The sequence below is a fragment of the Drosophila miranda genome (assembly GCF_003369915.1).
Source record: "Drosophila miranda strain MSH22 chromosome Y unlocalized genomic scaffold, D.miranda_PacBio2.1 Contig_Y1_pilon, whole genome shotgun sequence".
Taxonomy (NCBI): Eukaryota; Metazoa; Arthropoda; class Insecta; order Diptera; family Drosophilidae; genus Drosophila; species Drosophila miranda.
The window spans coordinates 36,384,023-36,528,201 of NW_022881603.1; the positions used below are offsets into that span (position 1 = coordinate 36,384,023).

The 144,179-nt window shown below is 42.7% G+C and overlaps 7 protein-coding genes and 2 long non-coding RNA genes across 11 annotated transcripts; 7 read left to right on the plus strand and 2 right to left on the minus strand.

The window, feature by feature from the left end:
- Nucleotides 1-28,637: 28,637 nt before the first annotated feature.
- Nucleotides 28,638-33,641, plus strand: LOC117190995. 2 transcript variants are annotated; one of them, XM_033395976.1, is made up of 2 exons: nt 28,638-28,815; nt 28,870-33,641. In XM_033395976.1, exon 2 carries the CDS (start codon nt 32,315-32,317, stop codon nt 33,485-33,487), a length of 1,173 nt encoding a protein of 390 aa, XP_033251867.1. In that variant the 5' UTR covers nt 28,638-28,815; nt 28,870-32,314; the 3' UTR covers nt 33,488-33,641. The 2 variants fall into 2 exon arrangements, with proteins under 2 accessions (XP_033251867.1, XP_033251866.1); XM_033395975.1 differs by having other exon boundaries at nt 28,870-32,752.
- A 1,341-nt stretch (nt 33,642-34,982) lies between these two features.
- Nucleotides 34,983-40,450, plus strand: LOC117190996. Its single transcript, XM_033395977.1, has 2 exons — nt 34,983-40,349; nt 40,410-40,450. Exon 1 carries the CDS (start codon nt 34,986-34,988, stop codon nt 36,762-36,764), a length of 1,779 nt encoding a protein of 592 aa, XP_033251868.1. The 5' UTR covers nt 34,983-34,985; the 3' UTR covers nt 36,765-40,349; nt 40,410-40,450.
- Nucleotides 40,451-40,730: 280 nt separating this feature from the next.
- Nucleotides 40,731-45,527, plus strand: LOC117190999. Its single transcript, XM_033395980.1, has 2 exons — nt 40,731-40,855; nt 43,805-45,527. Exon 2 carries the CDS (start codon nt 44,078-44,080, stop codon nt 45,248-45,250), a length of 1,173 nt encoding a protein of 390 aa, XP_033251871.1. The 5' UTR covers nt 40,731-40,855; nt 43,805-44,077; the 3' UTR covers nt 45,251-45,527.
- Nucleotides 45,528-45,531: 4 nt separating this feature from the next.
- Nucleotides 45,532-46,331, plus strand: LOC117191001. The gene is made up of 2 exons (XR_004473910.1): nt 45,532-46,193; nt 46,254-46,331. It is a non-coding gene; the product is annotated as an uncharacterized LOC117191001 (long non-coding RNA).
- Nucleotides 46,332-51,044: 4,713 nt separating this feature from the next.
- LOC117191000 lies at nt 51,045-69,457 on the plus strand. The gene is made up of 2 exons (XM_033395981.1): nt 51,045-51,247; nt 68,582-69,457. Exons 1-2 carry the CDS (start codon nt 51,061-51,063, stop codon nt 69,259-69,261), a joined length of 867 nt encoding a protein of 288 aa, XP_033251872.1. The 5' UTR covers nt 51,045-51,060; the 3' UTR covers nt 69,262-69,457.
- A 135-nt stretch (nt 69,458-69,592) lies between these two features.
- Nucleotides 69,593-87,580, plus strand: LOC117190998. Its single transcript, XM_033395979.1, has 3 exons — nt 69,593-69,966; nt 85,017-87,479; nt 87,540-87,580. Exon 2 carries the CDS (start codon nt 85,058-85,060, stop codon nt 86,456-86,458), a length of 1,401 nt encoding a protein of 466 aa, XP_033251870.1. The 5' UTR covers nt 69,593-69,966; nt 85,017-85,057; the 3' UTR covers nt 86,459-87,479; nt 87,540-87,580.
- Nucleotides 72,966-78,898, minus strand: LOC117190994. Of its 2 annotated transcripts, XM_033395974.1 has the most exons (3): nt 78,491-78,898; nt 73,067-75,535; nt 72,966-73,006 (listed from the first exon to the last, which is right to left on the minus strand). In XM_033395974.1, exon 2 carries the CDS (start codon nt 75,260-75,262, stop codon nt 73,262-73,264), a length of 2,001 nt encoding a protein of 666 aa, XP_033251865.1. In that variant the 5' UTR covers nt 75,263-75,535; nt 78,491-78,898; the 3' UTR covers nt 72,966-73,006; nt 73,067-73,261. The 2 variants fall into 2 exon arrangements, with proteins under 2 accessions (XP_033251865.1, XP_033251864.1); XM_033395973.1 differs by lacking the exon at nt 78,491-78,898 and having other exon boundaries at nt 73,067-77,654.
- LOC117190997 lies at nt 78,997-84,742 on the minus strand. Its single transcript, XM_033395978.1, has 2 exons — nt 84,339-84,742; nt 78,997-81,387 (listed from the first exon to the last, which is right to left on the minus strand). Exon 2 carries the CDS (start codon nt 81,344-81,346, stop codon nt 79,940-79,942), a length of 1,407 nt encoding a protein of 468 aa, XP_033251869.1. The 5' UTR covers nt 81,347-81,387; nt 84,339-84,742; the 3' UTR covers nt 78,997-79,939.
- A 46,056-nt stretch (nt 87,581-133,636) lies between the features above and the next one.
- LOC117192084 lies at nt 133,637-134,605 on the plus strand. The gene is made up of 5 exons (XR_004474195.1): nt 133,637-133,866; nt 133,929-133,970; nt 134,024-134,280; nt 134,340-134,499; nt 134,569-134,605. It is a non-coding gene; the product is annotated as an uncharacterized LOC117192084 (long non-coding RNA).
- Nucleotides 134,606-144,179: the final 9,574 nt, after the last annotated feature.

Genomic DNA, 144,179 nt, shown 5'->3' on the forward strand with positions numbered 1-144,179 from the left:
AAAGGACGAAAATCTGGGGCATCCACAAATCTCAGAGACTATTAAGGCTAGAGTAACCAAATTTGGTATTCGCACTTCTGTTAGATCTCACTATAAAACGTATATCTCAGAATTTCGCCCCACCCCCTTACGCCCCAACAAAGAACGAAAATCTGTTGCATACACAATATTGCACATTCGAGAAAACTAAAAACGCAGAATAATAGATAATGACCATATCTATCAGATTGCTGAATCTGGATCAGATCAGATCATTTTTATAGCCAAAAGCAAGAAATCAATTTGCAGTGGCTACGCAGCGCCCGACCTCACGCTCAGACTGATTTTCTGTCTCTCTCGCACGCACTCTTTGTCGTGTCGTTCAATATTAGCGGCGTCTGCCGGAGGAGAGCCATACTGACTTAGTATCGGGTATAAATGTAGAGTTGCGGTCTCCGCAGCAACTCACAACGTTCCCCCTCGTTTTTTTTAAAGTGGTGTCCCCAATAGGCCTAATCCACTATATTTTTTTTTTGGGTACCCTCAATTTTCCTTTACGTGGGTACCAGAACTCGGACTATTCTGGCTGCAATGGTTATGCCAGAAGATGGTTCTAACAACGCTTCGGGATGAGTAAGACTTCATTCTTTAATCACTACCGCCAGACCCACCTTCAGGGATCTTTCGGCGTTCTCCAAAGCGATGTCTTTGCAATGTGTAAATGAAAATTGGCTTGAATTTGTTTGAAACTCCCTCTCGTAGGCATCGAAATGTTTGTCTAGGGCGCGATTTCTTTGAAATTTTCCCCTTAAATTTTTCCGTATATATTTTCGACAAAATGACATCTTTATGAACATACCCTTTGTCCAATCCATTTTTTAGATGCGGCAGGTCCCACAATACGGGGAAGAATTCAGAAGCATTCTCACTGGGCATCAAATTGGTCTGCAGAGGTCTGAAATAATTTCCAATAAGTGCTTTTCCATCACCTCTTTTATAGCCATGCATCCTAAAATTGAGTCGTCGTCGATTTTAACAACTAGCAAGTAGATGTAACGGAAGTCCGTTCCGTCAAATTTAAAACCTGCGACAGGCAAAATTTTTCATTTCTGGACTGCTTTCGTGCATTCGAACTAATACCATGGCAGATGTTATTCGTCAATGAATAGTACGAACTCCGAATCTCTGAATCGCATCAAATTATTCTTCACCAGACCTAGGGGCGCATTTTATTTTGTGAAGTCCATTCCTCGCTCAAAGGCATTCAAAATTGTTGTTGAGCAGAAATGCTCTTGGAAATCATTACGTTTAATGAATTACTACACGAGATAGACGATTCGAGATTTTTTTTATTTTTGGACTTCAATCAAACTTTAAACTAATAGTAATCGCGTATAGGGAACAATTTCATCGGTAATCAACGACTTGGTTGTCGATGCGCTTTCGGCGACACGCAAACGAAGACTCTTCTTGGTGATCGGAGGTTACGCCGCCCTAGCATGAACTAAGCCTTTTAGTGCGGGGACAATCGCACTTAGAGAGCTCTCACTGTTTGTAGTTTAACCCTTAGAAAACCGTCCAGTAGAGATGTTACACACGCATACATTTTACATTTAGGTTTCTGGCAACCTGTTTGTTACTCGCGTCAAATTTAATTTGTATTTATTAATTCTAAAAAGTTGTAATTTTACTTACCAAAAAGTGCACCGTAAGATCTTCCGTCGACTGTACCTACCGTTTTTCTAAACTGGATCTATTGTTAATAGTCAAATTCGTGACCATACTTTCTTTTACATGAAGAGTAACGTCGTCGTATTGCAAGAAGTGCGAGAAGTTTTATTTCATCATAAATCATGACAAAATTTCTTCAAAGCTGCTTTTGATACAGCTTCATCAATATTTTCAATGATTTTAAAAAGCTTAAATCCTGATACGGTGCTTTTACAGCCGAGGAACTTTCCAGCCATGGCTTCACATACATAGGTAGATACTATGAACAATGAGAGAGATCTTAAAATTGAAATTTTGAAGGTGTTATTTGCTCGTACCATCCAACGAACTTGACGCATCTCGACAGGAGGGCCTATTTTTTTATCGCCACCTAGGTAGGGACAAAAGTGACGTGGCTAAGAGATAGCTAAGAAATAATATTAAAATAATAAAATAAAATATATTAAATAATAAACATATGTAAATATGTCTAAAATAAGCCAATCTGAGACAAAGTCATTAGCTATGTTTCAAATCAGTTTGGAAAATAAAATTTTGATGGTAGTTAAATGAAATAGGGTATAAAGATGTCCATACTCATAGCGGATACCTGTTGACCAGCAACAATGACTTTACATTACATAGCACTTGAATACTCTCCACGAAAATTATGATTCTTGAAGAATTGTAGCGTAGTTCAGGAGAAAGATATAGTAGGGAGGGATAGGATGAATCTACAAGAATAATTTACAACCAGTTCTATTTGTCGCCGTTTCCCTCAAGGTGGGCTAAGTTCGTTTTTTTTCATCGGTATACTTACGGTATATTTCTGACTGTCGGACGGTAATACTGCTGCTCGCTCCTGCTCCTCTCTTACGACGAAAAAATGAGTCGGGAGAGCGTAATTTCAAATGGACCATTGACAGGGGTATGGAGAACAGGCAAAAACAGCCAAGGCACATTGCTAGGTTCATAGTAACAAATAAGAGTTAAGATAGAGAGTTTAATCAGATGATTAGTTATGGGATATTGTTATGTTTTTGGCCTAATTTATGGTTTTAGCTAGCCAACACGATCTTAGCCAAATTAATACTATACAAATAAAACGAAACCCAAAAACCACTCGTACACGAAGTACGATCCGTTTGTTTGTTTTTGTTCGTTATCGCCGCCACAACGTACCGAGCCGAGCCGGACGAAATCATTTTTGGCCTCTTTAGCACGTGAATATTGTTGTCGTTGCGCCCGTTGCACTTGCAGCTTGAGTTGGTGTTAGTTAGTGGTTAGTGTGTGTGACTCCGTGTCGTGTTGGTGTGAGTGTAGACGGGTCATTAAATCGGGGTGCCGCTCTTGCTCCCGTTATTTTTTGCTGCTGCTGCTTGTTCTTTTGGTAAATTGCACAAGTGTAACGGTTTGCCAGAGGTCCAACAGCAACAGCCATGCGAATAATGTAAAGTGGGTAAACCAAAGAGAACCAAAGAGAAAAAAAGTGCAGTTCATTCAAACTGAATATGAAAGCAGGCACAAAATAAATTGCCATAAATTATTGCTATAAGCGTTTTCGTGATGAAAGAAACATAGTAAAGTGCAATAACAAATGAAAAGCGACCAAAAGCGAAATTGTGGAAATGCTTATATTTACACACATAACAGTGAATTGTGAAAATTAACATAGTGGAGAAAAAACTAGTGGACGGAAAACAACAAGGACAAGGGTTTCTCTCCTTCTGCCTTCTGTCAGCGGAAACCTGTTGGTCAACATTTTTCGAGTGGTGGGTGACGACATTAACATCCCATGTGCCGTTGCTTTCCACCTCCTGCTCTGTCTGTCATTCATTCAATCCGGCAGGGTATTACTCATACACGGACACCTATTAAAAACGTGCGTGCGTGCGCCCCCAGCCCTGACACTGACCACAGGTAAAACGAGGGGGAACGTTGTGAGTTGCTGCGGAGACCGCAACTCTACAGTTATACCCGATACTAAGTCAGTATGGCTCTCCTACGGCAGACGCCGCTAATATTAAACGACACGACAAGGAGTGCGTGCGAGAGAGACAGAAAATCAGTCTGAGCGTGACGTCGGGGGCTGCGTAGCCAGTGCAAATTGATTTGTTCCTTTTGGCTATAAAAATGATAAGATCTGATCCAGATTCAGCAATCTGATAGATATGGTCATTATCTATGATTCTGCGTTTTTAGTTTTCTCGAATGTGCAATATTGTGGATGCAACAGATTTTCGTCTTTTGTGGGGGCGGAAAAGGGTGGGGCGAAATTCTGAGATATACGTTTTATAGTGAGATCTAACAGAAGTGCGGATACCAAATTTCGTTACTCTAGCCTTAATAGTCTCTGAGATTTGTGGATGCCCCAGATTTTCGTCCTTTGCGGGGGCGGAAGGGGGTGTAGCGAAATTTGGACACGAAACGGTCAAGGTCCGATATCACAGGAGTGTGGATACCAAATTTGGTTGCTCTGGCTTTTATAGGTTCTGAGATCCTTGAATTCATATTTTGCAATTGACAAAACCGACCATGAAACCTGTGTGTTAGAGAGAGACAGAGCGAGAAAGAATGAAATTGTTTTCTTGATTCTGGCTATAATCATTATTCGATCTGGTTCAGATTTTGCACTGTAGAAGATATGGTCATCCTTACCGATTCTGCGTTTTTGGTTTTATCGTATCTTTAAAAATGTAGATGCCACAGATTTTCGTCCTTTGTGGGGGCGGAAGTGGGCGGGGCGAAGTTTTGAAATATTTTTGTAGCAGTGACATATTACAGAAGTCTGGATCCAAAACATCGTTGCTCTAGCTCTTATAGTCTTTGAGCACTAGGCGCTGAAGGGGACGGACGGACGGACGGACGGACGGACGGACGGACGGTCAGACGGACAGACAGACAGGGCTCAATCGACTCGGCTATTGATGCTGATCAAGAATATATATACTTTATGGGGTCGGAAACGATTCCTTCTGGACGTTACACATATCCACTTTTACCACAAATCTAATATACCCCAATACTCATTTTGAGTATCGGGTATAAAAAAGACAGACAGAGAGGGAAAGAGAGAGAGAGAGAGCGGGCTTAGTTGCGCTCTCACAGACACGAGTTCTGTCTCTCTCTTTATGTCTTCTTCCTTTGCCGGTCGCTTCTCTGTTTACAATTTCGTTTTAACCATCTGTGGAGGGGTAGAATCCAACCCCCACAACGCAGCCATTTGGCGGCAGTACCATCAAATGGAACATTTGAATTTCCCTCGAAGGAAAATACGTGTAACGTAATCAAACATTTTCTAGTTCTCGGCCAGAATAATTCGAAGGGGTTGTTGTTGTGGTTGTTGCCTGCTTGTCGGCCTGGAAAATGCACTCAAGCGTTTGGGATCTACTTCTTGCTGCGTGGCTGTACCCTGTACTTATCGGGTATTTTGGGTCCCTCCATTAGGTCCGATCTTTGAGACTGCTTACTGTTGTTGCACACAGAAGTAAAAGACACCTGGTAGCGGGGGTATCCCTCAGTCGAGACACTCTCCTCTATCGTTCCTACTATTTTTTTTTATTATTTCTCGCTGTCTGACAAGTCTTACGTTTTTGTAGTGTTTCCTTCTATTGGGAGCGACATGCACTTGGCAGTCAGAGAACTCCATTGAGGTTGAGATGGTTTCCCAGTTATCTGGTTGCATCAGCCGAAGCATCGCCGACCCCGAAAGCATGTCGACGCGACCGGGGGACCCTATCTCGTGTGTGGCATCTCTGATAACCGAGACACAATACAATCAACAACTTGCTTTCCACACACCATCAAACAATCAAACTACATCAGACAGAAACTCCCAGCTCCTCTGATCTTTCCCCTTTTGAGCCGGGCCGGTAATTAAAGTTCCGCTGTTCAGCAAGCAACGCCCACAGTACAAATTTTTGAGAATGGGTCGAAGGGGAGCCTAATTAGTCGGAGATCGTCTAGCTGTCCATTTATCAATTAGTGTTGAACTAACTAATGGAACAGCTGCCGCTCAGATCCGATCCGCGGACCTTCGAGAAGGACGGACAGAAACCGACCCCAATCGAGTTTCAATTCAATTGAACCCGTTTACTCGTTACTCGTTTGACATGCAAATTTTTGTCTAACAAGCGAACCGATCCGAAGTTCTATTTGCCATGACATAATCCCCATAAATCGACCCTGGAGGCAATGATCTAATGGAGCAATCAATGCAATTCATTCCGAATATGATTTCATTGCGGTAGCCGCAGGCTTTATTTTACAAATACCCATAGCTTATTGGTAAGTTGGTTCCCATAGTTCGCCCCTGCCCTCCCATCGGGGTTCTCTTTTCCCATTTGTTTTTTTCTATTTCGAAGCGATGATGTTGTCAAACTTGTTTTGTTCCCTTCCATTCGCATCAACCTATTTTTTATCAACGTTTATTGTTTTGCGACTGTTGCCTGTTTATTTCCTTTTCAACTGTCGCTTAATTGACTTCGTTGCGGACTGTGTCTCGCATATTCTCCAGTGGATGACGACGAGTGCTGGAGACACCTCAGACGGCGGAGGGACGATCTTCTCCATTCAAGAATTCTGAATACTTCCCCCGATTCAATTGAGGGAGGTCTTATCTCTCAAGGGCCCCCGTTCCAGCCATATCTTGAGTTGGTTTCTGCACTCGCTCGAGTTTTATTCAAATTGAAATGGGACTTTGAGTGGCGCAATGCCTCATAAAGATATGCTGTCGAATAGGTATTTCTTGAAATTACTGATAACAGGGGAATTTTCGAATAAAAGTTTATGAATAGCTTATGAATTCGATGATGATTGCATACGAGTCTGTTTTGAAGTGTAGGGAATTATTGATTTGGATTTTTGTAGTTGGAACAAGTGATTACAGCGGAAGAGGGCTTGTTACTCATTTATTACAGCGTTTTTTCCGCATAAGATAATAAAGAATCGTGGTGTTTAAGGCAAGATAGGCGTCTTTTCAACTGGACAAAGAGTATGGTTCCAAGGGATATATTTCTATTTTTATCTCTAAGATAATTTCTTAGTCTATCAAAGATTTCAGCAATTCTCAGACTTTTCTTGCCTTGTCATCGGAATCTGGTGCAAGGCATCCTTCTTGTTAGGTATTATATTAATATCTATATACGGTCATCCAAGGGATATAGAATAAAAGAGAATCTTGAAGACAACGCGTGCTTAAGTCTGAGTGTCAATACACTACATAATTGGCGACGAGCATAAAATAAAACGTATTAATATACATACACATGTTAAAAGTGCATATAATATATGAATAGCAACATGACGAAAAATGAAGCACCAACATTCTATCAAATGGCAACAATTGCTGAGTTTTCGCCACACCAAGAAACGTTCTGCATTTGGAAGGAAAAATTCGACATACATTTGTGCGAATTGAATGTGAAAGAGGAAAACACAAAAAAGGCAGTTTTGTTGAAGTCGATCGGTACAGCGGCTTACACTGTACTACATAGTTTGTGCAATCCGGTATCACCCGTATCAAAAGCATACAAAGAATTATGTGAAATTTTAAAAACACACTACACACCACCTACACTCATATTCAGAGAAAGAAAAAAATTTCACATGTCCACAAAAAGTGAAGATGAGACTGTAGCGGAGTGGTATGCTCGAGTTAAACAATTGGCATTGGAATGCAAATTTGGCTCAAATCTGGAAGCGTTTGTATTAAACCAATTTGTGATGAGCCTTCCCAACCCTATATATGAAAGAATATGTGAAGAAGACGAAAATCTAACTCTGGCTGATGCACTCAAGAAGGCGATGATCATGGAGACGAAGATCAGCACAAGGAAGACAGAACACAACGTCAACTACATGCATCAAAAGAACGGGACTAGTCAATGGCAGAGGCAAAGAGGCGAGAACAGAGATCAAGCAAAGAGCAACGGCAGAAGTCATTTCAAGGGCAACCGAAACGTGAGTTACAGAGGCGGCAGAAGCGACGGTGACGGCGACGGCGAAAACGACTGCGACGCTGGCAGAGAAAAGAAGCAGCAGCCATGCACACACTGTGGCTGGCGAAATCATAACTCAAACAATTGCAAGTATAAGGCATGCAAATGTCACAGCTGTGGAAAAATAGGTCACTTGGCGAGCATTTGTAAAAATAAATCAAAAAAATCCGTAAATTATGTATCTCAAACAAAACATGACACCTATTCTGATAATAATTTTGATAATGATAATTATAACTTTTCTATCTATAGCGTTGATACAACCTCAACTAGTGGAGTATATTATTTACCTGTAAAAATTGATGGAAACATAACGAAAATTGCTTGCGACACTGGTGCACCGTGCACATTGGTTCCAAAAACATTTTACGAAAGCTTAAATACCAGCAGACCACTTAGAAAATGTCTAGTTCCATATGTAGATTACAATGGAGATTCAATCAAAGTTATTGGTGAGTACGATGCAACGATCGAATATCGAGGTCTAAAAAAACAAATTGTTGTTGTTGTAACCAATGCAGTGAGTCCACCTTTGCTAGGTAGAACATTTTTGAGAGCTTTTAATTTTGAGTTAATGCAGGTGAACAATGTGTACGTAAATGAACCAAATTCTGTAATTACAGAACAGATTAAATCGGAGTTTGCTGAAGTTTTTGAGCCTCGTTTAGGTTCATATACTACGAATACGATATCGTTACTATTAAAAGAAGATGCAAAACCAATATTTTTCAAGCCTAGGTCAGTACCATTAGCATGGAAAGAAAAGATTGAAGTGCAGTTACGAAAATTCATAGATGATGGAATTTTAGAGCAAGTTGTTAGTTCTGAATGGGCAACACCTTTGGTACCGATTTTAAAAATAAGGTTACATTAAACCGGTCTTTAGTCGACGTAAAGTATCCACTACCTCGAATAGACGACATTTTTGCAGCGCTTGAAGGGGGTACACTGTATTCAAAACTTGACCTGTCAAATGCTTACAATCAGCTAAATTTAGATGAGCAATCTCAAAATTTGTGTACTTGGAGCACACATATTGGACTATTGAAAGTTAAACGCTTACCATTTGGTATAAAAACTGCAGCAGCTATTTTTCAAAAAACAATGGAAGGGTTGTTTCAGGGTATGCGAGGAGTTGTGGTTTATCAAGATGACATAACAGTTACAGGACGAGATCTTCAAGAACATATTTCAAACCTAAAAGCTGTACTTAGAAAACTGAAATCAGTTGGACTTAAATTAAATGACAAGAAATGTGAGTTCTTTAAATCCAAAATTTGTTACCTAGGATTTTCAATTGACAGGATAGGACTGAGCAAAAACAATGATAGAGTTGCGAGTGTATTGTTTGCACCGGCTCCGGAAAACGTATCACAGCTTAGAGCTTTCATAGGCATGGTAAATTATTATTCAAAGTTTATCAATAATTTCGCTCAGATAATGAGTCCTTTATATGCATTATTAAAGAAAAATACAAAATTTAATTGGACACGCGAATGTCAGAGTGCATATGAAGAGGTAAAGAAAGAAGTAACTTCTGAACAAGTTTTAGTTCACTACAACCCAGATCAACCGTTAGTATTAACGACTGATGCTAGCAGTCATGCAGTTTCAGGTGTTTTATCACATAAATGCAATGAAGATATCAAACCAATAGCATTTGTATCAAGAGCATTATCCAAAAGCGAGCATAATTACAGTACAATCGAGAAAGAGGCCCTGGCTATAGTGTTCTGTGTGAGTAAATTAAGACAGTATCTTTTAGGAAACAAGTTCATCCTTCGAACAGATCACAAACCATTACTAAGCATATTTGGAGACCTGAAAGGACTTCCATTGATGGCCTCTGCACGAATGCAAAGATGGGCACTGACTTTGTCAGGTTTTCAATATACAGTTGAACACATAAAGGGGACCTTAAATATAGCAGATGGACTCTCAAGAATGCCTCAATGGGAAACGGCTGTACCAAACGAAGACTATAATTACATACATTTTATACAGTCCGAAAAGGTGTTCAAAATTAGCTTCAAAGAAATAGCTCGTGAAACACGACGTGACCCAATATTATCAAAAGTTTGTGAGGCAATTAACACTGGTTCGAAGACAAGATTAAAAGGCAGCGAGTTTTCTGCCTACATCTCTAAAACAAATGAACTTTCAGTGGAATATGATTGTATCTTATGGGGACACAGAGTAGTAATTCCAACCAAACTGAGACAAGCTATTTTAGCAGAATTTCATGCATCGCATTTGGGAATAGTAAAAACCAAAATGTTAGCACGTTCTTATGTGTGGTGGCCTTGCATGGATTCTGAAATTGAGAAATTAATTCGAGATTGTATTCCTTGTCAGGAACTACAATCAAGTCCAGAAAAGAGTCTGTTAATACCGTGGAAATCCACAGGAAAGGCTTGGAGTCGAGTACACATAGACTTTGCAGGACCAATTAGAGGTTTTCATTTATTGGTTATTATAGATTCTTATACAAAATGGGCAGAAGTATTCAAAACGAAGGAAATAACTTCATTGTTTACTATCAACAAGCTTAGAGAAGTATTTTGTCGATATGGTTTACCAGACGTGTTAGTTAGTGACAATGGACGACAGTTTACTTCTGATGATTTTAAAACGTTTATGAAAAACAATGGTGTTAATCACATTTTTACTGCTCCAGGACATCCAGCGACTAATGGTCAAGCAGAAAATTTTGTAAAGACTGTTAAGAAATCACTATATGCAAACATAAAGGCTAATGAAAGACAAGATTTTAATACAATTTTAAATAGATTTTTGATCGATTACCGAAATACGATTCATTGTACTACGGGCGAATCTCCTGCTAAATTATTTTTTGGTCGTACACTAAAAACAAGATTTTCGTTGTTAAAACCACCTACGGTCGAAAGCATAATAAATAAAAAACAGACTGAGTGTGTTGTAAATCACAAAGGTAGACGAAGCACAGAATTTTTAAAGGGTCAAAAAGTTATGGTTAGGGACTACAAAAATCCTAACAAAGAAAGCTGGACTCAGGCAACTGTAAAACAACAACTGGGCCCGCGTTCGTATTGTTGTATTTTGGCGAACAATAACAGAGAAATAAAATGCGAAAACACCTGATGTCGAAAGCAATTGTTCAGTAGATGACAATTCCAAAACCAACAATGAACAAATAGTTTCTCAACCAACACCCACCAGGAGAGAGTTGAGACCACGTGAGGCAGGGAAGGTAGTAAAGCGTATTTAACAATAAAATAATATAAAGAAAGGAATTATGAAATCAAATTATGTACAAATTAAACACTGAAACAAATACTAAACAGATTAAGAAGAAAGAAAAATACGAAATCACATAAATTTTATATACGCTAATTAGATTAAGTACACAAATCAAATTGTTATAAGAAAATAGATTTGTAAATGACATGTATATTAAACATCTAAGGAGAGACGTGTTAGGTATTATATTAATATCTATATACGGTCACACCATCCAAGGGATATAGAATAAAAGAGAATCTTGAAGACAACGCGTGCTTAAGTCTGAGTGTCAATACACTACACTTCTCTTGAGAGGAATTTCTTTAGTGGCCCTCCTGCCTCAAGACAAGTTGCATTCCCACCCAGCAACAGCCCCAGGGAGGCTGTCGGCAGCTCAGTCCTTGGCCTTCAGGCGTAGTCTCTTTTATTGGATTGCGGATTGCAGGCGTCGTCTTGTCACAACAGCTGCTGCTGGCGGTGCTAACGTCTCTGCCGCTTAGTTGGAGGGCAATCGCTGTCTCGTTTCGTTTCGTTTTCATTTTTTTGTTTGCTGTTTCTTTTTATACCCGATACTCAAAATGAGTATTGGGGTATATTAGATTTGTGGTAAAAGTGGATGTGTGTAACGTCCAGAAGGAATCGTTTCCGCCCCATAAAGTATATATATTCTTGATCAGCATCAATAGCCGAGTCGATTGAGCCCTGTCTGTCTGTCCGTCTGTCCGTCCGTCCGTCCGTCCGTCCGTCCGTCCGTCCGTCCGTCCGTCCGTCCGTCCGTCCGTCCGTCCCCTTCAGCGCCTAGTGCTCAAAGACTATAAGATCTAGAGCAACGATGTTTTGGATCCAGACTTCTGTGATATGTCACTGCTACAAAAATATTTCAAAACTTCGCCCCGCCCACTTCCGCCCCCACAAAGGACGAAAATCTGTGGCATCCACATTTTTAAAGATACGATAAAACCAAAAACGCAGAATCGTAGAGGATGACTATATGTTCTAGAGTGTAAAATCTCAACCAGATCGTGTAATTATTATAGCCAGAATCAAGAAAACAATTTCATTCTTTCTCGCTCTGTCTCTCTCTAACACACAGGTTTCATGGTTGGCTTTGCCAATTGCAAAATATGAGTTCAAGGATCTCAGAACCTATAAGAGCCAGAGCAACCAAATTTGGTATCCACACTCCTGTGATATCGGACCTTGACCGTTTTGTGTCCAAATTTCGCCACACCCCCTTCCGCCCCCGCAAAGGACGAAAATCTGGGGCATCCACAAATCTCAGAGACTATTAAGGCTAGAGTAACCAAATTTGGTATCCGCACTTCTGTTAGATCTCACTATAAAACGTATATCTCAGAATTTCGCCCCACTCTTTTCCGCCCCCACAAAGGACGAAAATCTGTATCCACAATATTGCACATTCGAGAAAACTAAAAACGCAGAATCATAGATAATGACCATATCTATCAGATTGCTGAATCTGGATCAGATCAGATCATTTTTATAGCCAAAAGGAACAAATCAATTTCCACTGGCTACGCAGCGCCCGACGTCACGCTCAGACTGATTTTCTGTCTCTCTCGCACGCACTCCTTGTCGTGTCGTTAAATATTAGCGGCGTCTGCCGGAGGAGAGCCATACTGACTTAGTATCGGGTATAACTGTAGAGTTGCGGTCTCCGCAGCAACTCACAACGTTCCCCCTCGTTGTTGCTATTTTCGTTCCATTTGCGCAGCTAATTTGCAAGTAAAACGATCGGAGACGGTGCGGTGCTATGCGGTTTGGCTATGTTTTAATTAAGGCTAAATGTGGATCTGTCTCTGCCGCTGCTGGTCTTCAGGCCGGAAAGGAGAGGCATCTCGTAAATCAGCAAAGACGACGTGGAGCAGTAGGCGATAAGATCAGCATCAGGTTCCGTTAGTGGGAATGAGGCACAAAAGAGAGCCACACTGAGCGACAGAGAGCGACAGAGAGAGACCTGTCATGTCGTAACTGTTGTTTCAAGTCATGAGCGCAATCAAAAAGTAAAATAATGCTGCCTCCCCGCTTATCTGCTGATAAGCAAACCGATTCACGCACACACACACACATGCACATGCACACGCATGGCAGTAACGGTTTCTTCACTGCTTTTGAATGTGGCACTGCTTGATAGGTAGGTCGTCCGTGTGTCAGCTTGACAGGCGCCTGCGATAATCTGATTGAGCTACCAGCTCACGTCCCGCCTTTAGTAGCGTTTTTCTGGAATTTAGAGGGTATGAGGATTCTGGCCAAGTGTTTGCAAGGCAGAATCTACTGAAAGACTGCAAAAACCATAGTCGATAATCCCTTAAATATCCCCCATATAAACGATCGATCTGCAATCGTATCTAAAGTTACGGCCAGTGAAGCATGCTTTATTTCTGTTTGTGCCTGCGCGCTGATAAAAGTCGAAAAGTCGTCGATCCCAAGCGTCAATCATACACTCTTCCAATAATAATACATTTTAGCAGCGATAATTGGCCATTGAGCCGCCGGCAGAGCCAAAATGATAGGAAGACATTGACACAGAGAGAGAGGAAGAGAGAGAGCCGCAATAACGGGGCAAAGCCAATAACAATTCTTGTTCTTCTTGTTTTCTTTTATGGCTTTTTGGTCAGCTTTTGTCAGTTGCACAGCTGCGTCTCTCTCGCTCTCTCTCTCTTTCTCTCTCTGGTTTTTATACCCGATACTCAAAATGAGTATTCGGGTATATTAGATTTGTGCACATTCGAGAAAACTAAAAGCGCAGAATCATAGATAATGACCATATCTATGAGATTGCTGAATCTGGATCAGATCAGATCTTTTTTATAGCCAAAAGCAAGAAATCAATTTGCAGTGGCTACGCAGCGCCCGACCTCACGCTCAGACTGATTTTCTGTCTCTCTCGCACGCACTCTTTGTGCGGAGGAGAGCCATACTGACTTAGTACCGGGTACAACTGTAGAGTTTGGGTGTCCGCAGCAACTCACAACGTTCCCCCTCGTTTAAGTTTGCATTAATAGATCGTAACATCAAATTCGAAAATGCAGCGTTGTTTGCCGCATGGAATTCCGAGAATGGTAAAACATGCAAGGAAAATGCGGTACTCCAATTTTTGAAAACGACGCTTAATGCAGATATATCAGATGAAATTAATACAGCCCGTGATGATACCAGCAAGAAAATTTGTTATCGTTTGACAACAAAATGAAAAAAATGTAGGTCACATATTTCAAAAAAAGTCGCAGAGCACGAAGAAGGCAGGCTGCCAATCTTGTTGTTTCAGAGGGAAGAAATATTAATTTGTTGATTTAAGCATAGCCGCACGAATGCGAGGAAAATACGACCTCGCTTTTGTTCTAAAACTATCTTTATGCCCAGAAAGGGCCAAATTAGTTCACAAGGCTGTACAGGACCCAGTAGGAAAGCCGACACCTATATCTCCTGACCAAATTTTTGTAACGCCGCTGTCTTGTATGTGTGTAAACATATGAAAACATAACGGTGTCCAGAATCTTTTTATACCCGATACTCAAAATGAGTATTGGGGTATATTAGATTTGTGGTAAAAGTGGATGTGTGTAACGTCCAGAAGGAATCGTTTCCGACCCCATAAAGTATATATATTCTTGATCAGCATCAATAGCCGAGTCGATTGAGCCCTGTCTGTCTGTCCGTCTGTCCGTCTGTCCGTCCGTCCGTCCGTCCGTCCCCTTCAGCGCCTAGTGCTCAAAGACTATAAGAGCTAGAGCAACGATGTTTTGGATCCAGACTTCTGTAATATGTCACTGCTACAAAAATATTTCAAAACTTCGCCCCGCCCACTTCCGCCCCCACAAAGGACGAAAATCTGTGGCATCTACATTTTTAAAGATACGATAAAACCAAAAACGCAGAATCGTAGAGGATGACTATATGTTCTAGAGTGTAAAATCTCAACCAGATCGTATAATTATTATAGCCAGAATCAAGAAAACAATTTTATTCTTTCTCGCTCTGTCTCTCTCACAGAGAGAGTTGCTGCGGACACCGCAACTCTACGGTTATACCCGATACTAAGTCAGTATGGCTCTCCTCCGGCAGACGCCGCTAATATTAAACGACACGACAAAGAGTGCGTGCGAGAGAGACAGAAAATCAGTCTGAGCGTGACGTCGGGCGCTGCGTAGCCACTGCAAATTGATTTGTTCCTATTTGCTATAAAAATGATCTGATCTGATCCAGATTCAGCAATCTGATAGATATGGTCATTCTCTATGATTCTGCGTTTTTAGTTTTCTCGAATGTGCAATATTGTGGATGCAACAGATTTTCGTCCTTTGTGTGGGCGGAAGGGGGTGGGGCGAAATTTTGAGATACACGTTTTATAGTAAGATCTAACAGAAGTACGGATACCAAATTTGGTTACTCTAGCCTTAATAGTCTCTGAGATTTTTGAATATCCCCAGATTTTCGTCCTTTGCGGGGGCGGAAGGGGGTGTGGTGAAATTTTGAAACAAACTCGTCTCGGTCCGATATATTAGGAGTGTGGATACCAAATTTGGTTGCTTTAGCTTTTGTAGTCTCTGAGATCTAGGCGCTAATGTTTTACTCTAAGCAAAGCCGCCTATGCTAAGTGTGTGTTAGAGAGAGACAGGGCGTGATCAAGAATATATATACTTTATGGGGTCGGAAACGATTCCTTCTGGACTTTACACACATCCACTTTTACCACAAATCTAATATACCCCAATACTCATTTTGAGTATCGGGTATAAATATGAGTTCAAGGATCTCAGAACCTATAAGAGCCAGAGCAACCAAATTTGGTATCCACACTCCTGTGATATTGGACCTTGACCGTTTCGTGTCCAAATTTCGCCACACCTCCTTTCGCCCCCGCAAAGGACGAAAATCTGGGGCATCCAAAAATCTCAGAGACTATTAAGGCTAGAGTAACCAAATTTGGTATCCGCACTCTTGTTAGATCTCACTATAAAACGTATATCTCAAAATTTGAGAAAACTAAAAACGCACAATCATAGAGTATAACCATATCTATCAGATTGCTGAATCTGGATCAGATCAGATCTCAGAACCTATAAGAGCCAGAGCAACCAAATTTGCTATTCACACTCCTGTGATATCGGACCTTGACCGTGTCAAAATTTCGACACACCCCCTTCCACCACCGCAAAGGACGAAAATCTGAGGCATCCACAAATCTCAGAGACTATTAGCGCTAGAGTTACCAAATTTGGTGTCCGCACTCTTGTTAGATCTCACTATAAAACGTATATCTCAAAATTTCGCCTCACCCCCTTCCGCCCACACAAAGGACGAAAATCTGTTGCATCTACAATATTGCAGATACGAGAAAACTAAAAACGCACAATCATAGAGTATAACCATATCTATCAGATTGCTGAATCTGGATCAGATCAGACAATTTTTATAGCCAAAAGGAACAAATCAATTTGCAGTGGCTACGCAGCGCTCGACGTCACGCTCAGTCTGATTTTCTGTCTCTCTCGCACGAACTCGTTGTCGTGTCGTTTAATATTCGCGGCGTCTGCCGGAGGAGAGCCATACTGACTAAGTATCGGGTATAAATGTAGAGTTGCGGTCTCCGCAGCAACTCACAACGTTCCCCCTCGTTTCATTTCGCTTTCGCTTCTCCACCGTTTGCCTGCGTTGTAGTTGTTGGGAGAATATTTTTCGGTGCCGCGCTTGACCGTAACGGAACGCCAAGTGACGCGCTGCCCTGCATTTCGAGAGTATATTGTTTTCAACCGTAGTTCAATCGTAGTATTTATATCTATATATTCCGGCCACGGTGTACTATTTCCATAATTTAAATACTCGCAATAAATTCCACCAAAACCACATATCCACGGTTCGTAGTTCTGAACTTCCACGTCGCCATTTCCGCTCACCTACCTTTGCGACTCTAATACGCGTTATCGCAGATCCATCAGCAAAACATGCCCACTGTTGAGAAGAAATTTCGCAAGAAGTTTAAGCGGGTGAGTTCGCTGAGTTTGACCCATCCACCCAGCTCCAACGGCTCAGTCACTACGCCCACATGTTCCCGTCCGGCCCCAGCTGAGCGAGGACCGACCACGTCCAGGGCTCACGCACCACATGCCTTCGAGGATTTGTTGCTCCCCTCGGGAGTCCCTCGCACGGCTCCTAGCACTATGGCCGCCAGTTCCGCACAGTCTAAGTTTGCCTTGGCTGCAAGCAGACTGACCCGCTTCGACCAGAAGCTCAGCTCTCCAGATGCTAGCACACCAACCCGCCCGCTCTCCCAAGTCCATCGAGAACAACTCCGAAGCCTGTGGGCAAAGGTGGACGCGGAGTTCGCGGCCTGTTCGGTGACGATGGCGGGAGAGGATCCAGAGGGTGTAGCTGATGTCCAAGAGATGTACGATGACTACTACGCGGTCTACGCGCAATGCCTTGCCGAACTGAACGATCAGCTCGAACCCCCGACTGTCCCTCACACGCCTCAACTGGCCATTCAAGTGCCGACTTTTGGCGGTTGCCGTCTTTCTCCATGTGACACTGAAGTTTTCAGTGGACCTGTTCACCGCCATATATAAAGAGAACCCGAGGTTGGCTCCAGTAGAAAAACTGTTCCACCTCAACAAAAAAACAAGCGGTGAGGACCACGACATAGTGGCACAGGCTCCACTCACGAACGAAGGGTTCGCGTCCGCAAGGAGCGCCCTCCGTGAGCGTTTCCAGAACAAGAGGCTGATACTCAAAGCCCAGCTGAAGATCCTTTTCAGTCTGCCCCAAATCCGCACCGAGTCAGCTGCAGCGCTAAAAGAGCTCCAGAGGGCCGTCCACAAGTGCCTCACGACACTCACCCATTCCGAGGTCTCCACAGACAGCGTTTTCGCTGACAGAGTTTTAGTGTACCTCATTTCCGCTATGCTGCCAAAGACGACCTTAGAGCTTTGGGAGCAATCCGTGACGCACAAGTCCGAAATTCCCACCTGGCACGCCATGGACAAGTTCCTGGCGGAGCGGTACCTGTCTCTCGAAGTGACCGAGGACGACCATCCAGGCATGGAGACTCAGGCCCACTCCAGGGCGAGCATACGCACTTCAGACAATTCGAGAAGCAATCCGTTTCGGTCTCAAGGAAGTCCTTATCCTAGGAGTGCCCACTCGTTCGAGACCACAGTGAATAAAACGAGGAGCACGTGTGATCTCTGCTCCAAAGAGTATCATCCAATCCGGTTATGCCCTTAATTCCTTCAAATGCCCGCTGGCGCTCGCTCCGACTACATTAAGCAAAAGCAGCTTTGTTTGAACTGCTTTGCAAGGGGCCACCAGATACGAGCATGCCAAAGCGCCCACTATTGCATAATTTGTGGAGACCGGCACCATACGCTTCTACACCGTAGCAATCCAGCAAACTCCAGCGAGGCGATTTCCACAACGGCACAAAATTCCTCAGCGTGGCCCGAGCTACATCTACGAGTACCAAGCGTACAAAATCCAAGTTCGTCCGAAGCCCAGCCAAACGTTCAGTCATATTTCGCCGCCGGTACGAGTGCTGTCCTCCTAGGCACGGCTATTGTTAATATTTGCCACCTGGGAAAAACTTTCCACGCCCGCGCTCTGATCGACTCTGGCTCAGAGGCGACGTTCATTACAGAACGTCTTGTGGACATGATCAAATTGCCATTCCAACGTATCCAGGCACAGGTCTCCGGCATAAATAATGCCGTATCCGCTCAGTCAAAGAAGCTCTGCAGTTTTTCCATCCGTTCTCCGACTAAGCCAGGCTTACAACTAAATGCCACAGCCTACGTTAATCCGGAATTTGCCGAGAATATTCCATCGCATCCGATCTCGCAAGGGTTCTTGAGAGACCTGCCGAACATCTCATGGGCGGATCCGACCTTCTATGAGAGTTCACAAATAGATGTCCTGATTGGAGCGGATATCCTTCCGTCCATTCAGTTAAGTTGCTCACTGAGCAACATCTGTGGCTCTCTCCTCGGGCAGGAGACCATTTTCGGCTGGGTACTGACAGGTCCAGTGCCTCAGGTGATGAATCAAATCTCATCGTTCTCGAGTCAAATTTCCAGACGACCTATCACACTGGTAGAAGACTCGGGGTCTTTTTACGACAGCAATTTCCTTCCAGCTCCCTCCACAGAAGTTCTCGAACGGTCTCCTAACCGACGGAAATATTTCCAAAATATGCACTGTATGAAAGCTCTACGCTCCGGTCCGAATTCAAGCCTGAACTCGAAGGTGAATCCGTCCTTAGATCAACATAGCCTCACCAGACTATGTAACCGGGCGGCAATTTCCAATGTCTTAAATGTGCCTCTCACCCGTTCCAAGATCGTTACTAATGTGTCTTCGACGCCTTTATTTCAACTTAGTTCTCCGGATATGGCCCCACGTCACCGCGCCAACCGCACCAGGGAGAACAGACGTGCGCGCGAAATTGGCTCCTACCGTTGCCGAATCTGCCAAGGAGTCCATCCGCTACGGACCTACCACCAATTTCTTCTCCTGAGCCCCGAAGAGAGACTCCGAGCCATCTACATCGGCTCACGACGAACGACACACTCGTCTCCCCGCGAGCCGCCCCGTCGTAGGACCCACGGCGCCATCCACAGATTCCTCAAGAGCAACCCCCGTTTTGCGCATCCTCACGCCTATCCGACCTTGGAGCGACACTGAGTCGACGTCCTTGTCAAGTCCAGAGCGCTTTTTTTGGGATGAATCGGGTCCAAGGCGTACGCCCAGCCATAGGCCACCCCATTATGCTTTGCAATCCTGCAAGGGGAGGGGGGGGGGGGGGGAGGATGTTCAGGTCAACAGTAAACAATTTCCGCGCACTGTGCCAACTCCGTGCGCCCCGGTCCCAACTCGCTCTCGCGCGCTCGGAGGGGCGCTCGGATCCACAATCCACGATCCACACGGCGCTCACGGCAGAAAAAGCACCATACGGCATAGAGTTAAGGAGTTACGATTTCACCCCCGCTTCAGACGGCCGATCTACCGCGCGACCGTCCAACCAAATACACACACATAATTATATACATATATACCACGAAACACAACGGTTTTCATTTCTTATGACGGCTACATCAATTGCGTTGTGGGAGAGTTGAGCTGCGACCTCCCCACTACAAACATTGGTCCTTCGAGCCGGATCTTCGCCTTCCCCATAAGGAGAAGCTCACCCCAGCCAGCATCGGCGGATCGCTCCAAGTTCAAGATAAGTACTCTTCGATTGTGCCTAACAACAGTGCAGTGATTTTGTGCGAGTTTTCCATCCCAGTCCGAGTTCCCGTGCCATATGTACATACAATATGTATTTATTTCTCGCTCTAGCTCCAAATTAAACCATACTTCGTTCTGCCAACGGTTGTGGCTTCCTACTTCTCCAAAGGTTTAATTTGATCCGAGCTAACTCGTGCGTTCAGCTTCCGATCCAGTGTAAATAATATTCTTACCTCTCCCAGCTACCAGCTGAGCTTTCGTTGCTAACATACATACATACATGCATGTACACATCGCATCGCAATCCAAGCGGCTGGCAACAAACATAAAGGCATATTCTTGCAATTATTTTTGTGGTTTATTCCGTGCATGTTCAACGTTCCATAGTTTGTCGGTTTTATAAGGAAATAAAATAACAAATCACTGCGCCTCCTTGTTTAACTAATTATACTACCTGTGGAGATAATGTTTTTTATCCCCAATCGGCCGACTAATTATTTCGAATTAAATAAAACTCGGCGCAGAAATAAAATTACGATATGTTCTTTAATGCGTGACATCCAAATTGCAAGTGTGGCTTGCCTGCCCTTTACATTGCCGCTCCGATCGCTAAGCGCAGCTTCGCTCGGCCGACGTCGGTAGGCAGACGCAAAGCGGAGATAGCGAAGAGCGAGCTGGCAGAGAGCGTTTAGCAGGGCAAGCAAGCGCAGAGCTTTAACAAACAAATGAGTGACATAGACATAAGTAACAAACAAAATAAGCGGCTGAGGGCCAAGAATTAGGTGCTATTTGGCAAGCAGCTAATCGGCTGGGTTCTGCTCCGAACATTCCCCCCCCGTTGGAAGGCAAAGGCTTTCAACAGATCCATCCTGAAGGGGCAGAACCGCTATTTTTCCAACGGCCCTCTTGAAGATGCTTGCTTGGGCGCAGCTGGCGGCTACGCTGGGATGATCGTCGAACGCAGCAATCGGCGCTTCTTTACGAAGGCGGCTTGTCGTGACTACGTCTTGATCATCGGGAACCTCTGTAATATTATAGAATGGCAGGAAATTTGGCAATGTAGAAATTGTTGAAAGTTGAATTTCATTTAGCGTGGATATGTAGGTTTTTAATATATGGAAAAGTTCGCGCTGCAGTTCCTGATTCTCCGATCGCAGTTTTTCCACTTGCACCTGGCACTCGAGCAGCTGCTTCCTGCATTGCTGCTCTAAGTTTTGGTACTCCAGCGTTGTGGGTCGAAAATCGTCAATAGAGATGCACGAGGAATTTTCAAAAGCGGCTAAAGCTGCACGCTTATTCTCCGAGCTATCAATGCTTCCTGATACTATCCAACCAAGTTTTGTCTCCTGCAATGTTGGCAATTGGGCTGATAGTCGAATCTGTCCGACGCACATTAAATCGAAGAACAAACCAGAACCTATCAACAGATCGATACGTTGGGGCTTGGAGAAATTAGGATCAGCTAGTTTTAGATTATTCGGCATTGGCCAATCCTTTGCGTCTACGCCGAAGTTAGGCTGCATTTCCGTAATTGAGTTGGTGACAATTGCAGCGAAGGAAGCTCGATAGCTTGCGTCCTGGGATTGTACAACTATATGTACAGACTTGCTCGAAGGTAGAATGGAATCTCCGATTCCAGAGATGTGAACATAAGACGAGCGATGATCCAACTGCAACTGATCAGCAAGTCTAGATGTTACAAAGTTTGCCTGTGATGCAGAATCCAAAATGGCACGACATGGGATAAGTGCTCCATAACGATCTGTTACATGGACGAGAGCAGTAGGTAGCAACACGTTCTGGCTAGGCTGAGATTTCTGGATCGAGGGGGGAGGGCTAGAACACCCGCTTGCTAGAAGCACAGTCGCGGCCTCTTGCTGGATCGATTCCTCGGCCGGTGAAGAGGAAGATGAAGCACCAGTTCCCGATGGAATGTGGAGTAGCGTGTGATGTTTGGCCTGGCAATGCCTGCAAAGTCCTGACCTGCACCTCTGCAATTCATGGCCTTTGTTGAGGCAGTTCAAACACAAGCGGCTCTTCTTTGCTTCTTTGTATCGTTCAAACGCAGAGAGATTCAGGAATTCCTGACATCTAGATATGTAATGCTCGGAGGAATTGCAATGGTTACATATGGGGTTAGGATGGTCGTTACTGGAGGTGATAAGGGTGACAGGTTTGTCTTCTCCCACCTGTTGACTAGGACTTGTTGCCATGGCTGATCCCAAATTCTCCAGCATCCGACATCTCGCTTCCAAAAATGAGGCCATGCTTGACCACCGAGGCAATCCTGACGTCGGCAAGTTCTCTTCCCATTTCTCCTTTGTTTTGTGGTCCAGTTTCGTGCCTATGATGAATATCAGCAACCCATCCGAAATCTCCTGCGGGGTCGCCAAGGTCTGAAGTGCACGCAAGTGCGAATTGATTTTGTCGCTGAGCGCGCGCAAGCCGATAGCTGAGCCCTTCTCCACCCCTTGCAACCCGAAAATAGCCTTGACGTGTGCCTGAAAATGTAACAGTTTATTATCGAATCGCAACATTAGCAAATTCAACGCCTTGTCGTAATTCTCCTCAGAAAGTTCCAAGGAACGAATCGTATCCAGCGCAGCACCATCTAGACATCCACGAAGATATTGGAATTTTTCGATGATTGGTATACGATGGTCTTTGTGCACCATTGTCGAGAACATCGAGTGGAATTCTGGCCAATCCATGTAGTTCCCCCCGAATCGCGGAAGCTGCAACTCGGGCATTCGAGAACGGCCTATACTATTATAGGCGAACAACGACGAGTTCCCCTCGAGAGTATGCCGAGCCGTTGAATTGGCAACATTTACCGTGCGAGCCGCCATCAACTCCCGCGACAGCCTGGACCTAACCTTGACATAAACATTCGAAAAGTCCAGCCGGGCATCATGGGCTAACTGCAGGAAATCCAGCCTTTCAAGGCTCGTTTGAGCGGCATCGAAATCCGCATTCATTCGCTCGATCTGCTCTAAGCGAGCTTGAAGTTCTGCCTCATCTAACTCGGCAAGCTCTCCCTTGGTGAGAAAGCGATCCATGGCCTTTAGTTGGCGCGCGATGGACTCGGCCTTGTGCTTGTAGAAATCTACATCACTCGGCATTGCTGCGTTCGCGACATTGGTAGGCTCAGGTGCTGCCATGTTGAGGTTTTAAAAGAGTCACTCAGCACGACCGAAAAAGACACCCTGTATACGTATAAACGTGGGAACCGAAAGCAAAGGGATTACAGCTAATGCCTTTAGCTGTGCGGCTGTGCGAGCTGTCCGATTCCGCTTTGTACTCCGCTTGTGTGTATTAGTGAGTTCGCTGCACTGCCTACCGCACTGCACTGACCGAATTGTCGCGACAGAGAAGTTAATAGCCAGCAATGCGTGTATGTAGGTGTATGTAAGTGTGTTTTAGCACCGAATTGTGCTTAACCGCCGAAAATTTGCTAGGGCTAGCGAATGTCGATCGCGAATGATTATTAATTGACACTGCAACTCAGAGATCACGTCGGGGTCACCAAATTTTATGTGGAGATAATGTTTTTTATCCCCAATCGGCCGACTAATTATTTCGAATAAAACTCGGCGCAGAAATAAAATGACGATATGTTCTTTAATGCGTGACATCCAAATTGCAAGTGTGGCTTGCCTGCCCCTTACATTGCCGCTCCGATCGCTAAGCGCAGCTTCGCTCGGCCGACGTCGGTAGGCAGACGCAAAGCGGAGATAGCGAAGAGCGAGCTGGCAGAGAGCGTTTAGCAGGGCAATCAAGCGCAGAGCTTTAACAAACAAATGAGTGACATAGACATAAGTAACAAACAAAATAAGCGGCTGAGGGCCAAGAATTAGGTGCTATTTGGCAAGCAGCTAATCGGCTGGGTTCTGCTCCGAACACTACCAATAAAATAACGATCCATACATACTGCACATACATATGTATTTATCTTACATATCTATACGTACGCATTTTAAATTAGCATATTCTTGCACATCTATATAATATACATATTGTATATAAAACGGTTATCCACCGTTTTACCCGTTGTTTGACATCTCTTCAACCCAAGCCGCTGTACATAGCACTTACAGCCATACATGCACACATACAAGCAGCAGCAGCGGTGCATTCTTTTCGTTTTTCTTTTCGCTTTCGCTTCTCCACCGTTTGCCTGCGTTGTAGTTGTTGGGAGAATATTTTTCGGTGCCGCGCTTGACCGTAACGGATCGCCATGTGACGCGCTACCCTGCATTTCGAGAGTATCTTGTTTTCAACCGTAGTTCAATCGTAGTATTTATATCTATATATTCCGGCCACGGTGTACTATTTCCATAATTTAAATACTCGCAGTAAATTCCACCAAAACCACATATCCACGGTTCGTAGTTCTGAACTTCCACGTCGCCATTTCCGCTCACCTACCTTTGCGACTCTAATACGCGTTATCGCAGATCCATCAGCAAAACATGCCCACTGTTGAGAAGAAATTTCGCAAGAAGTTTAAGCGGGTGAGTTCGCTGAGTTTGACCCATCCACCCAGCTCCAACGGCTCAGTCACTACGCCCACATGTTCCCGTCCGGCCCCAGCTGAGCGAGGACCGACCACGTCCAGGGCTCACGCGCACATGCCTTCGAGGATTTGTTGCTCCCCTCGGGAGTCCCTCGCACGGCTCCTAGCACTATGGCCGCCAGTTCCGCACAGTCTAAGTTTGTGGGCAAAGGTGGACGCGGAGTTCGCGGCCTGTTCGGTGACGATGGCGGAAGAGGATCCAGAGGGTGTAGCTGATGTCCAAGAGATGTACGATGACTACTACGCGGTCTACGCGCAATGCCTTGCCGAACTGAACGATCAGCTCGAACCCCCGACTGTCCCTCACACGCCTCAACTGGCCATTCAAGTGCCGACTTCCGGCGGTTGCCGTCTTTCTCCATGTGACACTGAAGTTTTCAGTGGGGACTACCAGCAGTGGCCCACGTTCCGAGACCTTTTCACCGCCATCTAAATAGAAAACCCAAGGTTGGCTCCAGTGGAAAAACTGTTCCACCTCAACAAAAAGACCAGCGGTGAAGCCCACGACATAGTGGAACAGGTGCCACTTACGAACGAGGGTTTCGCGTCCGCATGGAACGCCCTCCGTGAGCGTTTCCAAAACAAGAGGCTGATACTCAAAGCCCAGCTGAAGATCCTTTTCAGTCTGCCCCAAATCCGCACCGAGTCAGCTGCAGCGCTAAAAGAGCTCCAGAGGGCCGTCCACAAGTGCCTCACGACACTCACCCATTCCGAGGTCTCCACAGACAGCGTTTTCGCTGACGGAGTTTTAGTGTACCTCATTTCCGCTAAGCTGCCAAAGACGACCTTAGAGCTTTGCGAGCAATCCGTGACGCACAAGTCCGAAATTCGCACCTGGCACGCCATGGACAAGTTCCTGGCGGAGCGGTACCTGTCTCTCTGTACCTCTCGAAGTGACCGAGGACGACCATCCAGGCATGGAGACTCAGGCCCACTCCAGGGCGAGCATACGCACTTCAGACAATTCGAGAAGCAATCCGTTTCGGTCTCAAGGAAGTCCTTATCCTAGGAGTGCCCACTCGTTCGAGACCACAGTGAATAAAACGAGGAGCACGTGTGATCTCTGCTCCAAAGAGTATCATCCAATCCGGTTATGCCCTTACTTCCTTCAAATGCCCGCTGGCGCTCGCTCCGACTACATTAAGCAAAAGCAGCTTTGTTTGAACTGCTTTGCAAGGGGCCACCAGATACGAGCATTCCAAAGCGCCCACAATTGCATAATTTGTGGAGACCGGCACCATACGCTTCTACACCGTAGCAATCCAGCAAACTACAGCGAGTCTCATGGGCGGATCCGACCTTCTATGAGAGTTCACAAATAGATGTCCTGATTGGAGCGGATATCCTTCCGTCCATTCAGTTAAGTGGTTCACTGACCAACATCTGTGGCTCTCTCCTCGGGCAGAAGACCATTTTCGGCTGGGTACTCACAGGTCCAGTGCCTCAGGTGATGAATCAAATCTCATCGTTCTCGAGTCAAATTTTCAGACGACCTATCACACTGGTAGAAGACTCGGGGTCTTTTTACGACAGCAATTTCCTTCCAGCTCCCTCCGCAGAAGTTCTCGAACGGTCTCCTGACCGACGGAAATATTTCCAAAATATGCACTGTATGAAAGCTCTACGCTCCGGTCCGAATTCAAGCCTGAACTCGAAGGTGAATCCGTCCTTAGATCAACATAGCCTCACCAGACTATGTAACCGGGCGGCAATTTCCAATGTCTTAAATGTGCCTCTCACCCGTTCCAAGATCGTTACTAATGTGTCTTCGACGCCTTTATTTCAACTTAGTTCTCCACACCCAGATATGGCCCCACGTCCCCGCGCCAACCGCACCAGGGAGAACCGACGTGCGCGCGAAATTGGATCCTACCGTTGCCGAATCTGCCAAGGAGTCCATCCGCTACGGACCTACCACCAATTTCTTCTCCTGAGCTCCGAAGAGAGACTCCGAGCTGTCGTTATCAACCAGTATTGCGGGAACTGCCTGGCTCCCAACACTCCGGCAAGAACAACCACATGCTACTCCACGAACCCACGTCTCGTCGTCCAGCCCGCTCAGCCTCGGGAGCATCGTCGCCATCTAAATCGAACCATGCCAAACGCCGCCCTCGTCGTCCAGCCCGCTCAGCCGCGACTGTACCGTCGCCATCTACATCGGCTCACGACGAACGACACACTCGTCTCCCCGCGAGCCGCCCCGTCGTAGGACCCACGGCGCCATCCACAGATTCCTCAAGAGCAACCCCCGTTTTGCGCATCCTCACGCCTATCCGACCGTGGAGCGACACTGAGTCGACGTCCTTGTCAGGTCCACGATCCACACGGCGCTCACGGCAGAAAAAGCACCATAAGGCATAGAGTTAAGGAGTAACGATTTCACCCCCGGCCACCAGACGGCCAAATACACACACATAATTATATACATATACATATATACATATTATATGTACATATATACCACGAAACACAACCGTTTTCATTTCTTATGACGGCTACATCAATTGCGTTGTGGGAGAGTTGAGCTTCGATCCGCCCCACTACAAACAAGGTAAAATATGTAAAAACGAGGTGGAACGTTGTGAGTTGCTGCGGACACCGCAACTCTACAGTTATACCCGATACTAAGTCAGTATGGCTCTCCTGCGGCAGACGCCGCTAATATTGAACCACACGACAAAGAGTGCGTGCGAGAGAGACAGAAAATCAGTCTGAGCGTGACGTCGGGCGCTGCGTAGCCACTGAAAATTGATTTCTTGCTTTTGGCTACAAAAATGATCCGATCTGATCCAGATTCAGCAATCTGATAGATATGGTCATTATCTATGATTCTGCGTTTTTAGTTTTCTCGAATGTGCAATATTGTGGATGCAACAGATTTTCGTTCTTTGTGTGGGTGGAAGGGGGTGGGGCGAAATTTTGAGATACACGTTTTATAGTTAGATCTAACAGGAGTGCGGATCCCAAATTTGGTTACTCTAGCCTTAATAGTCTCTGAGATTTTTGAATATCCCCAGATTTTCGTCCTTTGCGGGGGCGGAAGGGGTGTGGCGAAATTTTGAAACAAACTCGTCTCGGTCCGATTGATTAGGAGTGTGGATACCAAATTTGGTTGCTCTAGCTTTTGTAGTCTCTGAGATCTAGGCGCTAATGTTTTACTCTAAGCAAAGCCGCATATGCTACGTGTGTGTTAGAGAGAGACAGGGCGAGAAAAAATGAAATTGTTTTCTTGATGCTGGCTATAGTAATAATACGATCCAATTCAGATTCCGCAGTCTTAAAGATATGGTCATTCTCTATAATTCTACGTTTTTGGTTTTCTCATATCTTTAAAATTGTGGATGCCACAGATTTTCGTCCTTTGTGGGGGCGGAAGTGGGCGGGGTGAAGTTTTGAAATTTTTTGTAACATCGTTGCTCTAGCTCTTATAGTCTTTGAGCAGTAGGAGCTGAAGGGGACGGACAGACGGACAGACGGACGGACGGACGGACGGACAGACAGACAGGGCTCAATCGACTCGGCTATTGATGCTGATCAAGAATATATATACTTTATGGGGTCGGAAACGATTCCTTCTGGACGTTACACACATCCACTTTTACCACTATTGTGTCGACGCTACGGCCGGTACCTGAAAGAGTCTCGTGGTTCAAGAATAGGCGTGGGATAAGCGGTACTAAGAAATATGGTTGTTTTATTGTTGTTAAAAGGTATAGAACTTGGTAGGTACTCGGATCTTCATTCGGGGTGGTCGCACGTGGCGGATAGCTGCGTGCTGGATCGGATGATGGTCCGGTCGGTGCTGGAACTGAAGCTATTGACTGTCGCTGGCCAGAGAGTCACCATAAGCTAGATTGAAGAAAAAATAAGCTAGAATAAGCTTGTTGTCGAGAAAAATTAGCTTGTATATACTTAGTTTTAAGCAAGGGCACAGATACCCTACATAAAGAAAAAAGAGAGAAGAAAAATTGCCACACTATGAAAAGACAAGAAGGTCACAATAGTTTGAGCAGTCGAAGAAAGAGCGGGGAGAAAAGACGAAGCGTGCGTATTACCTACATATAAGAATAAAATGTATTAACCTCCTTTTGCAAATAGGAAATAAAACGCAACCAACGCCTAAGTACCTATGAAGATAAGCGATTGTGTTTTATCCGCAATTCTCAAGTTCCTGGACTCAACATCTTTTATTTCGCTTCTTGGAAGCCAATGACGCTAGAGTTCTTGGAGTTTGTATGAAGACGGGCAGAGACTCGTGGTGCAAGCACTGAAGTATACTGGACATTGGAGAAGCGACGGAACCCACAAGGAGACGGTCATCTCGCTCGTGAGTGGATAATAAACATTGCAGAACACGAAGGCCAACGTGGGTGCGCACGTCAGGCAGCTGAAAAAAGCGCACATTTATATGTATGTATGCGAGATCGTGCACATACTGCCATCTCGCTCTAACCAACGAAGTTCTTGCGGGCCAGCAACTAGAGGCTTGAGTGCGCAGTTGGCTGATGAAATCGAGGGAAAATTTCTGGATTGTGGCTTGTTTGGTAAGTGCCAATTTGATTGTTGATTTGGGGAAAGGTTAGTCTGCGGGTGATGATTACCAGAGCAATGAGCAAATTAAGGGCAACGGATGAAATGGACGAGGACAACGTTGAGATGGGAAAAGTGGAAAGAGAATCCGCGCAAGGTGAAGCCTCAAATAAGGAGGGGGCCGGGCCCGGCACATCAAAAGAAGCCCAATCACATGGCGTTGTTAACGTTATGATGGAGATGTGGCGCCAAATGCAAGAAAGTCAGCGGGCCAATGCAATGCAAATGCAGCAGTTCCAAATGGAAGTTCTGCGGATGAATCAAATTCAAATGGAAAAAACTAATATACTTCTGCGATCCCTTGGTATTAGTGGAAGGAGAACTGGCGAGCCAGGACCACAATCAACCACGGCTGAGCCCTCAGTGATATCAGACGCAGTCTCATCACCAAGGCAACCGGTTCCTTCTCAGGAAACGCAAAGAAAATTGTACGATCTACCGGAGTTGAATGGTGCTCCCGAAGAGTGGCCAATGTTCAACGAAGCTTTCACTATGACCACTGCAGAGTACGGATACAGTGACAGGCAAAATTTGTTACGCCTCCAAAAGGCAATAAAGGGCAAGGCTAGGGAGACCGTTGAATGTTTGCTTATTCACAGTTCTAACGTTTCAAATATTTTAGAGACCCTTAAACAAAATTTTGGTAGACCGGAGAAACTCGTAAAAAGCCAGATTAGTCGCGTTAGAGAATTTCCGAGCATTCGCGAAGGGAGATTGGAACAATTAGTAGAGTTCAAAATGAAGGTACAAAACTTGGCTTCATTCTTAGAAGCAGCTAACGCACATCAGCAGTTAAAAAACCCAACATTAATGGAGAAGTTAATCTTAAAGTTGCCAGTGCAACAGAGACTAGAGTGGGCACGCCATTCCAAGCAACTAGGAGATGAAAAATCGATCAGTCATTTAAGTCAATGGCTTCAGGGATTGGCCGAAGAAGTGCAAGACGCAGGATTGGTTGACGATCAGGCGACGTTCAAGCCAAAGAAGGAAAAGTCGAGACTATTCCATGCAAACGACATCGGACTTGTAACCATGAAGGCGTGCTCCGTCTGCAATGGGAAACACGACTTGGAAAACTGTAACTCATTTGCCCAGTTAGAACTTGAAAAAAAATGGCAGCATGTAAGGGAAAGAAAATTATGCTTCAATTGCCTAAAGTACGGCCATCGTAGTCAAAAATGTAGACGACATCACCAATGTGGACTTGATGGATGTGCCAAACGCATTCACCGTTTGCTCCATGCAGAATCAGTTAATCAACCAGGCGAGGAAGTAAAGTTCACAGGAACAGCAACGCATGAGGCTAGCTCAATGATTTTGTTTAAGATATTGCCTGTTAATCTTCATGCTAAAAATAAAATAGTGAGGTGCCACGCCTTTTTGGATGAAGGTTCTGCAGTAACCCTTATAAATGAAAGCCTGGCAGACGAGTTAGGATTACATGGGCCCAAAGAAAGTCTGACATTGCAATGGTTTGGAGAAAAGACATCAACGGAATTGGTCAGCCGATTTAATATTGGAATATCTGATGAACGTGGAGGCAAGGTCTATGCACTAAACGGAGTAAGGACTATTAAGGATTTACGGCTGCCGAAGCAATCCGTAAACATGTCTCAGCTAAGTTCGCAATACCCACACATAAAGAGTATTCCTTTGAAAGGCTATAGAAATGCTAGACCTGAAATACTAATCGGACTAGATAACCTACATTTGATAGCTCCAAAGCAAATGAGATCTATGGGATACGTTGGGCCAGCCATTGCATTAACCAATCTGGGTTGGGTTGCGTATGGAAAATGTCGCGGAGAATCAGGACCCATGAGTAATGTAAAGGCCGTACATCTGGTTAAACACAATGACGAGCACATTGAACAGTTGGTGCGAGACTACATCACGAATTCGGAAATGGATGTGCGGATTGTGAAAAACCACGTAGAAGGTCGAGAAACTGAGAGATCGAACCGATTGCTATCAACCACGACAAAACGTATTGGTGACCGTTTTGAAACGGGATTACTATGGAAAGTGGATGACGTCGTCTTGCCTGACAGCAAGAAAATGGCAATAAAGAGACAATTGTCTTTGGAAAGAAAATTTATACATGATCCAGAGTACTACAAAAAATACTGCGACCTGATGGAAGCATACGAAGAAAAGTCATACATTCGGCATATCACAAGCAATGAACTGGAAGTGGACAAGAAAAAAGAATGGTTCCTGCCTCATTTTGGGGTCTTAAATCCTAACAAGCCCGGCAAGTTGAGAATTGCTTTCGACGCGGCTGCAGAAGTCGATGGATTGTCGTTAAACTCCATGCTCATGACTGGCCCCGACGGGTATCAATCCCTAACGGGATGTCTGTGCTGACATAGCAGAAATGTTCCACCAAGTCATAATACGAAAGGAGGATCGATGTGCCCAACGCATACTATGGAGGAAGAATCCAGGCGACGAGATGAAGGAGTATGAAATGCAGGTCATGACCTTTGGAGCCAAATGTTCACCGGCCTCTGCTCAATATGTGAAAAATAGAAACGCACTTGAATTTAAGGAATCGTATCCAGATGCGGTGAATGCCATTATTAAAAACCATTATGTGGACGATTTGGTGCATTGTTTTTCATCCGAAGAATCGGCTGCGAGAGTCGTGAAGGAGATAGTTGACATTCACAAAAAGGGAGGATTCGAACTGAGAAAGTTTGTGTCCAATTGCGAGTGGTTATGTCTGTGTTTGACCCATTTGGAATTCTAGCCGAATATTCCCTGATCGCTAAACTGCTTCTGCAGTCAATATGGCAAAAGCGAACAGAGTGGGACCAGCCAATTGAGAGCGACGATATAAAGCAATGGAAATGTTGGTTGCGCAGCCTAAGCCAAGCATGCAAGATAAGGATACCCCGATGTTACGCTGAAGAGTTCTTTGGGGAACCAATTGAACTACACATATTTTGCGATGAGTGAGTCAGCTTATGCAGCAGTTGGATACTGGCGCATACGTACGAAATCTGGATGGAAGTCCGCATTTATAATGGGAAAGACCAAGTGTGCCCCAATGAAACTATCGACCATACCCAGGCTCGAGCTACAGGCGGCAGTGCTAGGAACTCGTCTCAGGAAATGTATTCTTGAGGGTCACGACGTCAACCCCAAATGTGTCCACATGTGGTCCGACTCCAAGACTGTCTTAGCATGGATTAAATCAGATCACAGAAAATATAAGCCATATGTAGGACACAGAATTGACGAGATACTTGAAGCCACAAGGTTGGAAGATTGGCATTGGGTGCCTACTAAGGATAACCCGGCAGACTTTGGCACCAAACTCAGATCTGGAACTCGAGAAACCTCCTGGTTGAGAGGCCCTCAATTCCTTCAAGAGGACGCAAGTCAATGGAATATAGGAACTTCAGACGTTGGTGACACGGAACTGGAACTAAGAAGCAAGTTTACGTTATCAATCAATGAGATGTCTTCAGATGGATCTGTCAATATCGTATTCAGGGAGTTGCTGGAAAGGTTCTCTTCATTTACAAGGCTGATGCGAGTTGTCGCTTGGGTCTACAGGATGTGTGATCGTAAGATCAAACGAAAAGTCTACCTTGATGTAGCTGAAATTGAAGAAGCTGTACTCATAGTGATCCGCAATGTACAGGATGTTGCATTTCATGATGAGCGGGTGGCGCTATTGACTGGACAGTCCATCGAAAAGAACAGCAAGCTGTGGAAGTTGTCTCCGATCATAGACGGAAGAGGAGTGATCCGCATGAATGGGCGTATTAATAACGCGTGTTCGGTTGGAGAAGAAACCAGGCGTCCAATATTAATGCCCCAAGGGCATCACGTTACAAAATTGATCGTGCGACATTATCACGAGCTATGGAAACACCAGAATGAAAACACAATTATAGCAGAAATACGCAGAAAGTACTACATACCACACTGCCGACAGGAGGTTCGCCGTGCAGCTAGAAATTGTATGACTTGTAAAATCCAGCGAGCTTCACCAAAAATGCCATTAATGGGACAACTTCCTAAGGACAGACTCTCTCCGTACGTACGCTTATTCTCATATGTTGGAATCGACTATATGGGACCGTTTCTGGTTGTAAGAGGAAGGCCTGGATAGAAGAAACGCTGGATATGCATATTTACATGCCTTACGCGGAAGACCAGTAAGAATCCGATCTGACAATGGTACCAATTTGGTGGGAGCTGAGCGTGAATTGAAAAGAGAATTACAGGACCTCGATCACATTAGAATAGCGAACGAGATGTCAACCAAGCAGATCGAATGGCTGTTTAATTGCCCGCTAAACCCCCATGCAGGTGGGTGCTGGGAAAGATTGGTACGCAGTGTGAAGAGGGCCATAGGACACGCGCTGCATGACAAAAACCTGAAAGAAGACATACTGTATAGCCTAATGTGTAACGCTGAAAACATAGTAAATTCCAGACCGCTTACACACATTGCTCTGGATAACCCCACAGACGATCCGATAACCCCTAATCACTTTCTTTTAGGTTCTCCCAATTCTAGCCAGACACCACATCCACAAGAGGAGAAGTACCAGCCAACTCGAAAGGAATGGCGCATCGCTCAGCAGATCTCACACTCATTTTGGAACAAGTGGCTCAATGAGTACCTACCAGACCTATGCAGACGGACAAAGTGGCATCACCCAATGCCACCACTCGCTGAAATGGACATTGTTCTTATCTGTGATAAGAATCTTCATCGATCTCAATGGAAAAAGGGAGTTATTCTAGCAGTCACGCCTGGACGCGACGGACAGGTTCGCTCAGCCACTGTAAAGACGACGGCTGGAGTTCTACACCGCCCAACCTGTATGCTGGAAAAGCTAGACATATTGTGAATCACGAGCGTGCTTGATTCACGGTGGTGGGGATGTTGTCGAGAAAAATTAGCTTATATATACTTAGTTTAAGGCAAGGGCACAGATACCCTACGTAAAGAAAAAAGAGAGAAGAAAAATGGCCACACTGTGAAAAGACAAGAAGGTCACATTAGTTTGAGCAGTCGAAGAAAGAGCGGGGAGAAAAGACGAAGCGTGCGTAGATATATTACCTACATATAAGAATAAAATGTATTAACCTCCTTTTGCAAATAGGAAATAAAACGCAACCAACGCCTAAGTACCTATGAAGATAAGCGATTGTGTTTTATCCGCAATTCTCACGTTCCTGGACTCAACATCTTTTATTTCGCTTCTTGGAAGCCAATGACGCTAGAGTTCTTGGAGTTTGTATGAAGACGGGCAGAGACTCGTGGTGCAAGCACTGAAGTATACTGGACATTGAAAAAGCGACGGAACCCACAAGGAGACGGTCATCTCGCTCGTGGGTGGATAATAAACATTGCAGAACACGGAGGCCAACGTGGGTGCGCACGTCAGGCAGCTGAAAAAAGCGCACATTTATATGTATGTATGCGAGATCGTGCACATACTGCCATCTCGCTCTAACCAACGAAGTTCTTGCGGGCCAGCAACTAGAGGCTTGAGTGCGCAGTTGGCTGATGAAATCGAGTGAAAATTTCTGGATTGTGGTTTGTTTGGTAAGTGCCAATTTGATTGTTGATTTGGGGAAAGGTTAGTCTGCAGGTGATGATTACCAGAGCAATGAGCAAATTAAGGGCAACGGATGAAATGGACGAGGACAACGTTGAGATGGGAAAAGTGGAAAGAGAATCCGCGCAAGGTGAAGCCTCAAATAAGGAGGGGGCCGGGCCCGGCACATCAAAAGAAGCCCAATCACATGGCGTTGTTAACGTTATGATGGAGATGTGGCGCCAAATGCAAGAAAGTCAGCGGGCCAATGCAATGCAAATGCAGCAGTTCCAAATGGAAGTTCTGCGGATGAATCAAATTCAAATGGAAAAAACTAATATACTTCTGCGATCCCTTGGTATTAGTGGAAGGAGAACTGGCGAGCCAGGACCACAATCAACCACGGCTGAGCCCTCAGTGATATCAGACGCAGTCTCATCAACAAGGCAACCGGTTCCTTCTCAGGAAACGCAAAGAAAATTGTACGATCTACCGGAGTTTAATGGTGCTCCCGAAGAGTGGCCAATGTTCAACGAAGCTTTCACTATGACCACTGCAGAGTACGGATACAGTGACAGGCAAAATTTGTTACGCCTCCAAAAGGCAATAAAGGGCAAGGCTAGGGAGACCGTTGAATGTTTGCTTATTCACAGTTCTAACGTTTCAAATATTTTAGAGACCCTTAAACAAAATTTTGGTAGACCGGAGAAACTCGTAAAAAGCCAGATTAGTCGCGTTAGAGAATTTCCGAGCATTCGCGAAGGGAGATTGGAACAATTAGTAGAGTTCAAAATGAAGGTACAAAACTTGGCTTCATTCTTAGAAGCAGCTAACGCACATCAGCAGTTAAAAAACCCAACATTAATGGAGAAGTTAATCTTAAAGTTGCCAGTGCAACAGAGACTGGAGTGGGCACGCCATTCCAAGCAACTAGGAGATGAAAAATCGATCAGTCATTTAAGTCTATGGCTTCAGGGATTGGCCGAAGAAGTGCAAGACGCAGGATTGGTTGACGATCAGGCGACGTTCAAGCCAAAGAAGGAAAAGTCGAGACTATTCCATGCAAACGACATCGGACTTGTAACCATGAAGGCGTGCTCCGTCTGCAATGGGAAACACGACTTGGAAAACTGTAACTCATTTGCCCAGTTAGAACTTGGAAAAAAATGGCAGCATGTAAGGGAAAGAAAATTATGCTTCAATTGCCTAAAGTACGGCCATCGTAGTCAAAAATGTAGACGACATCACCAATGTGGACTTGATGGATGTGCCAAACGCATTCACCGTTTGCTCCATGCAGAATCAGTTAATCAACCAGGCGAGGAAGTAAAGTTCACAGGAACAGCAACGCATGAGGCTAGCTCAATGATTTTGTTTAAGATATTGCCTGTTAATCTTCATGCTAAAAATAAAATAGTGAGGTGCCACGCCTTTTTGGATGAAGGTTCTGCAGTAACCCTTATAAATGAAAGCCTGGCAGACGAGTTAGGATTACATGGGCCCAAAGAAAGTCTGACATTGCAATGGTTTGGAGAAAAGACATCAACGGAATTGGTCAGCCGATTTAATATTGGAATATCTGATGAACGTGGAGGAAAGGTCTATGCACTAAACGGAGTAAGGACTATTAAGGATTTACGGCTGCCGAAGCAATCCGTAAACATGTCTGAGCTAAGTTCGCAATACCCACACATAAAGAGTATTCCTTTGAAAGGCTATAGAAATGCTAGACCTGAAATACTAATCGGACTAGATAACCTACATTTGATAGCTCCAAAGCAAATGAGATCTATGGGATACGTTGGGCCAGCCATTGCATTAACCAATCTGGGATAGGTTGCGTATTGAAAATGTCGCGGAGAATCAGGACCCATGAGTAATGTAAAGGCCGTACATCTGGTTAAACACAATGACGAGCACATTGAACAGTTGGTGCGAGACGAATTCGGAAATGGATGTGCGGATTGTGAAAAACCACGTAGAAGGTCGAGAAACTGAGAGATCGAACCGATTGCTATCAACCACGACAAAACGTATTGGTGACCGTTTTGAAACGGGATTACTATGGAAAGTGGATGACGTCGTCTTGCCTGACAGCAAGAAAATGGCAATAAAGAGACAATTGTCTTTGGAAAGAAAATTTATACATGATCCAGAGTGCTACAAAAAATACTGCGACCTGATGGAAGCATACGAAGAAAAGTCATACATTCGGCATATCACAAGCAATGAACTGGAAGTGGACAAGAAAAAAGAATGGTTCCTGCCTCATTTTGGGGTCTTAAATCCTAACAAGCCCGGCAAGTTGAGAATTGTTTTCGACGCGGCTGCAGAAGTCGATGGAGTGTCGTTAAACTCCATGCTCATGACTGGCCCCGACGGGTATCAATCCCTAACGGACATTCTTATGAGGTTCAGACAGAAACCGATTGGAGTCTGTGCTGACATAGCAGAAATGTTCCACCAAGTCATAATACGAAAGGAGGATCGATGTGCCCAACGCATACTATGGAGGAAGAATCCAGGCGACGAGATGAAGGAGTATGAAATGCAGGTCATGACCTTTGGAGCCAAATGTTCACCGGCCTCTGCTCAATATGTGAAAAATAGAAACGCACTTGAATTTAAGGAATCGTATCCAGATGCGGTGAATGCCATTATTAAAAACCATTATGTGGACGATTTGGTGCATTGTTTTTCATCCGAAGAATCGGCTGTGAGAGTCGTGAAGGAGATAGTTGACATTCACAAAAAGGGAGGATTCGAACTGAGAAAGTTTGTGTCCAATTCGAAATTCTTCAACAAGGTTTTTGGTAACGAACAAGTAGCTGAACCCATAACTCTTGATAGGGATGAATCTTCGAATTATCAAAAGGTCCTGGGAATGTACTGGTGTACACGCAGCGACGAATTTGGGTTCTCTCTTTCGTTTAACAAAATTGACGCATCAATCTTTTCAGAATCAAGAATACCGTCTAAGCGAGAAGTATTGCGAGTGGTTATGTCTGTGTTTGACCCATTTGGAATTCTAGCCGAATATTCCCTGATCGCTAAACTGCTTCTGCAGTCAATATGGCAAAAGCGAACAGAGTGGGACCAGCCAATTGAGGGCCACGATATAAAGCAATGGAAATGTTGGTTACGCAGCCTAAGCCAAGCATGCAAGATAAGGATACCCCGATGTTACGCTGAAGAGTTCTTTGGGGAACCAATTGAACTACACATATTTTGCGATGAGTGAGTCAGCTTATGCAGCAGTTGGATACTGGCGCATACGTACGAAATCTGGATGGAAGTCCGCATTTATAATGGGAAAGACCAAGTGTGCCCCAATGAAACTATCGACCATACCCAGGCTCGAGCTACAGGCGGCAGTGCTAGGAACTCGTCTCAGGAAATGTATTCTTGAGGGTCACGACGTCAACCCCAAATGTGTCCACATGTGGTCCGACTCCAAGTTTGTCTTAGCATGGATTAAATCAGATCACAGAAAATATAAGCCATATGTAGGACACAGAATTGACGAGATACTTGAAGCCACAAGGTTGGAAGATTGGCATTGGGTGCCTACTAAGGATAACCCGGCAGACTTTGGCACCAAACTCAGATCTGGAACTCGAGAAACCTCCTGGTTGAGAGGCCCTCAATTCCTTCAAGAGGACGCAAGTCAATGGAATCTAGGAACTTCAGACGTTGGTGACACGGAACTGGAACTAAGAAGCAAGTTTACGTTATCAATCAATGAGATGTCTTCAGATGGATCTGTCAATATCGTATTCAGGGAGTTGCTGGAAAGGTTCTCTTCATTTACAAGGCGGATGCGAGTTGTCGCTTGGGTCTACAGGATGTGTGATCGTAAGATCAAACGAAAAGTCTACCTTGATGTAGCTGAAATTGAAGAAGCTGTACTCATAGTGATCCGCAATGTACAGGATGTTGCATTTCATGATGAGCGGGTGGCGCTATTGACTGGACAGTCCATCGAAAAGAACAGCAAGCTGTGGAAGTTGTCTCCGATCATAGACGGAAGAGGAGTGATCCGCATGAATGGGCGTATTAATAACGCATGTTCGGTTGGAGAAGAAACCAGGCGTCCAATATTAATGCCCCAAGGGCATCACGTTACAAAATTGATCGTGCGACATTATCACGAGCTATGGAAACACCAGAATGAAAACACAATTATAGCAGAAATACGCAGAAAGTACTACATACCACACTGCCGACAGGAGGTTCGCCGTGCAGCTAGAAATTGTATGACTTGTAAAATCCAGAGAGCTTCACCAAAAATGCCATTAATGGGACAACTTCCTAAGGACAGACTCTCTCCGTCCATTCTCATATGTTGGAATCGACTATATGGGACCGTTTCTGGTTGTAAGAGGAAGGAGTACCGATAAACGCTGGATAGGCATATTTACATGCCTTACAATAAGAGCAATTCATTTGGAAATTGCCAGGGACCTGACAACAGATACGTGTCTTCGAGTATTGCATAACTTCATGGCGCGGCGCGGAAGACCAGTAAGAATCCGATCTGACAATGGTACCAATTTGGTGGGAGCTGAGCGTGAATTGAAAAGAGAATTACAGGACCTCGATCACATTAGAATAGCGAACGAGCTGTCAACCAAGCAGATCGAATGGCTGTTTAATTGCCCGCTAAACCCCCATGCAGGTGGGTGCTGGGAAAGATTGGTACGCAGTGTGAAGAGGGCCATAGGACACGCGCTGCATGACAAAAACCTGAAAGAAGACATACTGTATAGCCTAATGTGTAACGCTGAAAACATAGTAAATTCCAGACCGCTTACACACATTGCTCTGGATAACCCCACAGACGATCCGATAACCCCTAATCACTTTCTTTTAGGTTCTCCCAATTCTAGCCAGACACCACATCCACAAGAGGAGAAGTACCAGCCAACTCGAAAGGAATGGCGCATCGCTCAGCAGATCTCACACTCATTTTGGAACAAGTGGCTCAATGAGTACCTACCAGACCTATGCAGACGGACAAAGTGGCATCACCCAATGCCACCACTCGCTGAAATGGACATTGTTCTTATCTGTGATAAGAATCTTCATCGATCTCAATGGAAAAAGGGAGTTATTCTAGCAGTCACGCCTGGACGCGACGGACAGGTTCGCTCAGCCACTGTAAAGACGACGGCTGGAGTTCTACACCGCCCAACCTGTATGCTGGCAAAGCTAGACATATTGTGAATCACGAGCGTGCTTGATTCACGGTGGTGGGGATGTTGTCGAGAAAAATTAGCTTAAATATACTTAGTTTTAAGCAAGGGCACAGATACCCTACATAAAGAAAAAAGAGAGAAGGAAAATGGCCACACTATGAAAAGACAAAAAGGTCACATTAGTTTGAGCAGTCGAAGAAAGAGCCGGGAGAAAAGACGAAGCGTGCGTAGATATATTACCTACATATAAGAATAAAATGTATTAACCTCCTTTTGCAAATAGGAAATAAAACGCAACCAACGCCTAAGTACCTATGAAGATAAGCGATTGTGTTTTATCCGCAATTCTCACGTTCCTGGACTCAACATCTTTTATTTCGCTTCTTGGAAGCCAATGACGCTAGAGTTCTTGGAGTTTGTATGAAGACGGGCAGAAACTCGTGGTGCAAGCACTGAAGTATACTGGACATTGGAAAAGCGACGGAACCCAAAAGGAGACGGTCATCTCGCTCGTGGGTGGATAATAAACATTGCAGAACACGGAGGCCAACGTGGGTGCGCACGTCAGGCAGCTGAAAAAAGCGCACGTTTATATGTATGTATGCGAGATCGTGCACATAATGCCATCTCGCTCTAACCAACGAAGTTCTTGCGGGCCAGCAACTAGAGGCTTGAGTGCGCAGTTGGCTGATGAAATCGAGTGAAAATTTCTGGATTGTGGTTTGTTTGGTAAGTGCCAATTTGATTGTTGATTTGGGTAAAGGTTAGTCTGCGGGTGATGATTACCAGAGCAATGACCAAATTAAGGGCAACGGATGAAATGGACGAGGACAACGTTGAGATGCGAAAAGTGGAAAGAGAATCCGCGCAAGGTGAAGCCTCAAATATGGAGGGGGCCGGGCCCGGCACATCAAAAGAAGGCCAATCACATGGCGTTGTTAACGTTATAATGGTGATGTGGCGCCAAATGCAAGAAAGTCAGCGGGCCAATGCAATGCAAATGCATGGAAGTTCTGCGGATGAATCAAATTCAAATGGAAAAAACTAATATACTTCTGCGATCCCTTGGTATTAGTGGAAGGAGAACTGGCGAGCCAGGACCACAATCAACCACGGCTGAGCCCTCAGTGATATCAGACGCAGTCTCATCACCAAGGCAACCGGTTCCTTCTCAGGAAACGCAAAGAAAATTGTACGATCTACCGGAGTTTAATGGTGCTCCCGAAGAGTGGCCAATGTTCAACGAAGCTTTCACTATGACCACTGCAGAGTACGGATACAGTGACAGGCAAAATTTGTTACGCCTCCAAAAGGCAATAAAGGGCAAGGCTAGGGAGACCGTTGAATGTTTGCTTATTCACAGTTCTAACGTTTCAAATATTTTAGAGACCCTTAAACAAAATTTTGGTAGACCGGAGAAACTCGTAAAAAGCCAGATTAGTCGCGTTAGAGAATTTCCGAGCATTCGCGAAGGGAGATTGGAACAATTAGTAGAGTTCAAAATGAAGGTACAAAACTTGGCTTCATTCTTAGAAGCAGCTAACGCACATCAGCAGTTAAAAAACCCAACATTAATGGAGAAGTTAATCTTAAAGTTGCCAGTGCAACAGAGACTAGAGTGGGCACGCCATTCCAAGCAACTAGGAGATGAAAAATCGATCAGTCATTTAAGTCAATGGCTTCAGGGATTGGCCGAAGAAGTGCAAGACGCAGGATTGGTTGACGATCAGGCGACGTTCAAGCCAAAGAAGGAAAAGTCGAGACTATTCCATGCAAACGACATCGGACTTGTAACCATGAAGGCGTGCTCCGTCTGCAATGGGAAACACGACTTGGAAAACTGTAACTCATTTGCCCAGTTAGAACTTGAAAAAAAATGGCAGCATGTAAGGGAAAGAATATTATGCTTCAATTGCCTAAAGTACTGCCATCGTAGTCAAAAATGTAGACGACATCACCAATGTGGACTTGATGGATGTGCCAAACGCATTCACCGTTTGCTCCATGCAGAATCAGTTAATCAACCAGGCGAGGAAGTAAAGTTCACAGGAACAGCAACGCATGAGGCTAGCTCAATGATTTTGTTTAAGATATTGCCTGTTAATCTTCATGCTAAAAATAAAATAGTGAGGTGCCACGCCTTTTTGGATGAAGGTTCTGCAGTAACCCTTATAAATGAAAGCCTGGCAGACGAGTTAGGATTACATGGGCCCAAAGAAAGTCTGACATTGCAATGGTTTGGAGAAAAGACATCAACGGAATTGGTCAGCCGATTTAATATTGGAATATCTGATGAACGTGGAGGCAAGGTCTATGCACTAAACGGAGTAAGGACTATTAAGGATTTACGGCTGCCGAAGCAATCCGTAAACATGTCTCAGCTAAGTTCGCAATACCCACACATAAAGAGTATTCCTTTGAAAGGCTATAGAAATGCTAGACCTGAAATACTAATCGGACTAGATAACCTACATTTGATAGCTCCAAAGCAAATGAGATCTATGGGATACGTTGGGCCAGCCATTGCATTAACCAATCTGGGTTGGGTTGCGTATGGAAAATGTCGCGGAGAATCAGGACCCATGAGTAATGTAAAGGCCGTACATCTGGTTAAACACAATGACGAGCACATTGAACAGTTGGTGCGAGACTACATCACGAATTCGGAAATGGATGTGCGGATTGTGAAAAACCACGTAGAAGGTCGAGAAACTGAGAGATCGAACCGATTGCTATCAACCACGACAAAACGTATTGGTGACCGTTTTGAAACGGGATTACTATGGAAAGTGGATGACGTCGTCTTGCCTGACAGCAAGAAAATGGCAATAAAGAGACAATTGTCTTTGGAAAGAAAATTTATACATGATCCAGAGTACTACAAAAAATACTGCGACCTGATGGAAGCATACGAAGTAAAGTCATACATTCGGCATATCACAAGCAATGAACTGGAAGTGGACAAGAAAAAAGAATGGTTCCTGCCTCATTTTGGGGTCTTAAATCCTAACAAGCCCGGCAAGTTGAGAATTGTTTTCGACGCGGCTGCAGAAGTCGATGGAGTGTCGTTAAACTCCATGCTCATGACTGGCCCCGACGGGTATCAATCCCTAACGGACATTCTTATGAGGTTCAGACAGAAACCGATTGGAGTCTGTGCTGACATAGCAGAAATGTTCCACCAAGTCATAATACGAAAGGAGGATCGATGTGCCCAACGCATACTATGGAGGAAGAATCCAGGCGACGAGATGAAGGAGTATGAAATGCAGGGCATGACCTTTGGAGCCAAATGTTCACCGGCCTCTGCTCAATATGTGAAAAATAGAAACGCACTTGAATTTAAGGAATCGTATCCAGATGCGGTGAATGCCATTATTAAAAACCATTATGTGGACGATTTGGTGCATTGTTTTTCATCCGAAGAATCGGCTGTGAGAGTCGTGAAGGAGATAGTTGACATTCGCAAAAAGGGAGGATTCGAACTGAGAAAGTTTGTGTCCAATTCGAAATTCTTCAACAAGGTTTTTGGTAACGAACAAGTAGCTGAACCCATAACTCTTGATAGGGATGAATCTTCGAATTATCAAAAGGTCCTGGGAATGTACTGGTGTACACGCAGCGACGAATTTGTGTTCTCTCTTTCGTTTAACAAAATTGACGCATCAATCTTTTCAGAATCAAGAATACCGTCTAAGCGAGAAGTATTGCGAGTGGTTATGTATGTGTTTGACCCATTTGGAATTCTAGCCGAATATTCCCTGATCGCTAAACTGCTTCTGCAGTCAATATGGCAAAAGCGAACAGAGTGGGACCAGCCAATTGAGGGCGACGATATAAAGCAATGGAAATGTTGGTTGCGCAGCCTAAGCCAAGCATGCAAGATAAGGATACCCCGATGTTACGCTGAAGAGTTCTTTGGGGAACCAATTGAACTACACATATTTTGCGATGAGTGAGTCAGCTTATGCAGCAGTTGGATACTGGCGCATACGTACGAAATCTAAATGGAAGTCCGCATTTATAATGGGAAAGACCAAGTGTGCCCCAATGAAACTATCGACCATACCCATGCTCGAGCTACAGGCGGCAGTGCTAGGAACTCGTCTCAGGAAATGTATTCTTGAGGGTCACGACGTCAACCCCAAATGTGTCCACATGTGGTCCGACTCCAAGACTGTCTTAGCATGGATTAAATCAGATCACAGAAAATATAAGCCATATGTAGGACACAGAATTGACGAGATACTTGAAGCCACAAGGTTGGAAGATTGGCATTGGGTGCCTACTAAGGATAACCCGGCAGACTTTGGCACCAAACTCAGATCTGGAACTCGAGAAACCTCCTGGTTGAGAGGCCCTCAATTCCTTCAAGAGGACGCAAGTCAATGGAATCTAGGAACTTCAGACGTTGGTGACACGGAACTGGAACTAAGAAGCAAGTTTACGTTATCAATCAATGAGATGTCTTCAGATGGATCTGTCAATATCGTATTCAGGGAGTTGCTGGAAAGGTTCTCTTCATTTACAAGGCGGATGCGAGTTGTCGCTTGGGTCTACAGGATGTGTGATCGTAAGATCAAACGAAAAGTCTACCTTGATGTATCTGAAATTGAAGAAGCTGTACTCATAGTGATCCGCAATGTACAGGATGTTGCATTTCATGATGAGCGGGTGGCGCTATTGACTGGACAGTCCATCGAAAAGAACAGCAAGCTGTGGAAGTTGTCTCCGATCATAGACGGAAGAGGAGTGATCCGCATGAATGGGCATATTAATAACGCATGTTCGGTTGGAGAAGAAACCAGGCGTCCAATATTAATGCCCCAAGGGCATCACGTTACAAAATTGATCGTGCGACATTATCACGAGCTATGGAAACACCAGAATGAAAACACAATTATAGCAGAAATACGCAGAAAGTACTACATACCACACTGCCGACAGGAGGTTCGCCGTGCAGCTAGAAATTGTATGACTTGTAAAATCCAGAGAGCTTCACCAAAAATGCCATTAATGGGACAACTTCCTAAGGACAGACTCTCTCCGTACGTACGCTTATTCTCATATGTTGGAATCGACTATATGGGACCGTTTCTGGTTGTAAGAGGAAGGCCTGGATAGAAGAAACGCTGGATATGCATTTTTACATGCCTTACGCGGAAGACCAGTAAGAATCCGATCTGACAATGGTACCATTTTGGTGGGAGCTGAGCGTGAATTGAAAAGAGAATTACAGGACCTCGATCACATTAGAATAGCGAACGAGCTGTCAACCAAGCAGATCGAATGGCTGTTTAATTGCCCGCTAAACCCCCATGCAGGTGGGTGCTGGGAAAGATTGGTACGCAGTGTGAAGAGGGCCATAGGACACGCGCTGCATGACAAAAACCTGAAAGAAGACATCCTGTATCGCCTAATGTGTAACGCTGAAAACATAGTAAATTCCAGACCGCTTACACACATTGCTCTGGATAACCCCACAGACGATCCGATAACCCCTAATCACTTTCTTTTAGGTTCTCCCAATTCTAGCCAGACACCACATCCACAAGAGGAGAAGTACCAGCCAACTCGAAAGGAATGGCGCATCGCTCAGCAGATCTCACACTCATTTTGGAACAAGTGGCTCAATGAGTACCTACCAGACCTATGCAGACGGACAAAGTGGCATCACCCAATGCCACCACTCGCTGAAATGGACATTGTTCTTATCTGTGATAAGAATCTTCATCGATCTCAATGGAAAAAGGGAGTTATTCTAGCAGTCACGCCTGGACGCGACGGACAGGTTCGCTCAGCCACTGTAAAGACGACGGCTGGAGTTCTACACCGCCCAACCTGTATGCTGGAAAAGCTAGACATATTGTGAATCACGAGCGTGCTTGATTCACGGTGGTGGGGATGTTGTCGAGAAAAATTAGCTTATATATACTTAGTTTTAAGCAAGGGCACAGATACCCTACGTAAAGAAAAAAGAGAAAAGAAAAATGGCCACACTATGAAAAGACAAGAAGGTCACATTAGTTTGAGCAGTCGAAGAAAGAGCGGGGAGAAAAGACGAAGCGTGCGTAGATATATTACCTACATATAAGAATAAAATGTACTAACCTCCTTTTGCAAATAGGAAATAAAACGCAACCAACGCCTAAATACCTATGAAGATAAGAGATTGTGTTTTATCCGCAATTCTCACGTTCCTGGACTCAACATCTTTTATTTCACTTCTTGGAAGCCAATGACGCTAGAGTTCTTGGAGTTTGTATGAAGACGGGCAGAAACTCGTGGTGCAAGCACTGAAGTATACTGGACATTGGAAAAGCGACGGAACCCACAAGGAGACGGTCATCTCGCTCGTGGGTGGATAATAAACATTGCAGAACACGGAGGCCAACGTGGGTGCGCACGTCAGGCAGCTGAAAAAAGCGCACATTTATATGTATGTATGCGAGATCGTGCACATACTGCCATCTCGCTCTAACCAACGAAGTTCTTGCGGGCCAGCAACTAGAGGCTTGAGTGCGCAGTTGGCTGATGAAATCGAGTGAAAATTTCTGGATTGTGGTTTGTTTGGTAAGTGCCAATTTGATTGTTGATTTGGGGAAAGGTTAGTCTGCGGGTGATGATTACCAGAGCAATGAGCAAATTAAGGGCAACGGATGAAATGGACGAGGACAACGTTGAGATGGGAAAAGTGGAAAGAGAATCCGCGCAAGGTGAAGCCTCAAATATGGAGGGGGCCGGGCCCGGCACATCAAAAGAAGCCCAATCACATGGCGTTGTTAACGTTATGATGGAGATGTGGCGCCAAATGCAAGAAAGTCAGCGGGCCAATGCAATGCAAATGCAGCAGTTCCAAATGGAAGTTCTGCGGATGAATCAAATTCAAATGGAAAAAACTAATATACTTCTGCGATCCCTTGGTATTAGTGGAAGGAGAACTGGCGAGCCAGGATCACAATCAACCACGGCTGAGCCCTCAGTGATATCAGACGCATTCTCATCACCAAGGCAACCGGTTCCTTCTCAGGAAACGCAAAGAAAATTGTACGATCTACCGGAGTTTAATGGTGCTCCCGAAGAGTGGCCAATGTTCAACGAAGCTTTCACTATGACCACTGCAGAGTACGGATACAGTGACAGGCAAAATTTGTTACGCCTCCAAAAGGCAATAAAGGGCAAGGCTAGGGAGACCGTTGAATGTTTGCTTATTCACAGTTCTAACGTTTCAAATATTTTAGAGACCCTTAAACAAAATTTTGGTAGACCGGAGAAACTCGTAAAAAGCCAGATTAGTCGCGTTAGAGAATTTCCGAGCATTCGCGAAGGGAGATTGGAACAATTAGTAGAGTTCAAAATGAAGGTACAAAACTTGGCTTCATTCTTAGAAGCAGCTAACGCACATCAGCAGTTAAAAAACCCAACATTAATGGAGAAGTTAATCTTAAAGTTACCAGTGCAACAGAGACTGGAGTGGGCACGCCATTCCAAGCAACTAGGAGATGAAAAATCGACCAGTCATTTAAGTCTATGGCTTCAGGGATTGGCCGAAGAAGTGCAAGACGCAGGATTGGTTGACGATCAGGCGCCGTTCAAGCCAAAGAAGGAAAAGTCGAGACTATTCCATGCAAACGACATCGGACTTGTAACCATGAAGGCGTGCTCCGTCTGCAATGGGAAACACGACTTGGAAAACTGTAACTCATTTGCCCAGTTAGAACTTGAAAAAAAAATGGCTGCATGTAAGGGAAAGAAAATTATGCTTCAATTGCCTAAAGTACGGCCATCGTAGTCAAAAATGTAGACGACATCACCAATGTGGACTTGATGGATGTGCCAAACGCATTCACCGTTTGCTCCATGCAGAATCAGTTAATCAACCAGGCGAGGAAGTAAAGTTCACAGGAACAGCAACGCATGAGGCTAGCTCAATGATTTTGTTTAAGATATTGCCTGTTAATCTTCATGCTAAAAATAAAATAGTGAGGTGCCACGCCTTTTTGGATGAAGGTTCTGCAGTAACCCTTATAAATGAAAGCCTGGCAGACGAGTTAGGATTACATGGGCCCAAAGAAAGTCTGACATTGCAATGGTTTGGAGAAAAGACATCAACGGAATTGGTCAGCCGATTTAATATTGGAATACCTGATGAACGTGGAGGCAAGGTCTATGCACTAAACGGAGTAAGGACTATTAAGGATTTACGGCTGCCGAAGCAATCCGTAAACATGTCTGAGCTAAGTTCGCAATACCCACACATAAAGAGTATTCCTTTGAAAGGCTATAGAAATGCTAGACCTGAAATACTAATCGGACTAGATAACCTACATTTGATAGCTCCAAAGCAAATGAGATCTATGGGATACGTTGGGCCAGCCATTGCATTAACCAATCTGGGATGGGTTGCGTTTGGAAAATGTCGCGTAGAATCAGGACCCATGAGTAATGTAAAGGCCGTACATCTGGTTAAACACAATGACGGAGCACATTGAACAGTTGGTGCGAGACTACATCACGAATTCGGAAATGGATGTGCGGATTGTGAAAAACCACGTAGAAGGTCGAGAAACTGAGAGATCGAACCGATTGCTGTCAACCACGACAAAACGTATTGGTGACCGTTTTGAAACGGGATTACTATGGAAAGTGGATGACGTCGTCTTGCCTGACAGCAAGAAAATGGCAATAAAGAGACAATTGTCTTTGGAAAGAAAATTTATACATGATCCAGAGTACTACAAAAAATACTGCGACCTGATGGAAGCATACGAAGTAAAGTCATACATTCGGCATATCACAAGCAATGAACTGGAAGTGGACAAGAAAAAAGAATGGTTCCTGCCTCATTTTGGGGTCTTAAATCCTAACAAGCCCGGCAAGTTGAGAATTGTTTTCGACGCGGCTGCAGAAGTCGATGGAGTGTCGTTAAACTCCATGCTCATGACTGGCCCCGACGGGTATCAATCCCTAACGGACATTCTTATGAGGTTCAGACAGAAACCGATTGGAGTCTGTGCTGACATAGCAGAAATGTTCCACCAAGTCATAATACGAAAGGAGGATCGATGTGCCCAACGCATACTATGGAGGAAGAATCCAGGCGACGAGATGAAGGAGTATGAAATGCAGGGCATGACCTTTGGAGCCAAATGTTCACCGGCCTCTGCTCAATATGTGAAAAATAGAAACGCACTTGAATTTAAGGAATCGTATCCAGATGCGGTGAATGCCATTATTAAAAACCATTATGTGGACGATTTGGTGCATTGTTTTTCATCCGAAGAATCGGCTGTGAGAGTCGTGAAGGAGATAGTTGACATTCGCAAAAAGGGAGGATTCGAACTGAGAAAGTTTGTGTCCAATTCGAAATTCTTCAACAAGGTTTTTGGTAACGAACAAGTAGCTGAACCCATAACTCTTGATAGGGATGAATCTTCGAATTATCAAAAGGTCCTGGGAATGTACTGGTGTACACGCAGCGACGAATTTGTGTTCTCTCTTTCGTTTAACAAAATTGACGCATCAATCTTTTCAGAATCAAGAATACCGTCTAAGCGAGAAGTATTGCGAGTGGTTATGTCTGTGTTTGACCCATTTGGAATTCTAGCCGAATATTCCCTGATCGCTAAACTGCTTCTGCAGTCAATATGGCAAAAGCGAACAGAGTGGGACCAGCCAATTGAGGGCGACGATATAAAGCAATGGAAATGTTGGTTGCGCAGCCTAAGCCAAGCATGCAAGATAAGGATACCCCGATGTTACGCTGAAGAGTTCTTTGGGGAACCAATTGAACTACACATATTTTGCGATGAGTGAGTCAGCTTATGCAGCAGTTGGATACTGGCGCATACGTACGAAATCTGGATGGAAGTCCGCATTTATAATGGGAAAGACCAAGTGTGCCCCAATGAAACTATCGACCATACCCAGGCTCGAGCTACAGGCGGCAGTGCTAGGAACTCGTCTCAGGAAATGTATTCTTGAGGGTCACGACGTCAACCCCAAATGTGTCCACATGTGGTCCGACTGCAAGACTGTCTTAGCATGGATTAAATCAGATCACAGAAAATATAAGCCATATGTAGGACACAGAATTGACGAGATACTTGAAGCCACAAGGTTGGAAGATTGGCATTGGGTGCCTACTAAGGATAACCCGGCAGACTTTGGCACCAAACTCAGATCTGGAACTCGAGAAACCTCCTGGTTGAGAGGCCCTCAATTCCTTCAAGAGAACGCAAGTCAATGGAATCTAGGAACTTCGGACGTTGGTGACACGGAACTGGAACTAAGAAGCAAGTTTACGTTATCAATCAATGAGATGTCTTCAGATGGATCTGTCAATATCGTATTCAGGGAGTTGCTGGAAAGGTTCTCTTCATTTACAAGGCGGATGCGAGTTGTCGCTTGGGTCTACAGGATGTGTGATCGTAAGATCAAACGAAAAGTCTACCTTGATGTAGCTGAAATTGAAGAAGCTGTACTCATAGTGATCCGCAATGTACAGGATGTTGCATTTCATGATGAGCGGGTGGCGCTATTGACTGGACAGTCCATCGAAAAGAACAGCAGGCTGTGGAAGTTGTCTCCGATCATAGACGGAAGAGGAGTGATCCGCATGAATGGGCGTATTAATAACGCATGTTCGGTTGGAGAAGAAACCAGGCGTCCAATATTAATGCCCCAAGGGCATCACGTTACAAAATTGATCGTGCGACATTATCACGAGCTATGGAAACACCAGAATGAAAACACAATTATAGCAGAAATACGCAGAAAGTACTACATACCACACTGCCGACAGGAGGTTCGCCGTGCAGCTAGAAATTGTATGACTTGTAAAATCCAGAGAGCTTCACCAAAAATGCCATTAATGGGACAACTTCCTAAGGACAGACTCTCTCCGTCCATTCTCATATGTTGGAATCGACTATATGGGACCGTTTCTGGTTGTAAGAGGAAGGAGTACCGATAAACGCTGGATAGGCATATTTACATGCCTTACAATAAGAGCAATTCATTTGGAAATTGCCAGGGACCTGACAACAGATACGTGTCTTCGAGTATTGCATAACTTCATGGCGCGGCGCGGAAGACCAGTAAGAATCCGATCTGACAATGGTACCAATTTGGTGGGAGCTGAGCGTGAATTGAAAAGAGAATTACAGGACCTCGATCACATTAGAATAGCGAACGAGCTGTCAACCAAGCAGATCGAATGGCTGTTTAATTGCCCGCTAAACCCCCATGCAGGTGGGTGCTGGGAAAGATTGGTACGCAGTGTGAAGAGGGCCATAGGACACGCGCTGCATGACAAAAACCTGAAAGAAGACATACTGTATAGCCTAATGTGTAACGCTGAAAACATAGTAAATTCCAGACCGCTTACACACATTGCTCTGGATAACCCCACAGACGATCCGATAACCCCTAATCACTTTCTTTTAGGTTCTCCCAATTCTAGCCAGACACCACATCCACAAGAGGAGAAGTACCAGCCAACTCGAAAGGAATGGCGCATCGCTCAGCAGATCTCACACTCATTTTGGAACAAGTGGCTCAATGAGTACCTACCAGACCTATGCAGACGGACAAAGTGGCATCACCCAATGCCACCACTCGCTGAAATGGACATTGTTCTTATCTGTGATAAGAATCTTCATCGATCTCAATGGAAAAAGGGAGTTATTCTAGCAGTCACGCCTGGACGCGACGGACAGGTTCGCTCAGCCACTGTAAAGACGACGGCTGGAGTTCTACACCGCCCAACCTGTATGCTGGCAAAGCTAGACATATTGTGAATCACGAGCGTGCTTGATTCACGGTGGTGGGGATGTTGTCGAGAAAAATTAGCTTAAATATACTTAGTTTTAAGCAAGGGCACAGATACCCTACATAAAGAAAAAAGAGAGAAGAAAAATGGCCACACTATGAAAAGACAAGAAGGTCACATTAGTTTGAGCAGTCGAAGAAAGAGCGGGGAGAAAAGACGAAGCGTGCGTAGATATATTACCTACATATAAGAATAAAATGTATTAACCTCCTTTTGCAAATAGGAAATAAAACGCAACCAACGCCTAAGTACCTATGAAGATAAGCGATTGTGTTTTATCCGCAATTCTCACGTTCCTGGACTCAACATCTTTTATTTCGCTTCTTGGAAGCCAATGACGCTAGAGTTCTTGGAGTTTGTATGAAGACGGGCAGAAACTCGTGGTGCAAGCACTGAAGTATACTGGACATTGGAAAAGCGACGGAACCCACAAGGAGACGGTCATCTCGCTCGTGGGTGGATAATAAACATTGCAGAACACGGAGGCCAACGTGGGTGCGCACGTCAGGCAGCTGAAAAAAGCGCACATTTATATGTATGTATGCGAGATCGTGCACATACTGCCATCTCGCTCTAACCAACAAAGTTCTTGCGGGCCAGCAACTAGAGGCTTGAGTGCGCAGTTGGCTGATGAAATCGAGTGAAAATTTCTGGATTGTGGTTTGTTTGGTAAGTGCCAATTTGATTGTTGATTTGGGGAAAGGTTAGTCTGCGGGTGATGATTACCAGAGCAATGAGCAAATTAAGGGCAACGGATGAAATGGACGAGGACAACGTTGAGATGGGAAAAGTGGAAAGAGAATCCGCGCAAGGTGAAGCCTCAAATATGGAGGGGGCCGGGCCCGGCACATCAAAAGAAGCCCAATCACATGGCGTTGTTAACGTTGATGGAGATGTGGCGCCAAATGCAAGAAAGTCAGCGGGCCAATGCAATGCAAATGCAGCAGTTCCAAATGGAAGTTCTGCGGATGAATCAAATTCAAATGGAAAAAACTAATATACTTCTGCGATCCCTTGGTATTAGTGGAAGGAGAACTGGCGAGCCAGGACCACAATCAACCACGGCTGAGCCCTCAGTGATATCAGACGCAGTCTCATCACCAAGGCAACCGGTTCCTTCTCAGGAAACGCAAAGAAAATTGTACGATCTACCGGAGTTGAATGGTGCTCCCGAAGAGTGGCCAATGTTCAACGAAGCTTTCACTATGACCACTGCAGAGTACGGATACAGTGACAGGCAAAATTTGTTACGCCTCCAAAAGGCAATAAAGGGCAAGGCTAGGGAGACCGTTGAATGTTTGCTTATTCACAGTTCTAACGTTTCAAATATTTTAGAGACCCTTAAACAAAATTTTGGTAGACCGGAGAAACTCGTAAAAAGCCAGATTAGTCGCGTTAGAGAATTTCCGAGCATTCGCGAAGGGAGATTGGAACAATTAGTAGAGTTCAAAATGAAGGTACAAAACTTGGCTTCATTCTTAGAAGCAGCTAACGCACATCAGCAGTTAAAAAACCCAACATTAATGGAGAAGTTAATCTTAAAGTTGCCAGTGCAACAGAGACTGGAGTGGGCACGCCATTCCAAGCAACTAGGAGATGAAAAATCGATCAGTCATTTAAGTCAATGGCTTCAGGGATTGGCCGAAGAAGTGCAAGACGCAGGATTGGTTGACGATCAGGCGACGTTCAAGCCAAAGAAGGAAAAGTCGAGACTTTTCCATGCAAACGACATCGGACTTGTAACCATGAAGGCGTGCTCCGTCTGCAATGGGAAACACGACTTGGAAAACTGTAACTCATTTGCCCAGTTAGAACTTGAAAAAAAATGGCAGCATGTAAGGGAAAGAAAATTATGCTTCAATTGCCTAAAGTACTGCCATCGTAGTCAAAAATGTAGACGACATCACCAATGTGGACTTGATGGATGTGCCAAACGCATTCACCGTTTGCTCCATGCAGAATCAGTTAATCAACCAGGCGAGGAAGTAAAGTTCACAGGAACAGCAACGCATGAGGCTAGCTCAATGATTTTGTTTAAGATATTGCCTGTTAATCTTCATGCTAAAAATAAAATGGCAGACGAGTTAGGATTACATGGGCCCAAAGAAAGTCTGACATTGCAATGGTTTGGAGAAAAGACATCAACGGAATTGGTCAGCCGATTTAATATTGGAATATCTGATGAACGTGGAGGCAAGGTCTATGCACTAAACGGAGTAAGGACTATTAAGGATTTACGGCTGCCGAAGCAATCCGTAAACATGTCTGAGCTAAGTTCGCAATACCCACACATAAAGAGTATTCCTTTGAAAGGCTATAGAAATGCTAGACCTGAAATACTAATCGGACTAGATAACCTACATTTGATAGCTCCAAAGCAAATGAGATCTATGGGATACGTTGGGCCAGCCATTGCATTAACCAATCTGGGTTGGGTTGCGTATGGAAAATGTCGCGGAGAATCAGGACCCATGAGTAATGTAAAGGCCGTACATCTGGTTAAACACAATAACGAGCACATTGAACAGTTGGTGCGAGACTACATCACGAATTCGGAAATGGATGTGCGGATTGTGAAAAACCACGTAGAAGGTCGAGAAACTGAGAGATCGAACCGATTGCTATCAACCACGACAAAACGTATTGGTGACCGTTTTGAAACGGGATTACTATGGAAAGTGGATGACGTCGTCTTGCCTGACAGCAAGAAAATGGCAATAAAGAGACAATTGTCTTTGGAAAGAAAATTTATACATGATCCAGAGTACTACAAAAAATACTGCGATCTTATGGAAGCATACGAAGAAAAGTCATACATTCGGCATATCACAAGCAATGAACTGGAAGTGGACAAGAAAAAAGAATGGTTCCTGCCTCATTTTGGGGTCTTAAATCCTAACAAGCCCGGCAAGTTGAGAATTGTTTTCGACGCGGCTGCAGAAGTCGATGGATTGTCGTTAAACTCCATGCTCATGACTGGCCCCGACGGGTATCAATCCCTAACGGACATTCTTATGAGGTTCAGACAGAAACCGATTGGAGTCTGTGCTGACATAGCAGAAATGTTCCACCAAGTCATAATACGAAAGGAGGATCGATGTGCCCAACGCATACTATGGAGGAAGAATCCAGGCGACGAGATGAAGGAGTATGAAATGCAGGTCATGACCTTTGGAGCCAAATGTTCACCGGCCTCTGCTCATTATGTGAAAAATAGAAACGCACTTGAATTTAAGGAATCGTATCCAGATGCGGTGAATGCCATTATTAAAAACCATTATGTGGACGATTTGGTGCATTGTTTTTCATCCGAAGAATCGGCTGTGAGAGTCGTGAAGGAGATAGTTGACATTCACAAAAAGGGAGGATTCGAACTGAGAAAGTTTGTGTCCAATTCGAAATTCTTCAACAAGCTTTTTGGTAACGAACAAGTAGCTGAACCCATAACTCTTGAAAGGGATGAATCTTCGAATTATCAAAAGGTCCTGGGAATGTACTGGTGTACACGCAGCGACGAATTTGGTTTCTCTCTTTCGTTTAACAAAATTGACGCATCAATCTTTTCAGAATCAAGAATACCGTCTAAGCGAGAAGTATTGCGAGTGGTTATGTCTGTGTTTGACCCATTTGGAATTCTAGCCGAATATTCCCTGATCGCTAAACTGCTTCTGCAGTCAATATGGCAAAAGCGAACAGAGTGGGACCAGCCAATTGAGGGCGACGATATAAAGCAATGGAAATGTTGGTTGCGCAGCCTAAGCCAAGCATGCAAGATAAGGATACCCCGATGTTACGCTGAAGAGTTCTTTGGGGAACCAATTGAACTACACATATTTTGCGATGAGTGAGTCAGCTTATGCAGCAGTTGGATACTGGCGCATACGTACGAAATCTAAATGGAAGTCCGCATTTATAATGGGAAAGACCAAGTGTGCCCCAATGAAACTATCGACCATACCCAGGCTCGAGCTACAGGCGGCAGTGCTAGGAACTCGTCTCAGGAAATGTATTCTTGAGGGTCACGACGTCAACCCCAAATGTGTCCACATGTGGTCCGACTGCAAGACTGTCTTAGCATGGATTAAATCAGATCACAGAAAATATAAGCCATATGTAGGACACAGAATTGACGAGATACTTGAAGCCACAAGGTTGGAAGATTGGCATTGGGTGCCTACTAAGGATAACCCGGCAGACTTTGGCACCAAACTCAGATCTGGAACTCGAGAAACCTCCTGGTTGAGAGGCCCTCAATTCCTTCAAGAGGACGCAAGTCAATGGAATCTAGGAACTTCAGACGTTGGTGACACGGAACTGGAACTAAGAAGCAAGTTTACGTTATCAATCAATGAGATGTCTTCAGATGGATCTGTCAATATCGTATTCAGGGAGTTGCTGGAAAGGTTCTCTTCATTTACAAGGCGGATGCGAGTTGTCGCTTGGGTCTACAGGATGTGTGATCGTAAGATCAAACGAAAAGTCTACCTTGATGTAGCTGAAATTGAAGAAGCTGTACTCATAGTGATCCGCAATGTACAGGATGTTGCATTTCATGATGAGCGGGTGGCGCTATTGACTGGACAGTCCATCGAAAAGAACAGCAAGCTGTGGAAGTTGTCTCCGATCATAGACGGAAGAGGAGTGATCCGCATGAATGGGCGTATTAATAACGCATGTTCGGTTGGAGAAGAAACCAGGCGTCCAATATTAATGCCCCAAGGGCATCACGTTACAAAATTGATCGTGCGACATTATCACGAGCTATGGAAACACCAGAATGAAAACACAATTATAGCAGAAATACGCAGAAAGTACTACATACCACACTGCCGACAGGAGGTTCGCCGTGCAGCTAGAAATTGTATGACTTGTAAAATCCAGAGAGCTTCACCAAAAATGCCATTAATGGGACAACTTCCTAAGGACAGACTCTCTCCGTCCATTCTCATATGTTGGAATCGACTATATGGGACCGTTTCTGGTTGTAAGAGGAAGGAGTACCGATAAACGCTGGATAGGCATATTTACATGCCTTACAATAAGAGCAATTCATTTGGAAATTGCCAGGGACCTGACAACAGATACGTGTCTTCGAGTATTGCATAACTTCATGGCGCGGCGCGGAAGACCAGTAAGAATCCGATCTGACAATGGTACCAATTTGGTGGGAGCTGAGCGTGAATTGAAAAGAGAATTACAGGACCTCGATCACATTAGAATAGCGAACGAGCTGTCAACCAAGCAGATCGAATGGCTGTTTAATTGCCCGCTAAACCCCCATGCAGGTGGGTGCTGGGAAAGATTGGTACGCAGTGTGAAGAGGGCCATAGGACACGCGCTGCATGACAAAAACCTGAAAGAAGACATACTGTATAGCCTAATGTGTAACGCTGAAAACATAGTAAATTCCAGACCGCTTACACACATTGCTCTGGATAACCCCACAGACGATCCGATAACCCCTAATCACTTTCTTTTAGGTTCTCCCAATTCTAGCCAGACACCACATCCACAAGAGGAGAAGTACCAGCCAACTCGAAAGGAATGGCGCATCGCTCAGCAGATCTCACACTCATTTTGGAACAAGTGGCTCAATGAGTACCTACCAGACCTATGCAGACGGACAAAGTGGCATCACCCAATGCCACCACTCGCTGAAATGGACATTGTTCTTATCTGTGATAAGAATCTTCATCGATCTCAATGGAAAAAGGGAGTTATTCTAGCAGTCACGCCTGGACGCGACGGACAGGTTCGCTCAGCCACTGTAAAGACGACGGCTGGAGTTCTACACCGCCCAACCTGTATGCTGGCAAAGCTAGACATATTGTGAATCACGAGCGTGCTTGATTCACGGTGGTGGGGATGTTGTCGAGAAAAATTAGCTTAAATATACTTAGTTTTAAGCAAGGGCACAGATACCCTACATAAAGAAAAAAGAGAGAAGAAAAATGGCCACACTATGAAAAGACAAGAAGGTCACATTAGTTTGAGCAGTCGAAGAAAGAGCGGGGAGAAAAGACGAAGCGTGCGTAGATATATTACCTACATATAAGAATAAAATGTATTAACCTCCTTTTGCAAATAGGAAATAAAACGCAACCAACGCCTAAGTACCTATGAAGATAAGCGATTGTGTTTTATCCGCAATTCTCACGTTCCTGGACTCAACATCTTTTATTTCGCTTCTTGGAAGCCAATGACGCTAGAGTTCTTGGAGTTTGTATGAAGACGGGCAGAAACTCGTGGTGCAAGCACTGAAGTATACTGGACATTGGAAAAGCGACGGAACCCACAAGGAGACGGTCATCTCGCTCGTGGGTGGATAATAAACATTGCAGAACACGGAGGCCAACGTGGGTGCGCACGTCAGGCAGCTGAAAAAAGCGCACATTTATATGTATGTATGCGAGATCGTGCACATACTGCCATCTCGCTCTAACCAACGAAGTTCTTGCGGGCCAGCAACTAGAGGCTTGAGTGCGCAGTTGGCTGATGAAATCGAGTGAAAATTTCTGGATTGTGGTTTGTTTGGTAAGTGCCAATTTGATTGTTGATTTGGGGAAAGGTTAGTCTGCGGGTGATGATTACCAGAGCAATGAGCAAATTAAGGGCAACGGATGAAATGGACGAGGACAACGTTGAGATGGGAAAAGTGGAAAGAGAATCCGCGCAAGGTGAAGCCTCAAATATGGAGGGGGCCGGGCCCGGCACATCAAAAGAAGCCCAATCACATGGCGTTGTTAACGTTATGATGGAGATGTGGCGCCAAATGCAAGAAAGTCAGCGGGCCAATGCAATGCAAATGCAGCAGTTCCAAATGGAAGTTCTGCGGATGAATCAAATTCAAATGGAAAAAACTAATATACTTCTGCGATCCCTTGGTATTAGTGGAAGGAGAACTGGCGAGCCAGGACCACAATCAACCACGGCTGAGCCCTCAGTGATATCAGACGCAGTCTCATCACCAAGGCAACCGGTTCCTTCTCAGGAAACGCAAAGAAAATTGTACGATCTACCGGAGTTGAATGGTGCTCCCGAAGAGTGGCCAATGTTCAACGAAGCTTTCACTATGACCACTGCAGAGTACGGATACAGTGACAGGCAAAATTTGTTACGCCTCCAAAAGGCAATAAAGGGCAAGGCTAGGGAGACCGTTGAATGTTTGCTTATTCACAGTTCTAACGTTTCAAATATTTTAGAGACCCTTAAACAAAATTTTGGTAGACCGGAGAAACTCGTAAAAAGCCAGATTAGTCGCGTTAGAGAATTTCCGAGCATTCGCGAAGGGAGATTGGAACAATTAGTAGAGTTCAAAATGAAGGTACAAAACTTGGCTTCATTCTTAGAAGCAGCTAACGCACATCAGCAGTTAAAAAACCCAACATTAATGGAGAAGTTAATCTTAAAGTTGCCAGTGCAACAGAGACTGGAGTGGGCACGCCATTCCAAGCAACTAGGAGATGAAAAATCGATCAGTCATTTAAGTCAATGGCTTCAGGGATTGGCCGAAGAAGTGCAAGACGCAGGATTGGTTGACGATCAGGCGACGTTCAAGCCAAAGAAGGAAAAGTCGAGACTATTCCATGCAAACGACATCGGACTTGTAACCATGAAGGCGTGCTCCGTCTGCAATGGGAAACACGACTTGGAAAACTGTAACTCATTTGCCCAGTTAGAACTTGAAAAAAAATGGCAGCATGTAAGGGAAAGAAAATTATGCTTCAATTGCCTAAAGTACTGCCATCGTAGTCAAAAATGTAGACGACATCACCAATGTGGACTTGATGGATGTGCCAAACGCATTCACCGTTTGCTCCATGCAGAATCAGTTAATCAACCAGGCGAGGAAGTAAAGTTCACAGGAACAGCAACGCATGAGGCTAGCTCAATGATTTTGTTTAAGATATTGCCTGTTAATCTTCATGCTAAAAATAAAATGGCAGACGAGTTAGGATTACATGGGCCCAAAGAAAGTCTGACATTGCAATGGTTTGGAGAAAAGACATCAACGGAATTGGTCAGCCGATTTAATATTGGAATATCTGATGAACGTGGAGGCAAGGTCTATGCACTAAACGGAGTAAGGACTATTAAGGATTTACGGCTGCCGAAGCAATCCGTAAACATGTCTGAGCTAAGTTCGCAATACCCACACATAAAGAGTATTCCTTTGAAAGGCTATAGAAATGCTAGACCTGAAATACTAATCGGACTAGATAACCTACATTTGATAGCTCCAAAGCAAATGAGATCTATGGGATACGTTGGGCCAGCCATTGCATTAACCAATCTGGGTTGGGTTGCGTATGGAAAATGTCGCGGAGAATCAGGACCCATGAGTAATGTAAAGGCCGTACATCTGGTTAAACACAATAACGAGCACATTGAACAGTTGGTGCGAGACTACATCACGAATTCGGAAATGGATGTGCGGATTGTGAAAAACCACGTAGAAGGTCGAGAAACTGAGAGATCGAACCGATTGCTATCAACCACGACAAAACGTATTGGTGACCGTTTTGAAACGGGATTACTATGGAAAGTGGATGACGTCGTCTTGCCTGACAGCAAGAAAATGGCAATAAAGAGACAATTGTCTTTGGAAAGAAAATTTATACATGATCCAGAGTACTACAAAAAATACTGCGATCTTATGGAAGCATACGAAGAAAAGTCATACATTCGGCATATCACAAGCAATGAACTGGAAGTGGACAAGAAAAAAGAATGGTTCCTGCCTCATTTTGGGGTCTTAAATCCTAACAAGCCCGGCAAGTTGAGAATTGTTTTCGACGCGGCTGCAGAAGTCGATGGATTGTCGTTAAACTCCATGCTCATGACTGGCCCCGACGGGTATCAATCCCTAACGGACATTCTTATGAGGTTCAGACAGAAACCGATTGGAGTCTGTGCTGACATAGCAGAAATGTTCCACAAAGTCATAATACGAAAGGAGGATCGATGTGCCCAACGCATACTATGGAGGAAGAATCCAGGCGACGAGATGAAGGAGTATGAAATGCAGGTCATGACCTTTGGAGCCAAATGTTCACCGGCCTCTGCTCATTATGTGAAAAATAGAAACGCACTTGAATTTAAGGAATCGTATCCAGATGCGGTGAATGCCATTATTAAAAACCATTATGTGGACGATTTGGTGCATTGTTTTTCATCCGAAGAATCGGCTGTGAGAGTCGTGAAGGAGATAGTTGACATTCACAAAAAGGGAGGATTCGAACTGAGAAAGTTTGTGTCCAATTCGAAATTCTTCAACAAGCTTTTTGGTAACGAACAAGTAGCTGAACCCATAACTCTTGAAAGGGATGAATCTTCGAATTATCAAAAGGTCCTGGGAATGTACTGGTGTACACGCAGCGACGAATTTGGTTTCTCTCTTTCGTTTAACAAAATTGACGCATCAATCTTTTCAGAATCAAGAATACCGTCTAAGCGAGAAGTATTGCGAGTGGTTATGTCTGTGTTTGACCCATTTGGAATTCTAGCCGAATATTCCCTGATCGCTAAACTGCTTCTGCAGTCAATATGGCAAAAGCGAACAGAGTGGGACCAGCCAATTGAGGGCGACGATATAAAGCAATGGAAATGTTGGTTGCGCAGCCTAAGCCAAGCATGCAAGATAAGGATACCCCGATGTTACGCTGAAGAGTTCTTTGGGGAACCAATTGAACTACACATATTTTGCGATGAGTGAGTCAGCTTATGCAGCAGTTGGATACTGGCGCATACGTACGAAATCTAAATGGAAGTCCGCATTTATAATGGGAAAGACCAAGTGTGCCCCAATGAAACTATCGACCATACCCAGGCTCGAGCTACAGGCGGCAGTGCTAGGAACTCGTCTCAGGAAATGTATTCTTGAGGGTCACGACGTCAACCCCAAATGTGTCCACATGTGGTCCGACTGCAAGACTGTCTTAGCATGGATTAAATCAGATCACAGAAAATATAAGCCATATGTAGGACACAGAATTGACGAGATACTTGAAGCCACAAGGTTGGAAGATTGGCATTGGGTGCCTACTAAGGATAACCCGGCAGACTTTGGCACCAAACTCAGATCTGGAACTCGAGAAACCTCCTGGTTGAGAGGCCCTCAATTCCTTCAAGAGGACGCAAGTCAATGGAATCTAGGAACTTCAGACGTTGGTGACACGGAACTGGAACTAAGAAGCAAGTTTACGTTATCAATCAATGAGATGTCTTCAGATGGATCTGTCAATATCGTATTCAGGGAGTTGCTGGAAAGGTTCTCTTCATTTACAAGGCGGATGCGAGTTGTCGCTTGGGTCTACAGGATGTGTGATCGTAAGATCAAACGAAAAGTCTACCTTGATGTAGCTGAAATTGAAGAAGCTGTACTCATAGTGATCCGCAATGTACAGGATGTTGCATTTCATGATGAGCGGGTGGCGCTATTGACTGGACAGTCCATCGAAAAGAACAGCAAGCTGTGGAAGTTGTCTCCGATCATAGACGGAAGAGGAGAGATCCGCATGAATGGGCGTATTAATAACGCATGTTCGGTTGGAGAAGAAACCAGGCGTCCAATATTAATGCCCCAAGGGCATCACGTTACAAAATTGATCGTGCGACATTATCACGAGCTATGGAAACACCAGAATGAAAACACAATTATAGCAGAAATACGCAGAAAGTACTACATACCACACTGCCGACAGGAGGTTCGCCGTGCAGCTAGAAATTGTATGACTTGTAAAATCCAGAGAGCTTCACCAAAAATGCCATTAATGGGACAACTTCCTAAGGACAGACTATCTCCGTACGTACGCTTATGCTCATATGTTGGCATCGACTATATGGGACCGTTTCTGGTTGTAAGAGGAAGGCCTGGATAGAAGAAACGCTGGATATGCATATTTACATGCCTTACGCGGAAGACCAGTAAGAATCCGATCTGACAATGGTACCATTTTGGTGGGAGCTGGGAAAGATTGGTACGCAGTGTAAAGAGGGCCATAGGACACGCGCTGCATGACAAAAACCTGAAAGAAGACATACTGTATAGCCTAATGTGTAACGCTGAAAACATAGTAAATTCCAGACCGCTTACACACATTGCTCTGGATAACCCCACAGACGATCCGATAACCCCTAATCCCTTTCTTTTAGGTTCTCCCAATTCTAGCCAGACACCACATCCACAAGAGGAGAAGTACCAGCCAACTCGAAAGGAATGGCGCATCGCTCAGCAGATCTCACACTCATTTTGGAACAAGTGGCTCAATGAGTACCTACCAGACTTGTGCAGACGTACAAAGTGGCATCACCCAGTGCCACCACTCGCTGAAATGGACATTGTTCTTATCTGTGATAAGAACCTTCATCGATCTCAATGGAAAAAGGGAGTTATTCTAGCAGTCACGCCTGGACGCGACGGACAGGTTCGCTCAGCCACTGTAAAGACGACGGCTGGAGTTCTACACCGCCCAACCTGTATGCTGGCAAAGCTAGACATATTGTGAATCACGAGCGTGCTTGATTCACGGTGGTGGGGATGTTGTCGAGAAAAATTAGCCTAAATATACTTAGTTTTAAGCAAGGGCACAGATACCCTACATAAAGAAAAAAGAGAGAAGAAAAATGGCCACACTATGAAAAGACAAGAAGGTCACATTAGTTTGAGCAGTCGAAGAAAGAGCGGGGAGAAAAGACGAAGTGTGCGTAGATATATTACCTACATATAAGAATAAAATGTATTAACCTCCTTTTGCAAATAGGAAATAAAACGCAACCAACGCCTAAGTACCTATGAAGATAAGCGATTGTGTTTTATCCGCAATTCTCACGTTCCTGGACTCAACATATTTTATTTCGCTTCTTGGAAGCCAATGACGCTAGAGTTCTTGGAGTTTGTATGAAGACGGGCAGAAACTCGTGGTGCAAGCACTGAAGTATACTGGACATTGGAAAAGCGACGGAACCCACAAGGAGACGGTCATCTCGCTCGTGGGTGGATAATAAACATTGCAGAACACGGAGGCCAACGTGGGTGCGCACGTCAGGCAGCTGAAAAAAGCGCACATTTATATGTATGTATGCGAGATCGTGCACATACTGCCATCTCGCTCTAACCAACGAAGTTCTTGCGGGCCAGCAACTAGAGGCTTGAGTGCGCAGTTGGCTGATGAAATCGAGTGAAAATTTCTGGATTGTGGTTTGTTTGGTAAGTGCCAATTTGATTGTTGATTTGGGGAAAGGTTAGTCTGCGGGTGATGATTACCAGAGCAATGAGCAAATTAAGGGCAACGGATGAAATGGACGAGGACAACGTTGAGATGGGAAAAGTGGAAAGAGAATCCGCGCAAGGTGAAGCCTCAAATATGGAGGGGGCCGGGCCCGGCACATCAAAAGAAGCCCAATCACATGGCGTTGTTAACGTTATGATGGAGATGTGGCGCCAAATGCAAGAAAGTCAGCGGGCCAATGCAATGCAAATGCAGCAGTTCCAAATGGAAGTTCTGCGGATGAATCAAATTCAAATGGAAAAAACTAATATACTTCTGCGATCCCTTGGTATTAGTGGAAGGAGAACTGGCGAGCCAGGACCACAATCAACCACGGCTGAGCCCTCAGTGATATCAGACGCAGTCTCATCACCAAGGCAACCGGTTCCTTCTCAGGAAACGCAAAGAAAATTGTACGATCTACCGGAGTTGAATGGTGCTCCCGAAGAGTGGCCAATGTTCAACGAAGCTTTCACTATGACCACTGCAGAGTACGGATACAGTGACAGGCAAAATTTGTTACGCCTCCAAAAGGCAATAAAGGGCAAGGCTAGGGAGACCGTTGAATGTTTGCTTATTCACAGTTCTAACGTTTCAAATATTTTAGAGACCCTTAAACAAAATTTTGGTAGACCGGAGAAACTCGTAAAAAGCCAGATTAGTCGCGTTAGAGAATTTCCGAGCATTCGCGAAGGGAGATTGGAACAATTAGTAGAGTTCAAAATGAAGGTACAAAACTTGGCTTCATTCTTAGAAGCAGCTAACGCACATCAGCAGTTAAAAAACCCAACATTAATGGAGAAGTTAATCTTAAAGTTGCCAGTGCAACAGAGACTGGAGTGGGCACGCCATTCCAAGCAACTAGGAGATGAAAAATCGATCAGTCATTTAAGTCAATGGCTTCAGGGATTGGCCGAAGAAGTGCAAGACGCAGGATTGGTTGACGATCAGGCGACGTTCAAGCCAAAGAAGGAAAAGTCGAGACTATTCCATGCAAACGACATCGGACTTGTAACCAAGAAGGCGTGCTCCGTCTGCAATGGGAAACACGACTTGGAAAACTGTAACTCATTTGCCCAGTTAGAACTTGAAAAAAAATGGCAGCATGTAAGGGAAAGAAAATTATGCTTCAATTGCCTAAAGTACTGCCATCGTAGTCAAAAATGTAGACGACATCACCAATGTGGACTTGATGGATGTGCCAAACGCATTCACCGTTTGCTCCATGCAGAATCAGTTAATCAACCAGGCGAGGAAGTAAAGTTCACAGGAACAGCAACGCATGAGGCTAGCTCAATGATTTTGTTTAAGATATTGCCTGTTAATCTTCATGCTAAAAATAAAATGGCAGACGAGTTAGGATTACATGGGCCCAAAGAAAGTCTGACATTGCAATGGTTTGGAGAAAAGACATCAACGGAATTGGTCAGCCGATTTAATATTGGAATATCTGATGAACGTGGAGGCAAGGTCTATGCACTAAACGGAGTAAGGACTATTAAGGATTTACGGCTGCCGAAGCAATCCGTAAACATGTCTGAGCTAAGTTCGCAATACCCACACATAAAGAGTATTCCTTTGAAAGGCTATAGAAATGCTAGACCTGAAATACTAATCGGACTAGATAACCTACATTTGATAGCTCCAAAGCAAATGAGATCTATGGGATACGTTGGGCCAGCCATTGCATTAACCAATCTGGGTTGGGTTGCGTATGGAAAATGTCGCGGAGAATCAGGACCCATGAGTAATGTAAAGGCCGTACATCTGGTTAAACACAATGACGAGCACATTGAACAGTTGGTGCGAGACTACATCACGAATTCGGAAATGGATGTGCGGATTGTGAAAAACCACGTAGAAGGTCGAGAAACTGAGAGATCGAACCGATTGCTATCAACCACGACAAAACGTATTGGTGACCGTTTTGAAACGGGATTACTATGGAAAGTGGATGACGTCGTCTTGCCTGACAGCAAGAAAATGGCAATAAAGAGACAATTGTCTTTGGAAAGAAAATTTATACATGATCCAGAGTACTACAAAAAATACTGCGACCTGATGGAAGCATACGAAGAAAAGTCATACATTCGGCATATCACAAGCAATGAACTGGAAGTGGACAAGAAAAAAGAATGGTGCCTGCCTCATATTGGGGTCTTAAATCCTAACAAGCCCGGCAAGTTGAGAATTGTTTTCGACGCGGCTGCAGAAGTCGATGGATTGTCGTTAAACTCCATGCTCATGACTGGCCCCGACGGGTATCAATCCCTAACGGACATTCTTATGAGGTTCAGACAGAAACCGATTGGAGTCTGTGCTGACATAGCAGAAATGTTCCACCAAGTCATAACACGAAAGGAGGATCGATGTGCCCAACGCATACTATGGAGGAAGAATCCAGGCGACGAGATGAAGGAGTATGAAATGCAGGTCATGACCTTTGGAGCCAAATGTTCACCGGCCTCTGCTCAATATGTGAAAAATAGAAACGCACTTGAATTTAAGGAATCGTATCCAGATGCGGTGAATGCCATTATTAAAAACCATTATGTGGACGATTTGGTGCATTGTTTTTCATCCGAAGAATCGGCTGTGAGAGTCGTGAAGGAGATAGTTGACATTCACAAAAAGGGAGGATTCGAACTGAGAAAGTTTGTGTCCAATTCGAAATTCTTCAACAAGGTTTTTGGTAACGAACAAGTAGCTGAACCCATAACTCTTGAAAGGGATGAATCTTCGAATTATCAAAAGGTCCTGGGAATGTACTGGTGTACACGCAGCGACGAATTTGGGTTCTCTCTTTCGTTTAACAAAATTGACGCATCAATCTTTTCAGAATCAAGAATACCGTCTAAGCGAGAAGTATTGCGAGTGGTTATGTCTGTGTTTGACCCATTTGGAATTCTAGCCGAATATTCCCTGATCGCTAAACTGCTTCTGCAGTCAATATGGCAAAAGCGAACAGAGTGGGACCAGCCAATTGAGGGCGACGATATAAAGCAATGGAAATGTTGGTTGCGCAGCCTAAGCCAAGCATGCAAGATAAGGATACCCCGATGTTACGCTGAAGAGTTCTTTGGGGAACCAATTGAACTACACATATTTTGCGATGTGTGAGTCAGCTTATGCAGCAGTTGGATACTGGCGCATGCGTACGAAATCTAAATGGAAGTCCGCATTTATAATGGGAAAGACCAAGTGTGCCCCAATGAAACTATCGACCATACCCAGGCTCGAGCTACAGGCGGCAGTGCTAGGAACTCGTCTCAGGAAATGTATTCTTGAGGGTCACGACGTCAACCCCAAATGTGTCCACATGTGGTCCGACTCCAAGACTGTCTTAGCATGGATTAAATCAGATCACAGAAAATATAAGCCATATGTAGGACACAGAATTGACGAGATACTTGAAGCCACAAGGTTGGAAGATTGGCATTGGGTGCCTACTAAGGATAACCCGGCAGACTTTGGCACCAAACTCAGATCTGGAACTCGAGAAACCTCCTGGTTGAGAGGCCCTCAATTCCTTCAAGAGGACGCAAGTCAATGGAATCTAGGAACTTCAGACGTTGGTGACACGGAACTGGAACTAAGAAGCAAGTTTACGTTATCAATCAATGAGATGTCTTCAGATGGATCTGTCAATATCGTATTCAGGGAGTTGCTGGAAAGGTTCTCTTCATTTACAAGGCGGATGCGAGTTGTCGCTTGGGTCTACAGGATGTGTGATCGTAAGATCAAACGAAAAGTCTACCTTGATGTAGCTGAAATTGAAGAAGCTGTACTCATAGTGATCCGCAATGTACAGGATGTTGCATTTCATGATGAGCGGGTGGCGCTATTGACTGGACAGTCCATCGAAAAGAACAGCAAGCTGTGGAAGTTGTCTCCGATCATAGACGGAAGAGAAGTGATCCGCATGAATGGGCGTATTAATAACGCATGTTCGGTTGGAGAAGAAACCAGGCGTCCAATATTAATGCCCCAAGGGCATCACGTTACAAAATTGATCGTGCGACATTATCACGAGCTATGGAAACACCAGAATGAAAACACAATTATAGCAGAAATACGCAGAAAGTACTACATACCACACTGCCGACAGGAGGTTCGCCGTGCAGCTAGAAATTGTATGACTTGTAAAATCCAGAGAGCTTCACCAAAAATGCCATTAATGGGACAACTTCCTAAGGACAGACTCTCTCCGTACATACGCTTATTCTCATATGTTGGAATCGACTATATGAGACCGTTTCTGGTTGTAAGAGGAAGGCCTGGATAGAAGAAACGCTGGATATGCATATTTACATGCCTTACGCGGAAGACCAGTAAGAATCCGATCTGACAATGGTACCAATTTGGTGGGAGCTGAGCGTGAATTGAAAAGAGAATTACAGGACCTCGATCACATTAGAATAGCGAACGAGTTGTCAACCAAGCAGATCGAATGGCTGTTTAATTGCCCGCTAAACCCCCATGCAGGTGGGTGCTGGGAAAGATTGGTACGCAGTGTAAAGAGGGCCATAGGACACGCGCTGCATGACAAAAACCTGAAAGAAGACATACTGTATAGCCTAATGTGTAACGCTGAAAACATAGTAAATTCCAGACCGCTTACACACATTACTCTGGATAACCCCACAGACGATCCGATAACCCCTAATCACTTTCTTTTAGGTTCTCCCAATTCTAGCCAGACACCACATCCACAAGAGGAGAAGTACCAGCCAACTCGAAAGGAATGGCGCATCGCTCAGCAGATCTCACACTCATTTTGGAACAAGTGGCTCAATGAGTACCTACCAGACTTGGGCAGACGTACAAAGTGGCATCACCCAGTGCCACCACTCGCTGAAATGGACATTGTTCTTATCTGTGATAAGAACCTTCATCGATCTCAATGGAAAAAGGGAGTTATTCTAGCAGTCACGCCTGGACGCGACGGACAGGTTCGCTCAGCCACTGTAAAGACGACGGCTGGAGTTCTACACCGCCCAACCTGTATGCTGGAAAAGCTAGACATATTGTGAATCACGAGCGTGCTTGATTCACGGTGGTGGGGATGTTGTCGAGAAAAATTAGCTTATATATACTTAGTTTTAAGCAAGGGCACAGATACCCTACGTAAAGAAAAAAGAGAGAAGAAAAATGGCCACACTATGAAAAGACAAGAAGGTCACATTAGTTTGAGCAGTCGAAGAAAGAGCGGGGAGAAAAGACGAAGCGTGCGTAGATATATTACCTACATATAAGAATAAAATGTATTAACCTCCTTTTGCAAATAGGAAATAAAACGCAACCAACGCCAAAGTACCTACATATGAAGATAAGCGATTGTGTTTTATCCGCAATTCTCACGTTCCTGGACTCAACATCTTTTATTTCGCTTCTTGGAAGCCAATGACGCTAGAGTTCTTGGAGTTTGTATGAAGACGGGCAGAAACTCGTGGTGCAAGCACTGAAGTATACTGGACATTGGAAAAGCGACGGAACCCACAAGGAGACGGTCATCTCGCTCGTGGGTGGATAATAAACATTGCAGAACACGGAGGCCAACGTGGGTGCGCACGTCAGGCAGCTGAAAAAAGCGCACATTTATATGTATGTATGCGAGATCGTGCACATACTGCCATCTCGCTCTAACCAACGAAGTTCTTGCGGGCCAGCAACTAGAGGCTTGAGTGCGCAGTTGGCTGATGAAATCGAGTGAAAATTTCTGGATTGTGGTTTGTTTGGTAAGTGCCAATTTGATTGTTGATTTGGGGAAAGGTTAGTCTGCGGGTGATGATTACCAGAGCAATGAGCAAATTAAGGGCAACGGATGAAATGGACGAGGACAACGTTGAGATGGGAAAAGTGGAAAGAGAATCCGCGCAAGGTGAAGCCTCAAATATGGAGGGGGCCGGGGCCGGCACATCAAAAGAAGCCCAATCACATGGCGTTGTTAACGTTATGATGGGGATGTGGCGCCAAATGCAAGAAAGTCAGCGGGCCAATGCAATGCAAATGCAGCAGTTCCAAATGGAAGTTCTGCGGATGAATCAAATTCAAATGGAAAAAACTAATATACTTCTGCGATCCCTTGGTATTAGTGGAAGGAGAACTGGCGAGCCACGACCACAATCAACCACGGATGAGCCCTCAGTGATATCTGACGCAGTCTCATCACCAAGGCAACCGGTTCCTTCTCAGGAAACGCAAAGAAAATTGTACGATCTACCGGAGTTTAATGGTGCTCCCGAAGAGTGGCCAATGTTCAACGAAGCTTTCACTATGACCACTGTAGAGTACGGATACAGTGACAGGCAAAATTTGTTACGCCTCCAAAAGGCAATAAATAGCAAGGCTAGGGAGACCGTTGAATGTTTGCTTATTCACAGTTCTAACGCTTCAAATATTTTAGAGACCCTTAAACAAAATTTTGGTAGACCGGAGAAACTCGTAAAAAGCCAGATTAGTCGCGTTAGAGAATTTCCGAGCATTCGCGAAGGGAGATTGGAACAATTAGTAGAGTTCAAAATGATGGTACAAAACTTGGCTTCATTCTTAGAAGCAGCTAACGCACATCAGCAGTTAAAAAACCCAACATTAATGGAGGAGTTAATCTTAAAGTTGCCAGTGCAACAGAGACTGGAGTGGGCACGCCATTCCAAGCAACTAGGAGATGAAAAATCGATCAGTCATTTAAGTCTATGGCTTCAGGGATTGGCCGAAGAAGTGCAAGTCGCAGGATTGGTTGACGATCAGGCGACGTTCAAGCCAAAGAAGGAAAAGTCGAGACTATTCCATGCAAACGACATCAGACTTGTAACCATGAAGGCGTGCTCCGTCTGCAATGGGAAACACGACTGGGAAAACTGTAACTCATTTGCCCAGTTAGAACTTGAAAAAAAATGGCAGCATGTAAGGGAAAGAAAATTATGCTTTAATTGCCTAAAGTACTGCCATCGTAGTCAAAAATGTAGACGACATCACCAATGTGGACTTGATGGATGTGCCAAACGCATTCACCGTTTGCTCCATGCAGAATCAGTTAATCAACCAGGCGAGGAAGTAAAGTTCACAGGAACAGCAACGCATGAGGCTAGCTCAATGATTTTGTTTAAGATATTGCCTGTTAATCTTCATGCTAAAAATAAAATAGTGAGGTGCCACGCCTTTTTGGATGAAGGTTCTGCAGTAACCCTTATAAATGAAAGCCTGGCAGACGAGTTAGGATTACATGGGCCCAAAGAAAGTCTGACATTGCAATGGTTTGGAGAAAAGACATCAACGGAATTGGTCAGCCGATTTAATATTGGAATATCTGATGAACGTGGAGGCAAGGTCTATGCACTAAACGGAGTAAGGACTATTAAGGATTTACGGCTGCCGAAGCAATCCGTAAACATGTCTGAGCTAAGTTCGCAATACCCACACATAAAGAGTATTCCTTTGAAAGGCTATAGAAATGCTAGACCTGAAATACTAATCGGACTAGATAACCTACATTTGATAGCTCCAAAGCAAATGAGATCTATGGGATACGTTGGGCCAGCCATTGCATTAACCAATCTGGGATGGGTTGCGTTTGGAAAATGTCGCGGAGAATCAGGACCCATGAGTAATGTAAAGGCCGTACATCTGGTTAAACACAATGACGGAGCACATTGAACAGTTGGTGCGAGACTACATCACGAATTCGGAAATGGATGTGCGGATTGTGAAAAACCACGTAGAAGGTCGAGAAACTGAGAGATCGAACCGATTGCTGTCAACCACGACAAAACGTATTGGTGACCGTTTTGAAACGGGATTACTATGGAAAGTGGATGACGTCGTCTTGCCTGACAGCAAGAAAATGGCAATAAAGAGACAATTGTCTTTGGAAAGAAAATTTATACATGATCCAGAGTACTACAAAAAATACTGCGACCTGATGGAAGCATACGAAGAAAAGTCATACATTCGGCATATCACAAGCAATGAACTGGAAGTGGACAAGAAAAAAGAATGGTTCCTGCCTCATTTTGGGGTCTTAAATCCTAACAAGCCCGGCAAGTTCAGAATTGTTTTCGACGCGGCTGCAGAAGTCGATGGAGTGTCGTTAAACTCCATGCTCATGACTGGCCCCGACGGGTATCAATCCCTAACGGACATTCTTATGAGGTTCAGACAGAAACCGATTGGAGTCTGTGCTGCCATAGCAGAAATGTTCCACCAAGTCATAATACGAAAGGAGGATCGATGTGCCCAACGCATACTATGGAGGAAGAATCCAGGCGACGAGATGAAGGAGTATGAAATGCAGGTCATGACCTTTGGAGCCAAATGTTCACCGGCCTCTGCTCAATATGTGAAAAATAGAAACGCACTTGAATTTAAGGAATCGTATCCAGATGCGGTGAATGCCATTATTAAAAACCATTATGTGGACGATTTGATGCATTGTTTTTCATCCGAAGAATCGGCTGTGAGAGTCGTGAGGAGATAGTTGACATTCACAAAAAGGGAGGATTCGAACTGAGAAAGCTTGTGTCCAATTCGAAATTCTTCAACAAGGTTTTTGGTAACGAACAAGTAGCTGAACCCATAACTCTTGATAGGGATGAATCTTCGCATTATCAAAAGGTCCTGGGAATGTACTGGTGTACACGCAGCGACGAATTTGGGTTCTCACTTTCGTTTAACAAAATTGACGCATCAATCTTTGTTGAGTCCAGGAACGTGAGAATTGCGGATAAAACACAATCGCTTATCTTCATAGGTACTTAGGCGTTGGTTGCGTTTTATTTCCTATTTGCAAAAGGAGGTTAATACATTTTATTCTTATATGTGTATAATATATCTACGCACGCTTCGTCTTTTCTCCCCGCTCTTTCTTCGAGTGCTCAAACTAATGTGACCTTCTTGTCTTTTCATAGTGTGGCCATTTTTCTTCTCTCTTTTTTCTTTACGTAGGGTATCTGTGCCCTTGCTTAAAACTAAGTATATATAAGCTAATTTTTCTCGACAACATCCCCACCACCGTGAATCAAGCACGCTCGTGATTCACAATATGTCTAGCTTTTCCAGCATACAGGTTGGGCGGTGTAGAACTCCAGCCGTCGTCTTTACAGTGGCTGATTGAACCTGTCCGTCGCGTCCAGGCGTGACTGCTAGAATAACTCCCTTTTTCCATTGAGATCGATGAAGGTTCTTATCACAGATAAGAACAATGTCCATTTCAGCGAGTGGTGGCACTGGGTGATGCCACTTTGTCCGTCTGCATAGGTCTGGTAGGTACTCATTGAGCCACTTGTTCCAAAATGAGTGTGAGATCTGCTGAGCGATGCGCCATTCCTTTCGAGTTGGCTGGTACTTCTCCTCTTGTGGATGTGGTGTCTGGCTAGAATTGGGAGAACCTAAAAGAAAGTGATTAGGGGTTATCGGATCGTCTGTGGGGTTATCCAGAGCAATGTGTGTAAGCGGTCTGGAATTTACTATGTTTTCAGCGTTACACATTAGGCTATACAGTATGTCTTCTTTCAGGTTTTTGTCATGCAGCGCGTGTCCTATGGCCCTCTTCACACTGCGTACCAATCTTTCCCAGCACACACCTGCATGGGGGTTTAGCGGGCAATTAAACAGCCATTCGATCTGCTTGGTTGACAGCTCGTTCGCTATTCTAATGTGATCGAGGTCCTGTAATTCTCTTTTCAATTCACGCTCAGCTCCCACCAAATTGGTACCATTGTCAGATCGGATTCTTACTGGTCTTCCGCGCCGCGCCATGAAGTTATGCAATACTCGAAGACACGTATCTGTTGTCAGGTCCCTGGCAATTTCCAAATGAATTGCTCTTATTGTAAGGCATGTAAATATGCCTATCCAGCGTTTATCGGTACTCCTTCCTCTTACAACCAGAAACGGTCCCATATAGTCGATTCCAACATATGAGAATGGGCGTACGTACGGAGAGAGTCTGTCCTTAAGAAGTTGTCCCATTAATGGCATTTTTGGTGAAGCTCTCTGGATTTTACAAGTCATACAATTTCTAGCTGCACGGCGAACCTCCTGTCGGCAGTGTGGTATGTAGTACTTTCTGCGTATTTCTGCTATAATTGTGTTTTCATTCTGGTGTTTCCATAGCTCGTCATAATGTCGCACGATCAATTTTGTAACGTGATGCCCTTGGGGCATTAATATTGGACGCCTGGTTTCTTCTCCAACCGAACATGCGTTATTAATACGCCCATTCATGCGGATCACTCCTCTTCCGTCTATGATCGGAGACAACTTCCACAGCTTGCTGTTCTTTTCGATGGACTGTCCAGTCAATAGCGCCACCCGCTCATCATGAAATGCAACATCCTGTACATTGCGGATCACTATGAGTACAGCTTCTTCAATTTCAGCTACATCAAGGTAGACTTTTCGTTTGATCTTACGATCACACATCCTGTAGACCCAAGCGACAACTCGCATCCGCCTTGTAAATGAAGAGAACCTTTCCAGCAACTCCCTGAATACGATATTGACAGATCCATCTGAAGACATCTCATTGATTGATAACGTAAACTTGCTTCTTAGTTCCAGTTCCGTGTCACCAACGTCTGAAGTTCCTAGATTCCATTGACTTGCGTCCTCTTGAAGGAATTGAGGGCCTCTCAACCAGGAGGTTTCTCGAGTTCCAGATCTGAGTTTGGTGCCAAAGTCTGCCGGGTTATCCTTAGTAGGCACCCAATGCCAATCTTCCAACCTTGTGGCTTCAAGTATCTCGTCAATTCTGTGTCCTACATATGGCTTATATTTTCTGTGATCTGATTTAATCCATGCTAAGACAGTCTTGCAGTCGGACCACATGTCGACACATTTGGGGTTGACGTCGTGACCCTCAAGAATACATTTCCTGAGACGAGTTCCTAGCACTGCCGCCTGTAGCTCGAGCCTGGGTATGGTCGATAGTTTCATTGGGGCACACTTGGTCTTTCCCATTATAAATGCGGACTTCCATCCAGATTTCGTACGTATGCGCCAGTATCCAACTGCTGCATAAGCTGACTCACTCATCGCAAAATATGTGTAGTTCAATTGGTTCCCCAAAGAACTCTTCAGCGTAACATCGGGGTATCCTTATCTTGCATGCTTGGCTTAGGCTGCGCAACCAACATTTCCATTGCTTTATATCGTCGCCCTCAATTGGCTGGTCCCACTCTGTTCGCTTTTGCCATATTGACTGCAGAAGCAGTTTAGCGATCAGGGAATATTCGGCTAGAATTCCAAATGGGTCAAACACAGACATAACCACTCGCAATACTTCTCGCTTAGACGGTATTCTTGATTCTGAAAAGATTGATGCGTCAATTTTGTTAAACGAAAGAGAGAACCCAAATTCGTCGCTGCGTGTACACCAGTACATTCCCAGGACCTTTTGATAATGCGAAGATTCATCCCTATCAAGAGTTATGGGTTCAGCTACTTGTTCGTTACCAAAAACCTTGTTGAAGAATTTCGAATTGGACACAAACTTTCTCAGTTCGAATCCTCCCTTTTTGTGAATGTCAACTATCTCCTTCACGACTCTCACAGCCGATTCTTCGGATGAAAAACAATGCACCAAATCGTCCACATAATGGTTTTTAATAATGGCATTCACCGCATCTGGATACGATTCCTTAAATTCAAGTGCGTTTCTATTTTTCACATATTGAGCAGAGGCCGGTGAACATTTGGCTCCAAAGGTCATGACCTGCATTTCATACTCCTTCATCTCGTCGCCTGGATTCTTCCTCCATAGTATGCGTTGGGCACATCGATCCTCCTTTCGTATTATGACTTGGTGGAACATTTCTGCTATGTCAGCACAGACTCCAATCGGTTTCTGTCTGAACCTCATAAGAATGTCCGTTAGGGATTGATACCCGTCGGGGCCAGTCATGAGCATGGAGTTTAACGACACTCCATCGACTTCTGCAGCCGCGTCGAAAACAATTCTCAACTTGCCGGGCTTGTTAGGATTTAAGACCCCAAAATGAGGCAGGAACCATTCTTTTTTCTTGTCCACTTCCAGTTCATTGCTTGTGATATGCCGAATGTATGACTTTTCTTCGTATGCTTCCATCAGGTCGCAGTATTTTTTGTAGCACTCTGGATCATGTATAAATTTTCTTTCCAAAGACAATTGTCTCTTTATTGCCATTTTCTTGCTGTCAGGCAAGACGACGTCATCCACTTTCCATAGTAATCCCGTTTCAAAACGGTCACCAATACGTTTTGTCGTGGTTGATAGCAATCGGTTCGATCTCTCAGTTTCTCGACCTTCTACGTGGTTTTTCACAATCCGCACATCCATTTCCGTATTTGTGATGTAGTCTCGCACCAACTGTTCAATGTGCTCGTCATTGTGTTTAACCAGATGTACGGCCTTTACATAACTCATGGTTCCTGATTCTCCGCGACATTTTCCATACGCAACCCATCCCAGATTGGTTAATGCAATGGCTGGCCCAACGTATCCCATAGATCTCATTTGCTTTGGAGCTATCAAATGTAGGTTATCTAGTCCGATTAGTATTTCAGGTCTAGCATTTCTATAGCCTTTCAAAGGAATACTCTTTATATGTGGGTATTGCGAACTTAGCTCAGACATGTTTACGGATTGCTTCGGCAGCCGTAAATCCTTAATAGTCCTTACTCCGTTTAGTGCATAGACCTTGCCTCCACGTTCATCAGATATTCCAATATTAAATCGGCTGACCAATTCCGTTGATGTCTTTTCTCCAAACCATTGCAATGTCAGACTTTCTTTGGGCCCATGTAATCCTAACTCGTCTGCCAGGCTTTCATTTATAAGGGTTACTGCAGAACCTTCATCCAAAAAGGCGTGGCACCTCACTATTTTATTTTTAGCATGAAGATTAACAGGCAATATCTTAAACAAAATCATTGAGCTAGCCTCGTGCGTTGCTGTTCCTGTGAACTTTACTTCCTCGCCTGGTTGATTAACTGATTCTGCATGGAGCAAACGGTGAATGCGTTTGGCACATCCATCAAGTCCACATTGGTGATGTCGTCTACATTTTTGACTACGATGGCCGTACTTTAGGCAATTGAAGCATAATTTTCTTTCCCTTACATGCAGCCATTTTTTTTCAAGTTCTAACTGGGCAAATGAGTTACAGTTTTCCAAGTCGTGTTTCCCATTGCAGACGGAGCACGCCTTCATGGTTACAAGTCCGATGTCGTTTGCATGGAATAGTCTCGACTTTTCCTTCTTTGGCTTGAACGTCGCCTGATCGTCAACCAATCCTGCGTCTTGCACTTCTTCGGCCAATCCCTGAAGCCATAGACTTAAATGACTGGTCGATTTTTCATCTCCTAGTTGCTTGGAATGGCGTGCCCACTCCAGTCTCTGTTGCACTGGCAACTTTAAGATTAACTTCTCCATTAATGTTGGGTTTTTTAACTGCTGATGTGCGTTAGCTGCTTTTAAGAATGAAGCCAAGTTTTGTACCTTCATTTTGAACTCTACTAATTGTTCCAATCTCCCTTCGCGAATGCTCGGAAATTCTCTAACGCGACTAATATGGCTTTTTACGAGTTTCTCCGGTCTACCAAAATTTGGTTTAAGGGTCTCTAAAATATTTGAAACGTTAGAACTGTGAATAAGCAAACATTCAACGGTCTCCCTAGCCTTGCCCTTTATTGCCTTTTGGAGGCGTAACAAATTTTGCCTGTCACTGTATCCGTACTCTGCAGTGGTCATAGTGAAAGCTTCGTTGAACATTGGCCACTCTTCGGGAGCACCATTAAACTCCGGTAGATCGTACAACTTTCTTTGCGTTTCCTGAGAAGGAACCGGTTGCCTTGGTGATGAGACTGCGTCTGATATCACTGAGGGCTCAGCCGTGGTTGATTGTGGTCCTGGCTCGCCAGTTCTCCTTCCACTAATACCAAGGGATCGCAGAAGTATATTAGTTTTTTCCATTTGAATTTGATTCATCCGCAGAACTTCCATTTGGAACCATTTGCATTGCATTGGCCCGCTGACTTTCTTGCATTTGGCGCCACATCTCCATCATAACGTTAACAACGCCATGTGATTGGGCTTATTTTGATGTGCCGGGCCCGGCCCCCTCCATATTTGAGGCTTCACCTTGCGCGGATTCTCTTTCCACTTTTCCCATCTCAACGTTGTCCTCGTCCATTTCATCCGTTGCCCTTAATTTGCTCATTGCTCTGGTAATCATCACCCGCAGACTAACCTTTCCCCAAATCAACAATCAAATTGGCACTTACCAAACAAACCACAATCCAGAAATTTTCACTCGATTTCATCAGCCAACTGCGCACTCAAGCCTCTAGTTGCTGGCCCGCAAGAACTTCGTTGGTTAGAGCGAGATGGCAGTATGTGCACGATCTCGCATACATACATATAAATGTGCGCTTTTTTCAGCTGCCTGACGTGCGCACCCACGTTGGCCTCCGTGTTCTGCAATGTTTATTATCCACCCACGAGCGAGATGACCGTCTCCTTGTGGGTTCCGTCGCTTTTCCAATGTCCAGTATACTTCAGTGCTTGCACCACGAGTTTCTGCCCGTCTTCATACAAACTCCAAGAACTCTAGCGTCATTGGCTTCCAAGAAGTGAAATAAAAGATGTTGAGTCCAGGAACGTGAGAATTGCGGATAAAACACAATCTCTTATCTTCATAGGTATTTAGGCGTTGGTTGCGTTTTATTTCCTATTTGCAAAAGGAGGTTAGTACATTTTATTCTTATATGTAGGTAATATATCTACGCACGCTTCGTCTTTTCTCTCCGCTCTTTCTTCGACTGCTCAAACTAATGTGACCTTCTTGTCTTTTCATAGTGTGGCCATTTTTCTTCTCTCTTTTTTCTTTACGTAGGGTATCTGTGCCCTTGCTTAAAACTAAGTATATATAAGCTAATTTTTCTCGACAACATCCCCACCACCGTGAATCAAGCACGCTCGTGATTCACAATATGTCTAGCTTTTCCAGCATACAGGTTGGGCGGTGTAGAACTCCAGCCGTCGTCTTTACAGTGGCTGAGCGAACCTGTCCGTCGCGTCCAGGCGTGACTGCTAGAATAACTCCCTTTTTCCATTGAGATCGATGAAGATTCTTATCACAGATAAGAACAATGTCCATTTCAGCGAGTGGTGGCATTGGGTGATGCCACTTTGTCCGTCTGCATAGGTCTGGTAGGTACTCATTGAGCCACTTGTTCCAAAATGAGTGTGAGATCTGCTGAGCGATGCGCCATTCCTTTCGAGTTGGCTGGTACTTCTCCTCTTGTGGATGTGGTGTCTGGCTAGAATTGGGAGAACCTAAAAGAAAGTGATTAGGGGTTATCGGATCGTCTGTGGGGTTATCCAGAGCAATGTGTGTAAGCGGTCTGGAATTTACTATGTTTTCAGCGTTACACATTAGGCTATACAGTATGTCTTCTTTCAGGTTTTTGTCATGCAGCGCGTGTCCTATGGCCCTCTTCACACTGCGTACCAATCTTTCCCAGCACCCACCTGCATGGGGGTTTAGCGGGCAATTAAACAGCCATTCGATCTGCTTGGTTGACAGCTCGTTCGCTATTCTAATGTGATCGAGGTCCTGTAATTCTCTTTTCAATTCACGCTCAGCTCCCACCAAAATGGTACCATTGTCAGATCGGATTCTTACTGGTCTTCCGCGTAAGGCATGTAAATATGCATATCCAGCGTTTCTTCTATCCAGGCCTTCCTCTTACAACCAGAAACGGTCCCATATAAACGATTCCAACATATGAGAATAAGCGTACGTACGGAGAGAGTCTGTCCTTAGGAAGTTGTCCCATTAATGGCATTTTTGGTGAAGCTCTCTGGATTTTACAAGTCATACAATTTCTAGCTGCACGGCGAACCTCCTGTCGGCAGTGTGGTATGTAGTACTTTCTGCGTATTTCTGCTATAATTGTGTTTTCATTCTGGTGTTTCCATAGCTCGTGATAATGTCGCACGATCAATTTTGTAACGTGATGCCCTTGGGGCATTAATATTGGACGCCTGGTTTCTTCTCCAACCGAACATGCGTTATTAATACGCCCATTCATGCGGATCACTTCTCTTCCGTCTATGATCGGAGACAACTTCCACAGCTTGCTGTTCTTTTCGATGGACTGTCCAGTCAATAGCGCCACCCGCTCATCATGAAATGCAACATCCTGTACATTGCGGATCACTATGAGTACAGCTTCTTCAATTTCAGCTACATCAAGGTAGACTTTTCGTTTGATCTTACGATCACACATCCTGTAGACCCAAGCGACAACTCGCATCCGCCTTGTAAATGAAGAGAACCTTTCCAGCAACTCCCTGAATACGATATTGACAGATCCATCTGAAGACATCTCATTGATTGATAACGTAAACTTGCTTCTTAGTTCCAGTTCCGTGTCACCAACGTCTGAAGTTCCTAGATTCCATTGACTTGCGTCCTCTTGAAGGAATTGAGGGCCTCTCAACCAGGAGGTTTCTCGAGTTCCAGATCTGAGTTTGGTGCCAAAGTCTGCCGGGTTATCCTTAGTAGGCACCCAATGCCAATCTTCCAACCTTGTGGCTTCAAGTATCTCGTCAATTCTGTGTCCTACATATGGCTTATATTTTCTGTGATCCGATTTAATCCATGCTATGACAGTCTTGGAGTCGGACCACATGTGGACACATTTGGGGTTGACGTCGTGACCCTCAAGAATACATTTCCTGAGACGAGTTCCTAGCACTGCCGCCTGTAGCTCGAGCCTGGGTATGGTCGATAGTTTCATTGGGGCACACTTGGTCTTTCCCATTATAAATGCGGACTTCCATCCAGATTTCGTACGTATGCGCCAGTATCCAACTGCTGCATAAGCTGACTCACTCGCATCGCAAAATATGTGTAGTTCAATTGGTTCCCCAAAGAACTCTTCAGCGTAACATCGGGGTATCCTTATCTTGCATGCTTGGCTTAGGCTGCGCAACCAACATTTCCATTGCTTTATATCGTCGCCCTCAATTGGCTGGTCCCACTCTGTTCGCTTTTGCCATATTGACTGCAGAAGCAGTTTAGCGATCAGGGAATATTCGGCTAGAATTCCAAATGGGTCAAACACAGACATAACCACTCGCAATACTTCTCGCTTAGACGGTATTCTTGATTCTGAAAAGATTGATGCGTCAATTTTGTTAAACGAAAGAGAGAACCCAAATTCGTCGCTGCGTGTACACCAGTACATTCCCAGGACCTTTTGATAATTCTAAGCTCCATCCCTATCAAGAGTTATGGGTTCAGCTACTTGTTCGTTACCAAAAACCTTGTTGAAGAATTTCGAATTGGACACAAACTTTTTCAGTTCGAATCCTCCCTTTTTGTGAATGTCAACTATCTCCTTCACGACTCTCACAGCCGATTCTTCGGATGAAAAACAATGCACCAAATCGTCCACATAATGGTTTTTAATAATGGCATTCACCGCATCTGGATACGATTCCTTAAATTCAAGTGCGTTTCTATTTTTCACATATTGAGCAGAGGCCGGTGAACATTTGGCTCCAAAGGTCATGCCCTGCATTACATACTCCTTCATCTCGTCGCCTGGATTCTTCCTCCATAGTATGCGTTGGGCACATCGATCCTCCTTTCGTATTATGACTTGGTGGAACATTTCTGCTATGTCAGCACAGACTCCAATCGGTTTCTGTCTGAACCTCATAAGAATGTCCGTTAGGGATTGATACCCGTCGGGGCCAGTCATGAGCATGGAGTTTAACGACACTCCATCGACTTCTGCAGCCGCGTCGAAAACAATTCTCAACTTGCCGGGCTTGTTAGGATTTAAGACCCCAAAATGAGGCAGGAACCATTCTTTTTTCTTGTCCACTTCCAGTTCATTGCTTGTGATATGCCGAATGTATGACTTTTCTTCGTATGCTTCCATCAGGTCGCAGTATTTTTTGTAGCACTCTGGATCATGTATAAATTTTCTTTCCAAAGACAATTGTCTCTTTATTGCCATTTTCTTGCTGTCAGGCAAGACGACGTCATCCACTTTCCATAGTAATCCCGTTTCAAAACGGTCACCAATACGTTTTGTCGTGGTTGATAGCAATCGGTTCGATCTCTCAGTTTCTCGACCTTCTACGTGGTTTTTCACAATCCGCACATCCATTTCCGAATTCGTCTCGCACCAACTGTTCAATGTGCTCGTCATTGTGTTTAACCAGATGTACGGCCTTTACATTACTCATGGGTCCTGATTCTCCGCGACATTTTCCATACGCAACCCATCCCAGATTGGTTAATGCAATGGCTGGCCCAACGTATCCCATAGATCTCATTTGCTTTGGAGCTATCAAATGTAGGTTATCTAGTCCGATTAGTATTTCAGGTCTAGCATTTCTATAGCCTTTCAAAGGAATACTCTTTATGTGTGGGTATTGCGAACTTAGCTCAGACATGTTTACGGATTGCTTCGGCAGCCGTAAATCCTTAATAGTCCTTACTCCGTTTAGTGCATAGACCTTGCCTCCACGTTCATCAGATATTCCAATATTAAATCGGCTGACCAATTCCGTTGATGTCTTTTCTCCAAACCATTGCAATGTCAGACTTTCTTTGGGCCCATGTAATCCTAACTCGTCTGCCAGGCTTTCATTTATAAGGGTTACTGCAGAACCTTCATCCAAAAAGGCGTGGCACCTCACTATTTTATTTTTAGCATGAAGATTAACAGGCAATATCTTAAACAAAATCATTGAGCTAGCCTCATGCGTTGCTGTTCCTGTGAACTTTACTTCCTCGCCTGGTTGATTAACTGATTCTGCATGGAGCAAACGGTGAATGCGTTTGGCACATCCATCAAGTCCACATTGGTGATGTCGTCTACATTTTTGACTACGATGGCAGTACTTTAGGCAATTGAAGCATAATTTTCTTTCCCTTACATGCTGCCATTTTTTTTCAAGTTCTAACTGGGCAAATGAGTTACAGTTTTCCAAGTCGTGTTTCCCATTGCAGACGGAGCACGCCTTCATGGTTACAAGTCCGATGTCGTTTGCATGGAATAGTCTCGACTTTTCCTTCTTTGGCTTGAACGTCGCCTGATCGTCAACCAATCCTGCGTCTTGCACTTCTTCGGCCAATCCCTGAAGCCATAGACTTAAATGACTGGTCGATTTTTCATCTCCTAGTTGCTTGGAATGGCGTGCCCACTCCAGTCTCTGTTGCACTGGTAACTTTAAGATTAACTTCTCCATTAATGTTGGGTTTTTTAACTGCTGATGTGCGTTAGCTGCTTCTAAGAATGAAGCCAAGTTTTGTACCTTCATTTTGAACTCTACTAATTGTTCCAATCTACCTTCGCGAATGCTCGGAAATTCTCTAACGCGACTAATCTGGCTTTTTACGAGTTTCTCCGGTCTACCAAAATTTTGTTTAAGGGTCTCTAAAATATTTGAAACGTTAGAACTGTGAATAAGCAAACATTCAACGGTCTCCCTAGCCTTGCCCTTTATTGCCTTTTGGAGGCGTAACAAATTTTGCCTGTCACTGTATCCGTACTCTGCAGTGGTCATAGTGAAAGCTTCGTTGAACATTGGCCACTCTTCGGGAGCACCATTAAACTCCGGTAGATCGTACAATTTTCTTTGCGTTTCCTGAGAAGGAACCGGTTGCCTTGGTGATGAGACTGCGTCTGATATCACTGAGGGCTCAGCCGTGGTTGATTGTGGTCCTGGCTCGCCAGTTCTCCTTCCACTAATACCAAGGGATCGCAGAAGTATATTAGTTTTTTCCATTTGAATTTGATTCATCCGAAGAACTTCCATTTGGAACTGCTGCATTTGCATTGCATTGGCTTGCTGACTTTCTTGCATTTGGCGCCACATCTCCATCATAACGTTAACAACGCCATGTGATTGGGCTTCTTTTGATGTGCCGGGCCCGGCCCCTCCATATTTGAGGCTTCACCTTGCGCGGATTCTCTTTCCACTTTTCCCATCTCAACGTTGTCCTCGTCCATTTCATCCGTTGCCCTTAATTTGCTCATTGCTCTGGTAATCATCACCCGCAGACTAACCTTTCCCCAAATCAACAATCAAATTGGCACTTACCAAACAAACCACAATCCAGAAATTTTCACTCGATTTCATCAGCCAACTGCGCACTCAAGCCTCTAGTTGCTGGCCCGCAAGAACTTCGTTGGTTAGAGCGAGATGGCAGTATGTGCACGATCTCGCATACATACATATAAATGTGCGCTTTTTTCAGCTGCCTGACGTGCGCACCCACGTTGGCCTCCGTGTTCTGCAATGTTTATTATCCACCCACGAGCGAGATGACCGTCTCCTTGTGGGTTCCGTCGCTTTTCCAATGTCCAGTATACTTCAGTGCTTGCACCACGAGTCTCTGCCCGTCTTCATACAAACTCCAAGAACTCTAGCGTCATTGGCTTCCAAGAAGCGAAATAAAAGATGTTGAGTCCAGGAACGTGAGAATTGCGGATAAAACACAATCGCTTATCCTCATAGGTACTTAGGCGTTGCTTGAGGTTTATTTCCTATTTGCAAAAGGAGGTTAATACATTTTATTCTTATATGTAGGTAATATATCTACGCACGCTTCGTCTTTTCTCCCCGCTCTTTCTTCGACTGCTCAAACTAATGTGACCTTCTTGTCTTTTCATAGTGTGGCTATTTTTCTTCTCTCTTTTTTCTTTATGTAGGGTATCTGTGCCCTTGCTTAAAACTAAGTATATATAAGCTAATTTTTCTCGACAACAATCTTTTCAGAATCAAGAATACCGTCTAAGCGAGAAGTATTGCGAGTGGTTATGTCTGTGTTTGACCCATTTGGAATTCTAGCCGAATATTCCCTGATCGCTAAACTGCTTCTGCAGTCAATATGGCAAAAGCGAACAGAGTGGGACCAGCCAATTGAGGGCGACGATATAAAGCAATGGAAATGTTGGTTGCGCAGCCTAAGCCAAGCATGCAAGATAAGGATACCCCGATGTTACGCTGAAGAGTTCTTTGGGGAACCAATTGAACTACACATATTTTGCGATGCGAGTGAGTCAGCTTATGCAGCAGTTGGATACTGGCGCATACGTACGAAATCTGGATGGAAGTCCGCATTTATAATGGGAAAGACCAAGTGTGCCCCAATGAAACTATCGACCATACCCAGGCTCGAGCTACAGGCGGCAGTGCTAGGAACTCGTCTCAGGAAATGTATTCTTGAGGGTCACGACGTCAACCCCAAATGTGTCCACATGTGGTCCGACTCCAAGACTGTCTTAGCATGGATTAAATCAGATCACAGAAAATATAAGCCATATGTAGGACACAGAATTGACGAGATACTTGAAGCCACAAGGTTGGAAGATTGGCATTGGGTGCCTACTAAGGATAACCCGGCAGACTTTGGCACCAAACTCAGATCTGGAACTCGAGAAACCTCCTGGTTGAGAGGCCCTCAATTCCTTCAAGAGGACGCAAGTCAATGGAATCTAGGAACTTCAGACGTTGGTGACACGGAACTGGAACTAAGAAGCAAGTTTACGTTATCAATCAATGAGATGTCTTCAGATGGATCTGTCAATATCGTATTCAGGGAGTTGCTGGAAAGGTTCTCTTCATTTACAAGGCTGATGCGAGTTGTCGCTTGGGTCTACAGGATGTGTGATCGTAAGATCAAACGAAAAGTCTACCTTGATGTAGCTGAAATTGAAGAAGCTGTACTCATAGTGATCCGCAATGTACAGGATGTTGCATTTCATGATGAGCGGGTGGCGCTATTGACTGGACAGTCCATCGAAAAGAACAGCAGGCTGTGGAAGTTGTCTCCGATCATAGACGGAAGAGGAGTGATCCGCATGAATGGGCGTATTAATAACGCATGTTCGGTTGGAGAAGAAACCAGGCGTCCAATATTAATGCCCCAAGGGCATCACGTTACAAAATTGATCGTGCGACATTATCACGAGCTATGGAAACACCAGAATGAAAACACAATTATAGCAGAAATACGCAGAAAGTACTACATACCACACTGCCGACAGGAGGTTCGCCGTGCAGCTAGAAATTGTATGACTTGTAAAATCCAGAGAGCTTCACCAAAAATGCCATTAATGGGACAACTTCCTAAGGACAGACTCTCTCCGTCCATTCTCATATGTTGGAATCGACTATATGGGACCGTTTCTGGTTGTAAGAGGAAGGAGTACCGATAAACGCTGGATAGGCATATTTACATGCCTTACAATAAGAGCAATTCATTTGGAAATTGCCAGGGACCTGACAACAGATACGTGTCTTCGAGTATTGCATAACTTCATGGCGCGGCGCGGAAGGCCAGTAAGAATCCGATCTGACAATGGTACCAATTTGGTGGGAGCTGAGCGTGAATTGAAAAGAGAATTACAGGACCTCGATCACATTAGAATAGCGAACGAGTTGTCAACCAAGCAGATCGAATGGCTGTTTAATTGCCCGCTAAACCCCCATGCAGGTGGGTGCTGGGAAAGATTGGTACGCAGTGTGAAGAGGGCCATAGGACACGCGCTGCATGACAAAAACCTGAAAGAAGACATACTGTATAGCCTAATGTGTAACGCTGAAAACATAGTAAATTCCAGACCGCTTACACACATTGCTCTGGATAACCCCACAGACGATCCGATAACCCCTAATCACTTTCTTTTAGGTTCTCCCAATTCTAGCCAGACACCACATCCACAAGAGGAGAAGTACCAGCCAACTCGAAAGGAATGGCGCATCGCTCAGCAGATCTCACACTCATTTTGGAACAAGTGGCTCAATGAGTACCTACCAGACCTATGCAGACGGACAAAGTGGCATCACCCAATGCCACCACTCGCTGAAATGGACATTGTTCTTATCTGTGATAAGAATCTTCATCGATCTCAATGGAAAAAGGGAGTTATTCTAGCAGTCACGCCTGAACGCGACGGACAGGTTCGCTCAGCCACAGTAAAGACGACGGCTGGAGTTCTACACCGCCCAACCTGTATGCTGGCAAAGCTAGACATATTGTGAATCACGAGCGTGCTTGATTCACGGTGGTGGGGATGTTGTCGAGAAAAATTAGCTTAAATATACTTAGTTTTAAGCAAGGGCACAGATACCCTACATAAAGAAAAAAGAGAGAAGAAAAATGGCCACACTATGAAAAGACAAGAAGGTCACATTAGTTTGAGCAGTCGAAGAAAGAGAGGGGAGAAAAGACGAAGCGTGCGTATATATATTACCTACATATAAGAATAAAATGTATTAACCTCCTTTTGCAAATAGGAAATAAAACGCAACCAACGCCTAAGTACCTATGAAGATAAGCGATTGTGTTTTATCCGCAATTCTCACGTTCCTGGACTCAACAAAGCTAAATACAAAAAAAGCTTACATCAATCGTAAAATCGTTTGCTATTCCGAGGATGGGTGAAATCCCTTCATCCATAAATGGATTAAAAACCTAAAAATATCAAAATACAACACACGCTCCCGAGTATGCGCGAAGCATTTCAAGGAGAAGTGTATTTTGAACGGGAGGCTTCGAACAGGAAGTCTCCCAACCGAAAATTTGGGTAAGTTAGTTTCTAGTTAGTTTTAATCGTCTGTCCGTCCCTATGAGCGCCTAGTTCTCAGAGACTTTAAGAGCTAGAGCAACCAAATTTGGTATCCACATTCCTATGATATCGCACCTGCACAATGTGTTTCAAAATAACGCCCCAACCCCTTCCGCCCCCATAAAGATCGGATTATTATTATAGCCAAAAGTAACAAATCAATTTGCAGTGGCTACGCATCGCCCGTCGACACGTTCTGACTGATTTTCTGTCTCCCTCGCACGCACTCTGTCGTTTAATGCTGCCATACTGACTATGTATCGGGTATAAATGTAGAGTTGCGGCCGCAGCAGCAACTCACAACGTTACCCCTCGTTATCTTCGTCTCTTTTATTGTTTGAGAACTCGCTCAAAAATTGGAAAAAAAGGGCATTGTTTTAATAGAAGATATTGAAAACAAAACTGCGGATCTATCAATAGATAATATTGAAAATACTAACATAGATCAATCAATAGATAATATTGAAAAGACTAACATAGATCAATCAATATATAATATTGAAAAGACTAACATAGATCAATCAATAGATAATATTGAAAAGACTAACATAGTTCAATCAATAGATAATATTGAAAAGACTAACATAGGTCAATCAATAGATAATATTGATATCAAGCACAATGAAGATACATATTTTCCAGATTAATCCGGCTTTGAAATCTCTGGAAAAGAAATTCAAAGCCCTAAATGAGGAAATTATTTCCCAAAAAAGGAAATTAAAAATTTGCATGCAAAATTGCACACATTCACTATCCAAAATGAAAAATATGTACAAAAAATACGATCTAGAGAAAGAAATTTCTCAACTTAAATCAACGAGCCCGAACAGGGCTCATGAAGAAAAACAATGTAGTGCTTCGCAAGGCGAACATATTGAAAAGTTGAAGAAACTTGTACAAAAAATGGATGAGAGTCACAGAAATTGTGCACTAATTTTTGATGAAATGATCATCTAACCAGAAATATGTTATCTTGCCAATGTTGACCGAGCAATTGGTTACGTAGACCTGGGTCGCCAGTCCCTCAGCTCGTGTGCGATTACGTACATCTATTCAAGAGTGTTCACCAGTCGGAAAAGCGACATGGAAAGTTATCGAAAAGTTTTATGAAGTCGATTCATTAAATTCTTTTCGTTTGGCACCTAAGCTTACAGAAAAGCACATCAATCCGAAAGGATTTGATTACATGAAAACCAATTTGACGGTCAACATATTTTCAAGCACGGTCAGCACAGGCATTCAAATGTTTGCTAATCGTGGTACTTTTGAAGACAAGGATGCAGCCATTCCTACATCCATGTTTTTAAAAAGTATGAACGATGGTTTCGATGTATTGAACAATACATACTGCCATGCCAATAAAACGTTCACCAATCGCTTGGATGAATTCGTAAGTTATTTGGCCCCCATAAATAACCGAATCAGATTCCCAAGCCTGTTTGTTGACTGAAAAGGCTGATTGAAACTTGCAAAAGAACCAATTTTGTAAAATGTATTATTCTAAAAGTACAAACACAATAAAGCACCTTTCACAGCTTTGTTCGATCAGTCGAACAAATCACAAGATGAAGTGTGGTTGCGGAGAGAGATGTTGGATGCGGGCCGATTGTGGCTCTGGCTTAGTTGCTTTATATACTAAATTCAGCTTGTAGTGTGGCCGCTGGTGTTGCGCTGCGGGCACACTGGGTACCAGTGCTGCCAGATTTTGAGAGTCGCCATAAGCTAGATTAAAGAAAAAATAAGCTAGAATAAGCTAAATACAAAAAAAGCATAAAACTAAGCTAACAATAAAAACACATCAAAACAATGTATAATTTAATTTTATATATGTATATATATATATAATTTTTTTTTTTTTTTAAGTAATGACATGATTTTATCCACTTCATTATGCCATGGCCGAGTGCTCAGCAATGTACAGCCTTTTGCTCCTCTGTTTTTGAGGACTTTCTAACAAGAGGTATTTTGTTAGTTTGAGTCATGCTAGCATAGGACTTATATGTTTTATAGCGACAGCATAATGCCGTAATTCCCACGACTTGGCCCCAATTGTTCACTTACAAAAGCAGCACATATGCGTAATGTGGATTCAGTTGGCACATTGCGTAGCCCCTCCTTAAATTCATCGAAATTTAACCAGAAATTGTGGAAATTTTGTTTATAAAACACTTTTGGCATTTTTATACCCGATACTCAAAATGAGTATTGGGGTATATTAGATTTGTGGTAAAAGTGGATGTGTGTAACGTCCAGAAGGAATCGTTTCCGACCCCATAAAGTATATATATTCTTGATCAGCACCAATAGCCTAGCCGAGTCGGTTGAGCCATGTCTGTCTGTCCGTCTGTCCGTCCGTCCGTCCGTCTGTCCGTCCCCTTCAGCGCCTAGTGCTCAAAGACTATAAGAGCTAGAGCAACGATGTTTTGGATCCAGACTTCTGTGATATGTCACTGCTACAAAAATATTTCAAAACTTCGTCCGTCTGTCCGTCCCCTTCAGCGCCTAGTGCTCAAAGACTATAAGAGCTAGAGCAACGATGTTTTGGATCCAGACTTCTGTGATATGTCACTGCTACAAAAATATTTCAAAACTTCGCCCCGCCCACTTCCGCCCCCACAAAGGACGAAAATCTGTGGCATCCACATTTTTAAACATACGATAAAACCAAAAACGCAGAATCGTAGAGGATGACTATATGTTTTAGAAAATCTGTGGCATCCACATTTTTAAAGATACGATAAAACCAAAAACGCAGAATCGTAGAGGATGACTATATGTTTTAGAATGTAAGATCTCAACCAGATCGTATAATTATTATAGCCAGAATCAAGAAAACAATTTCATTCTTTCTCGCTCTGTCTCTCTCTAACACACAGGTTTCATGGTCGGTTTTGCCAATTGCAAAATATGAGTTCAAGGATCTCAGAACCTATAAGAGCCAGAGCAACCAAATTTGGTATCCACACTCCTGTGATATCGGACCTTGACCGTTTCGTGTCCAAATTTCGCCACACCCCCTTCCGCCCCCGCAAAGGACGAAAATCTGGAGCATCCACAAATCTCAGAGACTATTAAGGCTAGAGTAACCAAATTTGGTATCCGCACTTCTGTTAGATCTCACTATAAAACGTATATCTCAGAATTTCGCCCCACCCCCTTCCGCCCCCACAAAGGACGAAAATCTGTTGCATCCACAATATTGCACATTCGAGAAAACTAAAAACGCAGAATCATATATAACGACCATATCTATCAGATTGCTGAATCTGGACCAGATCAGATAATTTTTATAGCCAAAAGGAACAAATCAATTTGCACTGGCTTCGCAGCGCCCGACGTCACGCTCAGACTGATTTTCTGTCTCTCTCGCACGCACTCTTTGTCGTGTCGTTTAATATAAGCAGCGTCTGCCGGAGGAGAGCCATACTGACTTAGTATCGGGTATAACTGTAGAGTTGCGGTGTCCGCAGCAACTCACAACGTTCCCCCTCGTTTTAACTTGAAATTGAAGGCTTGATTGTCATATTTAGTTTTTTGTTTTTGTTTATTTGATTCTAACATTAATCTGGCTCTTTTATAGGCTTGTTCTAACCCAAATTTTGATTCCTTAGCGTAATCATCTATATTGTATAGGGGGTCTATTCTATCCATACTATTAAAATGTGTTGGCAAGTTTGAAGTCTTACCGAAAATTATCTCATATGGACAATAATCATGTGCCATAGAGGGTGTCGTGTTAAAACAATATACGAAGTATTGCATCCCAATCTGTTTTATCGGTTGAGATGTATGAGCGTATGAACTCATTGAATGCTCTGTGGCTTCGCTCCACGGTTCCTACGGTTTGGTGATGATGTGCAGTCGATGTTATGTTTTGAATATTTAAGTACTTACATAAATTTTCAATTATTGAATTTTTATATTCTGTTCCCATGTCCGTAATGAACGTCTTCATTGGACCGTACTTTAGAATGAAATCTTCAAATATAGCTTTAGCTACTGTTTTTGCGCTTTTGTTCTGTATTGGTATGGCAACAAGGTATTTTGTTAGGTCACAGATTAAGGTGACTGCATATTCATTTCCTTGTTCTGATTTGGGAAGTGGACCGATCGTATCCACAATTACTCTATCAAAAGCCATGTTTGGTGTTTGTGTTATAGTCATTGGGGTCTTGGTATGTTTAGTCGTTTTGGACACTTGGCATTTTGGACACTTTCTCACATAATTTGTACTTTGACGTGTCATGTTTTTCCAAAAATAATGCCTTCTTATCTTTGCTAATGTTTTAGCTTTACCTGTATGACCTCCTTGTATTGGATCGTCATGGAATGTAGACAATATCTCTTCTTTTTCTTTATTATACCCGATACTAAAAATGAGTATTGGGGTATATTAGATTTGTGGTAAAAGTGGATGTGTGTAACGTCCAGAAGGAATCGTTTCCGACCCCATAAAGTATATATATTCTTGATCAGCATCAATAGCCGAGTCGATTGAGCCATGTCTGTCTGTCCGTCTGTCCGTCTGTCCGTCCCTTCAGCGCCTAGTGCTCAAAGACTATAAGAGCAACGATGTTTTGTATCCAGACTTCTGTGATATGTCACTGCTACAAAAATATTTCAAAACTTCGCCCCGCCCACTTCCGCCTCCACAAAGGACGAAAATCTGTGGCATCCACATTTTTAAAGATACGATAAAACCAAAAACGCAGAATCGTAGAGGATGACTATATGTTTTAAAATGGAAGATCTCAACCAGATCGTATAATTATTATAGCCAGAATCAAGAAAACAATTTCATTCTTTCTCGCTCTGTCTCTCTCTAACACACAGGTTTCATGGTCGGTTTTGCCAATTGCAAAATATGAGTTCAAGGATCTCAGAACCTATAAGAGCCAGAGCAACCAAATTTGGTATCCACACTTCTGTTAGATCTCACTATAAAACGTATATCTCAGAATTTCGCCCCACCCCCTTCCGCCCCCACAAAGGACGAAAATCTGGAGCATCCACAATATTGCACATTCGAGAAAACTAAAAACGCAGAATCATAGATAACGACCATATCTATCAGATTGCTGAATCTGGACCAGATCAGATAATTTTTATAGCCAAACGGAACAAATCAATTTGCACTGGCTACGCAGCGCCCGACGTCACGCTCAGACTGATTTTCTGTCTCTCTCGCACGCACTCTTTGTCGTGTCGTTTAATATTAGCGGCGTCTGCCGGAGGAGAGCATACTGACTAAGTATCGGGTATAATTGTAGAGTTGCGGTGTCCGCAGCAACTCACAACGTTCCCCTTCGTTTTCTTTTATTGTGGTCACCGGCTTGAGTAGCGCTACTCTTAAATTCTTTAGTATTTTATTACCCTTATTTTTAAAAGAATCTATTGAAATGTTCTCAAAGATTTCTTCGCTCGCTGCCATTTTAAGTTGGCTGTTTTTATTTATACCGGCTTCTTTTTCAAGCCTTTGGAGGAATTGACCTAAGTCGAATGTTCCATTGGTATAAAGATCGCTAACTTCAATTCTTACAATTATCTTCTTTCCATGCTTGAGGAAACATTTAGTCGAAGTTAAATGTTAGGTCACTACTTTTTTAACATCATCATTTTGTATGACGTTGTATATATTGGGCTCTGAAGAGATCGAATGCTTTTGCAATTCTTTGTTTGGACCTGCGCAGGTTTTTTGTCTACTTTGATTTCTTGTAGTGACTTTCATTACTTTGTTGGTTGTCTGAATATTTTGTAGGTCTGTAATGGTTATTCTTGATAACGCATCTGCTATATGATTGTCCTTTCCGTTGAGATACTCCACAGTGAAATCATATTCCTCTAGATCTAGTCTCATACGTGTTAGTTTAGAGCTGGGGTTAACCATTGAAAATAAATATGTAAGTGGCCTGGGCGTTTTGACAGTGAAGTGTTTGCCATAAATGTATGGTCAAAAATGATTTATTGCCCAATGTATTGCCGCTAATTCTTGTTCTGTTGTGTTTTTATTACTTTCGCCTTTCGTAAAAGATCTTGATGCATACGCTACTGGTAGCTGAGTTCCGTTATAGTTTTGTGTTAGAACAGCTCCACATGCTTGTTTACTTGCATCCGTTATTACACAAAATTCTTTGTTAAAATCTGGATATTGCAATAAGGTTGGCTTCAACAATTGTATTTTTTACTCAAAATGAGTATTGGGGTATATTAGATTTGTGGTAAAAGTGGATGTGTGTAACGTCCAAAAGGAATCGTTTCCGACCCCATAAAGTATATATATTCTTGATCAGCATCAATAGCCGAGTCGATTGGGCCATGTCTGTCTGTCCGTCTGTCCGTCCGACCGTCTGTCCATCCCCTTCAGCGCCTAGTGCTCAAAGACTATAAGAGCGAGAGCAACGATGTCTTGGATCCAGACTTCTGTGATATGTCACTGCTACAAGAATATTTCAAAACTTTGCCCCGCCCACTTCCGCCCCCACAAAGGGCGAAAATCTGTGGCATCCACAATTTCGACGATACGAGAAAACTAAAAACGCAGAATCGTAGAAGATGACTATATCTTCTAGAGTGCAAAATCTGAACCAGATCGTATAATTATTATAGTATAGTATTATATACAGTATAGTATTATTATATATAGAATCAAGAAAACAAATTTATTTTTTCTCGCCCTGTCTCTCTCTCTAACACACACGTAGAATAGCCGGCTTTGCTTAGAGTAAAACATTAGCGCCTAGATCTCAGAGACTACAAAAGCTAGAGCAACCAAATTTGGTATCCACACTCCTAATATATCGGACCGAGACGAGTTTGTTTCAAAATTTCGCCACACCCCCTTCCGCCCCCGCAAAGGACGAAAATCTGGGGATATTCAAAATCTCAGAGACTATTAAGGCTAGAGTAACCAAATTTGGTATCCCCACTCCTGTTAGATCTTACTATAAAACGTATATCTCAAAATTTCGCCCTACCCCCTTCCGCCCCCACAAAGGACGAAAATCTGTTGCATCCACAATATTGAGGATACGAGAAAACTAAAAACACAGAATCATAGATAATGATCATATATATCAGATTGCTGAGTCTGGATCAGATCAGATCATTTTTATAGCCAAAAGGAACAAATCAATTTGCACTGGCTACGCAGCGCCCGACGTCACGCTCAGACTGATTTTCTGTCTCTCTCGCACGCACTCCTTGTCGTGTCGTTTAATATTAGCGGCGTCTGCCGGAGGAGAGCCATACTGACTTAGTATCGGGTATAACTGTAGAGTTGCGGTCTCCGCAGCAACTCACAACGTTCCCCCTCGTTAAATATTCGAATGCTTTCTGACATTTATCTGTCCATTCGAAGTTAACATTCTTTTTACATAATCTTGTTATGTGGCATGAATGATCGGAAAAATTTTTAATAAAACGTCTATAATAATTGCAGAATGCAACGAATCGTCTAGCGCTATCTGCGTCCGTTGGGACTGGGTATTTCTCTATGACGTCATATTTCTTGTCGTCTGGTAAAATACCTTTGTCAGTACACTTATGACCTAGAAAGGTTACTTCGTGGCCGAAGAATGAGCACTTTTCAGGGTACAACTTAAGATTGTGTTTCCTGTACAAATCGAAAACATTTGTAAGGTTTTTAATCATATGTTTCTCGGAACAACCAATGACAATTAGGTCATCCATATACAAGAATGCCTGAGAAGGTTCGATACCTGAAAATGCAATTGTCATCAGTCTTTGAAAAGAATTGGGCGCTATTTTTAAACCGTATGGTAATCGCGTGAAGCGATAGGAGCCATTGCTCGTTGAAAAGGACGTTATATTTCTTGAACTTTCTTCAAGCTCTATTTGATGAAAGCCTGACATCAGATCTAGACATGAAAAGTATTTGGCTCTACCTAATTGATCAGGAATATCATCTATTCTGGGCAGTGGGAATTTGTCTGATAATACTTTTTTGTTTATTTGGTGGTAGTCAATCACTAGGCGCCATCTTTTACTATCTGAATTTGGTAATGATTTTTTCGGTACGATTAATAATGGACTGTTATATTCTGAGACTGAGGGTTCTACTATTTTGTCTTTTATTAGTTTGTCCACTTGTTTTATTGCTTCCTCTTTTTGACTGTGGGGAATTCTATAATTTTTAATATATACCGATTCATCTTCTTATCTTTTGTTTATAAAAATTATTAGTTGATATCGATTCGGTTTCTGTTCCGAATATGAAAATTTTTATTTAGTTTGTTTAAAATTTCGGTGTGTTTAGGATTGTTGCTGTTATTTACTAAGTCGTAATCATCTAATGACTCGAATTGGATGGCATCTAGTTTAATAATTGCATTTTTGTTTGTAGTATTTAGGATTCGGACGAAGGTGTTTCGAGAATCTGAAATAGAGTTACCTATGTATACTCCATTTTGGATCTCTTGGTTTGGTATGACTATGTATTTGGTTGCTGTATTTATAGCAATCTTTCGGAAAACTTCGGAGCGGGCTGGTAAAATTGTTAAGTTGTTATGTAGAGTGTGTTGAATTGGAATGTTGATGGGGAAACGAAGATTATTTGGTCTCAGTATGAGCCAATCATTTTCATGTTTTAAGTCTATTTGGCAATTAATTTTTTTCATGAAGTCTATACCTATTATTCCATCACATGGTATGGGAAAGTCTGAATCTACTATATGAAAACTATGGGGAACAGCATATTTTCCTGAAAGAAGTTCTATGAATGCTAATCCTTTAGAATTGGTGGTGCCTTCACCAATGCCTGATATTTTTGTGATATTGTTGTAATTTAGGTTACGAAATGTGTCTGAACTTTCTTTAAGTAAAGATATGTCTGCACCAGTATCAACTAATAATATGTATGTTTTGCGTGTTTTTTCATTTTGTAATGAAACAAATAGATTGAAATTGAGATTTATCGTGTGAACCGCTGTTATGACTGTTGTTGTTTTCTCAAGGGTGCCTCCTAGTTTTCCGGCATGGTTTGAACCTGTCGGACATTGTTTGTCTGTTTATTGTTGTTACTGTTATAGGTACTACCGTTTTGACGGTTGTTTCCTCTATAAGTTCCACGTCCCCTTCCGTAGTTGTTGTAGTTATTCTGGCTATTATTTCGGTAATAATTGTTTCTATTATTATTATTACCACGACCATTGCCTCTACCGCGGTAATAGCCTATATTATAATTTCCTCTTTGGGAGTACAAAATGGAACTTGCATTTCCCGTCATCTCAGTGCTGCAATGTATATACTTAGAGACGGCTTCATTCATGGTTCTGAATGTACCTGCCTCTAGTATTGTTTTCAACTTGCCATGCTCACAATTTTTGGTCATGATGCCAATTGCTTCCTTAGTGCTGAAATTATCAGCATGCTCTGGTGGCAATCCCTCATCGATATACGAAGATTCGAGTAACTTTCGTAAACTGTCGATTTCATTGTTAAATTGAGTGGCTGTTTTGGCTTTTTGATAAACATTTGCCATTTTTATACCCGATACTCAAAATGAGTATTGGGGTATATTAGATTTGTGGTAAAAGTGGATGTGTGTAACGTCCAGAAGGAATCGTTTCCGACCCCATAAAGTATATATATTCTTGATCAGCATCAATAGCCGAGTCGATTGAGCCATGTCTGTCTGTCCGTCTGTCCGTCCGTCCGTCTGTCCGTCCCCTTCAGCGCCTAGTGCTCAAAGACTATAAGAGCTAGAGCAACGATGTTTTGTATCCAGACTTCTGTGATATGTCACTGCTACAAAAATATTTCAAAACTTCGCCCCGCCCACTTCCGCCCCCACAAAGGGCGAAATCTGTGGCATCCACATTTTTAAAGATACGATAAAACCAAAAACGCAGATTCGTAGAGGATGACTATATGTTTTAGAATGTAAGATCTCAACCAGATCGTATAATTATTATAGCCAGAATCAAGAAAACAATTTCATTCTTTCTCGCTCTCTCTTCTGTCTCTCTCTAACACACAGGTTTCATGGTCGGTTTTGCCAATTGCAAAATATGAGTTCAAGGATCTCAGAACCTATAAGAGCCAGAGCAACCAAATTGGTATCCACACTCCTGTGATATCGGACCTTGACCGTTTCGTGTCCAAATTTCGCCACACCCCCTTCCGCCCAAGCAAAGGACGAAAATCTGGGGATATTCAAAACCTCAGAGACTATTAAGGCTAGAGTAACCAAATTTGGTATCCGCACTTCTGTTAGATCTCACTATAAAACGTATATCTCAGAATTTCGCCCCACCCCCTTCCGCCCCCACAAAGGACGAAAATCTGTTGCATCCACAATATTGCACATTCGAGAAAACTAAAAACGCAGAATCATATATAACGACTATATCTATCAGATTGCTGAATCTGGACCAGATCAGATAATTTTTATAGCCAAAAGGAACAAATCAATTTGCACTGGCTTCGCAGCGCCCGACGTCACGCTCAGACTGATTTTCTGTCTCTCTCGCACGCACTCTTTGTCGTGTCGTTTAATATTAGCAGCGTCTGCCGGAGGAGAGCCATACTGACTTAGTATCGGGTATAACTGTAGAGTTGCGGTGTCCGCAGCAACTCACAACGTTCCCCCTCGTTTTAACTTGAAATTGAAGGCTTGATTGTCATATTTAGTTTTTTGGTTTTTGTTTATTTGATTCTAACATTAATCTGGCTCTTTTATAGGCTTGTTCTAACCCAAATTTTGATTCCTTAGCGTAATCATCTATATTGTATAGGGGGTCTATTCTATCTATACTATTAAAATGTGTTGGCAAGTTTGAAGTCTTACCGAAAATTAGCTCATATGGACAATAATCATGTGCCATAGAGGGTGTCGTGTTAAAACAATATACGAATTATTGCATCCCAATCTGTTTTATCGGTTGAGATGTATGAGCGTATGAACTCATTGAATGCTCTGTGGCTTCGCTCCACGGTTCCTACGGTTTGGTGATGATGTGCAGTCGATGTTATGTTTTGAATATTTAAGTACTTACATAAATTTTCAATTATTGAATTTTTATATTCTGTTCCCATGTCCGTAATGAACGTCTTCATTGGACCGTACTTTAGAATGAAATCTTCAAATATAGCTTTAGCTACTGTTTTTGCACTTTTGTTCTGTATTGGTATGGCAACAAGGTATTTTGTTAGGTCACAGATTAAGGTGACTGCATATTCATTTCCTTGTTCTGATTTGGGAAGTGGACCGATCGTATCCACAATTACTCTGTCAAAAGCCATGTTTGGTGTTTGTGCTATAGTCATTGGGGTCTTGGTATGTTTAGTCGTTTTGGACATTTGGCATTTTGGACACTTTCTCACATAATTTGTAATTTGACGTGTCATGTTTTTCCAAAAATAATACCTTCTTATCTTTGCTAATGTTTTAGCTTTACCTGTATGACCTCCTTGTATTGGATCGTCATGGAATGTAGGCAATATCTCTTCTTTTTATTTATTATACCCGATACTCAAAATGAGTATTGGGGTATATTAGATTTGTGGTAAAAGTGGATGTGTGTAACGTCCAGAAGGAATCGTTTCCGACCCCATAAAGTATATATATTCTTGATCAGCATCAATAGCCGAGTCGATTGAGCCATGTCTGTCTGTCCGTCTGTCCGTCCGTCCGTCTGTCCGTCCCCTTCAGCGCCTAGTGCTCAAAGACTATAAGAGCTAGAGCAACGATGTTTTGGATCCAGACTTCTGTGATATGTCACTGCTACAAAAATATTTCAAAACTTCGTCCGTCTGTCCGTCCCCTTCAGCGCCTAGTGCTCAAAGACTATAAGAGCTAGAGCAACGATGTTTTGGATCCAGACTTCTGTGATATGTCACTGCTACAAAAATATTTCAAAACTTCGCCCCGCCCACTTCCGCCCCCACAAAGGACGAAAATCTGTGGCATCCACATTTTTAAAGATACGATAAAACCAAAAACGCAGAATCGTAGAGGATGACTATATGTTTTAGAAAATCTGTGGCATCCCCATTTTTAAAGATACGATAAAACCAAAAACGCAGAATCGTAGAGGATGACTATATGTTTTAGAATGTAAGATCTCAACCAGAACGTATAATTATTATAGCCAGAATCAAGAAAACAATTTCATTCTTTCTCGCTCTGTCTCTCTCTAACACACAGGTTTCATGGTCGGTTTTGCCAATTGCAAAATATGAGTTCAAGGATCTCAGAAGCTATAAGAGCCAGAGCAACCAAATTTGGTATCCACACTCCTGTGATATCGGACCTTGACCGTTTCGTGTCCAAATTTCGCCACACCCCCTTCCGCCCCCGCAAAGGACGAAAAACTGGAGCATCCACAAATCTCAGAGACTATTAAGGCTAGAGTAACCAAATTTGGTATCCGCACTTCTGTTAGATCTCACTATAAAACGTATATCTCAGAATTTCGCCCCACCCCCTTCCGCCCCCACAAAGGACGAAAATCTGTTGCATCCACAATATTGCACATTCGAGAAAACTAAAAACGCAGAATCATATATAACGACCATATCTATCAGATTGCTGAATCTGGACCAGATCAGATAATTTTTATAGCCAAAAGGAACAAATCAATTTGCACTGGCTTCGCAGCGCCCGACGTCACGCTCAGACTGATTTTCTGTCTCTCTCGCACGCACTCTTTGTCGTGTCGTTTAATATAAGCAGCGTCTGCCGGAGGAGAGCCATACTGACTTAGTATCGGGTATAACTGTAGAGTTGCGGTGCCCGCAGCAACTCACAACGTTCCCCCTCGTTTTAACTTGAAATTGAAGGCTTGATTGTCATATTTAGTTTTTTGTTTTTGTTTATTTGATTCTAACATTAATCTGGCTCTTTTATAGGCTTGTTCTAACCCAAATTTTGATTCCTTAGCGTAATCATCTATATTGTATAGGGGGTCTATTCTATCTATACTATTAAAATGTGTTGGCAAGTTTGAAGTCTTACCGAAAATTAGCTCATATGGACAATAATCATGTGCCATAGAGGGTGTCGTGTTAAAACAATATACGAATTATTGCATCCCAATCTGTTTTATCGGTTGAGATGTATGAGCATATGAACTCATTGAATGCTCTGTGGCTTCGCTCCACGGTTCCTACGGTTTGGTGATGATGTGCAGTCGATGTTATGTTTTGAATATTTAAGTACTTACATAAATTTTCAATTATTGAATTTTTATATTCTGTTCCCATGTCCGTAATGAACGTCTTCATTGGACCGTACTTTAGAATGAAATCTTCAAATATAGCTTTAGCTACTGTTTTTGCACTTTTGTTCTGTATTGGTATGGCAACAAGGTATTTTGTTAGGTCACAGATTAAGGTGACTGCATATTCATTTCCTTGTTCTGATTTGGGAAGTGGACCGATCGTATCCACAATTACTCTATCAAAAGCCATGTTTGGTGTTTGTGTTATAGTCATTGGGGTCTTGGTATGTTTAGTCGTTTTGGACATTTGGCATTTTGGACACTTTCTCACATAATTTGTAATTTGACGTGTCATGTTTTTCCAAAAATAATGCCTTCTTATCTTTGCTAATGTTTTAGCTTTACCTGTATGACCTCCTTGTATTGGATCGTCATGGAATGTAGACAATATCTCTTCTTTTTCTTTATTATACCCGATACTCAAAATGAGTATTGGGGTATATTAGATTTGTGGTAAAAGTGGATGTGTGTAACGTCCAGAAGGAATCGTTTCCGACCCCATAAAGTATATATATTCTTGATCAGCATCAATAGCCGAGTCGATTGAGCCATGTCTGTCTGTCCGTCCGTCCGTTTGTCCGTCCCCTTCAGCGCCTAGTGCTCAAAGACTATAAGAGCTAGAGCAACGATGTTTTGGATCCAGACTTCTGTGATATGTCACTGCTACAAAAATATTTCAAAACTTCGTCCGTCTGTCCGTCCCCTTCAGCGCCTAGTGCTCAAAGACTATAAGAGCTAGAGCAACGATGTTTTGGATCCAGACTTCTGTGATATGTCACTGCTACAAAAATATTTCAAAACTTCGCCCCGCCCACTTCCGCCCCCACAAAGGACGAAAGTCTGTGGCATCCACATTTTTAAAGATACGATAAAACCAAAAACGCAGAATCGTAGAGGATGACTATATGTTTTAGAAAATCTGTGGCATCCACATTTTTAAAGATACGATAAAACCAAAAACGCAGAATCGTAGAGAATGACTATATGTTTTAGAATGTAAGATCTCAACCAGATCGTATAATTATTATAGCCAGAATCAAGAAAACAATTTCATTCTTTCTCGCTCTGTCTCTCTCTAACACACAGGTTTCATGGTCGGTTTTGCCAATTGCAAAATATGAGTTCAAGGATCTCAGAAGCTATAAGAGCCAGAGCAACCAAATTTGGTATCCACACTCCTGTGATATCGGACCTTGACCGTTTCGTGTCCAAATTTCGCCACACCCCCTTCCGCCCCCGCAAAGGACGAAAATCTGGAGCATCCACAAATCTCAGAGACTATTAAGGCTAGAGTAACCAAATTTGGTATCCGCACTTCTGTTAGATCTCACTATAAAACGTATATCTCAGAATTTCGCCCCACCCCCTTCCGCCCCCACAAAGGACGAAAATCTGTTGCATCCACAATATTGCACATTCGAGAAAACTAAAAACGCAGAATCATATATAACGACCATATCTATCAGATTGCTGAATCTGGACCAGATCAGATAATTTTTATAGCCAAAAGGAACAAATCAATTTGCACTGGCTTCGCAGCGCCCGACGTCACGCTCAGACTGATTTTCTGTCTCTCTCGCACGCACTCTTTGTCGTGTCGTTTAATATAAGCAGCGTCTGCCGGAGGAGAGCCATACTGACTTAGTATCGGGTATAACTGTAGAGTTGCGGTGTCCGCAGCAACTCACAACGTTCCCCCTCGTTTTAACTTGAAATTGAAGGCTTGATTGTCATATTTAGTTTTTTGTTTTTGTTTATTTGATTCTAACATTAATCTGGCTCTTTTATAGGCTTGTTCTAACCCAAATTTTGATTCCTTAGCGTAATCATCTATATTGTATAGGGGGTCTATTCTATCTATACTATTAAAATGTGTTGGCAAGTTTGAAGTCTTACCGAAAATTAGCTCATATGGACAATAATCATGTGCCATAGAGGGTGTCGTGTTAAAACAATATACGAATTATTGCATCCCAATCTGTTTTATCGGTTGAGATGTATGAGCGTATGAACTCATTGAATGCTCTGTGGCTTCGCTCCACGGTTCCTACGGTTTGGTGATGATGTGCAGTCGATGTTATGTTTTGAATATTTAAGTACTTACATAAATTTTCAATTATTGAATTTTTATATTCTGTTCCCATGTCCGTAATGAACGTCTTCATTGGACCGTACTTTAGAATGAAATCTTCAAATATAGCTTTAGCTACTGTTTTTGCGCTTTTGTTCTGTATTGGTATGGCAACAAGGTATTTTGTTAGGTCACAGATTAAGGTGACTGCATATTCATTTCCTTGTTCTGATTTGGGAAGTGGACCGATCGTATCCACAATTACTCTATCAAAAGCCATGTTTGGTGTTTGTGTTATAGTCATTGGGGTCTTGGTATGTTTAGTCGTTTTGGACACTTGGCATTTTGGACACTTTCTCACATAATTTGTAATTTGACGTGTCATGTTTTTCCAAAAATAATGCCTTCTTATCTTTGCTAATGTTTTAGCTTTACCTGTATGACCTCCTTGTATTGGATCGTCATGGAATGTAGACAATATCTCTTCTTTTTCTTTATTATACCCGATACTCAAAATGAGTATTGGGGTATATTAGATTTGTGGTAAAAGTGGATGTGTGTAACGTCCAGAAGGAATCGTTTCCGACCCCATAAAGTATATATATTCTTGATCAGCATCAATAGCCGAGTCGATTGAGCCATGTCTGTCTGTCCGTCTGTCCGTCTGTCCGTCCGTCCGTCTGTCCGTCCCCTTCAGCGCCTAGTGCTCAAAGACTATAAGAGCTAGAGCAACGATGTTTTGGATCCAGACTTCTGTGATATGTCACTGCTACAAAAATATTTCAAAACTTCGTCCGTCTGTCCGTCCCCTTCAGCGCCTAGTGCTCAAAGACTATAAGAGCTAGAGCAACGATGTTTTGGATCCAGACTTCTGTGATATGTCACTGCTACAAAAATATTTCAAAACTTCGCCCCGCCCACTTCCGCCCCCACAAAGGACGAAAATCTGTGGCATCCACATTTTTAAAGATACGATAAAACCAAAAACGCAGAGTCGTAGAGGATGACTATATGTTTTAGAAAATCTGTGGCATCCACATTTTTAAAGATACGATAAAACCAAAAACGCAGAATCGTAGAGGATGACTATATGTTTTAGAATGTAAGATCTCAACCAGATCGTATAATTATTATAGCCAGAATCAAGAAAACAATTTCATTCTTTCTCGCTCTGTCTCTCTCTAACTCACAGGTTTCCCGGTCGGTTTTGCCAATTGCAAAATATGAGTCCAAGGATCTCAGAACCTATAAGAGCCAGAGCAACCAAATTTGGTATCCACACTCCTGTGATATCGGACCTTGACCGTTTCGTGTCCAAATTTCGCCACACCCCCTTCCGCCCCCGCAAAGGACGAAAATCTGGAGCATCCACAAATCTCAGAGACTATTAAGGCTAGAGTAACCAAATTTGGTATCCGCACTTCTGTTAGATCTCACTATAAAACGTATATCTCAGAATTTCGCCCCACCCCCTTCCGCCCCCACAAAGGACGAAAATCTGTTGCATCCACAATATTGCACATTCGAGAAAACTAAAAACGCAGAATCATATATAACGACCATATCTATCAGATTGCTGAATCTGGACCAGATCAGATAATTTTTATAGCCAAAAGGAACAAATCAATTTGCACTGGCTTCGCAGCGCCCGACGTCACGCTCAGACTTATTTTCTGTCTCTCTCGCACGCACTCTTTGTCGTGTCGTTTAATATAAGCAGCGTCTGCCGGAGGAGAGCCATACTGACTTAGTATCGGGTATAACTGTAGAGTTGCGGTGTCCGCAGCAACTCACAACGTTCCCCCTCGTTTTAACTTGAAATTGAAGGCTTGATTGTCATATTTAGTTTTTTGTTTTTGTTTATTTGATTCTAACATTAATCTGGCTCTTTTATAGGCTTGTTCTAACCCAAATTTTGATTCCTTAGCGTAATCATCTATATTGTATAGGGGGTCTATTCTATCCATACTATTAAAATGTGTTGGCAAGTTTGAAGTCTTACCGAAAATTATCTCATATGGACAATAATCATGTGCCATAGAGGGTGTCGTGTTAAAACAATATACGAAGTATTGCATCCCAATCTGTTTTATCGGTTGAGATGTATGAGCGTATGAACTCATTGAATGCTCTGTGGCTTCGCTCCACGGTTCCTACGGTTTGGTGATGATGTGCAGTCGATGTTATGTTTTGAATATTTAAGTACTTACATAAATTTTCAATTATTGAATTTTTATATTCTGTTCCCATGTCCGTAATGAACGTCTTCATTGGACCGTACTTTAGAATGAAATCTTCAAATATAGCTTTAGCTACTGTTTTTGCGCTTTTGTTCTGTATTGGTATGGCAACAAGGTATTTTGTTAGGTCACAGATTAAGCTGACTGCATATTCATTTCCTTGTTCTGATTTGGGAAGTGGACCGATCGTATCCACAATTACTCTATCAAAAGCCATGTTTGGTGTTTGTGTTATAGTCATTGGGGTCTTGGTATGTTTAGTCGTTTTGGACATTTGGCATTTTGGACACTTTCTCACATAATTTGTAATTTGACGTGTCATGTTTTTCCAAAAATAATGCCTTCTTATCTTTGCTAATGTTTTAGCTTTACCTGTATGACCCCTTGTATTGGGTCGTCATGGAATGTAGACAATATCTCTTCTTTTTCTTTATTATACCCGATACTAAAAATGAGTATTGGGGTATATTAGATTTGTGGTAAAAGTGGATGTGTGTAACGTCCAGAAGGAATCGTTTCCGACCCCATAAAGTATATATATTCTTGATCAGCATCAATAGCCGAGTCGATTGAGCCATGTCTGTCTGTCCGTCTGTCCGTCCCCTTCAGCGCCTAGTGCTCAAAGACTATAAGAGCAACGATGTTTTGTATCCAGACTTCTGTGATATGTCACTGCTACAAAAATATTTCAAAACTTCGCCCCGCCCACTTCCGCCTCCACAAAGGACGAAAATCTGTGGCATCCACATTTTTAAAGATACGATAAAACCAAAAACGCAGAATCGTAGAGGATGACTATATGTTTTAAAATGGAAGATCTCAACCAGATCGTATAATTATTATAGCCAGAATCAAGAAAACAATTTCATTCTTTCTCGCTCTGTCACACAGGTTTCATGGTCGGTTTTGCCAATTGCAAAATATGAGTTCAAGGATCTCAGAACCTATAAGAGCCAGAGCAACCAAATTTGGTATCCACAATTCTGTTAGATCTCACTATAAAACGTATATCTCAGAATTTCGCCCCACCCCCTTCCGCCCCACAAAGGACGAAAATCTGGAGCATCCACAATATTGCACATTCGAGAAAACTAAAAACGCAGAATCATAGATAACGACCATATCTATCAGATTGCTGAATCTGGACCAGATCAGATAATTTTTATAGCCAAACGGAACAAATCAATTTGCACTGGCTACGCAGCGCCCGACGTCACGCTCAGACTGATTTTCTGTCTCTCTCGCACGCACTCTTTGTCGTGTCGTTTAATATTAGCGGCGTCTGCCGGAGGAGAGCATACTGACTAAGTATCGGGTATAATTGTAGAGTTGCGGTGTCCGCAGCAACTCACAACGTTCCCCCTCGTTTTCTTTTATTGTGGTCACCGGCTTGAGTAGCGCTACTCTTAAATTCTTTAGTATTTTATTACCCTTATTTTTAAAAGAATCTATTGAAATGTTCTCAAAGATTTCTTCGCTCGCTGCCATTTTAAGTTGGCTGTTTTTATTTATACCGGCTTCTTTTTCAAGCCTTTGGAGGAATTGACCTAAGTCGAATGTTCCATTGGTATAAAGATCGCTAACTTCAATTCTTACAATTATCTTCTTTCCATGCTTGAGGAAACATTTAGTCGAAGTTAAATGTAAGGTCACTACTTTTTTAACATCATCATTTTGTATGACGTTGTATATATTGGGCTCTGAAGAGATCGAATGCTTTTGCAATTCTTTGTTTGGACCTGCGCAGGTTTTTTGTCTACTTTGATTTCTTGTAGTGACTTTCATTACTTTGTTGGTTGTCTGAATATTTTGTAGGTCTGTAATGGTTATTCTTGATAACGCATCTGCTATATGATTGTCCTTTCCGTTGAGATACTCCACAGTGAAATCACATTCCTCTAGATCTAGTCTCATACGTGTTAGTTTAGAGCTGGGGTTAACCATTGAAAATAAATATGTAAGTGGCCTGGGGTCAGTTTTGACAGTGAAGTGTTTGCCATAAATGTATGGTCGAAAATGATCTATTGCCCAATGTATTGCCGCTAATTCTTGTTCTGTTGTGTTTTTATTACTTTCGCCTTTCGTAAAAGATCTTGATGCATACGCTACTGGTAGCTGAGTTCCGTTATAGTTTTGTGTTAGAACAGCTCCACATGCTTGTTTACTTGCATCCGTTATTATACAAAATTCTTTGTTAAAATCTGGATATTGCAATAAGGTTGGCTTCAACAATTTTATTTTTATACCCGATACTCAAAATGAGTATTGGGGTATATTAGATTTGTCGTAAAAGTGGATGTGTGTAACGTCCAAAAGGAATCGTTTCCGACCCCATAAAGTATATATATTCTTGATCAGCATCAATAGCCGAGTCGATTGAGCCATGTCTGTCTGTCCGTCTGTCCGTCCGACCGTCTGTCCATCCCCTTCAGCGCCTAGTGCTCAAAGACTATAAGAGAGAGGGCAACGATGTTTTGGATCCAGACTTCTGTGATATGTCACTGCTACAAGAATATTTCAAAACTTTGCCCCGCCCACTTCCGCCCCCACAAAGGGCGAAAATCTGTGGCATCCACAATTTCGACGATACAAGAAAACTAAAAACGCAGAATCGTAGAAGATGACTATATCTTCTAGAGTGCAAAATCTGAACCAGATCGTATAATTATTATAGCCAGAATCAAGAAAACAAATTTATTTTTTCTCGCCCTGTCTCTCTCTAACACACACGTAGCATAGCCGGCTTTGCTTAGAGTAAAACATTAGCGCCTAGATCTCAGAGACTACAAAAGCTAGAGCAACCAAATTTGGTATCCACACTCCTAATATATCGGACCGAGACGAGTTTGTTTCAAAATTTCGCCACACCCCCTTCCGCCCCCGCAAAGGACGAAAATCTGGGGATATTCAAAATCTCAGAGACTATTAAGGCTAGAGTAACCAAATTTGGTATCCCCACTCCTGTTAGATCTTACTATAAAACGTATATCTCAAAATTTCGCCCTACCCCCTTCCGCCCCCACAAAGGACGAAAATCTGTTGCATCCACAATATTGAGGATACGAGAAAACTAAAAACACAGAATCATAGATAATGATCATATATATCAGATTGCTGAGTCTGGATCAGATCAGATCATTTTTATAGCCAAAAGGAACAAATCAATTTGCACTGGCTACGCAGCGCCCGACGTCACGCTCAGACTGATTTTCTGTCTCTCTCGCACGCACTCCTTGTCGTGTCGTTTAATATTAGCGGCGTCTGCCGGAGGAGAGCCATACTGACTTAGTATCGGGTATAACTGTAGAGTTGCGGTCTCCGCAGCAACTCACAACGTTCCCCCTCGTTAAATATTCGAATGCTTTCTGACATTTATCTGTCCATTCGAAGTTAACATTCTTTTTACATGATCTTGTTATGTGTCATGAATGACCGGAAAAATTTTTAATAAAACGTCTATAATAATTGCAGAATGCAACGAATCGTCTAGCGCTATCTGCGTCCGTTGGGACTGGGTATTTCTCTATGACGTCATATTTCTTGTCGTCTGGTAAAATACCTTTGTCAGTACACTTATGACCTAGAAAGGTTACTTCGTGGCCGAAGAATGAGCACTTTTCAGGGTGCAACTTAAGATTGTGTTTCCTGTACAAATCGAAAACATTTGTAAGGTTTTTAATCATATGTTTCTCGGAACAACCAATGACAATTAGGTCATCCATATACAAGAATGCCTGAGAAGGTTCGATACCTGAAAATGCAATTGTCATCAGTCTTTGAAAAGAATTGGGCGCTATTTTTAAACCGTATGGTAATCGCGTGAAGCGATAGGAGCCATTGCTCGTTGAAAAGGACGTTATATTTCTTGAACTTTCTTCAAGCTCTATTTGATGAAAGCCTGACATCAGATCTAGACATGAAAAGTATTTGGCTCTACCTAATTGATCAGGAATATCATCTATTCTGGGCAGTGGGAATTTGTCTGATAATACTTTTTTGTTTATTTGGCGGTAGTCAATCACTAGGCGCCATCTTTTACTATCTGAATTTGGTAATGATTTTTTCGGTACGATTAATAATGGACTGTTATATTCTGAGACTGAGGGTTCTACTATTTTGTCTTTTATTAGTTTGTCCACTTGTTTTATTGCTTCCTCTTTTTGACTGTGGGGAATTCTATAATTTTTAATATATACCGATTCATCTTCTTATCTTTTGTTTATAAAAATTATTAGTTGATATCGATTCGGTTTCTGTTCCGAATGTGTCACTGTATTTGGTGCCTAGTTCTGTGAGAATGGTTTTGAACTGTGGAGGGAAAATTTTTATTTAGTTTGTTTAAAATTTCGGTGTGTTTGGGATTGTTGCTGTTATTTACTAAGTCGTAATCATCTAATGACTCGAATTGGATGGCATCTAGTTTAATAATTGCATTTTTGTTTGTTGTATTTAGGATTCGGACGAAGGTGTTTCGAGAATCTGAAATAGAGTTTCCTATGTATACTCCATTTTGGATCTCTTGGTTTGGTATGACTATGTATTTGGTTGCTGTATTTATAGCAATCTTTCGGAAAACTTCGGAGCGGGCTGGTAAAATTGTTAAGTTGTTATGTAGAGTGTGTTGAATTGGAATGTTGATGGGGAAACGAAGATTATTTGGTCTCAGTATGAGCCAATCATTTTCATGTTTTAAGTCTATTTGGCAATTAATTTTTTTCATGAAGTCTATACCTATTATTCCATCACATGGTATGGGAAAGTCTGAATCTACTATATGAAAACTATGGGGAACAGCATATTTTCCTGAAAGAAGTTCTATGAATGCTAATCCTTTAGAATTGGTGGTGCCTTCACCAATGCCTGATATTTTTGTGATATTGTTGTAATTTAGGTTACGAAATGTGTCTGAACTTTCTTTAAGTAAAGATATGTCTGCACCAGTATCAACTAATAATATGTATGTTTTGCGTGTTTTTTCATTTTGTAATGAAACAAATAGATTGAAATTGAGATTTATCGTGTGAACCGCTGTTATGACTGTTGTTGTTTTCTCAAGGGTGCCTCCTAGTTTTCCGGCATGGTTTGAACCTGTCGGACATTGTTTGTCTGTTTATTGTTGTTACTGTTATAGGTACTACCGTTTTGACGGTTGTTTCCTCTATAAGTTCCACGTCCCCTTCCGTAGTTGTTGTAGTTATTCTGGCTATTATTTCGGTAATAATTGTTTCTATTATTATTATTACCACGACCATTGCCTCTACCGCGGTAATAGCCTATATTATAATTTCCTCTTTGGGAGTACAAAATGGAACTTGCATTTCCCGTCATCTCAGTGCTGCAATGTATATACTTAGAGACGGCTTCATTCATGGTTCTGAATGTACCTGCCTCTAGTATTGTTTTCAACTTGCCATGCTCACAATTTTTGGTCATGATGCCAATTGCTTCCTTAGTGCTGAAATTATCAGCATGCTCTGGTGGCAATCCCTCATCGATATACGAAGATTCGAGTAACTTTCGTAAACTGTCGATTTCATTGTTAAATTGAGTGGCTGTTTTGGCTTTTTGATAAACATTTGCCATTTTTATACCCGATACTCAAAATGAGTATTGGGGTATATTAGATTTGTGGTAAAAGTGGATGTGTGTAACGTCCAGAAGGAATCGTTTCCGACCCCATAAAGTATATATATTCTTGATCAGCATCAATAGCCGAGTCGATTGAGCCATGTCTGTCTGTCCGTCTGTCCGTCCGTCGCACTGACTGTCCCCTTCAGCGCCTAGTGCTCAAAGACTATAAGAGCTAGAGCAACGATGTTTTGTATCCAGACTTCTGTGATATGTCACTGCTACAAAAATATTTCAAAACTTCGCCCCGCCCACTTCCGCCCCCACAAAGGGCGAAATCTGTGGCATCCACATTTTTAAAGATACGATAAAACCAAAAACGCAGATTCGTAGAGGATGACTATATGTTTTAGAATGTAAGATCTCAACCAGATCGTATAATTATTATAGCCAGAATCAAGAAAACAATTTCATTCTTTCTCGCTCTGTCTCTCTCTAACACACAGGTTTCATGGTCGGTTTTGCCAATTGCAAAATATGAGTTCAAGGATCTCAGAACCTATAAGAGCCAGAGCAACCAAATTGGTATCCACACTCCTGTGATATCGGACCTTGACCGTTTCGTGTCCAAATTTCGCCACACCCGCTTCCGCCCCCGCAAAGGACGAAAATCTGGGGATATTCAAAATCTCAGAGACTATTAAGGCTAGAGTAACCAAATTTGGTATCCGCACTTCTGTTAGATCTCACTATAAAACGTATATCTCAGAATTTCGCCCCACCCCCTTCCGCCCCCACAAAGGACGAAAATCTGTTGCATCCACAATATTGCACATTCGAGAAAACTAAAAACGCAGAATCATATATAACGACCATATCTATCAGATTGCTGAATCTGGATCAGATCAGATAATTTTTATAGCCATAAGGAACAAATCAATTTGCACTGGCTTCGCAGCGCCCGACGTCACGCTCAGACTGATTTTCTGTCTCTCTCGCACGCACTCTTTGTCGTGTCGTTTAATATTAGCAGCGTCTGCCGGAGGAGAGCCATACTGACTTAGTATCGGGTATAACTGTAGAGTTGCGGTGTCCGCAGCAACTCACAACGTTCCCCCTCGTTTTAACTTGAAATTGAAGGCTTGATTGTCATATTTAGTTTTTTGTTTTTGTTTATTTGATTCTAACATTAATCTGGCTCTTTTATAGGCTTGTTCTAACCCAAATTTTGATTCCTTAGCGTAATCATCTATATTGTATAGGGGGTCTATTCTATCTATACTATTAAAATGTGTTGGCAAGTTTGAAGTCTTACCGAAAATTAGCTCATATGGACAATAATCATGTGCCATAGAGGGTGTCGTGTTAAAACAATATACGAATTATTGCATCCCAATCTGTTTTATCGTTTGAGATGTATGAGCGTATGAACTCATTGAATGCTCTGTGGCTTCGCTCCACGGTTCCTACGGTTTGGTGATGATGTGCAGTCGATGTTATGTTTTGAATATTTAAGTACTTACATAAATTTTCAATTATTGAATTTTTATATTCTGTTCCCATGTCCGTAATGAACGTCTTCATTGGACCGTACTTTAGAATGAAATCTTCAAATATAGCTTTAGCTACTGTTTTTGCGCTTTTGTTCTGTATTGGTATGGCAACAAGGTATTTTGTTAGGTCACAGATTAAGCTGACTGCATATTCATTTCCTTGTTCTGATTTGGGAAGTGGACCGATCGTATCCACAATTACTCTATCAAAAGCCATGTTTGGTGTTTGTGTTATAGTCATTGGGGTCTTGGTATGTTTAGTCGTTTTGGACATTTGGCATTTTGGACACTTTCTCACATAATTTGTAATTTGACGTGTCATGTTTTTCTAAAAATAATGCCTTCTTATCTTTGCTAATGTTTTAGCTTTACCTGTATGACCCCTTGTATTGGATCGTCATGGAATGTAGACAATATCTCTTCTTTTTCTTTATTATACCCGATACTAAAAATGAGTATTGGGGTATATTAGATTTCTGGTAAAAGTGGATGTGTGTAACGTCCAGAAGGAATCGTTTCCGACCCCATAAAGTATATATATTCTTGATCAGCATCAATAGCCGAGTCGATTGAGCCATGTCTGTCTGTCCGTCTGTCCGTCCCCTTCAGCGCCTAGTGCTCAAAGACTATAAGAGCAACGATGTTTTGTATCCAGACTTCTGTGATATGTCACTGCTACAAAAATATTTCAAAACTTCGCCCCGCCCACTTCCGCCTCCACAAAGGACGAAAATCTGTGGCATCCACATTTTTAAAGATACGATAAAACCAAAAACGCAGAATCGTAGAGGATGACTATATGTTTTAAAATGGAAGATCTCAACCAGATCGTATAATTATTATAGCCAGAATCAAGAAAACAATTTCATTCTTTCTCGCTCTGTCTCTCTCTAACACACAGGTTTCATGGTCGGTTTTGCCAATTGCAAAATATGAGTTCAAGGATCTCAGAACCTATAAGAGCCAGAGCAACCAAATTTGGTATCCACACTTCTTTTAGATCTCACTATAAAACGTATATCTCAGAATTTCGCCCCACCCCCTTCCGCCCCACAAAGGACGAAAATCTGGAGCATCCACAATATTGCACATTCGAGAAAACTAAAAACGCAGAATCATAGATAACGACCATATCTATCAGATTGCTGAATCTGGACCAGATCAGATAATTTTTATAGCCAAACGGAACAAATCAATTTGCACTGGCTACGCAGCGCCCGACGTCACGCTCAGACTGATTTTCTGTCTCTCTCGCACGCACTCTTTGTCGTGTCGTTTAATATTAGCGGCGTCTGCCGGAGGAGAGCATACTGACTAAGTATCGGGTATAATTGTAGAGTTGCGGTGTCCGCAGCAACTCACAACGTTCCCCCTCGTTTTCTTTTATTGTGGTCACCGGCTTGAGTAGCGCTACTCTTAAATTCTTTAGTATTTTATTACCCTTATTTTTAAAAGAATCTATTGAAATGTTCTCAAAGATTTCTTCGCTCGCTGCCATTTTAAGTTGGCTGTTTTTATTTATACCGGCTTCTTTTTCAAGCCTTTGGAGGAATTGACCTAAGTCGAATGTTCCATTGGTATAAAGATCGCTAACTTCAATTCTTACAATTATCTTCTTTCCATGCTTGAGGAAACATTTAGTCGAAGTTAAATGTAAGGTCACTACTTTTTTAACATCATCATTTTGTATGACGTTGTATATATTGGGCTCTGAAGAGATCGAATGCTTTTGCAATTCTTTGTTTGGACCTGCGCAGGTTTTTTGTCTACTTTGATTTCTTGTAGTGACTTTCATTACTTTGTTGGTTGTCTGAATATTTTGTAGGTCTGTAATGGTTATTCTTGATAACGCATCTGCTATATGATTGTCCTTTCCGTTGAGATACTACACATTGAAATCATATTCCTCTAGATCTAGTCTCATACGTGTTAGTTTAGAGCTGGGGTTAACCATTGAAAATAAATATGTAAGTGGCCTGGGGTCAGTTTTGACAGTGAAGTGTTTGCCATAAATGTATGGTCGAAAATGATTTATTGCCCAATGTATTGCCGCTAATTCTTGTTCTGTTGTGTTTTTATTACTTTCGCCTTTCGTAAAAGATCTTGATGCATACGCTACTGGTAGCTGAGTTCCGTTATAGTTTTGTGTTAGAACAGCTCCACATGCTTGTTTACTTGCATCCGTTATTATACAAAATTCTTTGTTAAAATCTGGATATTGCAATAAGGTTGGCTTCAACAATTTTATTTTTATACCCGATACTCAAAATGAGTATTGGGGTATATTAGATTTGTCGTAAAAGTGGATGTGTGTAACGTCCAAAAGGAATCGTATCCGACCCCATAAAGTATATATATTCTTGATCAGCATCAATAGCCGAGTCGATTGAGCCATGTCTGTCTGTCCGTCTGTCCGTCCGACCGTCTGTCCATCCCCTTCAGCGCCTAGTGCTCAAAGACTATAAGAGCGAGAGCAACGATGTTTTGGATCCAGACTTCTGTGATATGTCACTGCTACAAGAATATTTCAAAACTTTGCCCCGCCCACTTCCGCCCCCACAAAGGGCGAAAATCTGTGGCATCCACAATTTCGACGATACGAGAAAACTAAAAACGCAGAATCGTAGAAGATGACTATATCTTCTAGAGTGCAAAATCTGAACCAGATCGTATAATTATTATAGCCAGAATCAAGAAAACAAATTTATTTTTTCTCGCCCTGTCTCTCTCTAACACACACGTAGCATAGCCGGCTTTGCTTAGAGTAAAACATTAGCGCCTAGATCTCAGAGACTACAAAAGCTAGAGCAACCAAATTTGGTATCCACACTCCTAATATATCGGACCGAGACGAGTTTGTTTCAAAATTTCGCCACACCCCCTTCCGCCCCCGCAAAGGACGAAAATCTGGGGATATTCAAAATCTCAGAGACTATTAAGGCTAGAGTAACCAAATTTGGTATCCCCACTCCTGTTAGATCTTACTATAAAACGTATATCTCAAAATTTCGCCCCACCCCCTTCCGCCCCCACAAAGGACGAAAATCTGTTGCATCCACAATATTGAGGATACGAGAAAACTAAAAACGCAGAATCATAGATAATGATCATATATATCAGATTGCTGAGTCTGGATCAGATCAGATAATTTTTATAGCCAAACGGAACAAATCAATTTGCACTGGCTACGCAGCGCCCGACGTCACGCTCAGACTGATTTTCTGTCTCTCTCGCACGCACTCTTTGTCGTGTCGTTTAATATTAGCGGCGTCTGCCGGAGGAGAGCATACTGACTAAGTATCGGGTATAATTGTAGAGTTGCGGTGTCCGCAGCAACTCACAACGTTCCCCCTCGTTTTCTTTTATTGTGGTCACCGGCTTGAGTAGCGCTACTCTTAAATTCTTTAGTATTTTATTACCCTTATTTTTAAAAGAATCTATTGAAATGTTCTCAAAGATTTCTTCGCTCGCTGCCATTTTAAGTTGGCTGTTTTTATTTATACCGGCTTCTTTTTCAAGCCTTTGGAGGAATTGACCTAAGTCGAATGTTCCATTGGTATAAAGATCGCTAACTTCAATTCTTACAATTATCTTCTTTCCATGCTTGAGGAAACATTTAGTCGAAGTTAAATGTAAGGTCACTACTTTTTTAACATCATCATTTTGTATGACGTTGTATATATTGGGCTCTGAAGAGATCGAATGCTTTTGCAATTCTTTGTTTGGACCTGCGCAGGTTTTTTGTCTACTTTGATTTCTTGTAGTGACTTTCATTACTTTGTTGGTTGTCTGAATATTTTGTAGGTCTGTAATGGTTATTCTTGATAACGCATCTGCTATATGATTGTCCTTTCCGTTGAGATACTCCACAGTGAAATCACATTCCTCTAGATCTAGTCTCATACGTGTTAGTTTAGAGCTGGGGTTAACCATTGAAAATAAATATGTAAGTGGCCTGGGGTCAGTTTTGACAGTGAAGTGTTTGCCATAAATGTATGGTCGAAAATGATCTATTGCCCAATGTATTGCCGCTAATTCTTGTTCTGTTGTGTTTTTATTACTTTCGCCTTTCGTAAAAGATCTTGATGCATACGCTACTGGTAGCTGAGTTCCGTTATAGTTTTGTGTTAGAACAGCTCCACATGCTTGTTTACTTGCATCCGTTATTATACAAAATTCTTTGTTAAAATCTGGATATTGCAATAAGGTTGGCTTCAACAATTTTATTTTTATACCCGATACTCAAAATGAGTATTGGGGTATATTAGATTTGTCGTAAAAGTGGATGTGTGTAACGTCCAAAAGGAATCGTTTCCGACCCCATAAAGTATATATATTCTTGATCAGCATCAATAGCCGAGTCGATTGAGCCATGTCTGTCTGTCCGTCTGTCCGTCCGACCGTCTGTCCATCCCCTTCAGCGCCTAGAGCTCAAAGACTATAAGAGCGAGAGCAACGATGTTTTGGATCCAGACTTCTGTGATATGTCACTGCTACAAGAATATTTCAAAACTTTGCCCCGCCCACTTCCGCCCCCACAAAGGGCGAAAATCTGTGGCATCCACAATTTCGACGATACAAGAAAACTAAAAACGCAGAATCGTAGAAGATGACTATATCTTCTAGAGTGCAAAATCTGAACCAGATCGTATAATTATTATAGCCAGAATCAAGAAAACAAATTTATTTTTTCTCGCCCTGTCTCTCTCTAGCACACACGTAGCATAGCCGGCTTTGCTTAGAGTAAAACATTAGCGCCTAGATCTCAGAGACTACAAAAGCTAGAGCAACCAAATTTGGTATCCACACTCCTAATATATCGGACCGAGACGAGTTTGTTTCAAAATTTCGCCACACCCCCTTCCGCCCCCGCAAAGGACGAAAATCTGGGGATATTCAAAATCTCAGAGACTATTAAGGCTAGAGTAACCAAATTTGGTATCCCCACTCCTGTTAGATCTTACTATAAAACGTATATCTCAAAATTTCGCCCCACCCCCTTCCGCCCCCACAAAGGACGAAAATCTGTTGCATCCACAATATTGAGGATACGAGAAAACTAAAAACGCAGAATCATAGATAATGATCATATATATCAGATTGCTGAGTCTGGATCAGATCAGATAATTTTTATAGCCAAACGGAACAAATCAATTTGCACTGGCTACGCAGCGCCCGAGGTCACGCTCAGACTGATTTTCTGTCTCTCTCGCACGCACTCTTTGTCGTGTCGTTTAATATAAGCAGCGTCTGCCGGAGGAGAGCATACTGACTAAGTATCGGGTATAATTGTAGAGTTGCGGTGTCCGCAGCAACTCACAACGTTCCCCTTCGTTTTCTTTTATTGTGGTCACCGGCTTGAGTAGCGCTACTCTTAAATTCTTTAGTATTTTATTACCCTTATTTTTAAAAGAATCTATTGAAATGTTCTCAAAGATTTCTTCGCTCGCTGCCATTTTAAGTTGGCTGTTTTTATTTATACCGGCTTCTTTTTCAAGCCTTTGGAGGAATTGACCTAAGTCGAATGTTCCATTGGTATAAAGATCGCTAACTTCAATTCTTACAATTATCTTCTTTCCATGCTTGAGGAAACATTTAGTCGAAGTTAAATGTTAGGTCACTACTTTTTTAACATCATCATTTTGTATGACGTTGTATATATTGGGCTCTGAAGAGATCGAATGCTTTTGCAATTCTTTGTTTGGACCTGCGCAGGTTTTTTGTCTACTTTGATTTCTTGTAGTGACTTTCATTACTTTGTTGGTTGTCTGAATATTTTGTAGGTCTGTAATGGTTATTCTTGATAACGCATCTGCTATATGATTGTCCTTTCCGTTGAGATACTCCACAGTGAAATCACATTCCTCTAGATCTAGTCTCATACGTGTTAGTTTAGAGCTGGGGTTAACCATTGAAAATAAATATGTAAGTGGCCTGGGGTCAGTTTTGACAGTGAAGTGTTTGCCATAAATGTATGGTCGAAAATGATCTATTGCCCAATGTATTGCCGCTAATTCTTGTTCTGTTGTGTTTTTATTACTTTCGCCTTTCGTAAAAGATCTTGATGCATACGCTACTGGTAGCTGAGTTCCGTTATAGTTTTGTGTTAGAACAGCTCCACATGCTTGTTTACTTGCATCCGTTATTATACAAAATTCTTTGTTAAAATCTGGATATTGCAATAAGGTTGGCTTCAACAATTTTATTTTTATACCCGATACTCAAAATGAGTATTGGGGTATATTAGATTTGTCGTAAAAGTGGATGTGTGTAACGTCCAAAAGGAATCGTTTCCGACCCCATAAAGTATATATATTCTTGATCAGCATCAATAGCCGAGTCGATTGAGCCATGTCTGTCTGTCCGTCTGTCCGTCCGACCGCCTGTCCATCCCCTTCAGCGCCTAGTGCTCAAAGACTATAAGAGCGAGAGCAACGATGTTTTGGATCCAGACTTCTGTGATATGTCACTGCTACAAGAATATTTCAAAACTTTGCCCCGCCCACTTCCGCCCCCACAAAGGGCGAAAATCTGTGGCATCCACAATTTCGACGATACAAGAAAACTAAAAACGCAGAATCGTAGAAGATGACTATATCTTCTAGAGTGCAAAATCTGAACCAGATCGTATAATTATTATAGCCAGAATCAAGAAAACAAATTTATTTTTTCTCGCCCTGTCTCTCTCTAGCACACACGTAGCATAGCCGGCTTTGCTTAGAGTAAAACATTAGCGCCTAGATCTCAGAGACTACATAAGCTAGAGCAACCAAATTTGGTATCCACACTCCTAATATATCGGACCGAGACGAGTTTGTTTCAAAATTTCGCCACACCCCCTTCCGCCCCCGCAAAGGACGAAAATCTGGGGATATTCAAAATCTCAGAGACTATTAAGGCTAGAGTAACCAAATTTGGTATCCCCACTCCTGTTAGATCTTACTATAAAACGTATATCTCAAAATTTCGCCCCACCCCCTTCCGCCCCCACAAAGTACGAAAATCTGTTGCATCCACAATATTGAGGATACGAGAAAACTAAAAACACCGAATCATAGATAATGATCATATATATCAGATTGCTGAGTCTGGATCAGATCAGATCATTTTTATAGCCAAAAGGAACAAATCAATTTGCACTGGCTACGCAGCGCCCGACGTCACGCTCAGACTGATTTTCTGTCTCTCTCGCACGCACTCCTTGTCGTGTCGTTTAATATTAGCGGCGTCTGCCGGAGGAGAGCCATACTGACTTAGTATCGGGTATAACTGTAGAGTTGCGGTCTCCGCAGCAACTCACAACGTTCCCCCTCGTTAAATATTCGAATGCTTTCTGACATTTATCTGTCCATTCGAAGTTAACATTCTTTTTACATAATCTTGTTATGTGGCATGAATGATCGGAAAAATTTTTAATAAAACGTCTATAATAATTGCAGAATGCAACGAATCGTCTAGCGCTATCTGCGTCCGTTGGGACTGGGTATTTCTCTATGACGTCATATTTCTTGTCGTCTGGTAAAATACCTTTGTCAGTACACTTATGACCTAGAAAGGTTACTTCGTGGCCGAAGAATGAGCACTTTTCAGGGTGCAACTTAAGATTGTGTTTCCTGTACAAATCGAAAACATTTGTAAGGTTTTTAATCATATGTTTCTCGGAACAACCAATGACAATTAGGTCATCCATATACAAGAATGCCTGAGAAGGTTCGATACCTGAAAATGCAATTGTCATCAGTCTTTGAAAAGAATTGGGCGCTATTTTTAAACCGTATGGTAATCGCGTGAAGCGATAGGAGCCATTGCTCGTTGAAAAGGACGTTATATTTCTTGAACTTTCTTCAAGCTCTATTTGATGAAAGCCTGACATCAGATCTAGACATGAAAAGTATTTGGCTCTACCTAATTGATCAGGAATATCATCTATTCTGGGCAGTGGGAATTTGTCTGATAATACTTTTTTGTTTATTTGGCGGTAGTCAATCACTAGGCGCCATCTTTTACTATCTGAATTTGGTAATGATTTTTTCGGTACGATTAATAATGGACTGTTATATTCTGAGACTGAGGGTTCTACTATTTTGTCTTTTATTAGTTTGTCCACTTGTTTTATTGCTTCCTCTTTTTGACTGTGGGGAATTCTATAATTTTTAATATATACCGATTCATCTTCTTATCTTTTGTTTATAAAAATTATTAGTTGATATCGATTCGGTTTCTGTTCCGAATATGTCACTGTATTTGGTGCCTAGTTCTGTGAGAATGGTTTTGAACTGTGGAGGGAAAATTTTTATTTAGTTTGTTTAAAATTTCGGTGTGTTTAAGATTGTTGCTGTTATTTACTAAGTCGTAATCATCTAATGACTCGAATTGGATGGCATCTAGTTTAATAATTGCATTTTTGTTTGTTGTATTTAGGATTCGGACGAAGGTGTTTCGAGAATCTGAAATAGAGTTTCCTATGTATACTCCATTTTGGATCTCTTGGTTTGGTATGACTATGTATTTGGTTGCTGTATTTATAGCAATCTTTCGGAAAACTTCGGAGCGGGCTGGTAAAATTGTTAAGTTGTTATGTAGAGTGTGTTGAATTGGAATGTTGATGGGGAAACGAAGATTATTTGGTCTCAGTATGAGCCAATCATTTTCATGTTTTAAGTCTATTTGGCAATTAATTTTTTTCATGAAGTCTATACCTATTATTCCATCACATGGTATGGGAAAGTCTGAATCTACTATATGAAAACTATGGGGAACAGCATATTTTCCTGAAAGAAGTTCTATGAATGCTAATCCTTTAGAATTGGTGGTGCCTTCACCAATGCCTGATATTTTAGTGATATTGTTGTAATTTAGGTTACGAAATGTGTCTGAACTTTCTTTAAGTAAAGATATGTCTGCACCAGTATCAACTAATAATATGTATGTTTTGCGTTTTTTTCATTTTGTAATGAAACAAATAGATTGAAATTAGCTTCTAGCTCTTGCTTAAGCCGGTTGTGTTTTTTTCTTGCTCCCGCATTCTCCGCCCTTTGCCTAAATATCATACAACATTGTTGTGTCTTTGTTTTGATTTATTATCGCATCTCTTTAATTTGATTCTACTTTGTGTTAACCACCAGTGTTTTGTTTGTAAACAAGTGTTTAATATAAATTCAATATTGCAACGTAACACATCGGACTCGTGCAGGCAATTTGTTATTGTTTTTTGCCCAGTCTGCTTTTCGTTATCGCTTCTTCGGTGTGCACTGTTCTCGCGCATCAGCGTTTGCATCGCCCACACTCTCTCGTGAGCATACGCGGGCTTCTCGCATTGTTGCTCTCACTCTCTCTGGATTGCCTACACTCTCCCTCTCTGTGGACTTTTCTTTTGTGTCTCTGCTTTGGTGAGTTTACTGCTCGTTTTCTGCACTTCGTTGGATCATCTGCCTTGAATTATTGCCGCTGCAGCTGATTGTCTGGCTCGCTCTGCTGTCTGCTCTCCTACTTTACCTGCGATCTCACTCCGTTCTCTTATTATTCGTGCACAGTGATTCTACTGCTGTCAATAATGGCAATCGTTTGTAGTGCAAAGAAATGTGAATTCGGTGGTGTTATCATTGGTGATTCATTTCTTAGCTGCTGGCTGTGCGACAATTTTGCCCACATAAAATGTGCTGGTGGTGGAAATTTTGGCCGGCTGAATGATCTGATCTCGAAACGCATGGGCCTATCTTGGTCATGTCTGGCTTGTCGGGAGATTGAGGCCGAAATGCGCACATTTATGAGACAGACTCGAACTGGGTTTCTGGATGTCCGGAAACAATTTGTGGCTCTCAACGAGAAATTTCTTGCCCTTGAATCACAGTTTCTTGGGCTCAAACTCTTGAGCGAATCGCCTAGACGGAAAATTCCGCATAATGATACCAATCTCTTGCAACCTAATCCGATTGGTACGCCTGCCTCCCACCTTCATCCATCGGAAGCATTTCCGTGTAGGCATGCCACGCCGTTGTCTGTAAATCCGCCAACGGTGGCTCCGGAGTTCTTTACACCGAGCAATGTGCTTCCTTCGAGCACCCAACTCCCCAACAGCATCAATCCCATCCCTGCAGTTTCTGTGGCCGTCACTTCTGACGCGGTGAGTGCTCCTAGTGCGGGTGTGCTGGTTGCTGACGACGTCTTGCCAATTCCTGCTCCAATTCCTGCTCCAATTCCTGCTCCAATTCCTGCTGCAATTCCTACTCCAATTCCTGCTACAGCCATTGCTGCCAATTCCTCTGCCCTTGTACCGAGATCTCTTTTAGGAGTGGCTCCACCATCTCGATCTCGCTCGGGACTTCAACTTAAAGCAGTGGTCCCTCGGAAAGCAATGTTTGTTTCTCGTCTTATTCCTGAGGCTACAACGGAGGATGTTAAACAACATCTTGCCACTAAACTTAACACTTCGCCTGTTGATATAGTTGTGACTAAATTTTCATTTAAACATAAGCGCAACATATCATCATTTAAAATTCTTCTCCCTGATTCTTTACTATCCTGTTCTCTAGAACCGTCAATATGGCCTGAGCATACAATTGTGCATGAGTTCCTTCTCAAAGATTCGAACTCGAATCCAAGAATTACCGAACATGCTCCAAAAAACTGATGTACTATTTTTCCATGCACTATCAGAACGTTCGCAGTTTGCTGGGAAAGTTGCGTCAAATTCATACTAATAGCGCGTCCTTTGATTTCGATGCCATCGCGTTTACCGAAACCTGGCTTAACTCCTCTGTCAATGATCACGAAATTTTCATTGATAGTTACACTATTTATAGAATGGACCGCCCATCTTTTGCAGGTGGGGTTCTGATTGCAGTTAAATCTGTTTTCTCATCTGAGTTATTCCCATTCAATAACATTCATGGAATTGAATTTGTTGCAGTCAAAGTTCGTGTTGGCTCCGCATTTTTCTATTTAACCTGCTCTTACATTCCTCCCAGGTCTGATGCTGAGCTTTACTTACACCACCTTTCAGCAATTAATAATGTTGTTTCTACATTAGGGTGCAATGATCGAATTATTGTCATGGGGGACTTTAACCTCCCATTTCTTTCTTGGCTGCCTTGTAATGACGCTAACCTGTTGTTTCCCAATTGCCATAATGACTTTATCAATGGGCTAACGGATATTTCCCTTGACCAAATTAATGCCGTTAAAAACATTAGGGACAGACTTCTTGACCTCGTTTTTGTTAACGATGGTTCTCTTGCTACTGTATCTAGAGCAAGCCCAATATCTCTCCCTGAAGATCCTTACCATCCAACTTTGTTGATATCACTGGAGTGTACACAATCTGGAGGTGCTGACAGTTCCATGGCTCCTTGTCACATAAGGTGTTTTCGCAAAACAAACTTTATTGATTTAGATCTACATCTCTCGCGTGTTGATTGGTCGTTTCTTTATTCATTACCGAACATAGTTGCAACTGTTAACTCGTTTTATAGTTCTATTTACTCCGCCCTTAATACGTTTGTTCCAGATATCACTGTACCTGTATCGTCCAAGCCTCCCTGGTTCTCCAAGTATTTGTCATACTTAAAAAATAATAAATCCCGGCTCTATAAAAAGTACCAGAAGTCGGGCTCCACGTTGGCCTTAGCTCTATACTCCTCCGCTCGCTCTCTGTTCCTTGCCGTCAATAGTCAGTGTTATAATCATTACCTTTCACAATGTAGTAGTAATTTTCGTAGTGATCCTAAAAAATTCGATTCGTTCGTTAATTCTAAGCGCAAGTCAAACGTTTTTCCTTCGTCCCTTCATTACCAGAACAAAACAGAAGCTTCTGCTGTTGGTATTGCAAATTTATTCGCTAACTTTTTCCAAACAACGTACTCGTCTCATATTTACAACGCATCCACTCCGTATCCGTACCAGCTACCTCAAGCTAACAGTATTTTTCTGCCCTTTTTCGAGGAAAGCGTTGTTCTTGAAGGTTTTTCATCTATGGACATATCGTTTTCTGCGGGTCCAGATAAGGTACCAAGTTGCATCTTAAAACACTGTGCCCAGTCCCTTTGCAAACCCTTGACCTTTCTCTTCAACCTCTCCTTGGCACAGTCTTGTCTCCCAGTAATTTGGAATGAGTCCTACATCATTCCGCTTCACAAAAAAGGTTCAAGATCAAACATTGAAAACTATCGTGGTATCGCAAAGCTTTCCGCCATCCCAAAGCTTCTTGAGTTCCTGGTCACCCGGCAACTGCAACATCTTTGTTGCAGCTTGATATCTCCGTCGCAACACGGTTTTTTCAGACATCGTTCAACATCGACTAACCTTCTTGAGTTTTCTAACCTAATCCACCGTGGTTTTCAAATTGGTTTGCAGACGGATGTAGTTTTTACGGACTTCAGCAAGGCATTCGATTCTGTGAACCATGCTCTGCTTATTCAAAAGCTCTCTTTATTAGGGTTCCCAACGAATCTTCTAGATTGGATTTTGTCCTATCTCTCTAACCGTACTCAACGTGTTTTGTTTTGTAAGGTATTGTCAAATACTGTTAATGTTACTTCAGGTGTGCCACAGGGAAGTCATCTGGGCCCGCTTCTGTTTATTTTATTTGTGAACGACCTTCCTCAAGTTATAACATACTCTACTACACTAATGTATGCTGATGATGTCAAAATCTGTCTTTCTTACTCTGATTGGTATTTGCACACACGCCTTCAACTTGATCTAAGTGAACTACTATTGTGGTGTTCAACTAATCTTCTTTTTCTGAACCTTTCCAAATGCAAACTTATGACATTTTACCGTCGCGCTCCTCATTTTGTCTCATATGTTCTAGGAAATCATGTCCTTGAGCGAATTTCGAGTTCAAATGACCTCGGAGTCCTTTTTGATCATAAGATGTGTTTCAACACCCATATAGCTGCAACTGTAAATAAAGCTAAGGGTGTTTTAGCGTTCATCAAGCGTTGGTCCAAGGAGTTTGACGACCCGTACGTTACGAAACAATTGTACATCTCGTTAGTACGTCCTATATTGGAGTATTGTTCTTGTGTGTGGAGCCCGCAGTATAAAGAGCAGCAGGCTGTTATTGAATCCGTGCAAAAGCAATTTTTAATTTTTGCCCTTCGGAACTTTAACTGGGACTCGGGTAGAATCTTGCCACCCTACCGGTCTAGGCTAAATCTTATTGACCTGCCGTCGTTGCACCATCGCAGAATATGCAATGGCGTAATGTTCGTGCACAAGCTCCTTCTTGGGACTGTTGACTCCCAAACTCTCTTGGGTCAGATTGACTTGGCCGTTCCATCCAGACCTACCCGTACTTTTAGGCCTATCCGTCTACCCATATGTAGGTCTAATTATGCTGATCATGAACCTTTTAGGGTTTTATGCCATAATTATAACTCCCTCTGTCTAACCCTATCCCCTGAACTGTCTCTTAAACTAATTGCATGCAATATTTATAATCATTTAAATTTAGCTAACTTTTAACTTATCTTTTTCCGCCTTTAGTAACTAAGTACCATTATTAACAGATAATTTGTTAATTTAATAAATAAATAATAATAAATAAATTGAGATCTATCGTGTGAACCGCTGTTATGACTGTTGTTGTTTTCTCAAGGGTGCCTCCTAGTTTTCCGGCATGGTTTGAACCTGTCGGACATTGTTTGTCTGTTTATTGTTGTTACTGTTATAGGTACTACCGTTTTGACGGTTGTTTCCTCTATAAGTTCCACGTCCCCTTCCGTAGTTGTTGTAGTTATTCTGGCTATTATTTCGGTAATAATTGTTTCTATTATTATTATTACCACGACCATTGCCTCTACCGCGGTAATAGCCTCTATTATAATTGCCTCTTTGGGAGTACAAAATGGAACTTGCATTTCCCGTCATCTCAGTGCTGCATTCATGGTTCTGAATGTACCTGCCTCTAGTATTGTTTTCAACTTGCCATGCTCACAATTTTTGGTCATGATGCCAATTGCTTCCTTAGTGCTGAAATTATCAGCATGCTCTGGTGGCAATCCCTCATCGATATACGAAGATTCGAGTAACTTTCGTAAACTGTCGATTTCATTGGTAAATTGAGTGGCTGTTTTGGCTTTTTGATAGACATTTGCCATTTTTATACCCGATACTCAAAATGAGTATTGGGGTATATTAGATTTGTGGTAAAAGTGGATGTGTGTAACGTCCAGAAGGAATCGTTTCCGACCCCATAAAGTATATATATTCTTGATTCAGCATCAATAGCCGAGTCGATTGAGCCACGTCTGTCTGTCCGTCTGTCCGTCCGTCCGTCTGTCCGTCCCCTTCAGCGCCTAGTGCTCAAAGACTATAAGATCTAGAGCAACGATGTTTTGTATCCAGACTTCTGTGATATGTCACTGCTACAAAAATATTTCAAAACTTCGCCCCGCCCACTTCCGCCCCCACAAAGGACGAAAATCTGTGGCATCCACATTTTTAAAGATACGATAAAACCAAAAACGCAGATTCGTAGAGGATGACTATATGTTTTAGAATGTAAGATCTCAACCAGATCGTATAAGAATCAAGAAAACAATTTCATTCTTTCTCGCTCTGTCTCTCTAAGCATGTCTGGAGCATCCACAAATCTCAGAGATTTGCCGGTTTTTTCAGGGCTTTGGCACGTTCCAAAGCAGCCGACGTTGTAGAGCGGGCCTCCGCAATCGGCCGGGCACTTCTTTTTAAATTTTGGTAGTTTATTTTTGGGTGGAGGAGAAGTTTTAGTTTTGTCGAATATTGATTTGATACTTGAGTGAGAGGGGGTGGAGCTCTTTTTCTGTCGTTTTTGGTCTTGTTGCCAAGACTCTATATGATCTATTTTGTCATATATCTCGCTGGCCGTCTCCCAACGTGGTGGTTCGTTGGTGGCTAGTAATTTTAAAAGTTGGGCTTTTTCTCTTCTTTGTCTTACTTTTATTCCACTGCGTTTTTATACCCGACTCTCAAAATGAGTATTGGGGTATATTAGATTTGTGGTAAAAGTGGATGTGTGTGTAAACAATAGTTGTTTATGTCACTGCGTTTATATACGCGCTTATATATGAGTTTATATATATAACAGAGTATTACATATGTACATGCATGGGTTCACTACAGAATATCATAAAATAATAGATCAGCCCACCTACCTCTATACATATTGTACGAGTATATGCGGCTCAACTATATGAGTTTGTGTATCTAAATCGTTCCTTCGTCGTCGAAATGGAGATTCAAATTTCTGATTAACTATTTAGTCACTTCCGACCACATTAAGCTCAAGACTTGCAAAGTGAAATAATAGGCTCTTCGGGCCGGAGGGCCGGACGGACTGATATTAAGGTTTCTGGCCTAGGTCACATTCAGCGTGATTATGAGATGATTATGATGAGATGCTCTGAGAGAAATAATTGAGCAAACAACTCACATATCATGCGATTGAGGCATCCTTGGACATTAGTATGACGTTCATCAATAGAAAATTCCATGTTTATTTTCCTCGTGTTTATTCAAAAATCGGTTTAAAATTGGCTCGTGTAAGAAAAAGATAAAACGAGGGGGAACGTTGTGAGTTGCTGCGGAGACCGCAACTCTACATTTATACCCGATACTTGGTCAGTATGGCCACTAACCATACAGTATACAGTCAAGGAAAAAAGTCAACATACAGCACCGATTTTTCAATATTTCGGGTTTTCGCAATGAAAATTAAAAAAGTTGGTATGCCATTATTTAGGACACTATTGGCATCTATTACAGCCTGTAGTCGTCGGGGCATCGATGCCACCAAATTTTCGGTTGTTGTGGGCGGAACTTCGGCCCAAGCTCGAATGAGGGCGGTTTTGAGGCTTTCCCGACTGCTGATGTTATACTTCCGTACCAATCTTTCTAAAATGTCCCAAAGATGTTCGATTGGGTTAAGGTCTGGCGATTGGGGTGGTGAACGAAGCTGTCTTGGGGCATAATACAGCAACCAATCACGCACAACATGTGCGGTGTGCTTTGGATCGTTGTCCTGTTGGAAGATATATGTGGACGTTGACATGCAATGACTGCATCTTTCAAGAGGCGATGCAGTTACTGCACCGTCAAGTGGCCCGTGTGACACCAGCAGAAGGCTGTTACGCGCGGATCCCAGGCAAAACGCAGCCCTCCTCCCGCCCAACCGACCGAGGGGCGCTGCCGCATGACGCGCGGTGCGTAGCCGAACCAAACGCGAACATGCAAGAAATATAGCTATTAGACTAACATTCGAGGAAAATTAGTACTAAACTTACTAAGAAACTAAGCATGCAATCAAAGTACAAATACCACTACAGTTACTAATTAATAGAAAGGTGTGTAAGGATTAATAATTTAATAAGAGGAAGAGAATTAGTGGTGGATATAATATGGTAGAGGGAATTATAATCCGAGCATAAGACCCTAAACGGTTCATGCAAGGAATAATTCGATCTACAAAGTGGAAGGAACGACGGTATAAAATTTCTAGTCAGTCTAATAGGAATCGTGAAGTTTATGCGGCTCAACAGATCAGGGCTGTCTATGTCACCCCTGATCAAGTTGTGCATAAATATCACACCAAGCATTTTTCTACGGTTAACTAAGGATGGGAGGTTTACTAATAGTAGTCTACTAGAGTAAGATGGGAGTCTTACACCCGCATCCCAGTTAAGGCCCCGCAGAGCAAAGAGTAAAAAGTTTTTCTGTACTGATTCTATACGGTCCTGGTGTACTTTGTACTGAGGGCACCATACACAGGAGCCGTATTCTAAGATCGGACGAACAAGCGAGGTATAGAGAGTCTTTGTTATATAGGGGTCGTCAAATTCCTTTGACCACCTCTTTATAAACCCAAGCACGCTCATGGCCTTATTTACCATGGTAGAAATGTGTTCGGAAAACTTTAACTTGGGGTCTAACATAACACCCAGATCATCCACCAGGGTAATTCTCTCAAGAGAACCACCAAATAGGGTGTAAGGAGCCAACAAAGGGCTAGAACGATGAAATGTCATAACTTTGCATTTCGAGGCATTAAGGTGTAACAAGTTTGCACAACACCATGACTGAAAGTTATTGAGATCGGATTGCAAGCGAGGATGAAATGAAATGTCCTTGTACTGGACACAGAGTTTAACATCATCCGCATACATAAGTACTCGAGAGTATGTTAATACTGAAGGTAAGTCATTAATAAAGAGTGTGAAGAGTAAGGGGCCTAGATGGCTGCCTTGTGGTACTCCCGAAGAAACCTTTACTGGGAAAGAGAGGGAGTTTTTGAAGAGGACTCTTTGAGACCTAGAACAAAGATAGCTAGAAATCCATCTCAGGAGGTTGGGCGGAAACCCTAAAAGGTCAAGTTTATGCGCTAAAAGGGAATGGTTTACAGAGTCGAATGCTTTACTAAAGTCGGTGTAAATAACATCCGTCTGTAAGTTACCTTGAAAGCCTTTAATAATGAAAGAGGTAAACTCTAACAAGTTCGTGGTGGTTGATCGCCGCCTTATAAATCCATGCTGAGTTGGAGATATAAGTGACTTGCAGAGATGTTGCAAGTGCGGAGTTAAAACCTTCTCAAACATTTTAGGAATAGCGGATAACTTTGCTATACCTCTATAATTTTTTGCATCAGACTTGCTACCTTTTTTATGGAGAGGAATTATAAACGATTCCTTCCAGATCGGGGGAAGCAAGAAGAATCAATGGATAGGGTGAATAGTTTAACCAAAGGTCCACACAGAGCCTCGGCGCAGTACCTGAGTACACAACCTGGAACCCCGTCTGGACCCGGTGAAAACACCGGCTTAACTAGTCGAAGATCATGAAGTAGGGAACATTCATTTAACAAGGGACTGAAAATGCCGTTCGACCTCGGTAAACCGTATGGGTACGGGTGACCAGAGTAGCTTTCCTCAGAATAGGTGGTTTGGAAGAATTGGGCAAAAAGATCGGCAATTGCCTGATCATTATTTGCCGACGTATTACAAAATGATAGCGAGGATGGGTGTGCGGACGTTCTACGCTTACTGTTTACGAAGCTGTAAAACTGTTTAGGGTCCTGAGAAAAACGTATCCTGCATCGAGATAGGTAGTTCTTATAGCATTGAGCATTAAGAACTGAAAAGTTTGACCGAGCTAATACATAGCGAGAGTGAGAACTAGGAGAACCCACTTCTTGAAATTTTTTATATAGTCTTGATTTTAAGTTTTTTAGACTGGATAACTCTTTGGTAAACCAAGGGGGTTTTCCAGATCTAGTCGGACAAGAAAGCGGGACACAAGAATCGAAAAATGTGCCAAGAGCATTGTAAAAAATGTTTGTGCCTTTTATGATATCAGTGCACAAGTACAAAGCGGACCAATCAAAATCCCTAATGAGGTTATTAAGCTTCGCAAACTCGGCTTTACGAAAGCAGCGGACACGTTCGGGCAGCCTACTCGACCGATCCAATACAGTTGGTCCTATATCTAGCGACACCTCGAAAGTAGGGTGGTAGGCGTCTTCAGGTATAGTGAGCGGAAGGGCTCGGGTTAACAACACTATGGTCGGATCCGATACAAAGCACAGATCAAGCAATCGACCCAAGGAATTATTCACATGGTTGACTTGAGACAGGGATAGGTCAAGCAAGCCGTCAACAAAGTCATGTCGTGACATGGGCACTAGGATACTAGACTCGTTTACCGAAGACCAAACAGTTCCTGGCAAGTTGAAGTCACCAAGAACTATCATACGATCTTTATCAGATAGCGAGGAAGAAACAGCGGTTAAAGCGGACAAGTGTTGCTCATAATTTGAAATATCCGAAGAAGGTGGGATATACGAGCAAGTAATGAATATAGCGAAAGCGGGAAGAATCAGTTTTACACACAGGAATTCCAGTTCCTGTTGAACTTGGACTGTGAAGATATGTATATGTAGATGTGCCAGTTCGTACAACGAAAGCGTCACACACTGGCTAGCGCGTTCCGTACCCCAGAGTGACGTCATCATGAGAGAGAGCGCAGCGAGAACATCTTTGCATGTGTTAGTACACACGCAATATCCCAGCAAACCAACTAACGTGCCTTTTGCGAGAGTTCCGCAAAATGCTCGCAAACGAGCTCGCAAGCGAGCTTGTGTACGAGCGATATGGTTTTGTGTCGCAAAACGCTCGCAAACGAGCTCGCGAGCGGGAGTTTTACAATAGGAAAGTGCGCTGCGACTGTGCTGCCGGTCGAAAGCCAAAAAAAAGCAATCCTTCGTGTGCCTTCGGTCCGGCAATTCTCCTTCGGCTTTGTGTTCACGTCTCGACAGATGACGTGTCGACAGATAAGTGGTCGAAAAGTCATTCGTGTTTTTCTTTTTTTACATGTGTCGAGCATTAGAAACAAGTGCAAATAAAGCGTGCGTTCCTTGCGCCGTCATTTCAATTATTTTCGTCGAACTGTGCAGTGCTAAGTTAAAAATCTCTACCATCTCTTACTCATTTAAAAGAAATTTCTGCCAATCGGTAAGTACATTATTAATAAAAGAAATAAAATGTCTTACAAAAGAAAAAGCAGAACATATATCGGAGAGGCTCGACACGTGCAAAGAGCTACTGGAGATTTTGAGGTTAAATTGAATCATAGGCAAAATATTTCGGAACTCGAACTCCAACAAAATGAATTACTTTGCGAAAGTAATGCAGTCCAGTTTACTGAACATACGGAAAGTAATAAATTTCCATTTACTGAACATTCCAGTTCAACTGACTTTAATAATCGGCTAGCTAAGTGGCTGTCTGCTAATATTGTCAGCAATATGGCAGGCAATGCCTTGCTTTGTATTTTAAGAGAAAAAATTCCTGGCCTACCACGAGATGTACGTACTTTAAAGTGTACTCCCCGTCATATAATGAAACGAATTGTAGAGCCAGGCGAGTATGTTCATTACGGTATTAAAGACTCTTTAACAGATTTCCTTACCAATTATAATCATTTATCTTCGAAAATAAGTTTAAATATTAATGTAGACGGTCTTCCGCTATGTAAAAGATTTAAAATGCAAACATGGCCCATTTTGATTAACTTCAATGGCACAAAGCCAGTGTTGGTAGCTGGAATATTTGCAGGTAATTCGAAGCCAGGTGATCCCAATGTTTATTTGCAAGAATTTGTCGCGCTTTTATATTGGGTGTAAAATATCATTCGGGTTTTTATTCTTGCAACTATTGCATTCAGAAAGGGGAAACTTTCTGTAAACTTCTAATTTTCAAGAAATCATTTAACCCCCCTCGAACCAATGATAGCTTCCGAAATCGTCTTCAACCTGAACACCACAACATACAAGGCAAACTTGTTCTTGAAGATTTGCCAATAGATATGGTAAATCAGTTTCCCTTAGACTACATGCACGTAGTTTGTCTTGGCGTCATGAAATCGGTCCTAGTGGCTTTAGTAAGAGTAAAAGGTCACACATTTTCTTTGAAACGGGACTCCATAGCTTCCCTTAATAATAAACTTATGTCTCTTAAAAAGTTTTTACCTAGGGAATTCAATAGAGATGTTAGATCTCTAGATAATCTCGACCGATTTAAAGCCACTGAGTTTCGAACCTTTTTATTATATACTGGACCAATAGCATTGAAAGGCATTTTAGATACCGGCTTGTATAATCATTTTTTACTACTAAGCTTAGCGATAAGACTTCTTCTACACAAAGAGTATTGTGTCACGCAAAAATTCTCTTGCATCCAGCTTGCTGGATGACTTTGTAAGTCAAGTGCCGTCTTTTTATATGAATGCAATGCTCACTTTTAATTTTCATTGCTTAACACATTTAAGCAAACAAACCATTCAATATGGTTCTCTACAGACCATAAGCTCCTTTCCGTTCGAAAACTTTCTGGGCCATCTGAAAAAATGGTGAAAAATTCGAACTACCCATTGGAGTCAAAAGTTGTACTCAAAGAAAAAACTTTAAATTTCAACGGATCCAATGGTAAAATTTCATACAAGCATTGGTATTTTGATGAAACAGATCGCAACCCTTTTTATTTCGTAAAGGATGGACATAAATATTCAATATTTAAAATAATTGAAATAAAAAATAGAATTTTACATAGCCAACTAGTAGTTGGTCTAGAAGCATACTTTACTTCTCCCATAAACTCTACCTATGTGGGCATTTTCTTTTCAAAAGGACTAAATTTCGACTCAAACATATCACAACATGATATAGAAAAAATATCAGGAAAACCATTTCATTTTGAAGATTGTGCAAATCACATTTACTTTCCTTTAATTGATAAATTTTAGATTTTCAAAAATGGCTTACCAAAACAAGCAGAAAATACTCAAATAACAGGTAACATTTTGATTGACTTTCCTTCGGCTTTACCTTACGCTTTCGTTTTAATATATTTTCAGACATATCTAATCCGGCTCAAAATAATCGGTCCAATAATTATGGTAATACAATGAAACATTTTCATGCTCAATAGACTTATTTAAAATATTTTCAGATATATTAAACCACCTAAAAAAATTATCGAAAACCAGCAGGACATCAAAAAAAAAATTGAAACCATTATTGGTAAAGTTGATCGACAGGGGGCGGAACTTATTTCGTTGCGTAATGAAGTCGCATCAATTAAGGCTCGAGTGTGCGGAGAGCCTAACATCGTAAAATTGGCAGTACCACGTTCACCACTGGCCAGTCAAGAGGGCTTTGAAGCATTTGAAGATTTTTTTTAAAGAAGAGCATGCTTTCAATAACTTGGTAAGAATTTTTACATGTTCTGAGTAAATCATTTGATTAATCTCATTTTTTTTCTCAAGATCAAGGACTTAATCGCTATCAATGAAAAAACGTTTGATAAGTTTATAAGGAGCTCCTGGCGACAGATTATAAGCGATGATATGGCGAAGTTTTTCTCCTAGCGTGGGACAGACTCCAAAAAGTGTGTAAGAGGACTTCGAACCACTTTAGCACTACGAAGTAAGTTTTACTATTTTAGCTTGTGTAATTCCCCAATTTTTACAATTGGTTTTACCACTAACCATACAGTATATAGATGTGCCAGTTCATACAACGAAAGCGTCACACACTGGCTAGCGCGTTCAGTACCCCAGAGTCACGTCATCATGAGAGAGAGCGCAGCGAGAACATCTTTGCATGTGTTAGTACACACGCAATATATATTGCATGCACATGCATTCTCACGTACTTTGCGTGCGTGTGTTTAGTATTGCTGGCCGCTAGAACTGAAATTTGAGTTTGGTTCTTGTTTTGGGTCTTTTGATGGACTGACCTACCGCCACATAATAAACGAAGAATGGGCAGGGGTGGGGGTATGGTACACTAGGGAGCGTACTGTATGGTTAGTGGTATGGCTCTCCTCCGGCAGACGCCGCTAATATTAAACGACACGACAAGGAGTGCGTGCGAGAGAAACAGAAAATCAGTCTGAGCGTGACATCGGGCGCTGCGTAGCCACTGCAAATTGATTTGTTCCTTTTGGCTATAAAAATGATCTGATCTGATCCAGACACAGCTATCTGATAGATATGGTCATTATATATGATTCTGCGTTCTTAGTTTTCTCGAATTTGCAATATTGTGGATGCAACAGATTTTCGTCCTTAGTGGGGGCGGAAGGGGGTGGGGCGAAATTTTGAGATATACGTTTTATAGTGAGATCTAACAGGAGTGCGGATACCAAATTTGGTTACTCTAGCGTTAATAGTCTCTGAGATTTGTGGATACCCCCAGATTTTCGTTCTTTGCGGGGCGGAAAGGGGTGTGGCGAAATTTTGAAACAAACTCGTCAAGGTCCGATATCTCAGGAGTGTGGATAACAAATTTGGTTGCTCTAGCTTTTATAGTCTCTGAGATCTAGGCGCTAATGTTTTACGCTAAGCAAATCCGGCTATGCTACGTGTGTTAGAGAGAGACAGGGCGAGAAAAAATGAAATTGTTTTCTTGATGCTGGCTATAATAATTATACGATCCAATTCAGATCTAAAAGATATGGTAATTTTCTACGATTCTGCGTTTTTGGTTTTCTCGTATCGTTAAAATTGTGGATGCCACAGATTTACGTCCTTTGTGGGGGCGGAAGTGGGCGGGGCGAAGTTTTGAAATATTCTTGTAGCAGTGACATATCACAGAAGTCTGGATCCAAAACATCGTTGCTCTAGCTCTTATAGTCTTTGAGCACTAGGCGCTAATAGGGACGGTCAGACGGACGGACGGACGGACGGACAGACAGACAGACAGGGCTCAACCGACTCGGCTATTGATGCTGATCAAGAATATATATACTTTATGGGGTCGGAAACGATTCCTTCTGGACGTTACACACACCCACTTTTACTACAAATCTAATATACCCCAATACTCATATTGAATATCGGGTATAAAAATTCGATTTTGGAGCTTCAAAAGCTGCGCTTAAAATGTATGTATACTAGTGAAGCCTTATTGATATATTCATTTGATATATTTATTACCAAGCAGTAGTCAACGTTATAGGTGTTTGAAATCGAGGCAAAGGCAACAACACGAACCTTTTCAACTCAATTGGTTGCGAATTTGTTCGAAAACTGGTCACACATAATACTGAAGCAATTCTGAATGGTAATTACAAATTTTTTGGTCGAAGGTTTATGGTTTTTGTAGAATTGAGGAAATCCAGCCTCCAAATACGGATTGTACTTCACTACCACAATCCGAGCTCTCACATAGCCCATTTGAAAACATATTTTAGCCACCCAAAATATGGAATCAAGGGGTCATCTGCCTTGCAGACATTTCTTTAAATCTAATGGAATTTTTTATTCCTAAGTGCCTGAATGGAACTCGTCATCAGCCCTATGATGGCAGGATAGGATGCTGCACCGAAGCAGGAGATCCAGCGTCAGCTGGAGGCAACGGCCTTCGCAAGGCTTCGAATATATTATTTTCTTCCAAAAAGAATGAAGAATTCATTTCGAAATCTTAGTTAAATATATTTTTATTGAACAGAAATGCTTTGTTTGTTTTCCTTAATTAAACGAAAATTAAAAACTCGCTGTTTATTTTATTGGCCAATGTCTCGAAACGAAATAAAATTTGAATAAAATCACAAAAACTTGCTAAAAATATTTTGCTTTGAATGGTATTCTGTATCGAGTCGAAGCGCTTAAGAACTAATTGTTAGACTCCTGAAGATTTGTATCGAAAAAGATCTGTTCAGCCACAGACATGTATTTAATGAATATTAGGAATATACAGTTCAATCTCATACACAAATACTCATACATAAAATTGTCCATGTCATTTCATGTAACTGAATATGACGACACGAAAAATACATTAGCAACTAAAAATAGACAATAGCACTTGTAAACTCGAACCCACCAAAAGGGATCAAGCAATAAACTATCTACTTTATTGCCGCCAAGTACCTAAGTAAATGCACTGAAATATAACCCCCGCACAGAGTAAGTGTACCCAATCTAAAAATACACTCACAAGGAGCCTGTGCGTTCCTTCCCATAGAATAAGAATACCACTGCTAGCTATATAAGGAGATGCATTTGTTCAATAAAAATCGGTATCAGAAACAGTACCATAGCTGCCTGTCACTCATCTTCCATCGCAATCATCAGAGGCTGTCGCCGTGTCTTCAGATCCTAACTTGCGCACCGTTGGATACCCACTCCGCAGTCCAACTGGTTCAAGTTCTAGTTGCGACGACCAAACTGTAGACGGTTTATGTACCGTATGCAACCCAGCTTCCTACACACACACACACACATTAACATTTGGTGACCCCGACGTCATCTGGACATCAGATTGAAGCAGTCAACAGGACATCTTCAATAAAAATTTGGCATCAGGCCATACACTTACGGTAGCATCTCCTACCAATAAGTATCACTTTGGCAAATCAGACATATTCAGGTTATCAGCCAACAGAAAAACAGCTATAGAATTCGATTACCACCAAGGCAATCAATTTTTGTTGTTCCGTGCCTTCCATAAATTGGAAACAGCACAAATCCCTCCATTAAACACATCACCTGTACTATTACCTTTCTGACCAACAACGGCTGCGATTCGGAGCGTATCCAGCTGCAAAGCAAATAAAACACTCCCAACGGGTCAAAAGTAATAAGTACAAACAGATAGAATGGATACACATATGGAGGCAGAAGCTGCCGCTACAATGGCAATGGATGTGCAGCAAGAGATTTGTGAGGAAATATCGAGGTGCATTCGGAACTTTAAAAAAGATTCCCAAGAACGAAAGCAAACGGCCTCTTATTTTCAAGCCAAAATATCAGCACTCGAAAATGCGTGGAATCGCTTCAACAAAAACGACTCCAAACTTCGCGATACAGACAAAACGTACAACATGTAAGCAACACATTACGATCTTTACCGAATGCATGGATAAGCTATCACAGACGTCTAGTCCTCGTGGGGAACGTCAAATCATCTTTAAAGAAAAGCATGAGAATCCTCCAGTAGATCCCAAAGAAAGCGGTCTGATCCAGCAGCCCTCGAAGGATTACAGCAAACTGCTTTCACTCTGTCGCCGACAAAAGGCCATAGTAGAGTCCGTTAAACGCAATCTGGAAAAACTTTCAGAGGCGGAAGGACGCACATCAAGTGATTTGATAAAATCACTATGGACTCAAGCGCAGGAAGTCCACTTCACAATTCATGAGGAATACGAGGACCCAGTGGAAGGAGGATATGACATGGAATCCTACCTAACACTGGAAAGTAAGGTCCAAAGAGCATTGACAAAATCAGCCACACCAAACACGGATAACGTGCATCTTCCACGCATCAGCATCCCAAAGTTTGATGGGGATCTATTAAAATGGACCCAGTTCTTCGATCTGTTCTCATGCATGGTGCATGAGACCAACATGCCTACGGTGAAAAAGATGTGGTATCTTAAAACCACCGTTACCGGCGAGGCAGAAAGATTGATTCGACATATCGATCTAAAGGAAGAAAATTATGAAGCCGCTTGGGAAATACTAGTTGACGCGTACAACAATCCCAGAGATGTTTCGAACACGGTACTGAACCGCTTCCTCAATCACCAAACAATTAATGACGATCCCAAGTCATTAAAAGAGTTGTATATAACAACCATAGAATCCCTTGCATCACTAAAGGGATTGGGCATCAATATATCTACATGGGATCCGATATTGAATGCCATTATCAGAAACAAACTGGATGTAACAAATAAGGCCTTGTATGAGCAATCATTGGGAAGCTCAAAGAACATTCAGGCGCTGGATACGATGCTTCAGTTCTTGGAGCAAAGAATTCGGGTTCTAGGAACCAGTAAGAAGCCACCAGCATCAAGGAGAGAGCCAAAAGGCACGGCATGTGCGTCAGCCAACACAGGGAGAACGCGAGCACCCTTATGCACATTCTGCAAAAAAGCAAGCCATTGGCTCTACGGATGCGAAGAATTTCGCTCCAAATCTCCATCAGAACGACTAAATTGGGTACAAAAACAAAAAATGTGCGTTAATTGTTTTAGAACAAATCACAAAACAAACGCATGCCCTGGTCGAAACTGCTTCAAGTGTGACAAGAAGCACAACACGATGCTACATTTGGAAACAGCATCAGGCGCAGCTACAGAATCAAGAGGCCCGACGGTTGGTGCAGCAAGTAACAATAGTTACAATCTTCTGGCCACAGCAAAGGTGGCAGTAGAAGCCAACAACGGGCAGGTTGCTAATTTCAGAGCACTGCTAGATTCAGGATCACAGATAAACTTGATCTCTGAACGAATGGCATCAATGTTGTCACTCAAACTAAAAGACACAACATTACGGATCGAAGGTATTGGAGGTCAATCAAAGACCAGCAGAGCACGTCTAAATGTGCTCATGAAATCCCTTCACAATGGTTTTACGCAAAGAATTGAAGCTTTCGTATTACCACAGATAATAGCTGATCAACCAGCTCAGGCACTCGATTCAGATAGCTTAAACATACCAAGCAAGATCTCACTGGCAGATCCAAACTTCCATAAGCCAGGCAAAATCGACATGCTAATCGGAGCCGAGCATTACTACTCGCTGCTGCTACCAGATCAACAGCAGCTAAGGACAGGAGGCCCGTTGCTACAAAACACGAAACTGGGATGGATTGTGGCAGGAAAAGTCAAATCTGCCCACAATTCCTCACCCATTTGTGCAACGGGAGTAAACGAGCTCATGGAAAGATTCTGGACTCTGGACAATCTAGAGACGGAAGACAAACCACGCACTCCAGTGCAAGCACGGTGTGAAGCTCATTTTATAGAAAATCTTCAGACAGCTCCAGACGGCCGTTTTGTTGTAAAGCTCCCATTTTCCGAACACCCTTCAGCCCTGGGGGAGTCGTTGGAAACCGCAACAAAAAGATTCCTAGCGTTGGAGCGGCGAAGCTCACCAGAAGCTTGGAAGAGTTATGTGGGCTTCATGGAAGAGTATGAAGGACTAGGACATATGAAGATTGTGCCAGCATCAAAAGTTCCCAAAAGGCACTACTTCATTCCACATCATTGTGTACTCAAACCTGAGAGCACCACCACAAAGCTTCGGGTAGTATTCGATGCCTCATGCAAATCAACAAGCGGGAAATCTTTGAACGACATTCTGCAGGCTGGACCCACCGTTCAGAGCGAACTTATGTCCATTCTGCTACGATTTCGAATTCATAAGTACGTATTCACAGCGGACATAGAAAAGATGTACCGGCAAGTGTGGATGAGTCCGGAGGATCAATTCCATCAGATGATAGTCTGGAGAAACAATCCATCCGAAGAGATCAGGTGCTATCGCCTGAAAACAGTAACATATGGGACAACAGCTGCTCCGTTCCTAGCAACGAAATGTCTGGATCATTTGGCAATACAATACAAAGACAGACTAACAGTAGGATCAACAACATTAAAAACAGATTTCTATGTTGACGACTGTCTAACTGGAGCAAACACGATTCCAGAGGCAATGCATGTTCGACAAGAACTAAATAAGATATTGCTACCGTCCGGATTCAAATTGCGCAAGTGGTGCTCCAACAATGAGCAACTTCTCCAAGGAATCCCCAAAAAGGATATTGTAACCGATGTAAAATTAGGAGAGACACTAGAGCACTACAGCGTGAAAACTCTGGGTCTCATCTGGATGCCGAAGAAGGATACATTGTGTGGACGAACACAGAAAAGTCAGGCTACACGCATCACCAAACGGGTGGTATGTTCCGAACTGGCCCAAATCTTTCACCCACTAGGACTCTTTGCACCGGTGGTAGTAAAGGCAAAAATCTTCATGCAACAACTTTGGGAGCTCAAACTGGATTGGGATGACGAATTACCATTACAACACCAAATCGAATGGAAAGAATACCGGGACAACTTACAAACATTGAACAAAATGCAAATTCCCCGGCATATCTACGATGGTAAAATTCCAGTTACCCAAGAACTCCATACATTTGTAGATGCATCAGAACGAGCATATGGCGTAGCAGTATATGTACGCGCTACATACAAAAACAACCAAGTGTCAGTAAGACTGCTCTGTTCGAAATCACGTGTGGCGCCGACAGCCAAACAATCGCTACCACGGTTAGAACTTTGTGCTGCAGTCCTCGGTGCCGAGCTCACAAACCGAGTCCGACAGGATCTGCACATGGACATTAACACGGTTTCAGGATGGTTTTGGAGTGATTCCAAGGTTGTGTTATCCTGGATAAACGCATCGTCATCAACATACCATACCTTTGTGGCAAATCGAATAGCCAAAATCCAGGCATTAACAAACCAGTCACAATGGCGTCACGTGTCATCGGCCAACAACGCAGCCGATGTCCTGTCGAGGGGAATCGCAGCAAGCAGACTGGCAGATCACAATCTGTGGTTATATGGACCATTATTCCTGCACGGATCTCGAGACAACTGGACGAAGGCAGCCAACATAGAACCCAGCAATCTTGAGAGAAAAGCTAAACATGTAAGCTTGCCAATCACACCTAGCGCACTTGGGGATGAATTATATACTTGCAGACATAGCAACTCGTTTCACAAACTGCAACGCATTGTGGCATATATGTTACGCTTCTGCTACAAAACCAACAGAGCGAACACCACGACGCTTTGCGCAGAAGAACTGACTCCCGCCCGCACTATAATCCTGCGAACCATACAACAAGTCGAGTTTACAGCAGAGTTAAAACAGTTCCAACGCTATAAGACTGTGGATAGAAAGAGCTCGATCATATCGTTATCTCCCTTCCTAGACTTGAAGCTCTACTTCCATACAACGCAAAACACCCAGTTTTGCTGCCTTACAATGACCCAATCGTCAAAATGATTTTGCGGGAGCTACATGAGGAGAACATGCATTGTGGTGCTCAAGCATTAAGGGCAATCGCAAGACAACATTGGAGTATCAATGACAAGACAATGGCTAGAAGCATCATCCACAGCTGTGTTAGATGCACCAAGGCTAGACCAAAGCTGATGCACCAGATCATGGGCAATCTCCCAGCACAACGAGTCACACAAGCACGCCCGTTTCTTAATGCAGGCGTCGACTACTGTGGACCAATCTCGATCCACCATAAGATCCGAGGCAAAAGACCAGATAAGGCGTACATCGCCGTGTTCTGCTGCTTTTCCACAAAGGCAGTACACCTGGAGCTGGTAAGCGACCTGACCACAGATGCATTCTTGGCCGCCCTGCGTCGATTCTTAAGCAGACGTGGGAAGTGCCAAACTATTCATTGCGACAATGCAACGAACTTTGTGGGTGCAAACAACCAGCTTAAAGAATTAGAAGACTCTATATTCAGCTCAAAGGCAAGTGCTCTGATCACGAATCATTGCAACAAAAAGCAAGTGGATTTTAAATTCATTCCTCCCAGGGCTCCATCGTTTGGCGGCCTCTGGGAAGCGGCTGTAAAATCAGCAAAAAAAGCTGTTGATAACAACCACCAACACAGCCTCATTGACATTTGAAGAACTAAACACAGTGATAATCGAAATTGAAGCAATTCTCAATTCTCGACCCATCACTCCAATGTCAAATGATCCCACTGATACAACAGCGCTCACCCCAGGACACTTCTTGATTGGTGAACCATTGACAACGCCTCCTGACATCAATACTGATCATCAAGGAAGAACATTGGTCAAGCGCTGGGAATTGATATCGCGCCTAAAGCATTCACTCTGGAAACAATGGTCTACAGAATACCTCCAAGAATTGCAAGCTCGGCATAAATGGAAGACCGCTTCACCAAACGTACCTGAAGGATTATTAGTTTTGGTTAAGGAAGACAGGTGCTGTTGCTCATGCTTCCATTAGCATTGTCACAGTCAATAAATGTGACACAATTCGCAAACAAGCCTGGAATATTCTATGAGAAACTTGGAACATCAAGAATAGCAACGTCTGAGTGGACCATGATCGTATACTATGACTTGGACCCATATTGGAAGGATATGCAACTAATGTCTGCTGGAATTTCAGAGTTACGATACATGTGCCCTGAATTAAAAAATGTTCCGGCATGTAACTCCATAGTTCAACACTTTCAACATTTGCATAACGAGCTACAAGCAGGAAGCGTTTTAATGAAAACCTCTCGAAAACGCAGATCGCCGCTGGACATCATAGGAAATGTAGCAAGCAGTCTTTTTGGTGTTCTCGACGCAAAATACGCAGAAGAGATGACTCAAGTAATTGAGAAAGTGAAAACCAATGAAGACTTTATACTACATCTGCTCCAAAACCAAACATCAATTGTCGACGCGACAATAAACGTAGTCAGAAAAGACAAAGTAACAACTGATAATCGCCTAAAAATTTTGGAACAGCATATGGCTACTATCAACCGAGAAAGAGGGTCATATCACAGCGATCATCTGACTCAAGCGTACTTAGGACTAATAGCACAATTAACCCTGCTCACAACAACTCTCCAACGAATGCAGTCCGATATCTCTGATGTCCTAATCGGTATTCATCATCGGAGAATAAGCTCCACGCTGGTGTCTCCCGAGCAACTAATAGACCAACTAGACCAGATACGGGATCATTTGCCACAAGATCAAATGCTGCCGGTCACAACGAAGGAGGTGATTCAACTATACAGAATCATGCGAGCCGAAGGAACCCCGACTGCAAAACACGTCATCTTCAAACTGACGCTACCGCTAGTTTCAACAGCTCAGCTCGAAGTTTTCAGCATCATCCCAATTCCGTTTTGGGATTCAACAAGCTGGAGTCTATTTGACCTCAGAACCACCATAATAACGGTAACATCCATCGAGACCAGTTCATGGGCACTGCCCAAGAGGAATTCCGACGTTGTCTTAAAGTACACAACGAGGAGTTCATCTGCTTTGACCATCAGACGATCTTCAATGTGGACAATTGCTGTGAGTTTAACTGTTTAACAATAAAACAGAAACACTGTGTCAGGTAACACACACAAAGGCTGATACGGTGTGGCTAAAAACTCAGCATCCAAATAAATGGATCTTCGCAACGCATTCTATAACTAAACTTCAAGCAGTATGCAACGGAGTTCCGTCAACCATAACACTGGAAGGAACTGGTCTACTCTCCATGTCCTCTGGTTGCACTGCTCGCAATACTGAA

Bases quoted from the DNA above. Each gene is read 5' to 3' on its own strand.
- LOC117190995 (XM_033395975.1), top strand. From the start codon at position 29,365: ATGATTACCAGAGCAATGAGCAAATTAAGGGCAACGGATGAAATGGAC.
- LOC117190996 (XM_033395977.1), top strand. From the start codon at position 34,986: ATGATTACCAGAGCAATGAGCAAATTAAGGGCAACGGATGAAATGGAC.
- LOC117190999 (XM_033395980.1), top strand. From the start codon at position 44,078: ATGAGTGAGTCAGCTTATGCAGCAGTTGGATACTGGCGCATACGTACG.
- LOC117191000 (XM_033395981.1), top strand. From the start codon at position 51,061: ATGGGACCGTTTCTGGTTGTAAGAGGAAGGAGTACCGATAAACGCTGG. The intron at 51,248-68,581 runs GTACCAATTTGG...GATCTGACAATG, and splicing joins AAGAATCCGATCTGACAATG to GTACCAATTTGGTGGGAGCT.
- LOC117190994 (XM_033395973.1), bottom strand. From the start codon at position 77,639: ATGGAGAAGTTAATCTTAAAGTTGCCAGTGCAACAGAGACTGGAGTGG.
- LOC117190997 (XM_033395978.1), bottom strand. From the start codon at position 81,346: ATGTCTGTGTTTGACCCATTTGGAATTCTAGCCGAATATTCCCTGATC.
- LOC117190998 (XM_033395979.1), top strand. From the start codon at position 85,058: ATGTCTGTGTTTGACCCATTTGGAATTCTAGCCGAATATTCCCTGATC.